The 112,211-nt window shown below is 51.1% G+C and overlaps 2 protein-coding genes across 9 annotated transcripts; both read left to right on the top strand.

Annotated features, from left to right (window-relative positions):
• The first annotated feature begins 1,126 nt into the window (after positions 1 to 1,126).
• On the top strand, positions 1,127 to 11,929 carry AKAP17A (A-kinase anchoring protein 17A). Its single transcript, XM_055563070.1, has 5 exons — positions 1,127 to 1,278; positions 3,635 to 4,412; positions 5,110 to 5,258; positions 8,157 to 8,397; positions 9,967 to 11,929. The coding sequence occupies exons 2-5, from the start codon at positions 3,651 to 3,653 to the stop codon at positions 10,918 to 10,920; spliced, it is 2,106 nt and encodes a 701-aa protein (XP_055419045.1). The 5' UTR covers positions 1,127 to 1,278; positions 3,635 to 3,650; the 3' UTR covers positions 10,921 to 11,929.
• Positions 11,930 to 23,730: 11,801 nt separating this feature from the next.
• ASMT (acetylserotonin O-methyltransferase) lies at positions 23,731 to 81,051 on the top strand. Of its 8 annotated transcripts, none has more exons than XM_055563071.1 (9): positions 23,731 to 24,419; positions 28,625 to 28,799; positions 30,970 to 31,099; positions 31,735 to 31,803; positions 42,881 to 42,999; positions 44,013 to 44,153; positions 46,834 to 46,956; positions 77,055 to 77,263; positions 80,840 to 81,051. In XM_055563071.1, exons 1-9 carry the CDS (start codon positions 24,414 to 24,416, stop codon positions 80,924 to 80,926), a joined length of 1,059 nt encoding a protein of 352 aa, XP_055419046.1. In that variant the 5' UTR covers positions 23,731 to 24,413; the 3' UTR covers positions 80,927 to 81,051. The 8 variants fall into 8 exon arrangements, with proteins under 8 accessions (XP_055419046.1, XP_055419048.1, XP_055419052.1 ...); XM_055563073.1 differs by lacking the exons at positions 77,055 to 77,263; positions 80,840 to 81,051 and adding exons at positions 25,508 to 25,650; positions 47,667 to 48,089; XM_055563074.1 differs by lacking the exon at positions 77,055 to 77,263 and adding an exon at positions 25,508 to 25,650 and having other exon boundaries at positions 23,735 to 24,419.
• The last annotated feature ends 31,160 nt before the right edge of the window (positions 81,052 to 112,211 follow it).

Here is a 112,211-nt window from a genome sequence, read left to right as displayed (position 1 = left end):
AAATGGGTTATATATAACATGGGTTTCCCACGTGGTATAGTGGTAAAGAACCCACCTGCCAATGCAGGAGACACAAGAGACACAGGTTTCACCCCTGGGTCAACAAGATCTCCTAGAGAAGACAATGGCAACCCACTCCAGTATTCTTGCCTGAAGAATCCCATAGACAGAAGAGCTTGGCACGATACAGTCTATGGAGTCACAAAGAGTTAGACACAACTGAGTGACTGAGCACACACATATATAACACATAAAGTATATTATATATTTATATTTAAATTTTATATATTAAGCGATTTAAAATGATAAAATGCATAGATGTATGACAAAAATATAAAATAATAATTATGCAATATGTGTTATTTTCAGATATCCTTAAAACTAAGCATGAAACATAAATGTTAAAATGTAAAAATTTTCAATATTTAAATACTATTTACACCAACATATATTACATAAGTGTGTGTAGTTACATTATGGGAAGTGAAAGTCGCTCAGTTGTGTCTGACTCTTTGCGATGCCTATAGTCCACGGAATTCTCCAGGCCAGAATACTGGAGTGGGTATTCATGCCCTTCTCCAGGGGATCTTCCCAACCCAGGTATTGAACCCAGGTGTCTCGCCTTGCAGGCGGACTCTTTATCAATGGAGCCACCAGGGAAGCCCCGTTACATTATATGTATGCTACATTATAGCATAATATAACAATGTCATACAAGCAATCCATACTTCTAAGGAAGTAAATCAGTAATTAATAAATATGCATTTGTCATAGTTCATAATGAAGTGCTATTATATCTTATGTGCGACGCATAACTATAATAGCAGTGTACCCCACACAGCTGGCCTGAGTCCTGAGTCTGGTGCCTTCACGCTGGGGCCCCAGGTGAGGCCTCTGCCTGGACCTGAAAACAGGTAGCAGGGTTGGGGGCGGGGCGGGGCGGAGGAAGGGCGCGGCGAGCTCGCGCACGCGCACCGCAAAGCCCGGGCCGGCCGACCCCACCCACGGCCGCCCCGGAAGTCCCGCCTCTGGGGGGCGGGGCCATGGCCAGGAGGAGAAACCTGGACCCGCCGCGCGGCCAGCTTCCGCGGGCCCGAGCGGCGGAAGCGGAAATGCGTCACAGGGGCGGGCGGTGGCGGCAGAGGAGGCGGCAGCGGGTCGCGTCGGGGGCGCCTCCGGCGGACGGCGGTGGCGGCGGCGGCGCCGGGCGGGGAGGCCGGGCCTGCCGGCGTCGTCGGAGGCCCGCGGGAGCGCTGGGGCCAGGGCGGCGGCGGCCTGGTACGTGGGCGGGGCCCCGCCCGCCGGCGCGAGGGACCCCGGGGTGTCGGGGGGCCGGGGAGGGCGGCCTCGCGGGGCGGGCGGCCGGGGCGCGGCTCTCGTGGGCCTGCGGGCTTCGGGGGTCGAGAGCCTTTGAGGGGCCTGGGCGCTGGGGGCATGGGGGTGACGGAGAACCGGGGGCTGGGGGCTGCGGGGGTCTCTCGGGGCGGCCGGGGCGGGGGGTCTCGTGGGCCTGCGGACTTGGGAGCGGGGTGTCTGGGGACTTGCGGGCGCGGGCTTTGGGGGTTGAAAGCCTTTGAGGGGCCTGGGGGTGACGGAGTGCCGCGGGCCGGGGTCTGAGGGGGTCTCCCGGGGCGACCGGGGCAGGCGGGTCTCGTGAGCTTGCGGACTTGGGGGCGGGGGCTTCGGGAGTCGAGAGCCCTTGAGGGACCTGGGGATGACGGAGAACCGGGGGGCGGGGGCTGAGGGGGTCTCCCGGGACGGCCGGGGCGCGGGTGTCCTGGGCCTGCGGACTTGGGAGTGGGGGTCTGGGGACTTGGGGGTGTGGGCTTTGGGGGTCGAAAGCCTTTGAGGGGCTTGGGGGTGACGGACAACCGGGGGCTGCGGGGGTCTCCCGGGGGTGCTGAGAGCAGCGGGGGGGGGGTCTTCTGGGGGGATTTGGGAGAGGGGACAAAGGTGATTGAGCAGAGGAGGGGAGGTCTCTAGGGAGCTGCGGGGGTGGGGGCGGTGGACAGGGCCCGTGCAGGCGAATCGGGGTCCACCAGGGTCGGAGGAAACCAGGCTGTACCGGGGCTGGGGGTGAAGCTAGGGGTTACTGGAGGTTGGAGGACGTTACCAGAGCCACAGGGGGTGGCTGGGGAGAGAGAAGGTGGAAGTTGGGGCAGTAGGGTGAGCATTTGGATGGGTGGAGGCGATGGGGATCGTGAGGGGCTGCCAGGGGTGTGTTGGGGGTGGTGTGTGCAGCGAAGGGGCTGGGGGTCGTCCCCAGGGTGCAGGGGCAGCTGGGCGACCAGGGAAGATGGGAATCTCCAGGGTTCCTAGTAGGCAGTGGGCTTCCGGGGTCTCTGACTCCAGTCCTCTCTGAGGTCTTTGAGGTTTTCTGCGGGTGGAGGGGGGCTGTCGTCACTCTCAGCCCAGGCTAAGCCCCCTCACTCGTGCCCCAGACCCGGGCCAGGTGGCTCTTTCCTCCAGCTGGGACCCCTCCACCCCAGTCCCTGCAGCTTCTCCCGGGTCTGGGTGTGTGTGTGTGCTTAATTACTCAGTCGTGACTCTTTGTGACCCCGTGGACTATAGCCCACCAAGGCTCCTCTGTCCGTGGCATTCTCTAGGCAAGAAGACTGGAGTGGGTTGCCATGCCCTCCTCCAGGGGATCTTCCCGCCCCAGGGATTGAACCCAGGCCCCTCGGAAGCTTTCAGAGCCATCTGGTGGGCGGGCGCACAGCCCAAGGCCATCTCCATTACTGTGTGCTGTCCATGGGTCAGGTCTGGCCCTGCTTTGCGGAAGTAGGCACCTGTCCGACCGGTAGGGAGAAGCTGGTTGAGGGGGAGGAGAGCCCAGTCAGCTCCCCGTCCGCGGCTTCCGAGAGGCCCTGCGGCTCTGATAGTTTTATCTGGACACAGAGAAGGTGCTTCTGCCCGTGGTAGAGATACTGAAGTCAACGGTCCTTAGCCGTTCTCTCAGCCTGAAAGTTCCTTCCTGTTTCTGCGGGCTTCCTCCTGCACAGACCTTCCCAGGTGCTCGTGTGGGTTGTCCCTTCCCTGGTGAGGCATCTCTGCAGCCTCCACGGAGGTGGCCTGTCCCCCGCACCCCGAGGGCAGGGACCCTGCCCATCTGGGCTTCCGCCACCCCAGCACTGGTGGAGCTGCCTCTGGCTATCGGGGGCAGCTCAGTGCCCATGGAGGCTTGGGGCAGGCAAGTGTTGTTTTGCAAACCCATCCTTTTTTCCCCTGCATTTGTGTAATCCAGTTAAAAGGGCCCACATGTCAGGGGGTGGGGCGTCCCTGGTGGTTCAGACAGTAAAGCATCTGCCTGCAATGCAGGACACCCTGGGTTCGATCCCTGGGTGGGAAAGACCCCTTCCTGGAGAAGGGAAGGGCAACCCACTCCAGTATTCTTGCCTGGAGAATTTCACGGGCAGAGGAGCCTGGCGGGCTGCAGTCCATGGGGTCCAGAGAGTCTGACACGACTGAGCAACTAACCCTGAGGGGCTGAGGGGCCTTCCCTGACGAAGCGACCAGTGTGTCAGGCAAGCAGAGGGCAGATGGGCCTCCCTGCCCCGGGCCCGTGTGCTGGCCAGCCTGGGGGTGGGACACCGGGCCGGCCATGGAAACACGGCGTGCGCATCTTGTGTTTCAGGCCCAAGGTCCCGGCTATGGCCGCGGCCACCATCGTGCACGACACGTCTGAGGCGGTGGAGCTGTGCCCGCCGTACGGCCTGTACCTGAAGCCCATCACGAAGATGACCATCAGCGTGGCACTGCCGCAGCTGAAACAGCCGGGCAAGTCCATCTCCAACTGGGAGGTGATGGAGCGGCTGAAGGGCATGGTGCAGCACCACCAGTTCTCGACGCTTCGCATCTCCAAGAGCACCATGGACTTCATCCGCTTCGAGGGCGAGGTGGAGAACAAGAGTCTCGTCAAGTCCTTCCTGGCCTGCCTGGACGGCAAGACCATCAAGCTGAGCGGCTTCTCCGACATCCTCAAGGTGCGTGCTGCAGAGTTCAAGGTCGACTTCCCCACGCGCCACGACTGGGACTCCTTCTTCCGCGACGCCAAGGACATGAACGAGACGCTGCCGGGCGAGCGGCCGGACACCATCCACCTGGAGGGGCTGCCATGCAAGTGGTTCTCGCTGAAGGAGTCGGGCTCGGAGAAGCCGAGCGAGGAGGTGCTGGTGCGTGTGTTCGAGCGCTTTGGTGAGATCCGCAACGTGGACATCCCCATGCTGGACCCTTACCGCGAGGAGATGACGGGCCGCAACTTCCACACGTTCAGCTTCGGCGGCCACCTCAACTTTGAGGCCTACGTGCAGTACCGCGAGTACGCCGGCTTCATTCAGGCCATGAGCGCGCTGCGTGGCATGAAGCTCATGTTCAAGGGCGAGGACGGCAAGGCTGTGGCCTGCAACATCAAGGTGGGGAGTGGGGGATGGGGGAGCGGGGGACATCAAGGTGGGGAGTGGGGGGGGCGGGGGACATCAAGGTGGGGAGTTGGGGAGGGGGGGCGTGGGACATCAAGGTGGGGAGTGGGGGATGGGGGCGGGGCGGCTGTGGCCTGCAACATCAAGGTGCGGGCGGGGAGGGCTGCGCTGCAGGGCCTCGGGCATGGGAGGGCTGCCTGGGGCCCCCACGCTGCGGGCGCAGAGTCTGTGTCTCAGGAAACGTGGGGAGCAGTGGTACGCTCTCGCAGCCCCCCTTGAAATGAGAGGGCGCTGTCCATCATTGCCGCGGACTCTGGCTTGTGCTGGCTTCCCACGCCAGGCTGGCGGAGGAGCCGGGGCCCTCGGGGCTGGGAGGTGAAGGCAGCTGGCCGCAGGGAGTGGGGGCGCCCCACCGCAGGAGGGGAGGAGCCACGCTCTCGCGGGCGCCGGGGCAGGCAGCGCTGGCCTCTAGGCGCGCTCGTATTGCCGGCGGAAGGGGCCGTCCTGGAAGGGCTGGGGTCCCGAGCGCTCATTTCGAGCCCTGCCCTCTAGTCCCGAGGTCCTCCCGGTCAAGGGCGTTAGGGGAGCCCGCTCTCTGCGGTGAGTCTGAGGCAGGCCGCCTGCTGAGCGCAGGGCCGTCTGCGTGTGCAGGACAGTGCGAGCTCGTCCTAACCCTGCCCTGCCTCCGAAGGTGTCTTTCGATTCCACCAAACACCTGAGCGACGCCTCCATCAAGAAGCGGCAGCTTGAGAGACAGAAGCTTCAGGAGCTCGAGCAGCAGCGGGAGGAGCAGAAACGGCGGGAGAAGGAGGCGGAGGAGCGGCAGAGGGCTGAGGAGAGGTGTGTGCTGGGGCCGGGCTCCGCGGGCCTGTGCGCGTGCGCGCCTGTCCCCTCGGGGGACGCCGTGGGAGTGCGGGCCTGCGGCCCACCCCCAGGGCACCGCCCGTTCCCGCTAGGCCTTCCCGCTGAGCCTGCCGGGGCGCCGTGCACCACCTGCCGACGCGGGCACGCAATTTTTGTCCATCTTACAGGTTTTGGCGTTCAGGCTGAGGCTGCCTTAGAGTGAAGTAAGGAAATGAGGGTATTGTCGGCTTTTCCTAACGAGATATTTAGAAGTCCTGTAAAGTAACAGTCAGGCGTCTTGGGTCACGACCTTTGTCTCCCGCTTTTACGTTCTGGCGCTAGTGGAGAACCCGCCTGCCTGCCAGTGCAGTGGACTTACGTGGGTTCGATCCTGGGTGGGGAAGATCCCCTGGAGAAGGAAAGGGCAGTCCACTCCAGTGTGCTGGCCTGGAGGGTCCCGTGGACAGGGGAGCCTGGCGGGCTGCAGTCCGTGGTGCCGCAGGGTGGGGCAGGACTGAAGGGACTCAGCCTGGCGCCCTGTGAGCCCCGCAGGCAAGCTGGCCTGTGGAAGAGCCGCATTCTGGGAAGGGAGCAGCAGCCCCTGGCGCCCCCTCGTGCCTCCTGCGCTTGGGTGTTTCTTCTCCGCACTTGTCCGTGTGAGCGATGGGCAGGGTTTCTCTTGTGTGTTTTGCAGTGTTGAGTCTCAGGCATGTGTGGTCTGGGGTTCATTCCTCACCAGCCTGTGTGTGTGTGTCTGGGCTGACCTGACTTGCGTGTCGCTCCGGCCTTGGGGCTCCTGTGTGGTTCCAATGGTCACTAACGCGGATTTGGGCCTGTCTCTAGGGTCAGCGCTTCCCCTGTCTGCCCCGGAACCCATTTCCAGAGCGGCAGGTGCTGGGGATGGTGCCGGCCTCTGTGCAGGCAGCTGGCCAGGATGTGGACACGGGGTCGGGAGCCTCGGAGTGAGGCCGTGGCTGCAGAGAGGACAGATGCCCGGAGAGGGCGGGGTGTCCTGGCCTCGTGGCGGGCCTCAGGTGGCGGCCGCAAGCGGGGAGCAGTTTGGATCTCACACTGGACGAGGCCCTAGGGTCGGTATGCCTGCCACAGGCTGAACCAGGGAGCTCCGGCGGCATGCGGACCACAGGTCCTGGTCCCAGGCAGGCCCCATCTTCTCTCTTCCACAATCAACCTTGTCCGCAGTCCCTGAGCTGGGCGTCACAGAGGTTACCCCATGGCCTCTCTAGAGCGTCATAGAGCTTACGCCACGGCCTCTCTACGGCGTCACGGAGCTTACGCCACGGCCTCTCTGGGGCGTCACAGAGCTTACCCCGCGGCCTCTCTAGGGTCTTGGGACAGGCACTTTTCTCCACCTTCACATTACTGCGGGGAAAAGTGCCCTGAGGGCGGCCTTTGAGCTCAGGTGCAAGGGGCGTCGTGGGGGAGAGCAGCTTGCAGCCGGCGGGGCGGCACCTCTGACGTGGCTGGGGAGCTTGGGCCTGGCTGGCCTGGCACGAAAGCTGGGCCCGTGGGTGCCCGGGAGGCCCTTGGGTGTGCAGGGCTGTGTGTCCAAGCCCAGTTGGCCTCACTGTTAGCCTGCGGGCCGGCCCGGGAGCCTGGGCGTCTTGTCCTTCTTCAGGGGCGACCGAGTTGGTCCTTCGCTGCTAATGAGGTACAGCGTGGCCTGCAGCAGTCCTGTTCCTGGTCACGGGCCCTTAGCTGGACAGCTGAGGGCTCTGGGCACTCAGGGCCCCGACTAGCAGTCTGAGCGGCAGCCCCTCTCACCGATCCCTGCTGCGGGAGACCTTCTGCTGTGTGGCCGCCTGGACGCCAGTGTTCTCGCGAGCCGCCTTGCCTCCCTGCGTGGCCCGGCCTCCTCCACAGCTGGAGCTTGGGTCCTCCGGCCTCCTTGTCCAGTGCTGCTTCTCTGCTGACCTGGCGCCCTGGGAGTGATGCCGGCTCTTCTGCAGAGTATCCTTCCTGGCCCTGGCATCCCCGTGCCACATGCTGTCCAGGGCAGCCTTGCCTCTCTGCTGTGCCCACCCTGCCCCTGCCCCTGGCCTGAAAGTTAAGACTGAGGGGTGCGAGTGTTCCATGAGGACACGCTCATTGGTCTTCCTGCCCCTGGAGGTTGGATCCCTCCCAGCCGTGCGGGGTCCTGGTTGCTGGGTGAGGACAGGGTGCCGTTGGGCCTGAGCTGGCCGGCGCGGTGCGGATGCTTACGGAACCGCCACTGTCTCCAGGTGCTATCTACGCAGTGACCTCACAGGGTTTCCCCAGGGGTGCGTGATGTGGGGCCCCTCCGTTGGGGGACACCCCCCTCCCCAGAGCAAGCCAGATAGGCTTTGTGTCACTGAGCGTGTGCCTTTTCTGCAAGTCCCATTAAACGTCATGCAGTGTGCTCTGTTGGGGGCTTCCAGTAGCCGGGTGCTTCTAGAACCTTCCTGCCACCGGGTGCATTCCTGCTCCCCTCCAGCTCTGGGGCTGGGGTCTCGGGATGGGAAAGCCCAGGGCACGGGTCTCTCGTGCATTGGGAGCAGGGCCTGTCCAGCGCTCGGGCTGTGCCCGTGTGGTGCCCGTGGTGGAGGGCCTCCTCCCTGTGCTGCTGAGGCCCGTCCTGGTTCGTTTGCTGTGGTCCCTGTAGGAGCAGCTGGATCTGGTGAAAAACTCCGCTTCCCACGCATCGGCCTTGTTCAGTTGTCTGGGCTGGGGTTGGGTTTAGCCAGGCTCTCCCTGGAAACATGGGGAAAGCCTCGCCCTGTGCGCGCCTCGCTCCTGGGGTCCTCGGCCGTGGCTGAGATGTCTGTGCGGACAGAGCGCTAAGGAGCCAAGTGCCGCGATTGCCAGCCCGGGCCCCATGGCCCTCACGGAGCCGTCGTGTCCCGCCCGCCCGCGCAGGAAGCAGAAGGAGCTGGAGGAACAGGAGCGTGAGCGGAAGCGCGAGGAAAAGCTGCGGAGGCGCGAGCAGAAGCAGCGGGACCGCGAGCTGCGGCGCAGCCAGAAGAAGCTGGAGAAGCTGCAGGCGGAGGAGCAGCGCAAGCTGCAGGAGAGGATCCGGCTGGAGGAGCGCAAGCTGCTGCTGGCCCAGCGCAACCTACAGTCCCTCCGGCTGGTGGCCGAGCTGCTGAGCCGCGCCAAGGTACCGCCGCCCGGGACGCCCCGCCCTCGGGAAGCTCCGCCCACAGGGACCGCCCGCCCGGGACGCCCCACCCTCGGGAGGCTCCGCCCACAGGGAGGGACCCACATCCATGGGCGCCCCACCCACTGCGGGGTGGCCCACGCTCAGGGATGCCTGGTACAGAGGGAGGATCGGCCTTTGGGATGCCCTACCCTCAGGGAGGCCCTGCCCACATGGCCTGCCAGCCTATAGGGATGCCCCATCCCCAAGGATGACCTGCCCACGGGTATGCTCCGCCCCTGGGAAGCTCCGCCCACATGGCCTGCCAGCCCATAGGGATGCCCTACCCTGGGGATGCCCCACCCACATGGCCTGCCAGCCCATAGGGATGCCTGGATGTTCAGGGAGGATCGGCCCTTGGGAGGCCTTGCCTTCACGGACGTGCCGCTCCTCGCTGGCACCGGGTTCTAGCCCGGGGATGGCGTTTGTCGCGGGGGACCGCGGTTGCAGCGCCCCGTGTTGCCCCAGGCCCGGGCTGTACCCCGAAGAAATGGCAGCGCTGTGGGTCTGCGTCCCTGCAACCAGGCCTCCGAGGCCCGGCGCCGCAGCCTCGGGGTGGCCGGGCTTCCCCAAGCGATGGAGGGGCCCCCGCCTGGCCCCACGACTCTCTTCGCGCTCCCGCCGAGCCCATGGCGCCGGTGTCTTTCAGGCCAGGCGTCCCCGACCGCCCGGGAGGACAGGGCGGGCCCCAGACGAGGCGCGGTCCGCATGGCAGTCCTCGGAGCCAGGCTGTGCTCCTGCCCCGACTGCCGTGAAGGTGGAGGGTGCCTGCCGCCCTGTACGGGTGGCGCGCGTGGAGCCCAGGCAGGCGCGGGGCGACCCTCACCTGCCGTCTGGTTACAGTTGTGGCCAGTCCGCGGGAAGGAGAGCAGCGTGCGCGCCGGGAGCCGTGGCCGCGTGTTCTTATTGCGTGGTGACCGTTGAAGACCCCGAGCAGGCCAGGCCTCCACGCCTCCCGCACCCACGCGGGATGTCAACTGTCCGCACAGTAATCTGGGGCCCACGTGGCAGGGAGCGTGCACCGGAGGGCCCGGGCCGCCCTCGAGGCGCCCCCCCACCCAGGGCTGTGCCGAGGACGTTTGCCGGGCTTGCTCCTGGTTGACGATCGTGGCCTCCCAGCGTGCCACCCGGAGAGGCCTGGTCCGCCCGAGAGGGGCCCCTTTCACGAGGGCTGTGCTGGGAATCTGCCGGGCTTGCTTCTGGCTGACGATCGTGGTCTGCGAGCATGCCATTTGGAGGCATGAGAGGCGCCCCACCCCCCGCCAAGTTTGTGCCCAGGAGCTTTGCCAGGCATCCTCCTGGCTGGTGATGGTGGCCTCCGAGTGTGCCACCCTGAGGGGCCCGGCCCCCGATAGGCGCCCGTCCCCAGGGTTGTGCCCAGGAGGTTGGCCGGACTTAGCCCTGGATGCCGGTCGCAGGACTCCCGGTGTGGTTGGACCCAGCGGGCCGCGCTCCAGCCGGGCCGTCCTGGGAGCGCCCGCCTGTGCTGAGAGCCCGGCTCATGGCCCGCCGCCCCGCTCTGTCCCGCAGGCCGCCAAGCTGCACGAGCAGGAGCACAAGGAGGAGAGCCTGCGGCTGCAGCAACTGGAAGAGCGGCGGCGGCTGCAGGAGGCCGAGCTGCGACGTGTGGAGGAGGAGAAGGAGCGCGCGCTGGGCCTGCAGCGGCGGGAGCGTGAGCTGCGCGCGCGTCTGCTCAGCCTGCTGCTCAGCAAGAAGGCAGACGAGCCGCGTGCCACCGCTGCCGAGTCGGGCGCCGCCTCCCCCGCCGATCTGCTGCGGCCGGTGCTGGACATCCTGCACACCGTGTCCGCCTCGGCTGGCGCCGCGCCCCGGGACCGGGAGCCCGCGGTGCGGCCGGTCGCCTCCCAGAACCTGAACGGGAGCGCCGCCGCTGCCCCTGCCGCCCCCCAGGAGGAGGCGGCCCCGGGCAAGGAGGGGCAGGACCCTCGAGGCCTGGATGACGGCCACTCGGAGAAGAGGTGCCCCGCTGTGCTGGCGTGCATCCCGGACAACACCCAGCAGCCCAAGGCCGCGCCCGCCGCCTGCGAGCCGAGTGCGCCCCGGAAGGACGCGCGCTCCGAGCAAGACAAGTGCAACCGGGAGCCCAGCGGGGGCGGCGGCCGGGCCGGCGGCGGGGCGGGCCGGGACGACGGCGGCGATGGCGAGCACAGGCACAAGCGGGAGCGCAGCGTGCCGCGGCGGCGGGCAGGCAGCCGGGAGGACGGCAGGCCGCGCAGGGAGCGGCGGGCGCACCGCAAGCGCTCGCGCCAAGGCCGCAGTGCCAGCCCCGAGGAGCGCGGCCGCTCCCGCAAGTCCCGCAGCCGCAGCCGAGAGCGGCGCAGCCGGCGGGAGAAGAGCCAGAGCCGTGGCCGCGAGCGGGACCGCAGGGCTAGCTCCAGCCGGAAGCGCAGCCGCCATCGGCGGGGCGACGACAGGCCGCGCTCGGGCTCCGCCGGCCGCCACCGCAGCGCCTGGAATAGGTAATGCAGGCCGCGCGCCCCGGGGCCGCCTTCCCGGAGACCGGCCGTGCCACGGGCGCCTGGGGAGCGTCCCGGTGAGGACCGCAGGGCCCCAGGCTTTTCGTCCAGAGTATTCATTCTCCAGGCCGCGGCCCTAGTGCGTCGGGCTCGTGATCACGAGCTTCGGTTTCCCATCAAACTGTTGACCCAGTCGCTTTAATGTCGCCGGTCCTCCCTGGATCAGGAGAAGCTCACGGGCCTGCGAGCCTTGAGCATCGGAGACCCCGCCGGGCGCAGCCAGACCAGCTGCGCGGCATCGGGCCTCCGCAAGGAGACGCCGTGTCCTGACCTCACAGGAGCAGAGCCAGGCCGCAGTGACGGGGACGTACCGGCTTCCAGTCCGGCAGCCACGGCCCCACCGGGCATTAAGAGCAGGAAGCCTCTCGCTGGAGGTCTTTGTTTTTTGTTTTTCCTGTTTTTTGTTTCGTTTTCCCCGTTTTCTGTAGGGTTAACCTGTCGGGAATGAAGTTTGGGTGGGATGCCAAAGGCAAGTGGCTATTGACGCGATTAAGTCACCGGAAGGAAGCTGCGTGCTCTGAAACACGGAAACTCTTTACGGGCGTGGGCTGGTGCAGACGGGATACAGAAGAGTCCCAAACATTGACTTTCTACCAAGTCAAGTCATTCAGCATACAGCAGAAAAGCGTCAGGTGGTACACGGGGGTCCCAAACATTCGCTTTTTACAAACTCAAGTCATTCAGCATAAAACAAAAAAGCAGGCTGGTTTAAAATTAGCTTTGGTTTCTAGTCAAGGTTAGCCTGTGTGGTTTTTTTAAGAAGCCGTTTTGCTAAATTATTTTTACTTGGAACGTTTCAGATTTAAGGCTGCAAACTTGTTAAAGTTTATAATTGTCAGCTTCTCCAAGGGAAGCTTGGAAATACTTAAAAATAGCTGTAATGTCCACCTTAGGAGAGATGGTGTTTATTCCAGTTTGCATTTTTATGGTAAAATAAAATCTTTTTTTCCAATGAACTCATGTTTCCCATGCTTACGTGGGGAGTTTTTGTTTTGTTTTCAAGTTCTTTAGGCTATGTCACTAGCTGAGCGTAATCTAGTGTGTTTGAAATCCCTTGGTCATTTGTAAATGTTCATTTCACATGTTGTTACTGTCCTATCATAACTCCCTGGAGAACATGGGTCCTCAGAAGCATTTGGTTTGTTTGCAAGTGAAAGTGTTAGTCACTCAGTTGTGTCCAATTCTTTGCGACCCTGTGGACTGTAGCCCTGCAGGCTTCTCTGTCTGGGGGATTCTCCAGGCAAGAATCCTGGAGTGGGTTGCCATTTCCTCCTTCAGGGAATCTCCTGACCCAGGGATTGAACCCTGGTCTCCTGCATCGGCTGGGAGATTCTTTACTGTCTGAGCTACCCCTTTAGCAAGTTTACAAAAGCAAGTTTTTTTAAAAGTTACAGTGCTGTTTTGAAAAAGTGATGGAAAGAAAGTGGTTGTTTCCTAACCTTGAGGTAGTAGGCGGGTGATGGTGCCCTTGCAGGGACCCTGGTTCTGAGAGAGGGGCATTTGTGTGAGTCACTGATTCGTGTCCATCTCTTTGCCACCCCGTGGACTGCAGCACGCTCACTGTCTCCCAGGATTTGCTCAGACTCCTGTCCATTGATCCGTGACACCATCCAACCATCTCATCCTCTGTCGTCCCCTTCTCCTCCTGCCCTCAATCTTGCCCAGCATCAGTGTCTTTTCCAATGAGTTGGCTTTTTGAATCAGGTTGCCCAAGTATTGGAGCTTCATCTTCAGCATCAGTCCTTCCAATGAATATTCAGGACGGATTTCCTTTAGAATGGACAGGTTGGATCTCCTCGAAGTCGAGGGGATTCTCAAGAGTCTTCTCCAACACGAGAGTTGGAAAGCATCAGCTCTCTGGTGCTCCACTTTCTTTATGGCCTGGCGTCACGCCCGTGTATGACCACTGGAGAAGCCATAGCTTTCAGTGTATGGGCCTTTTATCGGCAAAGTCACGTCTCTGCTTTTTCAGATGCTGTCTAGGTTTGTCGGAGCTTTTCTTCGAAGGAGCGTCTTTTAATTTCTGGCTGCAGTCACCATCCGGTGTGATTAGGGAGCCCAGAAAGTAAAATCTGTTACTGCTTCCACTGTTTACCCATCTATTTGCTATGAAGTGATGGGCCTGGATGCCGTGATCTTAGTTTTCTGAATGTTGAGCTTTAAGCCAACTTTTTCACTCTCCTCTTTCACCTTCATCAAGAGGTTCTTTAGTTCTTCACTTTCTGCCATAAGGGTGGTGTCATCTGCATATCTGAAGTCATTGATATTTCTCCCGGCAATCTTGATTCCAGCCTGTGCTTGCTCCAGCCAAGCGTTTCTCATGATGTACTTTGCATAGCAGTTAAATAAGCAGGGTGACGATATACAGCCTTGACGTACTCCTTTTCCTATTTGGAACCAGTCTGTTGTTCCGTGTCCAGTTCTAACTGTTGCTTCCTGACCTATATACAGATTTCTCAAGAGGCAGGTCAGGTGGTCTGGTATTCCCATCTCTTGAAGAATTTTGCACTGTTTGTTATGATCCACACAGTCAAAGGCTTAAGCATAGTCAGTGAAATAGAGGTAGATGTTTTTCTGGAATTCCCTTGCTTTTTCTGTAATCCAGCGATTTTTGGCAATTTGATCTCTGGTTCCTCTGCCCTTTATAAACCCAGCTTGAGCATCTGGAAGTTCTCAGTTCAGTTACTGCTGAAGCCTGGTTTGAAGGATTTTCAGCATAATTCTTGCTAGCACGTCAAACGAGTAAAATTGTGCGTCGTTTGAGCATTCTTTAGCATTGTCCTTCTTTGGGATTGGAATGAAAACTGACCTTTTCCAGTCCTGTGGCCACTGCTGAGTTTTCCAAATTGGTTGGCATGTGGAGTGCAGCACTTTCACAGCATCAGCTTTCAGGATTTGAAATAGCTCAACTGGAATTCCATCACCTCCACTAGCTTTGTTTGTAGTGATGCTTCCTAAGGCCCACTTGGTTTCACATTCCTTGTTGTCTGGCTCTAGGTGAGTGACCACACCGTTGTGGTTATCCGGGTCATTAAGATCTTTTTTTGTACAGTTCTTCTGTGTATTCTTGCCACTGTGCTTCATCTCTTGTGCTTCTGTTCAGTCCTTACCGTTTCTGTGCTTTTTCCTGCTCATCCTTGCATGAAATGTGCCCTTGATGGCACCAGTTTTCTCGAAGAAATGTCTAGTCTTTGCCATTCTGTGGTTTCCCTCTATTTCTTTGCATTGTTCGTTTAAGAAGGCTTTCTTTTCTCTCCTTGCTGTTCTCTGGAGCTCTGCATTCAGGTGGGCATATCTTTCCCTTTCTCCCTCGCCTTTCGCTTCTCTTCTTTGCTGAGCTATTTGTACAGCCTCCTCAGACAGGCAGTAACTTCCCGGTGACTCAGCGGTAAAGAGCCCGCCTGCAGTGCAGTAGCCCCGGGAGACTCGGCTTCTATTCCTGGGTCGGGAAGAGCCCCTGGAGGAGGAAATGGCAGCCCACTGCAGTGTTCTGGCCTGGAGAGTCCCATGGACAGAGGAGGAAATGGCAGCCCACTGCAGTGTTCTGGCCTGGAGAGTCCCATGGACAGAGGAGGAAATGGCAGCCCACTGCAGTGTTCTGGCCTGGAGAGTCCCATGGACAGAGGAGGAAATGGCAGCCCACTGCAGTATTCTGGCCTGGAGAGTCCCATGGCCTGAGGAGGAAATGGCAGCCCACTCCAGTATTCTGGCCTGGAGAGTCCCATGGCCTGAGGAGGAAATGGCAGCCCACTGCAGTGTTCTGGCCTGGAGAGTCCCATGGCCTGAGGAGGAAATGGCAGCCCACTGCAGTATTCTGGCCTGGAGAGTCCCATGGACAGAGGAGGAAATGGCAGCCCACTGCAGTGTTCTGGCCTGGAGAGTCCCATGGCCTGAGGAGGAAATGGCAGCCCACTGCAGTGTTCTGGCCTGGAGAGTCCCATGGACAGAGGAGGAAATGGCAGCCCACTGCAGTATTCTGGCCTGGAGAGTCCCATGGCCTGAGGAGGAAATGGCAGCCCACTGCAGTGTTCTGGCCTGGAGAGTCCCATGGCCTGAGGAGGAAATGGCAGCCCACTGCAGTGTTCTGGCCTGGAGAGTCCCATGGCCTGAGGAGGAAATGGCAGCCCACTGCAGTGTTCTGGCCTGGAGAGTCCCATGGACAGAGGAGGAAATGGCAGCCCACTGCAGTGTTCTGGCCTGGAGAGTCCCATGGACAGAGGAGGAAATGGCAGCCCACTGCAGTATTCTGGCCTGGAGAGTCCCATGGCCTGAGGAGGAAATGGCAGCCCACTGCAGTGTTCTGGCCTGGAGAGTCCCATGGACAGAGGAGGAAATGGCAGCCCACTCCAGTATTCTGGCCTGGAGAGTCCCATGGCCTGAGGAGGAAATGGCAGCCCACTGCAGTGTTCTGGCCTGGAGAGTCCCATGGCCTGAGGAGGAAATGGCAGCCCACTCCAGTATTCTGGCCTGGAGAGTCCCATGGCCTGAGGAGGAAATGGCAGCCCACTGCAGTGTTCTGGCCTGGAGAGTCCCATGGCCTGAGGAGGAAATGGCAGCCCACTGCAGTGTTCTGGCCTGGAGAGTCCCATGGACAGAGGAGGAAATGGCAGCCCACTCCAGTATTCTGGCCTGGAGAGTCCCATGGACAGAGGCACCTGTGAGCTGCGGCCCGTGCATTCACAGAGCGTCGGACACGACCGAGCGCGCCCACAGAGAACCACTTTGCCTTCCTGCAGTCGGACCTCTGTGTGCTGGTCCGATGCCCACAGACTCCACCAGCCTCGGCTGAGAATGGTGTTTACCAGCTAAGCTTGGTTGAATCTGGTGACACAGAACCACAGATGCAGGAGATGGAACTATGGGACTTTAACATTGGAGAACTTTGGTACCAACGGTGGGTCCTTGGAACCCCACCCAGGCTAATGGTGTCGGGGGCTGGGGGATGTTTGGGAGGTGACAGGTTATGCAGGTGGAGCCCCCGTGCACGTCTTCATGAAAGACTCCCTGGACTCCCCAGGGAGCTCCCTCGTCCCTCCCACCAGGGGGGCGCACAGTGAGAAGACACCCTCAGAACCAGCAGGAGCCCTCGCCAGACGCTGTGCCCCCGCCAGGGTCTTGGACGTGCGGCCTCCGGGGCCCTGAGGAGTGTTCTCTTATTTCTAGGGCCCCTCACCTGCTGTGGAACACAACAGGAGCCGCAGGTACCCGGCACCACGTGATGTCTAAGAACATCCAACCACGTCCCCTCTTGCTTTAGGGCAGCAAGCTAAATCATCCCACCGCGCAGTCTCCAGACTAAAAATGAAAAATGTTACTCCCTTAAAAGAGAAAGCACGAGGATAGCAATAGTCCCCATCACTCGTCGCTGATGCCGATACAAGGGGAAAGTGCCGGCAGGGGTGTGGAGAGATTGGCTCCTCTTGCGCTGCTGCTGGGAAGGTAAAGTAGGGCAGCTGCTGTGGGAAACACTTGAGCCATTTCTTAAAGTGAAACACGGAGAAGGAAATGGCAATCCACTCCCGTATTGTTGCCTGGAGAACTCCATGGACAGACTACAGTCCAGGGGGGTCGCAGAGTCAGACACGACCAAGCGACTAACGCTTATACAGTCAAATGTAGAAGTTCCGTGGGATCTACTTGCCCTACTCCTACGAATACACCCGAAAGATGTGAAAAGAGTTGTCCGAGAAAGACTTTCTACAGTAATTTTCATAGCAGCACTGTTGACAACAGCCATGAGTATGGAAATCACCCAGGTGCACGGCTGGCTGGCTGGATGGGTGGGTGAGTGAGTGGATAAATGGATGGGTGGCTAGGTTATGTGGATGGAAGGGTGGGTGAGTGGATAAATGGATGGCTAGGTTATGTGGATGGATGGGTAAGTGGGTGGGTGGATGGAAGGGTGGGTGAGTGGATAAATGGATGGGTGGCTAGGTTATGTGGATGGATGGGTAAGTGGGTGGATGGATGGACAGATAGGTGGGTGGATGGACAAATAGGTGGGTGGATGGAAGAGTGTCAGTGGATAAATCGATGGATGGCTAGGTTGATGGATGGATGGCTGGGTTGATGGATAGGTGGATGGATGGATAAGCAGGTGGGTGGATGGACAGATAAGTGGGTGGATGGAAGGGTGGGTGAGTGGACAAATGGATGGATGGTTGGGTTAATGGATGGATGGCTGGGTTGATGGATAGGTGGGTGGATGGAAGGGTGGGTGAGTGGATAAACGGATGGATGCCTGGGTTGATGGATAGATGGATAGATGGATAGTGGGTGGTTTGACAAATGGACAACAGCATGGGTTCCATGCACACAGTGGAATATGATGCAGCCTTGAAAAGGAGCGAAGCTCTGACAGGCTGCAGCGTGGGTGGGCCCTGAACACACGATGCTCAGCGAGCGAGGCGGACACAGAAGGATGCATGGTGTGTGACTCCATTGATAGGAAACGGCCACAACAGGCAAATCCACAGAGGCAGCAAGTGGGTTTGTGGTGCCAGGGACGGGAGGAAGAGGATGAGGAGTGACTTAGTGGGGACAGGGTCTCCTTGGTGGGGTTGGGAATGTGATGTGATAGGCGTGATGTCTCCACAGCACTCGGAAAGGCCTCAGATCTTGCGAGTTCACTTAACACAGTTTTACGTTATGTGCATTTTTGTTGTTGCTCAGTCGCTCAGTCGTGTCCGACTCTTTGCGACCCCATGGACTGCAGCACACCAGGCCTCCCTGTCCATCACCAACTCCCAGAGTTTACTCAAACTCATGTCCCTTGAGTCAGTGATGCCATCCAGCCATCTCATCCTCTGTCGTCCCCTTCTCCTCCTGCCCTCAATCTTTCCCAGCATCAGGGTCTTTCCAATGAGTCAGCTCTTGGCATCAGGCGGCCAGAGTATTGGAGCTGCAGCTTAAGCATCAGTCCTTCCCGTGAGTACTCAGGGTTGATGTCCTTTAGGATGGACTGGTTTGGTCTTGCTGTCCCAGGGACTCGCAACATTTTAATGCAATATTGACCATTTTCCTTGAATAAAAACCTAAGAAGAGGGTGTGTTGGCTTCTACTTTTGATTTCTCCTTTCCCTGGGCTCAGGAGGATCACTTGGTCTAATGACCGGACAAAACTCGGGTCCACTCACCTGCACAGAGTTAAAGCCAACCTCCTGACCGTGGGCGGTGGTGAAGGAAAGGGCAGCTTTATTACAGCAGGTGCTGGGCGGGTGCTGGACAGGTGTGGGCGGGCGCTCAAAAAGGCAAACTCCCCCCGAAGGGTTTCAGTCAAACGTCTTTAGAAGGTCACATGGTGCCCAAGGGGCCGTTGGAACATCTGAGATCAGCTGGTGCAGGGCTCCTCGATGCACAGTGAGAAGATGTCACAGCTGGGGTCATGGAGGCAGGCGTGGAGCAGGGGTGGAAGGTTCTCGGCCATCAGTCCTCAGGCGCCAGTCCGTCTGAGGGCTCCTTGCTCCTCGGGTGTTTCATTTCAGCCACCTGGTGGTGATTTCAGCATCTGCAAAACAATTCCGGAAGAGTGCATCAGAAGAGGTTAGCCGTGAACTTTAGGGGGGAAGCGAATCGGAGGGCGTGGGGGACGGGGTCTCTTCCTGTAAAGGCGCCTTAGGGTGCTGCTGGGTTACAAGGATTTCCCTGGGCGCGGTGGACTTTGTCAAGGTTTCAGTCCAGTTCACTCAGTCGCGTCCGACTCTTTGCAGCCCCATGGACTGCAGCATGCCAGGCCTCCCTGTCTGTCACCAACTCCCAGAGTTTACTCAAACTCATGTCCATTGAGTCGCTGATGCCATCCAACCATTTCATCCTCTGTTGTCCCCTTCTCCTGCCTTCAATCCTTCCCAGCATCAGGGTCTTTTCCAGTGAGTCAGCTCTTCGCATCAGGTGGTCAAGGTATTGGAGTTTCAGCTTCAGCATCAGTCCTTCCAGTGAATATTCAGGACTGATTTCCTTTAGGACGGACTGGTTGGACCTCCTTGCAGTCCAGGGGACTCCCAAGAGTCTTCTTGTAATCCCCAGACATCGGGCAGCCCCAGACATCTAGCAAAAGATGAGGATGGCATGGCTCCACCCTCCTGTCCCCCAGGTTCCACCCACGTCCCCCCCCATCCCAGGCTCAGACGATACGATCTTCCTCATGCTCACTCAGTACCTCCTACCCTCAGACTCCTGCTGCAAGACACAAGAGTTGTGGGTGCCCCTCTGAGAGATGAACCCCGCCGTCCACCAGTCCCCCAGCGCTCTGTGACCCTCCAGTTACTCGTAATGTAGCCACGCGTTCCGGGAAACACACTTATTCAGAAGGACAGTGCAGATATTGGAGTGCAGTTTATTACACCGGAGGGCCCAAGGCAGAGTCTCCTCCTAGCCAACAACCCTGACCAATTTTTCTGAAAACCTTATATACCCTAAGCATCCGTGCCCAAACCCACCTCCCCAAATTCCCTGAAACTAGTCTGAATGAAGGAAGAAGATGCAATCATAGTTAACCCGTGATTCGTATGCCTTAAGCCGAGGTGGTTAACAGTGGACAATTACCAATAGGCCTGTGGTCATACCCCAATAAGCAGAATAGAATGTATGATTCTATTTGGTCACACAGATAATTAGGGTATTCTTTTAGACGACTGACAGTCTAGGTACGAATCCTGGGGTTCTTCCATCCGGGAGGTCTGGTTTTCCAGTTGGTTGTTGTTTCCATAGATACTGGGCATAGAGCTCAAAGTCCACAGTCCGGCTGGAGATGGAGTCCTGCTCTCAAGACGGAGCCTGTTCTGTCTGTTTCCTCCTTCGGGAAGAAATCCGTAGGGGTTTTCTGGGGAGCGTGTGACAAATGCCCACGAGCTGGGGCTTAAATAAATAACACTCGTCATGCGCGCTTCTGCCCAGTCGTGTCCGGCTCTTTTGCGACCCCGGGGACTGTAACCCTCCAGGCTCCTCTGTCCATGGGGATTTTCCCTGTAGCTCAGATGGTATAGAATCTGCCCGCCATGCAGGAGACCCAGGTTCAAAGAACGGCTGAGCAACTTTGAGTTTCACTTTCAGCAGAACAGGGGGCCCTTCCCTGGTGATTCACTGATAAAGGATACACCTGCAATGCAGGAGATGTGGGTTCGATCCCTGGGTTGGGAAGGTCCCCTGGAGAAGGAAATGGCAACCCACTCCAGTGTTCTTGCCTGGAGAATCCCATGGACAGAGGACCCCGGTGGGCTACGTCCATGGGGCTGCAAAGAGTCGGACACGACTGAATGGCTAACACACGTACTGGAGTGGGTTGCCATTTCCTCCCAGGGGATTTTCCCCACCCAGGTATGGGGACTCGTCTCCTGTGTCTCCGGCATTGCAGGCAGATTTTTTTTTTTTTACTAGCTGAGCCCCTGGGGAAACTAAGAGATGCTCATGCTCCCCCTAAGAGTGAAGATTCCACAGGCCACAACTCAGACCCAGGGCAGCCAAATAAATACATATTACTTAAAAATCCGTACGTTGATTCCCTGCAGGGCCCCTGCAGTAGGAAGTAGGAATGTGGAGTTTCTTCAAAGTTAACCCGTGAACTGAGGGCACTCACACAAAAAGGAGGCCAGGGTGTCCCAGGGCTGAGCTCCCTGCAGAGGCTCCAGGGGAGGCTCCTCCCCGCCTCTTTCAGCTTCTGGGGGGTCCAGGCGTCCGTCCCTGGGCTGGTGGCCGCCTCCCTCCCGTCTGCCTCTGTCTCCACGTGGCTTCTCCTCTGTGTCCATCTCTCTCCTCTTCTGTGTCCTATAAGGATCCTGTCATGGGGTTTAGGGCCACCCCCAGCCAGGGGGACCTCATCTCAGACCTTGCCTTTATCACACCTGCAGAGACCCAAGGTTCCAGGAATTTTAGGGAAACAGTCTTCAACCCAGAGCAACATCCCAGTTTCAGAGATGTTAGATGTTTTTGTTTTCTTTTTTTTCCTATGTTTTTGCCACCCGCAGTACATGGGGTCTTAGTTCCCCGATCAGGGATTGAGCCTGTGTCCCCTGTAATGGAAACTACACTGCCAGTCAAGTGTCTTAAAAGTTCTTTTTTTTTTTAATCTGCATTTTGGAGTTGATGCAACCATTTCTCGTATAATGACGGGTGGTTTAGTCACTAAGTCATGTCTCACTCTTTGTGACCCCATGGACTGTCACCTGCCTGAGTCCTCTGTCCGTGGGATTCTCCAGGCAAGATTACTGGAGTGGTTTGCCATGCCCTCCTCCAGGGGATCTTCCCGACCTAGGGATCGAACTTGGGTCTCCTGCACTGACAGGTGGACTCTTTATTGACTAGCTCGTGTTGAATCTTTGATTTTACACATCGGACCTGGAGTGTTTTAAAAGCCAAAAACCTGACTTTCCGATTCAGGGGATCCAAGCTGGCCCATTTGAATGCAGAGTTCCAAAGAATAGCAAGGAGAGATCAGAAAACCTTCCTCAGGAATCAATGCAAAGAAATAGAGGAAAACAACAGAATGGGAAAGATTAGAGATCTCTTCAAGAAATTTAGAGATACCAAGGGAACATTTCATGCAAAGATGGGCTCGATAAAGGACAGAAATGGTATGGACCTAACAGAAGCAGAAGATATTAAGAAGAGGTGGCAAGAATACACAGAAGAACTGTACAAAAAAGAGCTTCATGACCCAGATAATCATGATGGTGTGATCACTCATCTAGAGCCAGACATCCTGGAATGTGAAGTCAGGTGGGCCTTAGGAAGCATCACTACAAACAAAGCTAGTGGAGGTGATGGAATTCCAGTTGAGCTATTTCAAATGCTGAAAGACGATGCTGTGAAAGTGCTGCACTCAATATGCCAGCAAATTTGGAAAACTCAGCAGTGGCCACAGGACTGGAAAAGGTCAGTTTCCATTCCAATCCCAAAGAAAGGCAATGCCAAAGAATGCTCAAACTACCACACAATTGCACTCATCTCACATGCTAGTAAAGTAATGTTCAAAATTCTCCAAGACAGGCTTCAGCAATATGTGAACCGTGAACTTCCAGATGTTCAAGCTGGTTTTAGAAAAGGCAGAGGAATCAGAGATCAAATTGCCAACATCTGCTGGATCATTGAAAAAGCAAGAGAGTTCCAGAAAAATATCTATTTCTGCTTTATTGATGATGCCAAAGCCTTTCACTGTGTGGATCACAATAAACTGTGGAAAATTCTGAAAGAGATGGGAATACCAGAACACCTGACCTGCCTCTTGAGAAACCTGTATGCAGGTCAGGAAGCAACAGTTAGAACTGGACATGGAACAACAGACTGATTCCAAATATGAAAAGAAGTACATCAAGGCTGTATATTGTCACCCTGCTTATTTAACTTATATGCAGAATACATCATGAGAAACACTGGGCTGGAAGAAGCACAAGCTGGAATCAAGATTGCCGGGAGAAATATCAATAACCTCAGATATGCAGATGACACCACCCTTATGGCAGAAAGTGAAGAACTAAAGAGCCTCTTGATGAAAGTGAAAAAGGAGAGTGAAAAAGTTGGCTTAAAGCTCGGCATTGAGAAAACTAAGATCATGGCATCTGGTCCCATTACTTCATGGGAAATAGATGGGGAAACAGTGGAAACAGTGTCAGACTTTATTTTTGGGGGCTCCAAAATCACTGCAGATGGTGATTGCAGCCATGAAATTAAAAGACACTTGCTCCTTGGAAGGAAAGTTATGACCAACCTAGATAGCATATCAAAAAACAGAGACATTACTTTGTCAGCAAAGGTCTGTCTAGTTAAGGCTATGGTTTTTCCAGTGGTCATGTATGGATATGAGAGTTGGACTATAAGGAAAGCTGAGCACAAATGGTTTTGAACTGTGGTGTTGGAGAAGACTCTTGAGAGTCCCTTGGACTGCAAGGAGATCCAACCAGTCCATTCTAAAGGAGATCAGTCCTGGGTGTTCATTGGAAGGACTGATGTTGAAGCTGAAAATCCAATACTTTGGCCACCTGATGTGAAGAGGTGACTCATTGGAAAAGACCCTGATGCTGGGAAAGAACTGAGGGCAGGAGGAGAAGGGGACGACAGAGGATGAGATGGTTGGATAGCATCACTGACTCAATGGACATGAGTTTGAGTGAACTCCGGGAGCTGGTGATGGACAGGGAGGCCTGGCGTGCTGCGGTTCATGGGGTCGCAAAGAGTCGGACACGACTGAGCAACTGAACTGAAACTGAAGCTGGCCGAGGGGCAGGTCTCTGAACGCCCCTCCCCCTGGGAACTTGTCCTTGCTGTCAAGATTGAGAATTCGGGCAGATAGACATCCTGTTCCTTCAAGTCCCATCATGGGTCCTGAGATCGGAGACTGTGGCCAACAGGAGGGTGACCGTCCATCTGGAGAATGAGATGTGCTGATGGTCAAATAGTCAGAGGCTCTGAGTTCATGGATCCAATCCCCATCCTTCCTTAGTTGCAGTTCAGTCACTCAGTCGTGTCAGACTCTTTGTGACCCCATGAATTGCAGCGCACCAGGCCTCCTTGTCCATCACCAACTCCTGGAGCTTGCTCAAACTCATGTCCGTCGAGTCGGTGATGCCATTCAACCATCTCATCCTGTGTCACCCCCTTCTCCTCCCGCCTTCAGTCTTTCCCAGCATCCGGGTCTTTTCCAATGAGTCAATTCTTTGCAGAATTTCTTGTCTGGCCTCTGATCTGTTCAGTCAGTTCAGTCGCTCAGTGGTGTCCGACTCTTTGCGACCCCATGGACTGCAGCACGCCAGGCCTCCCTGTCCATCACCAACTCCCAGAGCTTGCTCAAACTCATGTCCATCTCGTCAGTGATGCCATCCAACCATCTCATCCTCTGTCGTCCCTGATCAGTTTCCATTGATTAAGGAGGCCAGGAAACCCTGGTTAACACTTTCTGCTCCCGGAAGAGTGAATCCAAGCTCCGACCTTGAATTTCACGGTTCAGTCTCAGGTCATGCTGATCCTCTTGAACCCTCCATCTCATCACTAAACTAATCGCCTTAAGTGAAGACCCGGGATTGATTCCGCAGCCTCAGGGGAGCTGGCTGAGAAAGGGCTGCTGGCGGTTTAATCAAGCAAATGCACTCAGTGGCCAGTCGCTCTGTCCTCCTGGGGGTCCCTCCTGAGGATTCCCCCATGACCTTCCCCGTTAGGCTTTCTGCCAATAAACCTTTATCGAAACCCTGTCTACCTACCAGCTGTCCGGTTAACAAGGCTTTATTGGAACCTTGTTCCATCACCTGTGTGGTCAATAAAACTTTATTGGTATCTGTTCCACCACCTTTTTTTCGTCAATAAAGCTTTATTGGAACCCTCACTTGCCCAGCCACGAAGCACAGAGGACCTCTCCGAGGCAGAGTGTTGGTTCATAGTTGGAGCTTTCCCCCAGCCCCTACTCCAGCAGGGTGTGCCCAGAAACAGGGCATGAGGTACAGCATGGTCAGCGGACATGGAGGTGTGCTTGCCGGGGTTCAGGGTGGAAAAGGGCAGGGGAGCCCCTGTGGTGGGGGGTGGAAGCTGAAGCGCCCACCTGGGCTCCGTGAAGCTGAGCGTCAGAGATGGCTGGGAAAGAGAGAGTGTATCCCCAGTGGGGCTGGGGCGGCCCACGGCAGGACAGCAGCTCAGGGCAGGTTCTGGGCTTCCTCCCACAACAGCGTGGCTCACCACGGTTCCTGGCGATTGAAATGCCACTGCTGGATATCACCGATCACCCTGATAAACGGGGATGCGTTGACCACCCCCGTGTATGAGGTTGAATCACGGCTCCCCAAACAGCCATCCATGTCCTCACCCCCGGAACCTGAGAGCCTGGCCTTGTTTGGACAAAGGTTCTCTGCAGACCTGATGGAGTGAAGGATCTGAGATGAGGTCCTTCCTGAATGGGGGTGGCCCTAAACCCAAGGACAGGGTCTTTATAAGACACAGAAGAGGAGAGACAGGGACACAGAGGAGAAGCCACGTGGAGACGGAGGCAGAGACGGGAGGGAGGCGGCCTCCAGCCCAGGGATGGGCGCCTGGAGCTCCCAGAAGCTGGAGTAGGCAGGAAGGACTCTCCCCTGGAGCCTCTGGATGGAGCTCAGCCCTAGGACCCCTTGAGCTCACACATCTGGTCCCCAGAACTGGGGGAGCACAGATGTCTGTGGTTTTAATCCCACATTCTGTGGGCATTTGTTATGGCCGCACCCAAGACCCCCCCCCCCACCCCCTCACCCCCGCTTCCCCACCCCCGGCCGAAATGAAGGGCCCAGAGACTGTTCAGTCCATCCAGTGACTCATCATCCCTAGTGATTAGTGGGCATGTGGGTTTGGGACCAGTTGCACCGCTGATGGTACGAGGATGGGAGGGAGCTGGGGCTGACAGGCGATTTTCGGGCTGTGTGCTCGTCAGAGACAGAAGGAGTGAACAGAAGCCCCAGGGGTCCCTCGTAAGCTCTCTCATCCCCTTCACCAAGCTAACGGAATCTCCCAGAACGATCCGGCTTGGGCTCGCTCCCTGGCGCCCAGCTTGCGGGGTCAGTACTGACACGCTGGCCGTCCGCCCAGGTTGCTCATAGACTGGTGAAGCCCAAAGCTAAGATAGCCGGGGTCCCTCCAAGCCAGACCGGCGCGGAAGGAAGATGTGCTCCCAGGAGGGTGAGGGCTACCGTCTCCTGACGGAATACGCCAACGGCTTCATGGTCTCCCAGGTAGGAAGAGGCTCCACCGGCTGGGGTTCTGTTGCCGGGAGGTGAGGAGGACGACAGGCACTCAGTGCTGAGTGAGGACGGGGTCTCCTCCGGGGGGCGTGAGGGTGTGCTGGGACTCTGGGCGTGTCCACGGGCAGAAGCTTGACCATCGGGGCCTGGGGCCCTTCTAGGGATGTGTTGGCCCTCATGGAGTGGCATCTCAGAACGACATTTGTAGGGGCTTCCCTGGTGGCTCATTTGGTAAAGAATCTGCCTGCAATGCAGGAGGTCCAGGTTCCACCCCTGGGTCGGGAAGACCCCCTGGAGGAGGAAATGGCAACCCACTCCAGGATTCTTGCCTGGAGAATCCCGTGGGCAGAGGGGCCTGGGGGGCTACAGCCCATGGGGTCAAAAATGAGTCAGACATGACTGACTAACCCTGTTTTCACTGTGTTAGTGAAACAAGAGTGCAAACAATCTTACTAGAATAAAACTTAATATAAACCGAGTATTAAGAAATAACATCTCAATAGAACAAAGGTGAATCCGGCATTGAGGATAAAACTTAACAGGACCTCAGCAACAACAGACTTAATAAAATCGTGGATGGGTTGGGAGGCTGGGATTGAGACATATACACTGTTGATCGTGTGTATAAAACAGGACGAATGAGAACCTGCTGTACAGCTCAGGGAACTCCACTCAAAGTTCTGTGCTGACCTACATGGGAAGGAAATCCAGAATAAGAGGGGATATATGTATAAACGATGGCTGATTGCCTTTGCTGCCCAGCAGAGACTAACACAACATTGTAAGCTGCTGCTGTAAAAGTAACCTTAAATATTTCAATAGAACGAGAGTGAATCCAGTGTTAAGAGAATAAATGTAAATACAACCTGAGTGCAATGGGAGACTGAGTAAAACTCAGTAGAAGGACGTCCCTGAGGGCCCAGTGACTAAGACTCTTGAGTTCCCAACGCAGGGGCCCTGGGTTCAACCCCCGGTCAGGGAGCTAGACCCCACATGCCACGACTAAGACCTGGTGGAGACTAATGAATATAAATAAAAATAATTTTAAAACTCAATAGAATAAAATATGAATACAACCTTAGTAGGATGGGTTCAAAACATCTCAGACAAGAGGGATTGCAACTTTACTAAAATTAGAGTTAATACAACCTCAGTAGAAAAGCCAATGCTATATTAATTGGATAAAACTTAATGCAACCTCAGGGGGAAATTGATAAAACCTCGATAGAACGAGAGCGCACCCAACTTTCAGAGAATAAAACGTACTCCAGCCTTACAGAATGAGAGTCAATACCCCGTTAACAGAACAAGAGCTGAAACCATCTTAATAGAATATGACTGAAGACAACCTGCGTACAGGAGAGCTAATAAAATACGAATAGAAAAAAACCTGAATGCAACCTAGATGGCGTGAGCGTTTATAATACCTCAATAGAATAAGAGTGCACCCAACGTTAAGGCAAGAAAATGTACTACAACCACTTGGAATAGGAGTTCATGAAATGTTTTTACATAGAGAGTGAATGAAACCCGAGCACAGGGCTTATACAATCATTGCAGGGTACGTGTTAGTCACTTAGTCGTGTCTGACTCTGCAACCCCATGGACTGTAGCCCTCCAGGCTCCTCTGTCCATAGGATTCTGCAGGCAAGAATGCTGGAGTGAGTTACCATTTTTCTCCTCCAGGGGATCTTCCCGACCCAGGGATCAAACTCGGGTCTCCTGCATTGTCAGGCAGATTCTTTCCTGTCTGAGCCACCAGGGAAACCCCAGATGCGCTTGTCTGCTGAAACCCAGGAATAGGGAGTGAATAAAACCTGAATATAGGCGCTGGTATAATCATAGCAGGGTAAGAGATCATGCCAACCTCACTGAACAAGAATCAACACAACTTTAACAGGGTGAGAACTGATTCCATGTTAATAGAACACGGCTGAATACGACCTTCGAACAAGGAGAGTCAATAAAATCCTAATAGAAAAAAATCTGAATGCACTCTTAATGGACTGTTCATGACATCTCAATAGAACAAGAGTCATTACAACTTAATATAATTAGAGTTAATATTGAGCTCACTGCAAGAGCCGATACCATCTTAAGAGGATAAAGCTTAATACAATCTTAATATAGTAGGACTTTGAGCGACCTATTAAGGATAACAACTAATAGAACCTTAAGAAGAGTAGATACAATCTTAACAGAATAAGAGTTAATACAGTCTTAACAGAACAGGAATGGATACGGCCTTTTTAATGTAAACATTTAATTTTATACTGGGGTATAGCCAATGAACCGGAGAAGGCAATGGCACCCCACTCCAGTGTTCTTGCCTGGAGAATCCCAGGGACAGGGGAGCCTGGTAGGCTGCAGTCCATGGGGTCACACAGAGTCGGACACGACTGAAGCGACTTAGCATAGCCAATGAACAATGCTGTGATGGTTTCAGGTGGACAGCAAAGGGGCAACTATACGCACCCATGCATCCCTTCTCCCCCAGCTCCCCTCCCATCCAGGCTGCCGCACGACACTGAGCAGAGCTCCCTGTGCCGGACAGCAGGTCCTTGCTGGTTCTCCATGTTAAATACAGCAGTGTGTCCATGTCCATCCCAGACTCCCTGAGTATCCCTGCCCCCATCATTCCCCCTGGTGACCATAAGGTTATTACAGAGGATTGAGCAGAGCTCCCTGTGCTGTCCAGCAGGTCCTTGCTGGTTCTCCATGTTAAATACAGCAGTGAGTCCATGTCCATCCCAGACTCCCTGACCATCCTTTCTGCACCAACCATAAGTTCATTTTCTAAGTCTGTGAGTCTCTTTCTATTCTGTAAGTTGGTTTGTGTCATTTCTTTACAGATCCCACATGTAAGGGATGTCGTATGATATTTTCCCTTCTCTGTCTGACTCACCCTCCTGAAGAGTGTGAGTCTTCTGAGAACTAAAGCTGACTCTGTCTTCATTGCCCCGAGGTTCTCTTTGCTGCCTGTGAGCTGGGGGTGTTTGAGCTCCTGGCAGAGGCCCCGGAGCCCCTGGACTCAGCGGCAGTGTCTTCACGTCTGGGCTCCAGCCCCCGGGGGACAGAGCTGCTGCTGGACACCTGTGTGTCCCTGAAGCTGCTGCAAGCCGATGTGCGGGGAGGAAAAGGTAAGCACCCTGGCTGTTTGGAAGAAGGCGTTTTAAAGGCGCACTCTCAGCACAGTTTCCTATTTTATTTTTCTGGAAAGAGCCACAGAGTAAGTCTTCTCAGCCTGGTAGGCTGGCCACGAGGTCTCTGCAGATGACACTCATCTCTGCCTTTGGAGCATCAGAGCTGCTGGAGACAGACAGACGGGCAGGGCTGATCCTAATAAAACTTTATTGGCCAGACAGGTGGCGGAACAAAGATCCAGTAAAGGTTTATTGACCAAACAGGTGTTGGAACAGGGTTCCAATAAAGCTTTATTGGCCAGGCAGGTGGTAGAACATGGTACCAATAAAGCTTTATTAGCCAGACAGGTGGTGGAACAAGGTTCCAATAAAGCTTTATTGTCAACACAGGTGATGGAACAAGATTCCAATAAAGCTTTATTGTCAACACAGGTGGTGGAACAGGCTGACAATAAAGCCTTATTGGCCAGAGAAGTGGTGGAACAGAGTTCCTATAAAGGTTTATTGACCAGACAGGTGGTGGAACAGGGTTCCAATAAAGATTTATTGATAGACAGATGGTGGAACAGGGTTCCAATAAAGCTTTATAGAACAGACAGGCGGTGAAACAGAGTTACAATAAAGCTTTTTAGCACAACAGGTTGACGGAACAAGGTTCCAATAAAGCTTTATTGGCAAAAACAGATGGCCAAAACCGGGTACCAAACTCGGGTTGTCATTTGCTGACTGTGGATCAGGAAGTTTCCAGAGGCTGGTGTTTGCACTGAAACCCTGATGAAATATCCAAGGAACAAGACAGAAATGTGACCGAAAAGTTACACGGGAGTAATTTTTCCATCATGCTAAACTGCTTCTTTTCAAGGGTTGCCCTTTGTGTTAAGATCATATTCTTGTTTTGGTATTGAAGCGGCTTTCCTCTTACAGAAGATGGTCCTTGCCAGTTTTTACTTTCAATGCCCCTTCTTTGCAGAATTAAAAATTGTAAGCCCTATCTCAGTCACTCAGATTTTTTTTTTTTTTTTAGAATCTTGAGACTATGTGAAATTGCAAAGTGTAGGGACCACTGCCTGGCAGAATAGGGGTGGGTGGGTGGACAAAGGTAGGGGTGGGTGATGGGGCTTTCTCCTTGAAGCAAGGACTTGCGTCCCCGTTGGATTTATGGGATGCAAACAGAAAGTGAGTTAACTTGAACAGGAGGATGTTGTTTGGGGGTTAATGGTACTCAGATGGCTGCAGGCTTGGGAATCAAGCAGTCACACCCTGTGAGTAAGCTTTGCAGCCCCGTCCCTTTCCCCCACTGGCCGTGCTGACCTCGAACCCCCAGTGCGGGCTGCGGTCCGGCCAGGACACACCTGCGGAGGATGGCGGACGTTCAAGGGGAAGCTCTTGGGGGCGGGAGGAGCGTGCTGTACCTGCAGACTCTCTGGTAGGCACGTCGGGATGTGGGCTAAGCTGCCAGGCCGGAGATGCTGGGACGCTCGGCTCAGAGACCAGGTTACAGGACCTCCGGCTGCAACGCTGTCGCCCTGGGGACCCCTTGGAGCCCCGCAAGCATTCAGCAGGTACAGATTGGGCAGAAACAGTGAGTGAATTCAGTTCAGTCAGTCGCTCCGTCGTGTCCAACTCTTTGCGACCCCATAGACTGCAGCACTCCAGGCTTCCCTGTCCTTCTCTATCTCCTAGAGTTTGCTCCAACTCATGTCTATCGAGTCGGTGATGCCATCCAGCCATCTCATCGTCTGTCGTCCCCTTCTCCTCCCACCCTTAATCTTTCCCAGCATCAGGGTCTTTTCCAAGGAGTCAGTTCTTTGCAGCAGGTGGCCCAAGGATTGGAGCCCTGCGGACATGTATTACATGCAGTCTATGGGGTCGCAAAAAGTCGGAGGCGACTGAGGGATTGAACAACCCTGGGGCTCGCTGGCCCTTTCCGTTTGCTACATCGGATCTTCCCGTGGGATTTACGAGGGCTGAAGGCAGCAGGCAGGACACGCAGCCCCTGCACCACAGGCCAGCCGGTCCTTCGGAACGAGGGTCCAGCTGTCGGGGTTCCGACCGTCCCAGGCGAGAATCACGTCTCCAGCCAGGAGGTTGCCAGCGTCCTTGTTGGCATCTTGGCGATGCCTGGGTGTCTGAGTTTATCCCCACCCCCCCTTCTGTTTTTTTTCAGCTGTGTATGCAAACACGGAGCTCGCCAGCACCTACGTGGTGAGAGGCAGCCCCAGGTCCCAGCGGGACATGCTTCTGTACGCGGGCAGGACCGCTTACGTGTGCTGGCGCTACCTGGCGGAGGCAGTCAGGTGCGTGTCAGCCGCGCCCCCGAGTCCCCAGGGCGGCCTGCGGGCTGGCTGCCGGCCGTCCCAGGAAGCAACGTGTTAGGCTTCTTAGCGCGCGCGTCTCCAAACTCCCGGATCTAGATTTCTTGGCGCACGGGTCTCCAAACTCCAGGATCTAATGCCTGATGGTGTGAGGTGGGGCTGACGGAGTAATAATAGAAATAAAGGAAACAGTCACTGGAAGGACTGATGCTGAAGCTCTAACACTTTGGCCATTTGATGTCAAAAACTGACCCACTGGCAAAGACCCGGATGCTGGGCAGGATTGAAGGCGGGAGGAGAAGGGGGCGACAGAGGATGAGCTGGTTGGATGGCATCACCGACTCCATGGACATGGGTTTGAGCAAGCTCCGGGAGTTGGTGATGGACAGGGAGGCCTGGCGTGCTGCAGTCCGTGGGGTCGCAAAGAGTCGGACACGACCGAGCGAGTGGACTGAACGGAACTGCAAACTGGAAAACGATTCCTGAGTAGTCTTGGGTTACTCGTTTCCGGCAGAGGCCCTCTGTGGTGCCAGGGTAAGGTCTGTGAGCGCAGGGCCGTATGAACGGAGTGCAGTGACTTCTCGGGGCCTCAGTGACGGTCTCCTCCTCGTTTTCAGGGAAGGGAGGAACCAGTATCCGAAAGCCTTCGGGATCCCGTCCGAGGAGCTCTTCTCTGCCATCTACAGGTGACGCCTCCCACCCACGCCGATAGCGTCCTGCTTGAGAGTTGCATTTGTGTATTTCTCATTGAAGGATAATCCCTTTGCAGGATTGTGTGGGTTTCTGCCAGACATCCGCATGCATCAGCCATCGGTTGACCTGTGTCCCGTCCCTCTTGAACCTCCCTCCCACCTCCCACCCCCCTAGGTTGTCCCAGAGCCCCGGTTTGAGCTCCCTGAGTCATCCCGCAGATTCCCATCGGCTATCTGCGTCACACTTGGTGACTGAGGTTTCCGAGTTCCTCTCTCCGTACCTCCCACCTTCTCCTCCTCCCTACCTCCCCGGGTCCGTAAGTCTGTTATGTCTCCATCTCCACTGCTGCTGCTGCTGCTGCTAAGTCGCTTCAGTCGTGTCTGACTCTGTGCGACCCCATAGACGGCAGCCCACCAGGCTGCCCCGTCCCTGGGACTCTCCACGCAAGAACTCTGGAGTGGGTTGCCATTTCCTTCTCCAATGCATGAAAGTGAGAAGTGAAAGTGAGGTCACTCAGTCGTGTCCGACTGTTCGCGACCCCATGGACTGCAACCTTCCAGGCTACTCCATCCATGGGATGTTCTACGCAAGAGTACTGGAGTGGGGTGCCATTGCCTTCTCTGGTGATTCCCTGCAAATGTGTTCATGACTACCATCTTTCTAGATTCCATAAGTATGTCTCAGTATACGATATTTGTTTTTCTGACTTGCTTCCCTCCGTGTAACAGGCTCCAGGTTCCTCAACCTCATTAAAAGTGACTCAAAGGCCTTCCTTTTCGTGGCGGAGTAATATTCCATTGCATATATGTACCACAGATTCTTTATTCATTTGTCTGTCTATGGGCATCTAGGTTGCTTGAAATGTTACAGCAGTTGTGTGGATTTACAGTGTTCCATTAATTTCCGCTCTACAGTGAAGGGATTCGGTTATGCAAATATACACATGATTTCATTTTGTAACAACTGACTAATATCCCACCCTATATATGTACCACATCTTCTTTCTCCATTCCTCTGTTGATGGACATTGAGGTTGCTTCCATGTCTTTGCTGTTATGAATAGCGTTGTGATGAGTCCTGGCGGGTGCGTGTCTTTTCTAATTACGATTTTCTCCAGGTGTATACCCCAGCGGCGGGACCACAGGATCGTACGATAGCTCTCTCTCTAGTTTTTAAAGAACATTCCATACCGTTTTCCATAATACCTGGACAAGTACACATTCCCACCAAAACTGCAGAGGGCTCCTTTTTCTCCACGAGCTCTCCAACACTTAATGTTTGCAGAGTTTTTGATAATGGCAGTTCTGACCGGTGAGAGATGATACACCTGTTGTAGGTTTGATTTGCGTTTCCCTAATACTCAGAACCCCACTCCAGTCCTCTTGCCTGGAAAACCCCATGGAAGGAGGAGCCTGGAAGGCTACAGTCCATGGGGTCGCTAAGAGTCAGACATGACTGAGCGACTTCACTTTCACTTTTCACTTTCATGCATTGGAGAAGGAAATGGCAACCCACTCCAGTGTTCTTGCCGGGACAATCCCAGGGACAGGGGAGCCTGGTGGGCTGCTGTCTATGGGGTCGCACAGAGTTGGACACGACTGAAGCGACTTAGCAGCAGCAGCAGAGTTGAGTTTCCACCTGGTGTGTGTGTGTGTGTGTGTGTGTGTGTGTTTTAAGGTATTCCAGAGTTTGATTCAGTTATACATAGAGGTTTATTCTTTTTTGGGTTGTTTTTCTCACAGAGGTAGTTACATCATGCTCAGTAGACTTCCCTGTGCAATTCAGCACAGACTTTTTGATCATCAATTCTGTATATATGAGTGTGTACATGTTCATTCCTAACCCTTCATTTGTCACATTCTCATAACATTTTTTTTTTTTTGGATAGTCATAACTTCCTTTGACCTTCACTGGTAGCTCAGCTGGTAAAGAATCTGCCTGCGATGCAGCAGACCCCGGTTCGATTCCTGGGTTGGTAAGATTCCCCTGGAAGGGTCAAGCTACCCACTCCAGTAATCTTGGGCTTCCCTGGTGGCTCAGCTGGTAAAGAATCCACCTGCAATGTTGGGAGACCTGGGTTTGATCCCTGGGTCGGGAAGATCCCCTGGAGAAGGGAAAGGCCACCCACTCCAGTATTCTGCCCTGGAGAATCCCATGGACTGTATAGTCGATGGGGTCACAAAGAGTAGGACACGACTGAGCAACTTTCACACATAAGTTTCTTTACTCCGTTTCAGAGTCTGGCTCTGTTGTGTAAATTAGTTCGTTTGCATGAACACCCAGAGGCCCCCGTCATGGTTGTATGATATCTGTCTTTCTCTGACTTCAGTCACTTGGTACAGGAGTCACTCGGTCCACCCAGGCTGCTGGCAGCGGCCTTATTCCGCTCCGCTCTGCGGGTGAGCCGTGTTCCTGCACAGAGAGATCTGCCTTCGTTTTCCTGTCAAGGGACGTTTCGGCGGATTCGGTGTCTTGGCCAATGTGCATCGTGCTGCCCTGAAAACAGGAAAGTGTGTGTTATTTTGAAACATGACTTTTTTTCTGGATCTGAGCCCAGAGGTGGGATTACTGGATTGTACGGTTTCTGGATGCTGAAGTTTTGTAAGGAACCTCCATGCCGTTTTCCACGTTTGCTGCACCAGTTTAGCTTCCCACCAAGAGTGCAGGAGGTTTCCGCTTTTCATCTGCCCTTTGCAGCACTTAATCTTTGTAGATCTTCCCAAACATGCCCATTTTGACCTGTTCGAAGGGATACATCATTGTACTTTTGATTTGCTTCTCTCTAATAATTACTGATGCTGAGCATCTTTTTATGGACCTGATGCCAACCTGTATGCCTCCTTGGACGAGATATCCATTTTGATCTTTGGCATATATATATATATATTTTTTCTTCTTGCGTTGTCTGTGTTTGTCATATTGAAATGCATGAGCTCCTCATAAGTTTTGGAGTTGAATTTCTTGTGAGTGTCTTCATTTGCAAATATTTTTTTTTTTGCAGTCTGAACACTATCTGTTTCTTTTGTTCAGGGCTTTCTTTGTTGAGCAAATGCTCTTCAGGTAGATGAGGTCCTGTTTTCTTCTTTTTGTTGATTATTCATTATACTAATATATATAGTTCAGCTCAGTCACTCGGTCGTGTCTGACTCTGCGACCCCATGAACTGCAGCACACCAAGCCTCCCTGTCTATCACCAACTCCCGGAGTCCACCCAAACCCATGTCCATCCAGTCGGTGATGCCATTCAACCATCTCATCCTCTGTTGTCCCCTTCTCCTCCTGCCCCGAATCCCTCCCAGCATCAGGGTCTTTTCCAATGAGTCAACTCTTTGCATGAGGTGGCCAAAGTACTGGAGTTTCAGCTTTAGCATCAGCCCTTCCAATGAACACTCAGGACTGATCTCCTTTAGGATGGACTGGTTGGATCTCCTTGCAGTCCAAGGGACTCTCAAGAGTCTAGGCTCCTCTGTCCATGGGATTTCCCAGGCAAGTATACTGGAGTGGGTTGCCAATCACTTCTCCAGGGGATCTTTCCATGACCCAGGGATGGAACGCGGGTCTTCTGGGGTCTTCCTGGCCCCGGGATTGAGCCTTGTGGGTCTCCGCACAGCAGGCGGATTCTCTACCGCCTGAGCCGCCAGGGAAGCCCGTGTGTTACGGTGGAGCACGGCTGCTTCCCGCGTTGCGTTAGTTTCAGGGGTGCGGGAACTTGATTCATTTACACACAGACATCTGTCCATTCTGTCTCGGGCTCTCTTTCCTGTCTAGGTAATTAGCATCTGTTCATTAGAGTTCGCTGTGGTGTTCAGCAGGTGTTTTTGATCATCACATCGTATATGGGAACTGGAATATGTCCATTCCAAACTCTTAAACAACCCCATCCCCATTACAGCTTGTGTGTGTGTGTGTGTGTGTGTGTGTGTGTGTGTGTGTGTGAGACACTTATAGGTAATTTCTCTCAGTTTCAGAGTCTGTCTCTGTTGTGTAATTAGGTCGTCCGCATGAGTATCTACAATCCAGGTGTCCGTGATGTCTCAGGACCTCTGTCTCCCCGTCTCTGACTTCCTTCCCTCCCCGAGTGTGACGGTCACTCGGTCGGGGCATGCCGCTCTCCGTGGCCTTATTCTGTCCTCTGTGTGGCTGAGTCGTGCTCCAGGGGAGAGGTGGGCCCCACTCTGTCTTCATTTTCCCGTCGACAGACGTTTCGGTCGATTCGCTTTCGTGGCCTTTGTAAATCACGCCGTCCTGAAGACAGGGGTGTGTGTGTCATTTCGAATCTCGATGTTTCTCTGGATCTAAGCCCACAGGTGGGACTGATGGGTTGTACGTTTTCTGGATGGTTAGTGTTCTAAGGACGCTCCATGCTGTTTTCCACAGTTCCTGCCCTGATTCAGTTCCCTAGTGTTGCAGGATTTCCTTTTTTTCTCCGCCCTTTGTTAGCACGTATTCTTGGTAGAATGTCTTGATGATGGTCATGCTGACCGGTGTGAGGAGATACCTCATTCTCTTTGAGTACCTTCTAATAATTAGTGATGCCTAGCGACCTTTCGTGAGTGGAATGGCACTCTGTATGCCTTCTTGGAAGGACTATGTGTTTTTATCTTTGGAGCCTTTTTATCTCTGATGTTTTGTGGTTCTGATATGGAGACGTGTGCGTTGTTTGTAGCAATCGCAGGTGAATTTCTTGTGGGTATCTTGGTTAGAAAAAATTTCTTTTCCATTCTGAGAGTCTCTTTCTGTACCGTTTTCGATGTTGTCCGTTGTCAAAATGCATTTAAGGTCTGTGCCCACATGCTTTTTTCCTTATTTTTGGTTCATTGTTCATTTTCTGTGTGGTGGATCCACATGAACCTCTTCACGATTGTTCAAGAGGGTTGTGAAGTGAAAGTCGCTCAGTCGCGTCTGACTCTCTGCCACCCCATGGACTGCAGCACGCCAGGCGTCCCTGTCCACCACCATCTCCAAGAGCTTGCTCAGATTCATGCCCATGGAGTCGGTGATGCCTCCAACCATCTCACCCTCTGTCGCCCGCTTCTCCTCCTGCCTCAATTTAACGACAGCAAACGCAGCTTTTATACGTGTTGTTACAAAGCCCAGCCACGAGGTGCCAGCATTTCTCCATAAACTATTTTTTTTTTAACTCCTTTTTGTAGAAGAAATGTTAATTTACACTGGAGGACGCTTCATTCCTCCGATATTGTATTTGTTTCAAGGGTACAGGAACTTGGATTTCCTTATACGTAGATGTTTATCTCTTCTTTATTTTTCCGCCATACAGGTGGTTAGAGTGTGTTCAGTAGACGCTGTTTTGCTATTCAGTAGGTCATTTTGGATCATCTGTTTGATTATATTATATTATAATCTGTGCCTTGGTGGATAAAGAATCTGCCTGCAATGCAGGAGATGAGGGTTCGATCCCTGGGTTGGGAGATCCCCTGGAGGAGGGCATGGCAACTCACTCCAGTATCCTTGTCTGGAGAATCCCACAGACAGAGGAGCCTGCTGGGCTACAGTCCATGGAGTCGCGGAGAGTCGGACACGACTGAGCCACTCAGCATGAACAAATGTGTGTCTTATTAACAAACTCTTAATGGATCCCTCATCACTAACTTTTTTGTTTTTATAAGCGTAAGTTTCTTTTCTCTGTTCCAACGTCTGTTTCTATTGGGTAAAGCAGTTCATTTGTATCCGTTATTAGATTCCAGCCACAAGTGGTCTCCTTCGCCCTGTCTGCCTGGCTTCTCTAGGTCTGATCATCTCTGCTTCCTTCTCTCAGGCTGGACATGGCATTCTCTCCTGCTCGTTCGTGGCTGAGTTGATGGTTCGTCGTGTCTGTGAGGTCCTCTTCTTTACCCGTTCACCTGTCCCTGAACACTCAGGCTGTCTCTGTGTCCTGGTTATTTTCCTGGCGCGGCTGTGATCTCCCGAGTATACTTATGTTTTGGAAACCCTGGGGCTTCTCTGGCTCTGTGCCCGTGGTCGGGGCGAGCGTGTCCTAAGATGCTTCTCTGTCTTGTTTTCTGAAGGACCCACATACTCTGCTCCCTCGTGCGTGGACCGTTTCCCACTCCCAGCAACAGTGCAGGGAGGCTCTCTCCCCTCCACACCCTCTTCAGCGTTTATTTTGGAGATTTTGTGAGATGCCGGTCTCACAAGATAGGCAAGGTGTACGGTGATAAGATACCTCACCAGAATTTTAAGTGGCCTCTCTCTAATAAGCAGTGAAGCTCAGCACATTTTCATGTCCCTAATGCAATCTCTCTGCGTTCTCGGAAGACATACCCATTTCAATCTATGTCCCCTTTATTTCTTTTTGTGTGTGTGTGTGTGTGTGTGTTTTTTACACGGAGCCGCACAAGCTGTTTCTGTGTTTCGGACACGAGTTCTCTGTGGGTATCTTGGTTTGCAAAGATTGTTTGCCATTCTGAGCGTTATCTGTTCATGTGGGATTCCCTGTGCTGTGCAGATTCTTTTGCGGTTGAGTAGATCCTGTTTCGGAGAAGGCGATGGCACCCCACTCCACTACTCTTGCCTGGAAAATCCCCTGGACGGAGGAGCCTGGTGGGCTGCAGTCCATGGGGTCGTTCAGAGTCGGACACTACCGAGCGACTTCACTTTCACGTTTCACTTTCATGCATTGGAGAAGGAAATGGCAACCCACTCCAGTGCTCTTGCCTGGAGAATCCCAGGGACGGGGGAGCCTGGTGGGCTGCCGTCTCTGGGGTCGCACAGAGTCGGACACGACTGAAGCGACTTAGCAGCAGCAGCAGATCCTGTTTTCTTACTTTTGGTGTATATTTCACTACTCTGAGTGGATGGCAAGGCTGTCCTAACTGTATTTTCCTCCAGAAGCTCACAGTCTGTGTCCTCTGATTTAGATCTCGGTCTTTCCTGAAGTGCGTCTTTGTGTGCGGTCTTGGGGAATATTCCCATTTCGTTCCGGCTTTCATTGTTTCAGGCGCCCCCTACGCTGTCCCCCATGACGCCCGTCACCTGTTTGGATTCCCAGCATCCCAGGAGGAGGGTCTCCTGCTCTTCCACAGCATCTGCGGCACTGGATGTGGGTAGAGGGTTTGACCATGACCATTCTCAGCTATGTGAGGCGATACCTCGCTGGAATTTGATCTGCCTCTCCCTTATAATTCCTGGTGCTGAGCACTTTTCATGAATCTAATGCAACCTCTATAGTTTATTGGAAGAAATATGCATTTCCATTTTTGGCCTCCCTTTTTTTTTCATGGGTTGGTTGTGTTTTTGACATTGAGGTGCAGGAGCTGTTTGTATGTTCTGGAGATGAATTTCTGGCAGGTATCTTTGTTTGAAAATGATTCCCCATCCCCAGTTTTAGGGATTTCTCTTTCCTTGAGGATGTCCTGGCTCTGGAAATGCTTTTAAGGTTAATTAGGTCCTGTTTTGATTTTGGGTTTAGTTTTCATTCTTCTAAGTGAAAATCACTCAGTCGTGTCTGACTGTCTGCGGCCCCGTGGACTATACAGTCCATGGAATCCTCCAGGCCAGAATACTGGAGTGGGTGGCCTTTCCCTCCTGCAGGGGATCTTCCCAACCCAGGGATGGAACCCAGCTCTCCCACATTGCCGGTGGATTCTTTACCAGCTGAGCTATCAGGGAAGCCCAATACTGGAGGTGGGTAGCCTCTCCCTTCTTCAGGGGATCTTCCCAACCCAGGAGTTGAACCAGGGGTCTCCCGCATTGCGGGATTCTTTAGCAGCTGAGTTACCAGGGAAGCCCCATTATTCCAAGGGGTGGATGTCAAAATGTGTCCCGCGTGTATTTCCCCTAAGAATTTCATAGAGCCTGTCCTTCCATCTAGGTCTTAGGCTATTTGCAGATTCTTGTTGTGTGTGGTGTTACGGACTGTTCTAATTGCCTCGTCTCTCTCTCTCTCTTTTAATTGTCTGAGGAGCATCCACACTGTTGTCCATAGAGGTTGGCACCATTTGCGTTCCCCGGTGGTAGGAGGAGAATTCTGTTTCCTCCACAGACTCTTCAGCACAGAGTGTTTGTGGAGTTGTTTACAGCGGCCATTCTGACCGGTGCCAAGTGATTCTGCATTGAAATCTGGTTTGCCTCTCGCTAATAATCCCTGATGCGCGTTCTTCACCCCAGGAAAGTGGTTCTGTTATGCTAAGTACACCTGGTCTCTTTCTCCTTTTGCGGCTGAGTCATATTCCGCAGTGTGTGGATACCACGGCTTCCTCATCTGAGTCATATTCCACGCCTTGCTCATCTGTGCCTCTGTCGATGGACAGCTTGGTTGCTTCCACGTCTTGAACATCGTGACGAGTGTTGCTATGATCATCGAGGTGTGTGTATCTTTTCAAATTATGGTTTTCTCCAGGTATACGACCCTTTGCGACCCCATGAACCGCAGCACGCCAGCCCTCCCTGTCTATCACCAACTCCCGGAATTCACTCAAACTCACGTCCATCGAGTCGGTGATGCCATCCAGCCATCTCATCCTCTGTCGTCCCCTTCTCCTCCTGCCCCCAATCCCTCCCAGCATCAGGATCTTTTCCAATGAGTCAACTCTTCGCATGATGTGGCCAAAGTATTGGACTTTCACCTTCAGCAGCAGTCCTTCCAATGAACACCCAGGGCTGATCTCCTTCAGCATGGACTGGTTGGATCTCCTTGCAGTCCAAGGGACTCTCAAGAGTCTTCTCCAACAGCACAGTTCAAAAGCATCAACTCTTCGGTGCTCAGCTTTCTTCACAGCCCAACTCTCACATCCATACATGACCACAGGGAAAACCATAGCCTTGACTAGATGGACCTTTGTTGACAAAGTAATGTTTCTGCTTTCTAATATGCTGTCTAGGTTGATCATAACTTTCCTTCCAAGGAGTAAGCGTCTTTTAATTTCATGGCTGCAATCACCATGTGCAGTGATTTTGGAGCTCAGAAAAATAGTCAGCCACTGTTTCCCCATCTATTTGCCATGTAGTGATTGGACCGGATGGCATGATCTTGGTTTTCTGAACGTTGACCTTTTAAGCCAACGTTTTCACTCTCCTCTTTCACTTTAATCAAGAGGCTTTTGAGTTCCTCTTCACGTTCTGCCATAAGGGTGGTGTCATCTGCATATCTGAGGTCATTGATATTTCTCCCGGCAATCTTGATTCCAGCCTGTGCTTCCTCCAGCCCAGCGTTTCTCATGATGTACTCTGCATAGAAGTTAAATAAGCAGGGTGACCATATAGAGCCTTGGCGGACTCCTTTTCCTGTTTGGAACCCGTCTGTTGTTCCCTTCCCTAATGTTTGACTGTGTTGAGATCATTTTATGTGATATGTTTTCAACGAGTGCAAGTTAAAGGTACCTGCTGACATTGGCTTCGTGGTCATCTGCCCAGTTTTGAGTTCTTGTTCGCCGATCACCCCTAGGAGACTCCTAGGAGGGCAGAAGTACTTGGAGCCCTGCAGAGCTTGGGAATGAATATTAAGCGCCCGTCAACCCAGTTTTTATAGTCGCTGTTACCAAACATGGCCACCAGGGGGCAGCATTACTCCATGCAACGCTTTTGCTTGTTTCCGTTTGTTCTTTGCTTGTTTCTTTACATTGGAGCAGAGTTGAGGATCAGCGATAGGTTTGTTCCAAGCGTACAGGAAGTTGGTTCAGTGAGACACAGCCACGGGTATATTCTCTTTTCGGTTCTTTCCCCCATATAAGGTGACTCCCGTGTGTTCCCTAGACTGCCCCATGCTACTCAACAGGTCCAATTTCATCACCTGTGACGTATATGTTCATGCCTGGGAAAATGCCATGGATACAGCCGCCTGGTGGGCAATGGTCCATCGGGTCACAAAGACTTGGACACGACTGGAGCGCTCGAGGATGCTCGCCCAAATGGCATTTGTTATTAGCCAGCTCAATTTTTCCTTTCTCCCTAACTTTTTTTCCTAAATTCTTGATAATCATTACTTGGTTTTCAGAGTTTACGTCTTTCCTGTTGGCTCAGACTGTAAAGAATCCACGTGCAATGGTGGAGATCTGTGTTCAAACTCTGGGTCGTGAAGATCCCCTGGAGGAGGGCATGGCAACCCACTCCAGTGCTCTTGCCTGGAGAACCTCATGGACAGAGGAGCCTGGCGGGCTACAGTCCGTGGCGTTGCAAAGAGGCAGACAGGACTGAGCGACTAACGCTTTCTAAGTCTGTGAGCGTGTGTTGCTAAAATGGTTGATTTGCGTAAGTTTCTAGTACATGCCTGTCGGTGGTATAGGATCTGTCTTGCTCTCTCTGAGTTCCTTTCCTTAGCATAAGAGTCACTCGGTCCATCCAGGCTGCTATCAATGGCATTAATCTGGTCTTTTTCTTGGCTGAGTAATATTGCAGTAGAAAAGTTAGGGACTCGTTTGATCTGTCCAGAATGAGCGGGGAAATGCTTTTTCTTTGGGGGGGGGGGGCTGTGGAAAGAGACAAGCCTGGGCTCTGCAGACCGTGCTGCTGACTCCGTGACGACGTGTCAGACGGTGCGGGTGGCTTCATGAGCGTCTGCGGTGTGTGGGGCTGCTCCCAGGCTCGGGCAGGAAATGCACCAGCGATTAAGGGGGGAGGGTGGCCACTGCTGAGGGTCCTGAGACCCGGGGCCGGCTCTGCACCCCGTGTATTCTTCCCTGCCTCCCTACCTCCCCACTGAGTCCAAAACCACAGACCAGCCTCTGCAGAGGCTGAGAGACGAGAGGCGGCCCCCAGGAGACCCTCACCGCCCCACTCTTCTGCCCACCCTGCAGCGTCGTTGGCTCCTTCTCACCTCTGTCCCCTCCTTAGAGCCTCCTCCCTCCTCCTCCCGGGACCCAGCTCCCCCTCCACTTGTCTCCACCTCCCTGAATCCCCGTCATGCCCAGCCCCCTCCCCCAGCCTGTGTGGACACCCCCCACCCCCCGGCCTCCAGCCTCCCGCATTGCACAGCTCACTGGGTGGCCTGGCGCTCCACCCCGGTGGGTGGTGGACCCGGGTCTTTGCTCAGCTCGGGGGCCCCCGGGTCGTTGCTCAGGGTGATACCCAGCAGACTTCGCACGGTTCTCATGGGCTCATCTCGTCGTGTTCCAGGTCCGAGGACGAAAGGCTGCAGTTCATGCAGGGTCTGCAGGATGTGTGGAGGCTGGAGGGGGCGACGGTGCTCGCGGCCTTCGACCTGTCCCCCTTCCCGCTCATCTGCGACCTGGGGGGTGAGTGTCCGCCCCGGACCCTGGAGCTGCGTTTGGAACTCTGTTTGTAGACCCTAGGGCTTCCCTGGTGGCTCAGATGGTAAGGAATCTGCCTGCAATGCAGGACTCCTGGGTTCGATTCCTGGGTCGGGAAGATCCCCTGGAGAAGGGCATGGCAACCCACTCCAGTATTCTTGACTGGAGACTCCCATGGACAGAGGAGCCTGGGGGGCTACGGTCCACGGGGTCACACAGAGTTGAACGCAGCTGATGTGACTTAGCACAGGCACATATATTGAGTACAATTCCCTGCGCTGCACACTAGAAACTTGTCAAGTATCAGAGTGATTTATAGCAGCCTGCCATGTCCGTCCCAGTCTCCTCTTTTCTCCCTCCCCTCCTTCCCCTTTGGTGTGTTTGTTTCCCGTGTCTGAGAGTCTATTTCTGTTTTGCGCGTGAGTTCATTTGTATCACATTTTGGGTTCCACGAATGAGTGACATCACGTGGTATTTGTCTCTCTCTCTCTCTGATGAACGTCACTTGGTACGATCATCTCTAGGTCCATCCGCATCATGGCAATGGCATCACTTTGTTCTTTTTCACGGCTGCGTAATATTCCACTGTATATGTGTACAACATCTTCTCCATCCATAGCTCTGTTGATGGACCTTTAGGTTGAGGTTATTTTATAAAAGCAGATTCCTTGACTCTGAGATGTTCACGCTGCTGGCATCTGGAGGGAGGTCTCCATGTCTCACCCGGGTGTCCCCTGGAAATGTCTCCCACAGGGAGACATGGGCACGTCTTCCCGTGGCATCTGCCCAGGGGCTTCCTCTGCCTGGCCGCTGTCTGTTCTCAGGCGGACGAGGGGAAGCCGTCAGGTCAGAGTCTACATGGAGGGTGGATGTGTAGGTTGGTCCAGCCAGGAAGTTGCCTTAGATACAGGGCTTTGTACGTGAGCCTGTCACCATGGAGACCAGACTGTGGGTACCGCCCAGGCCTGGGGGCTGTCAGAGCCCACGTTCTCTTGCAGGAGGTTCTGGGGCTCTGGCCAAGGCGTGCGTGTCCCTGTACCCGGGATGTCGGGTCATCGTGTACGACATCCCAGGAGTGGTGCAGATGGCCAAGAGACATTTCTCAGCCTTGGAGGATGAGCGCATCAGCTTCCATGAAGGTGGGTGTCTGGAACACTGTGTCCGCAGGGAAACACGTGGGTCTTGGCGGGCTGAGGAGACGGAGCCAGTGGGCGTTCAGCGTGGCTTTCTGGACCGTCCAAATACACCCCCTTAAGATGGAGCTTCCAGGGGGCTCAGTGGTAAAGAATCCACCTGCCAGGGCAGAGGACGCAAGAGACGCAGGTTCGATCCCCGAGGCGGGAAGATCCCCTAGAGACAGAAATGGCTACCCACTCCAGTATTCTTGCCTGGAGAATCCCCATGGACAGAGGAGCCTGGTGGGGCTACAGTCCATGGGGTCATGAAAGAGTTGGACACGACTGAGCACCCGGGCATTTAAACCTAGAACTGTGATGCAGGATGGGTGGGGAAATGTGGGAGGGTGTTGTTTTCTTGCAGTTAATTCTTTCCTGAGTGTTGTACTGGGTTCAATGTGTCTCCTCACCCAGAGTTTGTAAACAGGACTTTAGGAAATAAGGTGTTTGCAGAGGTGATGCAGTGAAGGGTCTGAGATGAGGATCCTCCTGGATGGGGGTGGCCCTAAACCCCAGTGACACGGTCCTTATAAGACAGGGAAGAGGAGAGACATGGACACAGAGGAGAAGCCACGTGGAGGCGGAGGCAGAGACGGGAGGGAGGCGGCCACCAGCCCAGGGATGGACGCGGACGCCCGGAGCCCCCAGAAGCTGGAAGAGGCAGGAAGGACCCTCCCCTGGAGCCTCTGCAGGGAGCTCAGCCCTGGGACACCTGACCTCAGATGTCTGGTCTCCAGGGCTGGGGGAGGACAGATGTCCTGGTCTCTGGGCACTTCTTACGGCCGTCCCGGGAAACTCACGTAGGTATTTACAACCAGCTCATGCGCGAGTGGCAATGAGGGACGTGGGTTGAAGGCAAGGTGAGGGGACAGTTGCTGACGGAGGAGGCAGAAGCTTCTCAGACGTCCCAAGGCTCAGAAACCACAGCAGGTTTGCGGACCGCTGCGAGGGACTTGTGGTTGCCTTGGAAACGTGGGGTGCAGTTCCCAGCTGCGGGCCGTCACCTCGGTACCGAGGTCTGAGCTGCAGACACCGTGTACCTCCATTACCTCCATGTGTAGAGACAACTGGCTGTTTGTGACTCTTTTTCTCTGCTGTGTCAGGAGGAAGACAGCAGGTTGGGGGTATCATTTCTGTCCACTCTGAGATCTGCCAAGAACTCCCTATTATTATGATTATTGTTATTATTTTGGCCATGGGATGCAGCTTGTGGGATGTTAGTTCCCTGACCTGGGATTGAACTTATTTTCTTGGTAATGAAACCATGGAGTCCTAAACTCTGGATAACAGGGGAATTAATTCCCTATTTTATTTTTTTTAAAAGTTCACCTCCAAGTTCAGGGCATCTCAAGGGACAGGCCGCCAGCATTCCATCCAGGGTCGTATGTTGGGGGGGACTCTGACTGACCCGGGTGAAGGGTCAGCTCCTTTCCAATGACTCTGCGTCCGAAAGGCAGATTTCAAGGTGACCAGAATGTGCCAGACTGTGTCCTTAAAGGACTGGATGCTGCCTTTTGGCAAACTAATACAATTATGTAAAGTTTAAAAATAAAATAAAATTAAAAAAATAAAAAAAAAAGAAAATTCTGAAATGTAGACCATCAGGAAGTTTTCTTTTTTGGGGGGGGTGCAGAATGGGGGGCTTTATGTTGGATTTTTTTAAACCGTTGAATTAAAATATACTGAATCTGAATGACTGAGTTTGGGGAGCCCCCTTCGATTTTGTGCTCAGAAGGAGGACCTCAGTGTGAAGTTAACCAGCTCTAGGGCATCTTCTTGGAGATATACGCACTGACACGTGTCAGTTCTGTGCCTCACCCGGGAAATGGGGCGAAGAAGGAGCCTTTGGGGGACTTCCTTGGTGGCCCAAGTGGCTAAGACTGTGAGCCTCCGGGACAGGGGACCCTGGTTCCACTCCTAGTCCAAGAGCTAAGTTCCTGCATGCTGGAAGACCCAGTGCAAGAAAGAAAGAAAGGGGTGGGGGAAGGAAGGCTGAGAAAGAGAAAAGAGAAGAAAGAAAAAGAGAAGAAGGAAAAAGAAAGCAGGAAAGACACTACAGGTCCCATTGGTTTTTTTTTAAAAAAAAAGAGCAGAGAAAGAAGCAGGCTTTGGAAGCTGTGAAAACTAGATGGACGTGAAATGAAGTGGTTAGTTGCTCGGTCGTGTTCAACTCTTTGCAATGCACGGACTGTACCCGCCAGGCTCCTCTGTCCGTGGGGATGCTCCAGTCAAGAATGCTGGAGTGGGTTGCAATTCCCTTCTCCAGGGGGAATCTTCCCAACCCAGGGATCAAACCCTGGTGTCCTGCATGGGCAGGCGGATTCTTGACCATCTGAGCCCCCTGGGAAGCCCAGGAGGGTTGTGGACCGCTGCTTTAAGGGTGCTATTTACATGAGACTTTCTGAAATCAAGTAAAAATAAAACCGTCGTCCAGAGCTGACGCGGAAAGGGGGCATAAAGGGAGTATTCCATCGTTCAGAATCGTCTCATCATCACAGGGAGACGTCGTCTGTGTCGGGAGGTCAGCAGCTGGGGGCATCTGGGGCCAGGTCTGTGTGTATGAGTGACCCGGCCACGCTGGGCGTAGGTGTCCTCACTTGGAATTGAGGCAGGCTGACAAGGGGCCCCCGCGCCTGTGTTGCAGGGGATTTCTTCAAAGATGCCCTCCCGGAGGCGGACCTGTATATCCTGGCCAGGGTCCTGCATGACTGGACCGATGCCAAGTGCTCCCACCTGCTGCAGAGAGTCTATCAGGCCTGCAGGACAGGTAGGTGGCGGGGACGCTGGGCGCCGGGCCCGGGGGTCCACTCAGGGCAGAGGTACGGGTGTCTCGACGCGAGGAGGGCTCGCAAACCCCGTCACGGGGACGAAGACTCGCTTCTGCATGTGAGGAGGCCGGAGTTCCGGCCGGCCTCTGGAGGCTGCCTTCTTTTTCAAGACATCACCACGTCATGGGCTCCCTCATATCGTGTCTTCATCGCCACACTCTTCCGTTGCCCCCCACCCTGAAGTTGTGGTTCTCAAAGTACGGTGTCATTTTCAAAAGTGAAGTCGTTCATGGAGGGTTGTGTCTAGAGCCCTTCTGTGGGGGAGCTCTAGGAAGCGTGTTGAGCAAAAGTGAATTATTTATGTTTCAATGCATACTGACGTTACTTGATGGTGACTTGAGTTTGTTTGTTTTTTGACTTTGTGTAGAGGGATGTTTGAAACCTTGGTCCTTTTTACTTTTACTGATTCATTTCTTTATCTGTGCTGGGCCTTAGCCACGGCACTGGAGATCTTCCATCCTCGTTGTGGGATACAGGATCTTTCATCGTGGCTTGCAAACTCTTAACTGTGGCAGCGGGATCTAGTTCCCTGGCCAGGCGTGGAACCTGGGTCCCCTGGTTTGAGCGTACAGAGTCTTAGCCAGCGGGCCTCTGAGGACATCCTTCATTGGACCCTAGTATCATTATTATTATTTGCTTGTACAAACAGGAAAATCGGCAAGGAACAGATATATATGTATCCGTAGCCTGGAGAATCCCATGGACAGAGGAGCCTGGCGGGCAGCAGTCCATGGGGTCGCAAAGAGTCAGACACGACTCAAGCGGCTCAGCACACAGCACGCACGGCTGATGCCCTTTGCTGTGTGGCAGAAACGAACGCAACATTGTCAAGAAGCTATACCTCCGTAAAAAATTAGTTAAAAGAAGAAAAAAAAATATAAAAAGTTGCCAAACTGGGTAGTGGCTTGCCTGAAGTTTTTCTGTTTAGAAGAATGTGCGTGGCTCGGCGTCTCCAAGGTCACGGAAACTATGAGTTTCCCCCGGGGGTGATGCTGTGTGGGCTCTGGTTCGCTTCCTGTGTTTCAGTTCAGTAGCTCAGTCGTGTCCGACTCTTTGCGACCCCCTGGACTGCAGCACCCCAGGCCTCCCTGTCCCTCACCGGCTTCCGGAGTTTACTCAAACTCACGTCCATTGAGTCGGTGATGCCATCCAACCACCTCATCCTGTGTCGTCCCCTTCTCCTCCCGCCTTCAATCTTTCCCAGCATCAGGGTCTTTTCCAATGAGTCAGCTCTTAGCATCAGGTGGCCAAAGGATTGGAGCCTATACACATATATATACACAAATCCCAGGTGGTGCTCAGCTGCCGGTGTAGGAAACGTAGGAGATGCAGGTTCGATCCCTGGGTTGGGAAGATCCCCTAGAGGAGGAAATGGCAACCTCCTCCAGTATTCCTGCCTGGAGAATCCCAGGAGCCTGGAGGTCTACAGTCCATGGGGTCACAAAGAGTTGGACACGACTGAGCGGCGGGACATGCACATATATAACACATAAAGCATGTCGTGTTTACATTTAAAATTTATATATTAAGCATTTACTTTTAAATAATGAATGGATGTCAAGAGTATAAAATAATAGTTATATAATTTGTGTTATTTTTGGATATCCTTAAAAATAAATATCATGAAAAACGTTTAAATGTAAAAATTTTAAATATTAAAATACTATATATTTACAGTAAGACTATATTACATTTGTGTATGTCGTTACATTACGGGATGTAAAAGTTGCTCAGTCATGCCCGACTCTTTGCAACCCCATGGACTATACAGCCCATGGAATTCTCCAGGCCAGAATACAGGACTGGGTAGCCATTTCCTTCTCCAGGGGATCGTCCCAACCCAGGGATCAAACCCAGGTCTCCCGCACTGAAGGTGGATTCTTTACCAGCTGAGCCACCAGGGAAGCCCAAGAATACGGGAGTGGGTAGCCTATCCCTTCTCCAGCGGATCTTCCTGACCCAGGAATCGAACCTGGGTCTCCCACAGTGCAGGCGGAGTCTTTACTAACTGAGCCATCAGGGACACCCGTGTATATATGGGTGCATATGTGTATGCATGTGTGTGTTACACGTGTCTGCATCGGTATATATATGTGCGTGAATATGTATTGACACACTCAGATGGTGCACGCATGGTACAAACTCGACCTTACAGACAGCGCAGCTAGGAGAATCCCCCAGATCTGGAGGCAAAGCTCTTTTCCTCACGTTCTCGCTGCTTGGAGGTCCCATCTCCGCCTCTCCCCACGAGCCTCCTACTAAGGGTCAGCCCCACTGTGTCTGCATCGCTGCAAACTACTACCAATAACGCACGGATCTTACTTTGACGTCAGGGGGAGGGAGTGTGGGCATTCCTAGCCACGAGATCCATTGTCCAAAAAGGACCCGGGACTTGGTGACTTTTTAAAGAAGCCAGGAGAGCGTGGCGCTTGGTCTGAGAATTGGGTACGGAATAAAACGGGTCAGAAAGTGTGTAAGGGTTACTTTGATCGCTTGATTGGCACACTCGCCTTTGAGCTTTCAGAGAAGATGATGTTACACATCGTTTTGTGGATTTGTTTCTAAGCGATGAAGCTGGAAAATAAGAACAAACGGTCACGAGTCGTTTCCCGGGACTGCGTTCCGAAGGATGCATTTTGAGGATCGATGGTCCTTCCCGCCTCCCTCCCGTCTCTGCCTCTGTGTCCGCCTGGTTTCTCCTGTGTCTCTGTCTGTCTCCTTTTCTGTTTCTCATAAGGACCCTGTCCTTGCATGGCAACCCTCTCCAGCCTTCTTGGCTGGAGAGTCCCGTGGACATAAGGAGCCTGGTGGGGCTACAGTCCACGGGGTGGGAAAGAGTCAGACACGGCTGAAGCGACTGAGCACGCTCCCGGTTACCAGCCAGAGGCGGGTGGACAGTGTGCGTAGACACAGCCCTGCTTAATCGTGTGCTCTGTCCAGTGCCTACCGGCTACGCTGGCCTCTAGAGCTGGGAGGAAAGAGGGGACGATGGCTGTGGGTCCTAGGTCAGGGTCTGTCCCACGGGGGGCTCCTAGGTCAGGGTCTGTCCCGCGGGGGGGTCCTAGATTAGGGTCCATCTTGCAGGGGAGGGTGGGAGATGCCCAGAGCTGTGGGCTAACCTGTGAGCTGGGGGTGTGGGCAGGAAGCTGGGTCATGAGAGAGTGGACCCCAGGTCCTGGGTCCAGGCTGACCCTCGCTCAACCCCTCACCCTCCCTGCGGCAGGTGGCGGCATCCTGGTCATCGAGAGCCTCCTGGATGCGGACGGGCGGGGCCCCCTGACCACGCTGCTGTACTCGCTGAACATGCTGGTGCAGACGGAGGGCCGTGAGCGGACCCCCGGCCAGTACTGTGCGCTCCTGGCCCCCGCCGGCTTCCGAGACGTGCGGTGCCAGAGGACGGGGGGAACCTATGATGCTGTCTTGGCCAGGAAGTGAGCCCTGCAGCGTGTGACCTCCCGTCATGACTCAACGCCTGCAGTGAAGAGACGGTGTCGGTCACGTTTCGTTCTTGTCTTTTCTTCTTCTTTTTTCCCATTCTTGTCTGTCTATTTTGCACGTTTCTTGTTTTTCTGCCCTGTTGAGGGATATGAGGTTTATGCCCACGGATGGTCACTTTGAGTTTTATCTTACTTTCTTTAATTATCCTTATTTTCACTTGATTCCAGTCCATTCTATTTTGCTTCCTTCCTGTGATGGAGTTAAAGGTCTGAGATGAGGTTTCTCCTGGATGGGGATGTCCCTAAACCCAAGGATAGGGTCCTTATAAGACACAGAAGAGGGGAGACACGGACACGGAGGAGAAGCCACGTGGAGACGGAGGCGGAGACGGGAGGGAGGCGGCCACCAGCCCACAGATGGATGCCTAGAGCCCCCGGAAGCCGGAAGAGGCGGGAAGGACCCTCCCATGGAGACTCTGCAGGGAGCTCAGCCCTGGGACCCCTTGACCTCAGATGTCTGGTCTCCAGGACTCGGGAAGGGTGGATGTCTGTGGTTTTAAGTCATGATCCCATTTGTTTGTTTTGATCGACCCAGGACACTCATGCTCAAGGAAACGGATAGATCATGGACACATCCCAGATTGTTCAAGTTTGAAAAAGCAGAAAAGAATTGCTGGTCTATTTTGCACCATAGAGTCCAAGAGGTCTGTCGTGTGGACTTTTAATATCTACTCCTTTACCAGCTTTCTGATATGCAATAAATACAGCATCATGAACTACCATCAACATGCCGCATGTCGTGTGGCTTATACCTGGAAGTCTGTGCCTCTGACCGTCCTTCCACGTTTCGTTCACCTCCCACCCCTCACCTGTGGCAACCAGCTGTCTGTATCTATGAGGTTGTTGCCAAGGTAGCTATTCCCTCCTCCAGGAGATCTTCCAAGGTAGCCATTCCCTCCTCCAGGGGATCTTCCAAGGTAGCTAATCCCTCCTCCAGGGGATCTTCCTGACCCAGGGATGGAGCCTGGGTCTCCTGCCTTGCAGGTGGATTCATTACCATCTGAGCCACCGGGGAAGCCCATGACAATCTCTAGGTCCATCCATGTGGCTGCCAAGGGCTGTATTTCGCTCTTTTTTAGGGCACGTAATGTTCTATTGTATATATGTACCCCACCTTCTTTAACCATTCCCCTGTCAATGGACAGCTTAGTTTGTTTCCACGTCTTGACTGTTTTGTAAATTCATTTGTGGTATCTTTTAGGTTCTACATGTGAGCAATATAATACAATGCATTTGTCTTTCTCTGACTGACTTCACTTTGCATGAAAGCAGGAATTAACGTTCGTGTTTTTTCATGGTGACATAACGTGTGTGGGACGTGTGATTTTTCCGGACCGGAGATCAGACCCGTGTCCCCTTTACTGGCAGGTGGATTTTTAACCACTGGACGGCCGGGCAAGTCCTGTTGGATATGTTTTATAATCAGAAGCAAGGCAAGGCTTCAACTGTCATTTTTGAAGAAACATTTGATCTTTGTTTTCGGTTGTGCTGGGTCTTTGTTGCCGTGTGGCTTTTCTGTAGTTGCGACGAGCAAGGGCTGTTCTCTTCTTCCACTTCCTCTCTGCTTTCTACTTTCCACTTGGGAGCTTCTTGTCTCTTGCTGCAGAGCACAGGCTCTCGGGCACGCGGGCTTCAGGAACTGCTGCTCGTGGCCTCAGTAGGGGCCTCTGGAGCCCAGGCTCTTTGGCTGTGGTGCGTGGGCTCTGTGGCTCCAATGGCCTGTGGGATCTTCCCGCAGAGATCCAGCCTGGGTCTGCTGCGTTTGCACGTGGATTCTCAACCACTGCCCCACTAGACGAGTCCAGCGAGCTGTTAGTGATTGTTGTGTTTGTATTTATGTATATGTTTCCTCCCGAATTGTAACCTCTGTGATCACCCCCGAGGGGCTCCATCCCAGGGGAGTCATTTCTCCGAGCTTCAGTCCATTCATTGTCCACCTGAAACCGTCACAGCATTGTTTTTTTTTTTTTTTTTTTTTCAAATAGTTTACTTATTTTTTTTTTTATTTTATTTTTTTTTTAAATTTTATTTTATTTTTAAACTTTACATAACTGTATTAGTTTTGCCAAATATCAAAATGACGTCACAGCATTGTTAATCGGCTGTTCAGTTCAGTTCAGTTCAGTCGCTCAGTCGTGTCCGACTCTGCGACCCCATGAATCGCAGCACGCCAGGCCTCCCTGTCCATCACCAACTCCCGGAGTTCGCTCAAGCTCACGTCCATCGAGTCAGTGATGCCATCCAACCATCTCATCCTCTGTCGTCCCTTTCTTCTCCCACCTTCAATCTTTCCCAGCATCAGGGACTTTTCCAATGAGTCAGTTCTTTGTATCAGGTAGCCAAAGGATTGGAGTTTCAACTTCAACATCAGTCCTTCCAATGAACATTCAGGACTGATTTCCTTTAGGATGGACTGGTTGGATCTCCTGGCAGTCCAAGGGACTCTCAAGAGTCTTCTCCAACACCACAGTTCAAAAGCATCAATTCTTCAGCGCTCAGCCTTCTTCACAATCCAACTCTCACATGCATACATGACCACAGGAAAAACCATAGCCTTGACTAGACGGACCTTTGTCAGACAAGTGATGTCTCTGCTTTTTAATATGCTGTCTGGCTTTGGATGGTGCCAGCTGAAGCGTCTTGGCCGCGTCCGATTGGCCGCGTCCGATAGACCGCTCACTTGGAAACGCTGAGCCGTGCGTTGCGGGTCGGCCAGGCGTGGCTGCTCTTAGGAGGTAACAGAGCTGATGGCTGAATCTGGGGACTGGAGCGTTCGTCTCAGGTGTTGTGTCCTGGAACCTCCGGGTGCTGCCTTTGTGCTGCTGGAATTGAGTGTCAAGCTGATGCAGTTACGGAAGAAAGATGCCTGGAGGTGGTGCCTGGGGGCGCTCGTTTTGCCGGAGACACGGGGTTGGAATTGGCTTCCTGTCTACTCATGTCTGACTTATGACTTCTAATAATTTCCCCGCTGTTCCGCCTGAAGTCTGGAGCGGTGTATGAATTGATGTACCTACTTCTGTGGTTATAGAGCGGCTGTTTATACCGCAGCCTGGCGTGCTGCAGTCTGAGGGGTTGCGAAGAGTCAGACGTGACTTGGCGACGGAACGACAACATACATGGTTCTATGACACAGAAAAGAGACGTGTGCCTACCTGTACATGCCTACATGTGTGTGTGTGCGTGTGCGTGTGTGTGCGTGTGCCTCCACGAGTGTCTGTCATGACAGCCCTCTATCCGTGTCTTTCTTTCTGACCACACTGCTCTCTTTGTATTGTCTGGAACCTAACTCTGTGGTCTGTCTGTACGTATAGGCAACCTGTGTGTGCTAAACACATTTTTTCCCCCCAAAACAGCTTTACCATTTATTTCAATAAATGAAATCTGTATATGTTTTTTTTCTTTTTACAACTACTGAGACACCTCGTTTATTCCAGGTGGTCATAGAAAGAGGGATTCCACATGACTGAATTAGATAAAGTCTGATTTAAAATTTTATTTTCTGGAGTATACGCTATGCTGTGCATGGACTTAGACAGTGAGGAATTTGCCTGCAATGCAGAGGACCTGGGTTTGATCCCTGGGTGGGGAAGATCCCCTGGAGGAAGAAATGGCAACACCCCCCCCCCCCAGTATTGTTACCTGGAGAATCCCATGGACAGAGGAGCCTGGGGGGGCCTCAGTCCATGAGGTCTCAGAGTCGGACAGGACTGAGCAACCAACAGTTATGCTGTGCTAAGTCACTTCAGTCGTGTCCAACCGTTTGTGCCTTCGTGGACGGCAGCCCGCCAGGCTCCTGTGTCCATAGGATTCTCCAGGCAAGAACACTGGAGTGGGTTGCCGTGCCCTCCTCCAGGGGATCTTCCCAACCCAGGGATCGAACCCGAGTCTCCCACAGTGCAGACAGATTGTTTAACAATGAGCCACCAGGGAAACCCTATAAACATATATGGATCCATATAAAGGGGTCAAACCTGCGACTCGTGCATTGTAGGCAGATTCTTTACCGCTGAGCCACTGGGGAAACCCTTTCTTGAGTATAAATTTGGTACCAACTTCCGCTACATTCTTCATTGGAGTTTGCCGATGACGACCTTCTTTCTTTCTCAAAAAAATTCCTTCCCTCTTCTTTCTGTGTCTTCTGTCTTCTCAGCTTCTTGTTTTGCTTTTAGTACCACACGGTTCAAAACTCCTGCTGTATTTCTGCATCTTCTGTTCCATGATGGTCGATCACAGGAGACTGAATTAGAGCTGCCTGGGCTGTGCGGTAGGGCCTTGCTTCTTATCCATCCTGTATGTGATAGTTTGAAGCTGCTAAACCCCAAACCCCCCAGTCCATCCTGCCCTACCCATCCCCGCCCTTGGCAATCACAAGTCTGTTCTCTGTGTCTGGCTAAACGCATACTGAGATATGTAAGCTCCGGAAGCAGTTTTCCCCCTTCGTCTCCACGGGGTCGCAAAGAGTCGGACACGACCGAAGCAAGTAGAGCACTTTCGTCTGCTTGGAGGACGTGGGGTTTGAGCGGGAAAAAGAGATTCCCCGTCTGCATGCAACGAGTGATGTGTCTGCCTTTGTACAAATAGGCCTGTTTGGCCTGTTTCCAGTCCGACTGTAATTTGCCACATAAGGAGTTTTCCTTAATTAATTTTTTTCAACTGAAGTAGAGATGATTTATAATGTTCTGTTAATTTCAGCTGTACAGCAAAGTGAATCAGTTGTATGTAAATATATGTGTGTGCTCAGTTGCTCAGTCGTGTCCGACTCTTTGCGACCTCGTGGACTGTAGCCCGCCAGGCTCCTCTGTCCATGCGATTCTCCAGGCAAGAACACTGGAGTGGGTTGCCATGCCCTCCTCCAGGGGATCTTCCCAACCCGGGGATCGAACCCGGGTCTCCTGCCTTGCAGGTGGATTCTTTACCACCAAGTCACCGGTATTCCCTCTTTTTTTACATTCTTTTCCCATATAGGTCATTACATAGTATTTTTTTTTAATCTCTATTTTTTGGGGAGGGGGCACATAGAGCAGGCTGTGGGAAATTAGTTCCCTGACCAAGGGTTGAACCCACAGCCCCTGCAGTGGGATGACGGAGTCTTAACCAGTAGAAGGCCCGTAATAGACCGCTGAGGAGAGTTCCCTGTGCTACACAGTCAGTCTTCACTTATCTCTTTCATACATAGTCACGTCGACCCCAGTCTCCCAGCTTATCCCTCCTGCTTAACTTTTTATTTTTCTTTTAATTGGAAGGACTGATGCTGAAGCTGAAGCTCCAATACTCTGGTCACCTGATGCAAAGAGCAAGGAGCTCCAACCAGTCCATCCTAAAGGAAATCAGTTCTGAATATTCATTGGAAGGACTGATGCTGAAGCTGAAGCTCCAATACTCTGGCCACCTGATGGGAAGAGCCAACTCATTGGAAAAGACCCTGATGCTGGGAAAGATTGAGGGCGGGAGGAGAAGGGGACGACAGAGGCTGAGATGGTTGGATGGCATCACTGACTCGCTGGACATGAGTTTGGATAAACTCCGGGAGTTGGTGATGGACAGGGAGGCCTGGCGTGCTGCAGTCCGTGGGATTGCAGAGTGTCAGACATGAAGGAGTGACCGAGTAACAGCAGTAGAAATTCCGTGCATAGAGGGGCCTAGGAAATGGCATCAGTGCCTGCGCGATGGAAAGCAGGTTGCCCAGGGCAGGGGGGAGAGTGGCCTGAGGGGGAAATTGGGGGAGTGATGCTTAGGGCCTCTTCTTGGTTAGCCCTTTGTGGGTCTTTCCCCGGAGGGCTGCCCTGCACTTGCTCTCCACGGAGGGGAAGTCCTGCGCCTTTTAAGTCAAAGGGCATGACTTTGCTGACTGTGAAGAGTCGGGTAAAGGGAAAGGAACAGGTTCTGTGTGTCTGATGGAGCTCAGGGCTGGGGAGGTTGTTCTGATCCCCGTGGGGCTCAGGTGTTGACCTTGACATCCCCCCCAGATGTCCGTTTCCTGCCTGCTCCTCACCTCTGGCTTCCGCTGCACGTGTCTCGGTTCAGTTCAGTCGCTCAGTCGTGTCTGACTCTTTGCAACCCCATGGACTGCAGCACGCCAGGCTTCCCTGTCCATCACCAACTCCCGGAGTTTACCCAAAGTCATGACCATTGAGTCTGTGATGCCATCCAACCATCTCATTGTCTGTCGTCCCCTTCTCCTCCCGCCTTCAATCTTTCCCAGCATCAGGGTCTCTTCAAATGAGGCCGGCTCTTCACATCAGGTGGCCAAAGTATTGGAGTTTCAGCTTCAGCATCAGTCGTTCCAGTGAATATTCAGGACTGATTTCCTCTAGGATGGAAAGGCAATTTCTCACGGCCCCTCTGAGTTCATCTTCAGCGACTTCAGTGAGGCTTCCCGAGCAGGTGAGCCTGGACTGAGTCAGACACACAGAGCTCTCCCTCTGCTGGTTCTGCTGGGTCCTGGGTGCTCTTGACCCTGAGGTAGCGACCAAACCCCAGTTTACACAGGAGGCGAGGATGGTCCAGAACAGAGGTCCCCAGCCTTTTTGGCACCAGGGACCAGTTTCATGGAAGACCGTGTTTCTGTGAACCTCTGGGCGGTGGGGATGCTTGCAGGCTGCCTCGAGCCCCTTGCATTAACTGGGCGTGCGTGCTCAGTCGTGTCTAACTCTTTGCGACCCCGTGGACTGTGGCCCTCCAGGCTCCTCTGTCCGTGGATTCTGCAGGCAAGAATATGGAGTGGGCTGCCACACCTTTCTCCAGGGGGTCTGCCCACCCCAGGGATGTAAGCAGTGTCTCCTGCATTCACAGGTGGATTCTTTACCACCTAGTTCACCGGGAAAGACCACATATACGTATATGTATATAAATCAGATTTATAAATATGTAACATACATTTCTTTGGCTCCTCTGCCCATGGGATTTCTCCATGCAAGAATACTGGAGTGGGTTGCCATGCCCTCCTCCAGGGGATCTTCCCCAGCCAGGGATCGAACCCAGGTCATCTGCATTTCAGGCGGATTCTTTACCAGCTGAGCCACTGGGCAAGCCTTACTTTTTTTTTTTGTTTTGTGCAGTTGGTTTCTGTTATTACATCAGGTCCACCTCATAGCATCCTTCAGGCATCAGATCCCAGAGGCTGGGGACCCTTGGTCCAGACTGGTGGGGTGGAGGAGACCCTGCTTCATTCTACCTGTGTTTGTTCTTGGGTCCCCTTCCAATGCAGCTGAACACCTCTGTTTCTGCCACATGCTAATTTCCAGAGCGTTGGACACTTGTTGGGCTTCCCTGGTGGCTCAGACGGTAAAGAATCCGCCTGCAATTCAAGAGACTCGGGAGTGATCCCTGGGTGGGGAAGATCCCCTGGAGCAGGGCATGGCAACCCACTCCCGTATCCTTGCCTGGAGAATCCCATGGACAGAGGAGCCTGGAGGGGCTACAGTCCACGGGGTCGCCAAGAGTCGGACACGACTGAGCAACTAAGCACCCACATGCGCCCTTTCAGGATTTTTTCTCCACTATTTGTAACCTTCGCGGCTGCACCGTTTCATTTTCTTCCCCTTTCTTCTTTTCTGTTTGCGCCATCCACTCTTGGCTGCTATTTTTACCTCCTGAATAAGCAGGGTTATTTATATACGGAGAAGCGGAGGCACATTATTTGAAGAAAGGAGAAGCTGTTACCTCAGACCCAGGTTTTGGGTATTTGTAAAAATCAGAAGGAAAATGAGCGTCGGGCCGTACCTGCTTCAACAGAGGTTTTGTGTACACCTGAGCTCGTGGCTTCGGGAACGTGTATATGAGGGCAGGGGCAGGTGGGCTTCTGAGCCTGATTTCCGTTCTGGGTGTTTGGAGAGAGGGGTGGTCCACCTTGTGTGCTGGCCGCCTGGGTTGCCACGGACAGCTCGAGTTTATTGATGGATTAGGTGGTTAAGATATGGCAATGCTGGGATGCTTCTCAATTGTGCTGCCGGAGAAGACTTTTTTTTTTAATATATAATTAGTTTACAATATTGTGATGATTTTCGCCATGTATCAGCATGAACCGGTCACAGGTACACATGTCCCCTTCATTCTTGACTCCCCTCCCAGCTCCCTCCCCACCCTGTCCCTGCACGCGTCACAGAGCTCCGGCTTTGGGTGCCCCGCGTCGTGCGTTGGACTTGCCCTGGTCAGCTCTTCTCCCTCTGAGTCCAAAAGTCTGTTCTAGACATCTGTGTCTCTTTTGCTGTCTCGCATACAGGGTTATCGTTACCATGTTTCTAAATTCCATATATACGCATTAGTATACTGTATTGGTGTTTTTCTTTCTGACTTACTTCCCTCTGTATAATAGGCTCCAGTTTCATCCACCTCATTAGGACTGATTCAAATGTATTCTTTTTAATGGCTGAGTAATACTCCATTGTGTATATGTACCACAGCTTTCTTATCCATTCGTCTGCTGATGGACATCTAGGTTGCTTCCATGTCCTGGCTATTATAAACAGTGCTGCGATGAACATTGGGGTACACGTGTCTCTTTCCCTTCTGGTTTCCTCAGTGTGTATGCCCAGTGGTGGGATTGCTGGGTCGTATGGCAGTTTTAGTCCTAGTTTTTAAAGGAATCTTCATACTGTTTTCGTGAGAGTGCCTTAGACAGCAAGGAGATCCAACCATTCCGTACTAAAGGGAATCAGTCCTGAATATTCACTGGAAGGACAGATGCTGAAGCCAAAACTCCAATACCCTGGCCACCTGATGCGAAGACCTGACTCATTGGAAAAGACCTTAATGCTGGGAAAGATTGAAGGCAGGAGGAGAAGGGGACGACAGAGGATGAGATGGTTGGAACCGACTCAATGATCATGACTTTGGGTAAACTCCAGGAGTTGGTGATGGACAGGGAGGCCTGGCGTGCTGCAGTCCATGGGGTCACAAAGAGTCGAACACGACTGAGCAGCTGAACAACAGCAACCACCAAAGGATGTCCTGGGTTCAGTGGGCATCCCCCCAAACATGTGCATATGTTTATGTCCAGAATCCGTAACAGTGACCTTGTTTAGAGACACGGTCTCTGCCGATGTTATTAATTGAAGGATCTGCAGATGACGTCTTCGGGATTATCTGGTCAGGGGACATAAGAGGTTTCTACTGTGTTCATGTTAGTCTTGCCTACAGATTTGGTCTAGGCTCCAGAAACATCCCAGGACAAAGTGTCGACTTAAGAAAGATTGCACAACGTGAGACTTTGGAGTTATGTGTTATTTGGAGGCTAAATGAGGAGCGCATCCTGGGAGAGAGCCCCTCAGATGGCTCTGAGAAGTTGCTCCAAAGAGGTGATGGTCAATGTCGATGTGATTCTGGTGAAGCTGGAGTTCACGCAAACATTTCTCTTTGCAAACAGCCTTCTGTTAGTCACCAGGAGTTGATGTCATCTCACCGTGAAGCAATTTAGAGCTTTTCCAGATATGACAAGATGCAAGAGCTGGCTTCATAACATCGGCTCCTGAAAATATCTATGTGAAGACCTGTCCCGCCAGTCTTTCCCAGAGCACACATGCCTGATGTCTGTTCTCCACCCTGAGCTCCTTTCGGGGGGTGTTGAAGGTCTTCAGCTGCAGCAGCAGCTGATTTAATCCTTATCGAGGTGGAAGGCGGGTGCCCGTTTGTAGTGGGAAAAGCAGAAGGAACCGGGTTTTTTTTTTGTTTAGTGGGAAGAAAATCCTGCATTCGTGGCTGAACCAGCCAGGCACAATCGTCCTGCTCCCCTTGCAGGCATGGCCCGTTATTCAGTTCAGTTCAGTTCAGTAGCTCAGTCGTGTCCGACTCTCTGAGACCCCATGGACCGCTGCATGCCAGGCCTCCCTATCCATTGCCAACTCCCGGAGTCTACCCAAACTCACGTCCATCGAGTGGGTGATGCCATCCAACCATCTCCTCCTCTGTCGTCCCTTCTCCTCCCGCCTTCAGGTTGTAGCCACGTTGGACAGAAGTGAGTGACCTGGGGACCCATTCCTTGCAGTTGGAGTTGAAGTGGGGGTGTCTGCGGGGCTAAGCCGTTTACCCCCATGGGGTCTGCACTAAGTCAGCTCATATCAGGGTTGAACTGAGTGGTAGGGCGCCCAGAAGGTGTCTGAAGAGAATTGGGCCATTGCTCGGTGTGGAAAAGCCACCCTTTGGGTGTTGGAAGAGCTTTGAGCAGAGAGACAGTTTTCCTTTAACTACTAAAAAAATTTTATTTTCATGTGTTTAGAGCAAACACCTCCTGCTGGCTGAACTCCCTGCTCTTGCTGTTTTTTCCTGTAAGCGGTGTTCCTCTCTCTCGTCAGAATTCTCTAGAACACCAGTTAGATCCTGTCTGTACTTGTTAACCATCTCCCACCACCATGACTCTCATGGCTGTTAGAAAAAAAAGCTCAAATTGCCTCACCTGTCTGGAGGCCAGTGAAGGCGCACGCGGCAATGGGTGGCCCCTGACGTAATGAACATGCTCTGAAAGTGAACGTTGCCCAGCCGTGTCTGACTCTTTGTGACCCCATGGCCTATACAGGCCATGGGATTCTCCAGGGCAGAATACTGGAGTGGGTTGCCATTTCCCCCTCCAGGGGATCTTTCCCACCCAGGGATTGAACGTGGGTCTCCCTTGTCTCCTCCTGATTCTTTACCTGTTGAGCCTTTGGGAAGAACCCTATTATAAAAGGTTACAATAAGCTGTTCTAAGTGACCACAGATCAGGTGGTTTAAAACCACAGACAGGGAAGATGTATATCTTCCCTGAGTCCTGGAGACCAGATGTCTGAGGTCAGGGTGTCCCAGGGCTGGGCTCCCTGCAGAGGCTCCAGGGGAGGGTCCTTCCCGCCTCTTGCAGCTTCTGGGGGCTCCAGGCATCCGTCCCTGGGCTGGTGGCCGCCTCCCTCCCGTCTCCGCCTCCATCTCCACATGGCTTCTCCTCTGTGTCCGTGTCTCTCCTCTTCTGTGTCTTATGAAGACCCCGTCCCTGGATTTAGGGCCATCCCCATCCAGGAGGACCTCATCTCAGACCCTTCACTCCATCACACCTGCAGAGAACTCGTTTCCAGAGAAGGTCCCATTCTGAAGGTCAGGCTAGCACCTAACACTTTGGGGTGGGGAGAGACAATTCCGTTGACGACAGCCTCCTCCAGGAAGCATGTGATATATATTTTATTGGGTGAACATGCACTCTTCACCTGCGATGAGTGCCTTAGCACACGTGGAAAGTTTCCTCCTGAAAGCCTCGGTCCTCCTTGTGAAGGAGGACACCTTTTATCTAGCACGGGCGAGACCCTCTCACTTTGTCAGCGGCCAGCAGTTCCCGTAAAACGCGGACATCAGAGTTGTTTTGGGTGAAGCCCATCCGGGCTGGACTGACCAAGCTCCCCAGCTCTCGGGGGCTCTGCCTTTGAGAAACAGCCTCTGGATGCAAGTTGCCTTAACCACAGTCGTGAGGGCGTCTTGGGACGCGTGCCCGTCTGCCTTGTCCTTCCATACGTATGCTGGCGTTGCCTGGAGTTTGCTCAGCCTCGAAGGGATCGGGTTGTGTTTTCTGGGTGACTCGTGACCCAGGCTGATGTGTACAGAGAGTTGCCATTTCAGAATTAGGGGCCCTGGGATCCCAGGGCAGAAAAAAGAGGCATGTTGTTAGCACCAAGGTCTGGACGTGCCAACGTTTGTGCGTTTGAGGAGTTGAGGAAAAGTTTGGAGGCACACTGGGGCGCTGATCCTGGGACCAGCAGGGAAGATTTCAGACCAGATGGGTGTCCCGTGTGGCTCAGATGGTAAAGAATCCACCTGCAATGCGGGAGACCTGGGTTCTACCGATCCCTGGGTGGGGAAGATTCCCCCGGAGGAGGGCATGGCAAACCACTCCGGTATTCTTGCCTGGAGAATCCCGTGGGCAGAGGAACCTGGGGGGGGGGGCTACGCAGTCCATGGGGTCGTAAAGAGCCAGACATGACTGAGTGACTGAGCACAGCACACACCCCTTCTTGCAGTTGTGTTCTCTATGTCTGCGACCATAAGACAGTTGTGAGGGCGTTTTGGGAGGCATGGCCTGTCTGTCTTTTCTTTCCGTACCTATGCTGGTGTTGCACAGGGTTTGCTCAGCCTCAAAGGGATCGGATCGTGTTTTCTGGCTGGTGCCTGAGCTTGGCTTCCCGCAGACACGGCTGAGCACCACGGTGCCCTCATGGTTCCTGGGACGGCAGGAAATAGAGAGAGAGGTTGTCTTCCCTGGGAGAGGAAGTCCCCGTGGCGGTGTTGGGAGATGCTGAGTGCCTCGGTCACCTGCAGCTCACTGCAGACCACAGGCAGAGTCTGGGCGCCTTGGAGGACACTCATCTCCTCGGGACAGGGGATCCCCAACGTCTGGGTTCCGGTGCCTGATGGTCTGAAGTTGCAGCTGGTGTGAGAATAATAGAAATGACGTGCTTGATCAATGCGATGCGATTGAATCAACCTGAAACCATCCTCTCCCCGCATCGCTCTGTGAAAAACCGTCTTCTGTGAAAGCGGTCCCTGGTGCCTAAAAGCTTGGGGAGCACCGCGTTGGAAGGATGGAGCCCCCCACTTTGCTGTGGAAGGCTGTGAAGGGGGATGGTCCCTGAGTGTGTGTGTGTGTGTGTATGTCCAGGTTTTTGTCGGTCTGTGTATGTGTGTGTGTGTGTGTGTGTGTGTCTGTGTTTGTGTGTGTCTGTGTTTATCTGTCTCGGCATCTGCATTTATCCCTGCATCTGGGCGTCTCTGTCTAAAGCTCTGCGTGTGTCCACGTTTACCACGAACCTGTGTGTGTGTGTTTAGAGGTCTGCATCCACCTCTTTTTCATGAATCTTAGCGTGTGCATTTAGATCGTGGTGACTTCTCTGGTCGTGGACCACAGGCTCCACAGCCGTGGTGCACAGGCTTGGCTGTTTCCCCGCATGTGGGATATCCCCGGACCAGGGATGGAACCCGCGTCTCCAGCGTCGGCAGGCGGATTCTTTCCCACGGAGCCACCAGGGAAGCCGTGGTTCTGCATTTATATGTCTGTGTGTGTCTGTATTTCTTCCTCTCTCTGTGAGTCCGTGTTTATATGTGTGTGTTTCTCGCGCGTCTGTGTTTCTCGTGTGTCTGTGTGGGTCTGCAGTTATACGCCCGGGAGCATCTATATCTGTTCCTGTTTCTCTGTGTCCGTATTTATTACTGCGTCTGTACGTCTGTATTTTTCATGCCTCTGTGTGCGTCTGTGCACACTGATCTGTGTATCTGTATTTATTATTGCGTCCGTGTCTCTCGTGTGTCTGTGTGTGTCTGCGTTTATATGTCCGGGAGCGTCTATATTTACTCCTCTTTCCGTGTGTCCGTATTTATCACTGCGTCTGTACGTCTGCATTTTTCATGCCTCTGTGAGCTTCCCCACACGGCTGTGTTCCCCGAGTCGCTCTCTCAGTGAGAGCAGTGAGCTCTCTGACCTCACTGATCTCTCAGTGACCAGGGACTCCTGTGCCATAATGCCTGATTAAGGGGTGATTATGCGTTGCTCCAATCCTTGGGTCTGAACAGAACCCTGGGATCGTGAATTAAAACCTTAAGCATCGGCACTGCCCTGGTGGTCCCGTGGCTAAGACTCTGCACCGCCAGGGGAGCGGGGCAGGTTCCATCCCTAGTTATGGAAGTAGATCCCACATGCTGCAACCAAGTCCTGTGCAGTGAATACATAAATATTAAAAAAAATTTTTTTAAAACCTCAGTAACCATGCAGTGCTGCTGCGTTGCAGGCAGATTCTTTACCAGCTGAGCCACCAGGGAAGCCCAAGAATCCCAGAGTGCATAGTCCATCCCTTCTCCAGAGGCTGCAGATACTGGGAGACCCCTGAGGAGAACACGTGGACAGGGGCATTCACCAGGACTGTACCCTGACCCCACCCCCAGGAGGCACTTGGCCCGATTCTTGAAGCCCCCCTGGGAACCATAAGGTTATTACAGAGTATTGAGCAGAGTCCCCTGTGCTGTCCAGCAGGTCCTTGCTGGTGCTCCGTGTTAAATACAGCAGCGTGTCCATGTCCATCCCAGACTCGCTAACTATCCGTCTCCCATGGTAATAAATTAACTTTCTAAGTCTGTGAGTCTCTTTGTGTTTTGTAAGTCCCTTTGTATCATTTCTTCTTAGATTCCACATACAAGGGATGTCATATGACATTTCTCTTTCTCTGACTTCAAATGGCATGATTTCACTCTTGTTTACGGCTGCATAACATTCCATCATATATATGCAGCACGTCTTCTTCATGCCCTCATCTGCTGATGGACGTTTAGCTTGCTTCCATGTCCTGCCTCCTGTAAGCGGTGCTGCAGTAAATACATGGGTCCCTGTATCTTTTCAGATGCTGGATTTCACCGTTTATGCGCTCAGGAGTGGGACTGCAGGATGCTATGGTCAGCTGTCTGTTTTTTGATCGAGTTAATGATGGAGCCTTCAAAACAAAAATGCTAGGTCTCTGTTTGCACTGCTTTCTAATTTTTTCTTCCTAAGACGTGGGTTCCTGAACTGTTTTGCCTTCTCAGCGCGCTCCTTCGCATCCCGTCTCTCTCCTCTTTTTCCTCGCCACGCCGCGTTCCGCTGTATCCACTTGAATTGCCTCCTCCGCTCTCCATTCTTAGGACCCCCGGGGCCTCTGATGCTCTGTATTTCGTGGAACCGCACAAGCATCTGTGTGTTACAGTTTGGCAGAGGGTGGGGGACTATACTTGGTGAAGATTCCAGGTGATGGAAGTGCCCGATGCAGGATCTGGGGGGGTGCCTGCTGCGGTTCCGCGGGGAGAAGGGTGTGCTGTTCTTCGGTTGTAGGTTTTTAGATAAAGCTCCTGGAGAGAGAGAGAGAACAGACAGGTAGGTAGGTAGGTACATAGACACGCAGGTAGATACACAGACATACGTGTAGAAAGACAGGTACGTAGATGGATCCATAGACAGCACATGGGTAAACAGGCAGATAAAGACACAGGTAGGAGGGAGGAGGGAGACAGGTAGATAGTTAGGGAAAGTGAAAGTAAAAGTCACTCAGTCGTGTCCGACTCTTTGCGACCCCGTGGACTGAAGCCCACCGGGCTCCTCCATCCGTGGAATTTTGCAGGCAAGAGTACCGCAGTGGGTTGCCATTTCCTTCTCCAAGTGAAAGTAGACGTTGGTCCGTCGTGTCCGACTCTTTGCGACCCCGTGGACTGTCCATGGAGCTCTCCAGGGCAGAATGCCGCAGTGGGTAGCCTTTCCCTCCTCCAGGGGATCTTCCCAAGCCAGGGGTCGAACCCAGCTCTCCCGCATTGCAGGAGGATTCTTGACCAGCTGAGCCACCAGGGAAGATAGTTAGACAGGGCGATAAATAGACAGGTAGGCAGACAGGTGGATACACATTTAGATAGCTAGACAGGGAGATAAATAGACAGTTGGGCACATAGGTAGGTAAACAGGTAGATCAGTGATAGGTAGGGGATAGGTAGCTGGATAGACCACAGGCAGGTGGGTAGCTAGCTGATAATACACAGAGATTATACATGCAGATGAAAGTGTGGACAGTATATTGTGGGGGCCCTGAGGTCTTTGGCACTGTACCCTCCCGGGTAGACAGACAGGCAGACAGGCAGACCCGTAGGCATCAGCCACCACTTGAGCAGTGTTCTCTCTGCAAGGCTTCGTGTCCCGCACTTCCTTTCTTCCCAGTTCATGTCCTCGGTTTCCACCGTCGCGGCCGCCCCGCCGCCTGGCTCACCCGCTCGGACATGCGTCCCTTGCGGGCTGACCCCCGTCTCCCAGAAGCTGTGGGCCGGGCCGGGAGGGCCGCGCTCAGAGCTCACAGCCCGCGGGGGCGTCCGTCTCCCGCCGCGGTGCCCTTCTCCAGAGGACGCTTCCTCCTCCAGCCTCTGCCCCTTGTGATTCCAACCCAGCGCCTGCAACTCACGTTTCTCTGTTGCAGCCAAAGCTCGTCGCTGCCCTCAGCTCGAGACCTCAGCCTTCTGCAGCGAATCCACCGTCACTGCATCCACCCACTCTTTTCTCCTTTCCCCACTTTGCAGTTTGGATTTATGGGGAAGGAAACGGCAACCCACTCCAGTGTTCTTGCCTGGAGAATCCCAGGGACAGAGGAGCCTAGTGGGCTGCCGTCTGTGGGGTTGCGCAGAGTCTGACACGACTGACATGACTTAACAGCAGCAGCCAAAGACAGATGCGTGTACGTGCGCTGAGTCCCTTCGGTCGTGTCCGACTCTTTGCAACCCTGTATGATAATAGCGAGAAGCTCTTTTCTTTTTGCTGTTTTGCATTGCTTATTGGATGAAGCTTCAGTGCCTGAAGCTTATTAGTCATTTTCCCTGTGAGAATACATAAAGGAAAACCACATAAGCAAACATAAAATCACGTAAGAAAGACAGGTAAGAAAAACACATAAGCTTGCCTCTTTTTTAAAAAAAAAATAATAGTTATTTTTCTTCCGGTTTTATTGTGTTATAACTGACCCATAGCACCGGTAAGTTTGTGGACTGAAAAGTCATTCACAGCCTAAAAGCTGACAGGTTTTATTCGGGCGGGGGTAGGGGAATTTTTTGGACTCCCAAGCCTGGGAGGCAGTATTTCAACTGACCGTGAGGGAAGAGGAGGTGAGGGGAAGAGCCAGGTTATATAGAAATTTTGCAACAAAAGACAGATATTGTGAACATCAAGAGATGATTGTAAAGAATGCCAGATATTCCACGCCTTCCTCAGTGGCTCAGATGGTAAAGAATCTGCCTGCAACGCGGGAGACCCAGGTTTGGTCCCTAGGTTGGGAAGATCCCCTGGAGGAGGGCATGGCAACCCACTCCAGTATCCTTGCCTGGAGAATCCCATGGACACAGGAGCCTGGTGGGCTACAGTCCACGCGGTCACAGAGAGTCGGACACGACCGAAGGACAAACACATTCACATTTGGAGGCTTTGAAGTTGCCATTGACCTTTGCATCCGTCGTGTTTATTGATGTGACCGGAGATACTCCATTTCACACAGCCGTTGTTTACAAGACTGAGCTTTCTTCCAAAGGGCAGGGACTCAGTTAGGAGGAGTCACTGCCCGGCGTGTGTCCCGAAACTTCCTGAGACACTGTCGTTTCCTGCGGTCCTCTGAGCGGTCAAGCAGGAGTCTGGACATCACAGCATCATGTGAACACCCACGAGGAGCCAGGAGGGTAAGACCAAAGGACTCTGCTTCTTCTTCCTGAAGGGGGAAAGTTCTGGGCATGTCCCAGAAGCCCCCAGAGGAGCTACGGACCCCCTCCCCACTCCAGGGACATAACGAGAAGTACATTACGTCTCTGCCCGTTTCCCATTTCAGTCGCTCAGTCGTGTCCGCCTCTTTGCGACCCCATGGACTGCAGCATGCCAGGCCTCCCTGTCCATCACCAGCTCCCGGAGTCCACCGAAACCCATGTCCATTGAGTCGGTGATGCCATCCAACCATCTCGTCCTCTGTTGTCCCCTTCTCCTCCTGCCTTCAATCTTTCCCAGCATCAGGGTATTTCCCAATGAGTCAGTTCTTTGCTTCAGGTGGCCAGAGTACTGGAGCTTCAGCTTCAGCACCCGTCCTTCCAGTGAATATTCAGGACTGATTTCCCTTAGGCTGGACTGGTTTCATTCCCCCTTGGCTACTGATTTCATCAGTCATGCCTGCAGTACTGTGGACTGAAAACATCACTTATATTGACTGGAAAAAAAAAAAAGACACCAACCTATGTCGACAAGAAACTGTCCCACCATTGTTAATCGGCTCTGTTCGAGTATAAAATAAAAAGTTTTTAAAGAATGAAATTGTCAGGATCTGTGTGCAGGTTGGAAAAGAATTTCCAGACATGAAGCTTAAGAAGAATTAAGTTTATTAGAGTGGAAGACGCTGTTAGAACAGGGGGCTGGCTCAAGAGAGAGCCAAACCCTTTTGCAGGCTACCAGCCAATTTTTATAGCCTCAAGACAGAGAAATTTTCTGCCGGAAGCATGGCATTAGCTGAGTGGTTAGGATGCTATCTAGGGTGGACACTAGGGTGGGTATTTTACCTAATACGGGGTCAGGGAACTGGCTGGTTTACGTCTGGACTCTCATGGTAACAGTTGCTGTGTGGCTCGGTCCGTTCCAGAGACTTTTGTCCTGTGATGTTGGTACAGGGCTCCGCAAAAAATGAGCTTAGCAATTAAGGGAATGCACAACTTAGGCTTTCCTGGTGGCTCAGATGGTAAAGAATCTGCCGACAATGAAGGAGACCTGGTTTCGATTCCTGAGTCTGGAAGATCCCCTGGAGAAGGGACTGGAAACCCAATCCAGTGTTCTTGCCTGCAGAATCCCATGGACAGAGGAGCCTGGTGGGCTACAGTCCATGGGGTCGCAAAGAGTCAGCCACGACTGAGCAACTAGCAACAACTTATGTCCAGCTGAAACTATCACAGCATTGTCAATCGTCCCTAAGTAAGTGTTAGTCGCTCAGTTGTGTCTGACACTTTGTGACTCCACGCTGTGTGGACGGTAGCCCGTCAGGCTCCTCTGTCCATGGGATTCTCCAGGCCAGAATACTGGAGTTGATTGCTATGCTCTCCTCCAGGGGAATCTTCCCGACCCAGGGACGGAACCCAGGTCTCTCTCATTGCAGGCAGATTCTTTACCGTCTGAGCCACCGGGGTATTCTCCACTATAAAATGATAAGTTTTAAAAAGTAAAAAGAATTTAGCAGTTAAAAGAAAATGAACAACCTATATGTTGAATCATGTTTTATTTGGCAGAGAAAACTGAGGGATTAAGCCCAGAAGGCAGCCTGTCAGATCGCTGTGAGGGGCTGCTGCGAAGAGATGGGAGAGCAGGCAGGTCGTGGAGGAGTTTTTGCAACAAAAACCAGGTAGTGGGAACACTGAAAGATTCCTGTTAATGAAAGAAACCAGGCATCTCCAGGTAACGAATTCACAGCTTTTCTTTATATGGTTGATGTTCAGTTGCCAAGTCGTGTCTGACTCTGCAAACCTCACTCACAGCAGCACGCCAGGCCTCCCTGTCCATCACCAACTCACGGAGTTTACCTAAACTCATGTCCATCGAGTCGGTGATGCCATGCAACCATCTCACCCTCTGTCATCCCCTTCTCCTCCCACCTTCAATCTTTCCCAGCATCAGGGTCTTTTCCAATGAGTCAGTTCCTCGCATCAGGTGGCCAAATGATTGGAGCTTCGGCATCAGTCCTTCCAATGAATATTCAGGACTGATCTCCTTTAGGATGGACTGGTTGGATCTCCTTGCAGTACAAGGGACTCTCAAGAGTCTTCTGCAGCACCGCAGTTCAAAAGCATCAATTCTTCGGCGCTCAGGTTTCTTTATGGTCTAACTCTCACATCCATAGAGGACCAGTGGAAAAACCATAGCTTTGACCAGACGGACCTTTGTCAGCAAAGTGACAAAAAGCAGGCGTCCTGTTTGCTCCCCCAGGGCTCTCCTTCCTGCCTGAAGGAAGAGGTTGACAGCTTGACTGAGAGCTGCAGTGTCCTTTGTTGACTTGGCAGGTGACTTGGCAGGTGACACTTTGCATTCACTGCTAACTGTCAATAGACAAAGGGTGCTGCGGCCTTCCCCCAACAGTGCCCCAACTCTTGCCCCAACAGTGACCCCGAGGGGATTCAGGAAGGGAGAAAAAATGATGCCAGCCCCAGACAGGCAAGGTGCACGTTAAAAGAATGATTTCAGTGAGCACAGACTCTGTTGCCTCTTCCTGCACACAGAGAAGCATTGGGGACCTCCCTCGTGGTCGAGTGGTTAAGACTCTGCCTTGCAAAGCTGGGGATGTGGGATCGATTCCTGGTTGGGGGACTCAGATGCCACGTGCTGTGGAGCAGCTACGTCCTGACACAGTCAAATAAAGAAATACTTAAACAAAAAATTTGTTTAAGAAAAGACGCTGCCTTACAAGGCAGGGGGTGCTCGTTCGATCCCTGGTCGGGGAATTAACATCCCACGTGCCTTGTGGTCAAACCAGTCCATCCTAAAGGAAATCAGTCCTGAATATTCCTTGGAAGGCCTGAAGCTGAAACTCCAATACTTTGGCCACCTGATGCAAAGAGCTGACTCATTGGAAAAGACCCTGATGCTGGGAAAGATTGAGGGCAGGAGGAGAAGGGGATGACAGAGGATGAGATGGTTGGATGGCATCAATGACTCAATGCACATGAGTTTGAGCAAACTCTGGGAGCTGGTGATGGACAGGGAGGCCTGGCATGCTGCAGTCCATGGGGTCGCAAAGAGCCGGACACGAATGAGCGACTGAACTGAACTGACAATTTGAGAGCTGTGTTTTATGCAGTGGGGGAATTTTTAGGGCTTCAAGCCCATGGTCAAAGCCAGGCAAGTCAGAGGACAAGACAGGTTACCATAGAGGCTCTGCAAACAAAGACCAGGTCGTCCGAACTGAAAAAGATGAGTGTGAGTTAAAGAAGGCAATGTCCCAAGTTAAGGAGCACGGTGCCTGTCTGTGTATGGGAGGAGGCAAGAGTCTGGATTCTCTGAATCACCCCTTTCATACGCGTCTCGTGTGTCTGCCGTCAACACCCCGTGTGTTCGCAACCTGAGCTTCCCCAGGGCTCTCTGTGGGGAGCTGGCTGCGGTCAGATGGCCGCTAGACGACAGGTCTCCCTTCCCTTCCTGAGCTCCCTCTGGGCTCACCGGCTCACCGTCCACGGAGGCTCCCATCGCCGATGTCTCTGACAGCCTTTGTTTACTGACCCGGCAGGAAATATTCCATTTCTGAAATCCCGTGAGGACGCTGCTCGTGTAAGTTCTGTACACCCCTCTGGCAGGTTAGGGATGCCAGAAATGGGGGCGTGGAACCTCCTGTTTCTACCCCATTGATTGGAGGCATGGGGGCATTCATGGGCATATTCCTGGGACTCTTCATGGGCGTCTGATGTGGGCGCTGTTTTGTCAGGCCGAGCCCTTACCCTGTGGGTTCAGCTCGTCACTTCACAGTCATATCTGGACTGAATTACGTGGTCGGGCACCCGGCTGGTGTCTTGAAATCTGAAGGGTTACTTGAGCTGGAGGCCAGAGGAATTGAAAGTAACATGATATATTAACAGAAACAGCATAGAGTACAGTAATTTCTGCTGTTGTTTAGTCGCTCAGTCGTGTCCGACTCTTTGCGACCCCATGGACTGTAGCCCACGAGGCTCCTCTGTCCGTAGGATTCTCCAGGCAAGAATACTGGAGTGGGTTGCTATGGAGTGCATTCCTATGGCCGGGGGATCTTTCTGACTCAGGAACTGAACCCGTATCTCCTGCATTGGCAGGCAGATTCTTTACCATCTGAGCCACCAGGGAGGCCCACCTCTCTCGGAAAAAAACAAGCTGCTGGGGACCACGTCTCAGATAACTTCCTTGTTGTTGTAGTTCACTCAGTCGTGTCTGATTCTCTGCAACCCCACGGACTGCAGCACGCCAGGTTCCCTGTCCTTCACCATCTCCCGGAGTTTGCTCAAACTCATGGCCGTTGAGTCAGTGATGCCATCCAACCATCTCCTCCTTCCTTGATTCCCTACTCTTTGAGGATCTGCGTGGGAGGAATGTTTTGCAGTGTGGAACTGCCTTACTCTCTGTGCTGTTGAAGAAGCATGCAAAAAACACAGGAACAGCAGCCACCAATTGGCTCATTTTTCAAATTCTGTGTGCAGCTTCTAGTATGTGGATGGAACGGGGTCTTCTGTGTATGGACTTGCAGTCACAGGCTGATGCTTTGCCTTGGACGGCAACATAAATGTCCTTCAACAGGGATGGATACAGAAAATGTGGGGGTGTGTGTGTGTGTGTGATGGAATATTACTCAGCCACTAAAAACAATGAAATAATGCCATTTGCAGCTACATGGATGAACCTAGAAATTCTCGTACTCAGTGAAGTAAGTGAGACAGAGGAGAACTATCCTATGACATCCCTTATATGTGAAACCAAAAAAGAAACGATACAAATGAGCTTACTTACAAAACAGAAACAGATTCAAGAGAGTTTATGTTTGTAGGTGGGAAAAATAGGGGGAGGGGATAGTCAGCGAGTCTGGGATGGACATGGACACTCTGCTGTGTTTAACATGGAGAACCAACGAGGACTTGCTGGACAACACAGGGAACTCTGCTCAATCCTCTGTAATAACCTTATGGTCACCAGGGGGAAGGATGGGGGAAGGGATAGTCGGGAAGTCTTGGATGGACATGGACACACTGCTGTATTTAACATGGAGAACCAGCAAGGACCTGCTGGACAGCACAGGGAACTCTGCTCAGTGCCACGTGGCAGCCTGGATGGGAGGGGAGTTAGGGGGAGAATGGATACGTGTGTATGTGTGGGTGAGTCCCTTCATTGACCACCTGAAACCCCCGAACATTGTTCATCAGCTCTACCTCAAAACAAAATGAAAAGTTTAAAGCAAGAATAACCTGGTTCTTCGCAACTAGAGATGGTCCTGTGAAGTGAGTTAAGTCAGATAGAGATGAACGCCAGATAACGTCGCTCTGTTGTGAAGTGCAAAATACGACAGAAGATGAATTGAGCCGAGAAAGAGAAGCAGCGTCCCAGACACAGAGGACAGAACAGCAGTTGCCAAGGCGAGGGGGTGACGGACGGAAGGGCTGGGAGTTTGGGGTTTCTGGATGGAAACTATTCTGTGTAGGATGGATATTCCAGGTCCTCCTGTAGAACCGAGGCAACTCTATGCAATATCTTGAGATAAACCGTCACGGAAAGCAATGCTTTATTTAAGGTGTATGATTCTTGTTTGCTCAAAGGCGTCAGGAGAAGGGTGAGCGGTAGGGTACCCACAGACAGAGGAGCCCGGCGGGCTACAGTCCACAGGGTCACAGAGAGTCGGACAGGACTCAGCGACTGATGGTTTTCACTTTGAAGGGGCAAGAAGCCGCTCTGTGAAGGGGACAGCTACGTACCCGAAGAGACAGCTATCACTGTTTCGTATCAACGACCCAAACGGTTTTCTTCTCTGACCACAGATAACGAGCTCCCAGTGGTTTTCCTGCTGCATAATCAAATGTTCTCCAGATAGCTTCAGTCGGTAGGTAAATGGCCACGTAGACTGTTTTCATTCTAATGAAAGATGCTCAAAGAATCCCCTGGATGTTTCTACGACGTCTACACTCCAGACGGGAAAAAATGGCAACAGAACCAGCAATATTTCCGCTTATTTCTGGTCTGCAGATAGGCTCATCCGTACTATTTTTCTAGATTCCACGTATATGTGTTCATACATGATATTTTTTTTTCTCTTTCTGACTTACTTTGTAAAATAGTCTCTAGGTCCATGCCTGTTGCTGCAAAATGCATTGCTTCATTCTTTTTCATGGCCGAGTAATATTCCATCACATGTAAGTATCTTCCGTTCATCTGTTGATGGACATCTAGGTTGCTTCTCTGTCCTGGCTGTTATAAATAGTGCAGTTCTCAACATTTTGTGGTGAGGATGTCTTTTTGAATTAGGGTTTGCTCCCAGTGTAGAGATGCAGACGTAGAGACAAATGTACGGACCCCAAGAGGAGTAGGGGGTGGAATGAATTGGGAGATTGGGATTGAGACTCACACACTATTCGTTCAGTTCAGTCCAGTCACTCAGTCGTGTCCGACTCTTTGCGACCCCATGGACTGCAGCATGCCAGGCCTCCCTGTTCATCACCAACTCCCAGAGTTTGCTCAAACCCATGTTCATTGAGTTGGTGATGCCATCCAACCATCTCATCCTCTGTCATCCTCTTCTCCTGCCCTCAATCTTTCCCACGTATGTGTGTTAATGTATGATATTTGCTCTTCTCTTTCTGACTGACTTCACTGTATAACAAGCTGTCGGTCCAAGTCGCTTCAGTCGTGTCAGACTCTTTTTCAACCCCATGGACTGTAGCCTGCCAGGCTTCTCTGTCCATGACATTCTCCAGGCCAGAATACTGGAGTGGGTAGCCCTTCCCTTCTCCAGGGGACCTTCCCGACCCAGGGATCAAACGCAGGTCTCCCGCATTGCAGGCGGATTCTTTACCATCTGAACCAGGGAAGCCCATCCACTTCACTATATCGGACTCAAATTTGGTCTTTTTTATGGCCACGTAATATTCCATTGTATATATGTACCACCTCTCTTTTGAGTTCATGTATCACAAACCCTTCAGGGACACAGAGGCAACAAAAAGCCTTTGTTTATAAATCAAATGTTTCCATTGTTAAAAAAGGGAACCATAAAATAGTTGACATGGTGTCCGTTTATCAGCTGAGTCTCCCCACAGCCGCCTTGGCGCTGAGTATCTCCTTTCTCACGGTTCCTCAGATTGGCCTCCGTCATTGCAGTAAAGAAGCAAATCTGCGTGCCGTCTATTCTTGATGGTTATTATCCCAATTCTGATGTTAATGGAAGGGACTCCAGCCTGGAATACCAGGAGATGCAGGGAACCATGGGGATGGTCATCTTTCCTCATTCAAGGTCGTCTCAATGTCGCAAAGCTGCAAGGGCACCAACAGATACCCCCCTCCTCTGTGTCACGGGTTCTCTGTTCTCCTCCACCATCACCGGATACTCAGCCAAGGGGTGAGGAATACACAGAGGTCCTTTCCCTGGGCTTGTTTTCCAACGTGTGCAGCAGGGAGCGGCTGCTTGCTGCTGGAAGTAGGGTCTCGGCTTCCCAGACTGGACCACAGGGGCCTCCGGGGCCCACAGTTAGGGCTCAGGTCCCTCGTCTTGCCTGTCTAGTCAAGAACGAACTCAGGCAGGGAGGCACAAGGCAGACAGTAAAGTCAAAAGACTATTGAAAAGAAAAGTACGTGCAGAAAGGCGCCAGGGTGAGCTCAGAGAGAGAGTCGTGTCTTTGGGAACTTTAAATTCTTTATTGTTGTTGCTCAGTGGCTCAGTCGTGTCTGACTCTGCGACCCCATGGACTGCAGCATGCCAGGCCTCCCTGTCCATCACCATCTCCCGGACTTTGCTCAAACTCACGTCCATCGAGTCAGTGATGCCATCCAGCCATCTCATCCTCTGTCATCCCCTTCTCCTCCTGCCCACAATCCCTCAGCATCAGAGTCTTTTCCAATGAGTCAAGTCTTTGCATGAGGTGGCCAAACTACTGGAGTTTCAGCTTTAGCATCATTCCTTCCAAAGAGCACCCAGGACTGATCTCCTTTAGGATGGACTGGTTGGATCTCCTTGCAGTCCAAGGGACTCTCAAGAGTCTTCTCCAACACCACAGTTCAAAAGCATCAATTCTTTGGCACTCAGCCTTCTTTGTGGTCCAACTCTCACATCCATACATGACCAATGGAAAGACCATAGCCTTGACTAGACGGACCTTTGTTGGCAAAGTAATGTCTCTGCTTTTGAATATGCTATCTAGTTTGGTTATAACTTTCCTTCCAAGGAGTAAGCGTCTTTTAATTTCATGGCTGCAGTCACCATCTGCAGTGATTTTGGAGCCCAGAAAAATAAAGTCTGACACTGTTTCCACTGTTTCCCCATCTATTTGCCATGATGTGATGGGACCGGATGCCTTGATCTTAGTTTTTTGAATGTTGAGTTTTAAGCCAACTTTTTCACTCTCCTCTTTCACTATCATCAAGAGCCTCTTTAGTTCTTCTCTTTCTGCCATCAGGGTGGTGTCATCTGCAAAAAGGGACCGTTTTCCTGGTTATCATCATCCCTCCAACCAATCACCTGGGTTCCCCCCACCACCACCCGCTCTCAGGACACTCCCCTGGAGGGCACACACACACCCTAGCCTACCTGTATCTCGAAGGGAAGGCTTCTGGGAGAAGCAGGACTCATTATGGTCTGGAATTATCCTCTGACTTTTGACTGCAGGGAGCCTTTCTGCGTAGGTGTGATGTTTCCCTTATCAGACAGGCTTTTTCCCTTTCCTTGTCCTTGCCTTGATCATTCCCTTGAGGGAAGAGAAAAAGACTGGCTATCTACCCTGTTTTTGGTTGGTTGTAAAGTCCTCAGCTGCAGCCCTGCTGCTGCTGAGTCACTTCAGTCGTGTCCGACTCTGTGCAACCCCCTAGACGCAGCCCACCAGGCTCCCCCGTCCCTGGGATTCTCCAGGCAAGATCACTGGAGTGGGTTGCCATTTCCTTCTCCAATGCATGAAAGTGAAAAGTGAAAGTGAAGTCGCTCAGTCGTGTCAAACTCTAGCGACTCCATGGGCTACAGCCCACCAGGCTCCTCTGTCCATGGGATTCTCCAGGCAAGAGCTCTGGAGTGGGGTGCCATTGCCTTCTCCTCAGCTGCAGCGCACCTATCTCTTATCTCAAGAAATGCAAGTGAAAATCTGTGTAAGTATTATTCGCTCCATCGTGTCTGACTCTTTGTGACCCCATGGACTGTAGCCCCGGGCTCTTCTGTCCATGGGATTCTCCAGGCAGGAATACTGGAGTGGGTTGCCATGCCTTCCTCCAGGGGATCTTCCCCACCCAGGGATCTTAGCTAGGTCTCCCGCATTGCAGGCGGGTGGAAGGGTGGCTGATTGTAAGTTTGCAACCTGGAATCCATCTGTCTTCCTACCTCAAGCTGATGCCTGTCTGGCTCCGGGCTCCTCCGTCCATTTGGCCAGCTCAAGAGTCCACCTCCCTCCCTCCCGGGAAACATTCCTGCAATTTGCCCGATGGATGCTGTTTGCTGACGCACTGGAGCAGCGGCCGGTACGCACAGGGATGACCTGGCACTGGGCAGACCGAAGCATCGCCTTTCCTGGATTCACGGGGAACACCCAACCCCAGGTGGGTGTCCCTGGTGGCTCAGGTGGTAAAGAATATGCCTGCAATGCAGGAGACTCGGGTTCCATCCCTGGGTGGGGAAGATCCCTTGGAGGAGGAAATGGCAACTCACTCCAGTATTCTGGCCTGGAGAATCACATGCACAGAGGAGCCTGGCAGGCTACAGTCCACGGGTCACAAAGAGATAAGACTGAGTGACTTAACACAATACACACACCCCCAACCCGAAGTTGAAGGCCCCTGGACATTCCAAGTCTTCTTCCCCAGAGAAAGGGAGGAAGCCGCCTTCTGCCTTCTGCAAGGGAGGGATGCCTTCATCTGCATTCCGCTTCAGATGGAAATTCTTCACACAATAGTCCTTTCTTCTCATTTCTAGCCAGAGAGGCTTGAGCAAGTTTCTTTCAGAGAAGGAACTTTTAGTATTTTTTGCGGGGGAGGGGAGTAGTGGTCAGAAAGGAAGACTAGAATCTCATTTCTCTAAGAATTAAAAAAGAGAGCGACGTGTTGTTTTGAACTATTTACAGATTTTTAAAACATACGTTTGTAGTGTGTTGATATAAAAGTAAATGCAATTGTCAGGACGAGGCGAGTATGTGTCACCCTCTTAAAAGCAAATGTAGACAAAGAAGTATGTAACGTGTCAGGAGATTAAAAGCAAATACAGAGGAAGAAAATATAGAAAATGTCAGCACATTAAATGCAAATATGGACAAAGAAGCTATGTAAAATGTCACCGTATGACATGCAAATACAGACAAATGAAGACAATATAGAAAATGCCATAATATTGAAAGCAAATAGAGACATGAAAAGAAAATATGTAAAATATTACCCCATTAAAAGCAAGTGTAGAAGAAAGTACATAAAATGTCACCATATGAAATGCAAATACAGACAAATAGACAGGATATAAAATTTGATACTATTAAATGTAAATCTAGACAAAGACGATATATGAAGTGTGACCATATTGAATGCAAATGTAGGAAAGAAGATGTGCAAAATGTCCCCAGATTAAATGAAAATTTAGACAAATAAAGACTATATAATGCCACAGTATTAAAAGAAATACAGACAAATAAGAGAAAATATGTAAGCTGTCACCAGATTAAAAGCAAATAGAAAAGAAAAAATTATACAATGCCACCATATTAAATGCAAATATAGACAGAGCCAACATATTAGACAGCATGAGACTAAGTGCAAATGTTGATAGAGTGTATAGACTCACCACAGTGAATGCAAAAATGCACAAACATAATACATAAAGTGTGACCGTTTTAAATGCAAATATAGACAGTATATAAAATGCCATAATATTAAAAGCACCTATGCACCAATAAAGACAATGTGAAAAAGCACAATATTAAATGCAAAGAAAGAAAGGGAAAGAAAGAGACGTTGCTCAGTCGTGTCCGAGTCTCTGCGACCCCATGGACTGTAGCAAATATAAATAAAAATTATTTCAAGTTCTTGCATCTGCTCCCTCTTAAATATATGCTGACATTGTATATATTTTCTTCCTCTATATTTGCTTTTAATCTGCTGACGTGTTACATGTTTCTTTGTCTATATCCACCCCATTGAAGAAACGGTGGTGCTTTAAGGAAACCATCCTGGGTAGGCTAAGCGCTCCGCTTGCTCGATGTCCTTATAATCCTCACTAATGTAACGTCTGCTGTGCTCAGTCGTGTCCGACTCTTTGAGACCCCATGGACTGTAGCCCACCAGGCTCCTCTGGCCGTGGGATTCTCCAGGCAAGAAGACTGGAGTGGGTTGTCATTTCCTCCTCTAGGAGACCTTCCTGACCCAGGGATCGCACTGGCGTCTCCTGCATTCATTGCCTGTGGGTTCCTGACCACTAACGCTACCTTCTCTGTGCTGAGAACCATGGTACCGGAGCTCCTCAGAGTCCTCTGAAACAACACCAGTAGGTTCAACTAGCATAACATTCCAGAAATCCAGGTTACAATTCAGTCTTCACATCCATAGCCAGAAAAGTCTCAATGTCTGCAAAAGATACTCAACACACACCTACCTGAAGATGACATAGATACTGGAATCATCACAGATACAGTTTTTTATCTTATTTGGAATTTTTAAAAAATCAACTTTAAGGTATAATATATATAAAATAAGGGCTTCCCTAGTGACTCAGCTGGTCAACAATCTGCCTGCAATGCGGGAGACCCAGGTTTGATCCCTGAGTTGGGAAGACCTGCTGGAGGAGGGCATGGCAAGCCACTCCAGTATTCCTGCCTGGAGAATCCCATGGACAGAGGAGCCTGGCAGGCTACAGTCCACGGGTTCACAGAGAGTCAGACACGACTGAGCGACTCACACTTTGCACAGGTTTGTGCTGTGTCGGTTACGTTTTCGGGAGAACTATGTGTGCTGAGCTGATGCATGGAGCCGACTTGGGGAGAAATTCAATATTTGTTCATAACAGTGTGAACCTATCGGAGTCCCCGGGGGTCACTGCCAGTTTCTGCCGTGCTTTCCTGGGTGTCTGCAGCTCTGATGGGTTGTCTGCAGAGATGCTGGCTGTCATCCTTTCAGACACGCCCGGGGAGGCGGGCGTCTCCCTCTTAAAAGGGTGCAGGAACCGTCTCTGACGACGCAAATATCCCAGGCAGTGCTTTCATTGATAACTGACGCTCAGGGTCTCGCTCAATTCCTTCTGAAGATGCTGGATATCAGAAAAGAGACGGGCAGAGAACATCACCAAGGACCACAGGCTCAGTCGTGTCTGACTCTCTGTGACCCCGTGGACTGCAGCCCCGCCAGGCTCCTCTGCCCATGGGATTCTCCAGGCCAGGATACTGGAGGGGGTTGCCGTGCCCTCCTCCAGGGGATCTTCCTGACCCAGGGATCGAACCCACGTCTCCTGTATTGTAGGCAGGTTCTTTACCATCTGCGCCACCAGGGAAGCCCCGTTAGGGGACCACGTAAGGGGCAGAAACAGCTCTGAATATTTTGTAGTTTTGTGAAGTGACGTGCTCTCATTGTGCGGCTTCTGGGACTAAATAGTAACCCCCCACCCCCACCAAATTCATGTCTTGGCACTGTTGGTCTCTGTTGGTTTGGTGACTGTAGCTTTTTTAATCAGGGAACCGTCCTGGGGAATTCTTTGACCCCACCCCCCTCCCCAGGGACCTAAGCATGTGACTGCCTTTGGAGATGAGGGTCTTTGAAGATGGGGATGAAGCTGAAATGAGGTCACTAGGGTGGGTCCTGACCCAAAGGACTGGGGTCCTCATGTCAAGAGGGGATGAGGACCCAGAAACACACACAGAGGGGCGAGCTTGTGAGCACACGGGCAGGAGACGGCCGTCCACACGCCCAGCAGAGAGACCTCTGGAGGAGCCAGCCCTGCCCACAACGGGGTCTCACGTTATAGCCTCTGTGACTTGGGGCCATGAACGTCTATGATTTGAGACACTGAGTCTGTGGTACTTTGTCATGATGGCCCCCAGGGGAGTCATGTATTCCTTTAACGCTCTATCAAAGCTCAGTTGGAGATTTTAGGGGGCACGGTTGGCAATTGGAACCCCAATTATTTTCCCTTTCTGTCCACAGGTGGTCCCTGGCATGGAAGCCACTCTCCCTCAAGCAAGAGTCATCATTTTCAAACGGGCGTTGTCAAGCTACCGATTTCTCGACTAAGGCTATAAAGAGTTTGAGGCATTTCTGTAATGCTGGGTGAATTAAACATCCACGTTTCCCCCTGACATTTTTAGTAGTAAAGCATTAAAATATAGGCCATTAAAATTTCTAGCCACGTGGGGTTTTTGAAGAGTGATTTTTTTTCATACGTACCGTTGGCCTCGGTTGGGTTTGGCGACTACCACTTTTTTTAATCAGGGAAGCGTCGTGGGGAATTCTTTGAGAACGTGTGGATGACCTTGAATTTTATGTCCTGGGCAGAGTGGAGTGCTTCTCTTGCCCCCGCCAAAGCCCATAAAAGCCAGGGATTGAATGTTCATAGCCCTGGCCCAAAGCCAGCCTTGCAAAGCTGAGGATCGGAAAGCCATTCATTTCTTTGCCCTGTCTGTTTATGACTGAAGTATAGCTGATTTTCACTCTTGTGTTCGTTTATTCTGTGCAGCACACCAACTCAGTTATACACAGCCATGCCTTCCTTTTCATATGCTTTTCTGTGATGGCTTATCACTGGATATTGAATATAATTCCCTGTGCTATATAGGAGGACCTTGTACTTTATCCACCCATATTCTATGTGTCTATATTTATTCACACATGTTCTATATGTCTGTGAGTCTGTTTCTGCTTCACAGACAAGTTCATTGGCACCGTATTTTATTATTTTACTTGGTGAATTTTATTTATTTTCGCATAATTATTATTGGAGTATAGTTGACTGACAATGCTGTGGTAGTTTCGGGTGTACAGCAAAGTAGCCCAGCTCTCCACATGCGGATATCCGCTCTTTTCCAGATTCTTTTCCCGTATTGATTGTCACAGAGCACTGAGCGGAGTTCCCTGAACGACACACAAGGTCGTCCCTGTGTGTATAGGGAACTGTATCTAATTATTAACTGATAGTAACTATGATAGTTCTCTATTTTATACAGAGTAGCATTTACGGGTCGGTGGTGACTCTCCTAAGTTATCCCTGCAACCACCTGTCACCCTTCCGTGGCCGGAAGTTTATTCTCTAAGTCTGTGAGTCTCTTTCTGTTTTGTAAATAAACTCATTGGTACCATTTTAAACTTTTAAAAATAAGTGATGTCGATTGTACGGGGTCTTCCTAGCTACAAGGGCTGTCTCTGGTTGCTGTCAGCGGGGGCTACCCTCTAAGTGTGGTGAGTCGGCTTCTCTTTGCAGCGGCTTCTCCCGCAGAGCACACAGGTTCCAGGCTGTGCAGAGTCCAGAGTGGAGACACATGCATAGTTTTTCCATGGCATGTGGGAGCTTCCTGGACCAGGGACGGAACCTGTGTCTTCCTGCATTGGCAGGTGACGCCTGAGCAACCAGGGAAGCCCTGTAGCACTTTTTTTTTAGATTCCACATATTAGTGATGTCATATGATACGTGTCTTTCTCTATGTGACTTCACTTAGTATGCTCATCTCCAGGTCCATCTGTGTTGCTGCAAACGGCATTATTGAATCATTTTTCATGGCTGCATAGTATTCCATCATGTATACGTACCACATCTTCGTTATCCATTTCCTCCGTCGACGGACACTTAGGTTGCTTCCACGCCTTGGCTGCTGTGAATAGCAGTGCAGTGAACACTGAGGTGCAGAGCTATTTAATTTCGGATGACATCTTCTTTGTGTTCCTTCATTGGTCCCGGGCTCTCCCACTTGTTGCTTTCCGTTGGCTGATTCAGTGAGTAGTACAGTATTACTGTTCGTTTGTTTGGTCTTCTCCTTATGGTAGATTCTGTGATCACTTTCAAATACGGCTGCCCCAGTGGAGGAAGCTCATAGTTTCTGCTGAACTGAGCTCAGTCACCACGGAGCATGGCTTTGGGTAGATGTGAGTTGTGTGGTTTTCCTATCTGAAGGTTGACAAGCTGGCTCCAGGTTCCATACGGCTCTGGTTCTCTCTCCCTTGTGAGACTGGCAATGTTGCAGGTCTGGGCTGCTCCATCACCCTGGGTCCTGGTCCTAAGAAGAGCTGGAAGCCCACTGATGGGCAGGTAGCCTGCGTGTACGTGAACCACTGAGGTTCTGGGGCTGTATGTTACAGCAGCCTCTGGTAGCCTATCCTGGCCAGTACCTCCATCAACGGTCCTCTTTTCCCTGGGCTGTTTCTCTCAGTTCTGCATTTACAGGGTGAAACGGCTCCTGTGTGCAGAAATGCAAAGAAGATGCACCTTGGGGGGGGGTCCACAGTTCTTTCCATGTTGCTTTTCTGGGTGTGATGGTCAGCCTTATTGATTATGGTTTGGCAACGGAAACCCACTCCGGTACTCTCGCCTGGAAAATCCCATGGACGGAGGAGCCTGGTGGGCTGCAGTCCATGGGGTCGCGAAGAGTCGGACACGACTGAGCGGCTTCCCTTTCACTTCACTTTCATGCATAGGAGAAGGAAATGGCAACCCACTCCAGTGTTCTTGCCTGGAGAATCCCAGGGACGGGGGGAGCCTGGTGGGCTGCCTTCTATGGGTTTGCACAGGGTCAGACATGACTGAAGTGACTTAGCAGCAGCAGCAGCAAAGAAATTTATACAAAGAGGCAAATGGCTCAGTTTTATTGGGCTGCCCAAGAAGTTTATTCTGGTTCTGCCTTAACTTCTTAGAAGACAATCTAAACTAACTTCTTGGTCAAACCAATACAGCTGTTTCCCAAACATTCTGCTCAGACCAGATGCGAAAAAGAGTGGATGGAAGGAAACAATGCCTCCCCCACCATGAGGGATCCTCAAAGTGTTCCCCGAGGGTGCCACAGGGCCGACCATTTTTCATACGTTACCGACCTGGGCATTTTTGCAGAAACTAACTTCTGTGGCTAGCGATTTGTTATGAAAGTGAATATTGAAACAGTCCTCTCAATAACATTCGGGAAACAAAAGACCCTAATCGCTATTTTTTTTTTAATTAGAAGTGTAGCATTCTATTTATTCTAAGCCTAAAGAGTGGAGTCAAAACGTCATTAAATTTTTAGTCACAAATTCATAACTTTTGTAAAATATATATTATACATATTATTTATATATGTATACAAAAGCATTTATACGTATATATATGTATACATATATACATACATACATATATATGTATACAAAAGGGTTTCTGTGCTTGAGAAAGCCTTGAGGAAGAACATAAAAAAAAAGAGATGGAGGAATTGGAGGACATAAACTAAATGAAATGGGAGCACTGTATATGAAATAGAAAATATGAAACAAACTAGATACAAGTAAACGATCATCATACGGTCCAGCTGTTTTTAAACATGGCTGCTCATTAGAAACATCTGGAGTTCTGGAAGGAAAAAAAAAAAAAAGCAATACCTGAGCATTTGTATTTTTCAAAAAAAAAAATTTCCAGTATAACTCTGGTATGCATCTGGATATTAAACAGAGATTCCAAGTGTTCCTTTCTGGTGTGTTGTCCTGTCTAATTTTGCCTCCCCTCCAGCATGGCTGTGCCACGACTCTCCAAGGCTGCAGGTGAGCTAACTGAGGCTCAGGGTTTCCTCTCAGCTTTGTGACCCTGGAAAACCCCACTGCAGAGCAAAGCTGCTAGCTTCAGGCTTTGTGGCTGAGACCTTGAGATCCCAGGTGTGTGTGTCTGTGGTGTGTTTGTGTGTTGTGCATCTTTGTGTGTGAATATCTAAAGGAAGCATGGAGATTTTCTGCAGAACTCCAGGACTGGACTGAAGGTTTATCTTTTTTTTTTTTTTTTTTTTTTTACAATTTTGCGGTTGTTCAGTTGCTCAATCGTGTCTGACTCTTTGCGACCCCATGGACCGCAGCACGCCAGGCCCCCCTGTCCATCACCAACTCCCAGAGCTTGCTCAAACTCATGTCCGTGGAGTCGGTGATGCCATCCAACCATCTCATCCTCTGTCGTCCCCTTCTCCTCCCGCCTTCAGTCTTTCCCAGCATCAGGGTCTTTTCCAATGAGTTGGCTCTTCTCATCAGGTGGCCAAAGTAGTGGAGCTTCGGCTTCAGCATCAGAAAAGATATTTTTTTTAATTAATTATCTTTACAAAAAATTTATTCATTTGGCTGTGTTGGGCCTTCAGTTGTGGGGTCTTTCTTTGTGGCTCATGGACTCCATAGTTGTTGAATATTCCCGGACCAGGGATCGAACCTGTGTACCCTGCACTGGCAGATGGGTTCTCAACCACTGGACCGCCAGAGATGTCCCTGAAAGGTTATCTTGATTGTGCATCTTCAGAAGTAATTAACCACACATTTGGCTGAGCGGCAGCCTTAATACTGACGGTCGGGCTCAGATTCTTCCCTGTGTGTCTGCAGCCCTGGAAGTGGATTTTGCTGTCAGAAGCCTTGACTCACTGTCTGCCAGGCGGGCTGCAGAGGCTCTAGGGATCGCGGCCAGCTTGGCTGGTTCTGTTTACCTCCTGGAAATGTCAGATTTGGAGGTTCAGTGCGTTTGTCAGGGGCAGCTGTGTGTCTGTCGGACGGCACCTCCTCCTGACGTGCAAACGGGCTTCTGTGCTCTGTTGCGAAGGTCCCAGCGAGCCAGTCCCCGTCCAAGGGTCACCCCGTGGTTCCACTGAACATGATGCCGTCCTACATTGGAGCAGGGGCCGGGGCACCCGGCTCTCAAAGCCGTGTCAGTTCCACATCGCCAGGGAAGAATATGGGCGTTGCCAAACCTTGAGGTCCCAGCAGATGGGAGCCTCCGATTTAGTTAGAAGTCATGTGTTAAGGATGACTCTGGGCCAAACGAACCATGGAAATACGCGACAGGTATCAATTTAGGCAATGTGTCTGCGCCAAAGACGGAGTTTTCCTGCAGCACTCTGTGGGGGGACAATCTCCAACCCTGAGTCAGAATATCCCCCCAAAAGTACAGACTTGACCAGCTTCCGTAGCACATGTGCGCGTGTGGTATGTGTGTCTGTGGTGTGTTTGTGTGTTGCGTGTCTTTGTGTGTGTGATGTGCGTGCAGCGTGTATGTGTGTATATGGCATGTATGCATGTGTGTGGTGCGTGTGCATGGTACATGTGTGTATTTGTGGTTTCTGTTGTGTGTGCAGTGTTTATGGGTGTATATGACATGTGTGTGAGTGGCCTGTGTGTTGTATGTGTGCAGAGTGTATGTGTGTATATGGCAAGTATGTCATGTGTGTCGGGTGTGTGTTTGTGTGACATGTGTGTGTTTCTGGCAGGTGTGTTGTCTGTATGGTGTGCATATATGGTGCATGTATATGTCGTATGTGTCTGTGGTGTGTATCTGTGTATATGGTGTGTGTGTGTAGCATGTGTGTATTTGAGGCCTCTGTGTTGTGTGTGCAATGTGTGTGTGTATGGCATGTGTGTGTCTGTGTGGTATGTCTATGTGTGTACCGTGTGTGCATTGTATGTGTGTATTTGTGGCATGAGTGTTGTGTGTGCAGTGTGTGTGTAAAGTGTGTGTTGTGTATACAATGTGTGTTTGTCATGTGTGTGTGGAATGTGTGTGTGTGTGTGTATTTGTGGCACATGTGTCTTATAGTGTGTATGTGTGGGCATGGCATGTGTGTGTATGGTGTGCATGTATGTGCGTGCATGTGTGTATGGTGTGCGTGTGTGACATGCATGTTGTGTGTGTATAGTATGCATGTGTAGTATGTGTGTGTGTGTATGGTGTGTGTGTCTGTATATGGTATGTATGCGTGTGTGGCATGTGTGTATACGTGTGTTGCATGTGTGTGTGTGGTGTGTGTGTATGCTGGTGTGTTGCATGTGTGTGTATCTCTGTGTGTGTGTGTGTGTATGGTGTGTTTGTGTGTGTGGTGTCTGTGTGTGTGTATGGTGTGTGTGCATGGTGTGTATATGTGTGTATATGTGTGTGTGTGGTGTGTATGTGTCTCTGTGTGTGTATGGTGTCTGTGTGTGTGTGTGTGGTGTGTGTGGCATATGTGTGTGTGTGGTGTCTGTGTGTCTGTGTGTCTGAATGGTGTCTGTGTGTGTGTGTGGTTTGTGTGTGTGTGTGTGTGTATGGTGTGTATATGTGTGTCTCTAGTGTGTGTGTGTGGTGTGTGTGTGTATGGTGTGTCTGTGTGTGTCTGTTGTGTATATGTGTGTGTGTGTGTGTTTATGGTGTGTCTGTGTGTGTATGGTGTGTATATGTGTGTGGTGTGTGTGTGTGTGTGGTTAGTGTGTGTGTGTGTATGGTGTGTATATGTGTGTCTCTAGTGTGTGTGTGTGGTGTGTGTGTGTGTGTGTGGTGTGTTTGTGTGTGTGTATGGTGTGTATATGTGTGTGTGTGGTGTGTGTGTGTCTGTGTGTCGTGTGTGTGTGTGGTTAATGTGTGTGTGTGTGTGTGTGATGTGTGTGTGTGTATAGTGTGTCTGTGTGTGTCTGTTGTGTATATGTGTGTGTGTGTATGGTGTGTTTGTGTGTGTGTGTGTGTGGTTAGTGTGTGTGTGTGTATGGTGTGTATATGTGTGTGTGTGTGTGTGTGGTTAGTGTGTGTGTGTGTATGGTGTGTATATGTGTGTGTGTGTGTGGTTAGTGTGTGTGTGTATGGTGTGTATATGTGTGTCTCTAGTGTGTGTGTGTGTATGGTGTGTGTGTCTGTGTGGTGTGTATATGTGTGTGTGTATGGTGTGTCTGTATGTGTGTGTGGCATGTGTGTGTCTGTTGTGTATATGTGTGTGTTTGTGATGTGTGTGTGTGTGTGTGTGTGTGTGTGTGTCTGCCCGGGTGACCCGAGCCCCTGTCGGCACCCTCCGGGCTGCTGCGGGGCTGAGACCCATCCCACGGTGTGCAGGGGCCTCCGCCCCACGTGGACCCTTCCGGTAAACAGGAGACGTCGGGGGCCGAGAGGGGTCTGGGGGGCGGCCCTTGTTGGCGGGGTAGGGGCGGCGACTGCCCGAACGAACCCCCTCCTGCACCTGCCTCTGCTCTGCGTCCTGCAGGCGCGGCCTCTCTGCTTTCTCCCCGCGGGGACCCAGCACAGTGCACACGGTCCGTCCACCGCGGAGCACACTCGGTCCACCGCGGGCGCTGGGGAGACGGGGCCTGGGTGGGCTTTCTGTCCTGCTGGCATGTCAGACAAGCTATCGCTGCAGAGGGCGGGCGGGGGCCAAGCCCCTGGGTCGCAAGATCACACCCGTCTCTGCTTTAATGGCCCATGAGGTCATTTTATGGGATACAGGAGCTGGCTTTTCTGTATTTTGCAAACCAGTGACCACCCCTCGGAGGGAGGCTTGGATGACTAGTTATCAGAGCCCAACACACGTCAGAAAACGTTCTCGGGTTCTCGAGCAACTCAGATTTATTGGTGCAAATTAGCTGGAAATTCGAGGACTGATATTCCGCTCCACTGTTGCATCTGAGATGACTGAGACTGATATACCATTTTTGGGGGGAGGGCAGAGGGTGCGCTTCCCAGCTGGCTCAGTGGAAAAGAACCCACCTGCCAATGCAGGAGATGGGACAGAGGTGAGTTTGATCCCTGGGGCAGGAAGATCCCCTGGAGAAGGGAATGGCAACCCACTCCAGTGTTCTTGCCTGGAGAATCCCATGGACGGAGGAGCTTGGTGGGTTACAGTCCACGGGGTCGCAAAAAGTGGTCCACGGGGTCGCAAAGAGTCGGACGCAACTGAGCAACTTCACTTTCACTTTCTTTCCCACCTCCCTGCCCACCCCACCCCTCTAGGTTGATAACCACAGTCTTTCTTTTAAAAAATACTTTTTATTTTATATTAGAGTATAGCTGGTTAATAATATTATGAGAGTTTCAGTGGACAGCGAAGGGACTCAGCTGTATTACATATACATGTATCCATCTGCCCCCAACCTCCCTTCCCTTTTTTTTTTTTTTGATGTGGACCACTATTTTTTTTTAAAAAGTCTATTGAACTGGTACATTATTGCTTCTGTTTTTTTGTTTTGGTTTCTTGGCCACAAGGCATGTGGGATCGTCCCTCCCAGACCAGGGATGGAACCCTCACCGTGTGGGCTGGAAGGTGAGGTCTTAACCAGTGGATCCCCAGGGAACTGCCTGTGATGAGTTGTGTTTAGTGGCTAAGTCATGTCCAACTTTTTGCAATGCCATGGAGTGTGAGTGCCAGCCTCCTCTGTCCATGGGGATTCTGCAGACAAGCATACTGGAGTGGGTTGCCATGCCCTCCCCCAGGGGAATCTTCCCGACCCAGGGATCGAACCCACGTCTCCTGTATTGCAGGCGGATTCTTTACCATTTTGAGCCCCCAGGGAAGCCCTGTAGGGGAGCAGAGAACAGGGAGAAACAGCTCTGAACAGGAACTGAACCTGGGCCTCCTGTATTGCAGGCAGATTCTTTGCCCACTGAGCCACTAGGGAAGCCCCTGTGGTCTATATTGATCTAAGCAAATCATAGAGGCGTTTCTCCCTCACTTGCGGATGCTGGAAGCTGGCTTCTCCAGGTCAGCGCTGTGTTTAGGGATTCCTGAATGTGAGTCTGTATGTGTCTCCACGTGTCCCTTAGAGCTGGTTCCTTGCTGGCATTGGTGATAAGGATTCCTCATTGATTTGTCCGTTGTACCGCAGAGAGGGGTTTAGAATTTCTCCTGCCTGGGGGTACGGATGCTAACCCGGCTGAGAGAGGTGGGTTGGGGTGTCTTTGGGGGGCATCCACCCTGAGATGGGATCGCCGGGTTATGGGGGTGTGGGCGCCTTCCTGTGTGGGTGGGGGGACCTTGTTGAACAGCATGCTGGGGTGTCTATGGAAAGAAACGATTCGCCAGAAATACGGTTCTCCAGCTCCCCAGTGCCTCCAGCCACCACGCAAGCCCAGCCCCACTGTCCGTATGACACGCTTGAGGGGGTGGCAAGCAGAGGTCCCCCTGCCCTGGGTCACGCAGCCGGGAATGTAAGACCCACCTGCTGGTACCCAGGGTCACCTGTTCTAACAGAAGCTCTGATGAACGCCCACATAAGGGGTCAGCAGTCTCCTACGTCTCAGTCTGTATTATTCTTGCCCTGCAGACACGGCAAGGGAAGGAGAGGGTGGGGTGAATTAAGAGAGTGGTTCTGACATATACACAGCACCACGTGTGAAAGAGACAGCCAGTGGGAAGCTGGGGATAGACAGGGAGCTCAGCTCGGGGCTCCGTGATGACCCAGAGGGGTGGATGGGGGTGGCAGGCAGGCTCGAGAGGGAGGAGATGTAAGTGTCCTTAGAGCTGACTCCCTGCTGCTGGGAAAGACTGAGGCAGGAGGAGAAGGGGGCGATAGAGGATGAGACGGCTGGATGGCATCACTGACTCGATGGACATGGGTTTGGGTGAACGCCGGGAGTTGGTGATGGACAGGGAGGCTTGGCGTGCTGCAGTCCATGGGGTCGCAAAGAGTCGGACACGGCTGAGCGACTGAACGACAATAAATAGCTGATTCGCCGAGTTGTATAGAAGAAACCAACACAGCATTATAAAGCAAGAATCCTCAAAAAAAAAAAAAAAAACAAACCCAAAAACCATAAAGGAAAAAAGAAAAGCATTCTTTTCCCAGTGTAATCATATGACCCAGTCTTCATTTACCAGCTCATCAAACAACCCATTCAAGTGTCTGAATGATGAACATTTTATTTTTCCTGTTTTTTCCAAATTAAAAAAAAAATTTGAAATTTAATTTATAACATTGTGACACCTTTATTTTTCATAGGCATTTTATTTTTAAACATTTTGCACTGAGTGAAACATTCTTTAAGGTCCATAGGGCTTTGCAATTTTTTAAAGTTTCATATGCATGGTTTTTATTTTTATTTATTCTTAAGCTTTTTATTTTATATTGGAATATAGCTGATTAACAATGTGGGAACAGTCTCAGGTAGACAGCAAAGGGAGTCCACCACACATATACATGTGTCCATTCTCCCCCAGCTCCCCTCCATCCAGGCTGCCACCTGACACTGAGCAGAGCTCCCTGTGCTGTCCAGCAGGTCCTTGCTGGTTCTCCATGTTAAATACAGCAGTGTGTCCATGTCCATCCCAAACTCCCTAACTATTCCTTCCCCGATCCTTCCCCCTGGGAACCATAAGGTTATTACAGAGTATTGAGCAGAGCTCCCTGTGCTGTCCAGCAGGTCCTTGCTGGTTATGCATTTGAAATATGCATATGGCTTTATATAACCCTGTAATAACCCCTTTTTAAAAAGTCCTCTCCCCCATCTTGCCTCCCCCCAGCACTGGTAACCACTAATTTGTTTTCTGTATCAGTGACTGATTCTCTTTTTTTTGTTGTTACACTTACCAGTTGTCTGTACTTTTCAGATTCCACATATAAGTGATTGCAAACAGTATTTGTCTTTCTCTGAAGTGACGTGTCCTTTATAAATGGCCTTTCGGGGAAGCTAATTCCTCCTTTTGGTAAGACAGGAACAATTTAGTTACAATGGATTCTCAACGCCACAGCAATGGTGCTGGTTCATCTGGATCACTTATTTTTTGTCCTCTTTATTATTTTTTTTTTTCCTTAAATGGAATTTACTCTCAGTTCTTTGGTAAATACGTCTCCAGCTGATCACAGAAAGCGGTGCCCCTGTGCATAAATCAGAAGCCTGTCATTTCTCAGTAGCCTTGTAGGCACATTTCCAAGTACAGGCAAAGTCGAACTAAAATGGCCTGTTTCCAACACTGTCTTGTCTCAGTGGAACCCCCGAGATGCCATGACCTCACAGGGGAGCATGAAAGAGGTTGTTGTTCTGTTGCTAAGTCATGTTCAACTCTTCGCAACCCATGGACTGCAGCACGCCAGGCCTCCCTGTCCATCACCAACTCCTGGAGTTTACCCAAACTCATGTCCTTCGAGTTGGCGATGCCATTCAATCATCTCATCCTCTGTTGTCCCCTTCACCTCTTGCCCTCAATCCTTCCCAGCATCAGAGTCTTTTCCAATGAGTTAACTCTTTGCATGAGGTGGCCAAAGGATTGGAGCTTCAGCTTGGGCATCAGTCCTTCCAATGAACACCCAGGACTCGTCTCCTTTAGGATGGACTGGTTGGATCTCCTTGCAGTCCAAGGGACTCTCAAGAGTCTTCTCCAACACCACAGTTCAAAAGCAAGCATTCTTTGGCACTCAGCCTTCTTGATGGTCCGACTTTCATGTCCGTACATGACTACTGGAAAAACCATAGGTTTGACCATATAAGTAATTTTAAAAAATTAGTTTTTGGCCGTGCTGGATCTTGGTTGCTTCATAGACTTTTCTCTGGCTGCTGTGAGCGGGGGCTACTCTCTAGGTGTGGTCTGCAGGCTTCTCGTTGCGGTAGCTACTCTTGTTGCAGAACACAGGCTTGCTTGCCCACAGCATGTGGGATCTTCCCAGGCCACGGATCGAACCCGAGTCTCCTGCATTGGCAGGCGTATGCTTAACCCCAGAGCCACCAGGGAAGCTGGGAGAAAGTAAGTCTTGATTTGACGCCTCGTGACAAATCCCTCTTGTTTCTTGGTCGTTTGTCCTCACTCGACCCAGAGCCCCAGGAAGGTGAATCTCCCCAGCAGCCCCCTCGTGATTTCACAAAATCCAACGCCCCTGAGCTACTTCCCTCACTTACAAAATTCACTTTAAAATCGCTCCGCCCGGTGGCAGCATCTTCATGTGGGCTGGCGTGGTGAGACCAGCAGAGAACAGTGTCTTAGCGGCCAAGGATATTTCCACCAGACTTTGCCGACCGGACGCCAGACTGTGTTACTAAATGATCCAGAAAATGTCCTTTCCGGTCAGGGTATGTCTCCAGGAAAAAAAAAAAAAAAAAGAAAAAAAAAAAGAAAGAAAACAAAGCTGAAAACTGTGAAAGGAGACTTCTTGTAATGCAATCAGACTTGAAATTGCCAACATTTGGCCGGATGGGAGGTGCAGGACACACTACAAGTTATATAAATGGCCCAGAACGGGGACGCTTTGTTCTTCGAAGGGCAGGAACCGCACCCTTTGTCTCTCCACCTGTGAAACCACAGCGGGGAGTATCACTCAGATTGGTGGGGGCCAACCAGGTGTGAGAACGCAATTCGTAATGTTAGGACCAGCCAGCAGACCCAGGAGATGATATTTAGGGGCTTCCCTCGTGGTCTAGTGATGAAGACTTAGGCTTCCAATGCAGGGGGTGAGGGTTCAGTCCTTGGCCAGGGAACTGAGATCCTGCACGTTGTGCAGTGTGGCCAAGAAGAAAAAAAAAAAATTAAAAATATAAAATGCCATCTTGGATTAAGACACTTTCTGTGGTGCAAAGCGTAGATACTGCAGATAACAGTATGGAGGTTCCTCAAGAAACTAAAGCTAGAACTACCATATGACCCAGCAATCCCACTCCTGGGCATTTATCGAGAAAAGACAAAAACTGTCATTAGAAAAGATGCATGTACCCCAGTGTCCCTTGCAGCAGTATTCAGAATAGGCAGGACATGGAAGCAACCTAATTGACCATCAACAGACAAATGGATAGAAGTTGTGGTCCTATCATATATATATATATATAAAATATATATTTGATATATATATATCGTGTGTGTGTATATATATATATATATATAAACACACACACACATGATGAAATATTACTCACCCATTAAAAAGGAACAATTTTGAGTCAGTTGAACCGATGTGGTTGAACGTAGAGCCTGTTATACAGAGTGAAGTACATCAGAAAGACAAGAAGCAATATTGTCTATTAATGCACACATATGGAATCTAGACGGAGAAGACAATGGCACCCCACTCCAGTACTCTTGCCTGGAAAATCCCATGGATGCAGGAGCCTGGTGGGCTGTAGTCCATGGGGTCGTGAAGTCGGACACGACTGAGCGACTTCACTTTCACTTTTCACTTTCATGCATTGGAGAAGGAAATGGCAACCCACTCCAGTGTTCTTGCCTGGAGAATCCCAGGGACGGGGGAGCCTGGTGGGCTGCCGTCTATGGGGTCGCACAGAGTGGGACACGACTGAAGCGACTTAGCAGCGGTAGCAGCATGGAATCTAGAAAGATGGTGCAGACGAACCTATTTACAGAGAAGAAAGGGACACCCAGATGTAGGGAATGGACGTGTGGGCACAGTGGGGAAGGAGAGGGTGGGATGGATCGAGAGAGTATCCCTGACATACACACGCCACCCTGTGTTAAACAGACAGCGAGTGGGAAGCTGCTGTGTAGACAAGGAGCTCAGCTCGCGGCTCCGTGATGACCCAGAGGGGTGGACAGGGGTGGGAGGGAGCCTCAAGAGGGAGGGGATACGTGTGTACTTACAGCCGATTCACGTTGTTGTACGGCAGAAACCAGCAACGTTGTAAAGCAGCTACCCCACAATTAAAAATAAAACCTTTGCTGTGCTAGAAAGTCAGGAAAGTTAATCCATTGCTCTCCGTTAATACATTTAACTCATCGCTCTAACACGGTTATGAAAGCTGTTGTCAAGACTTCTATCCCAAGGACGTGTCGATCGACCTTTCCGCTGATGTGCGTCGGCTTGAAAATCCTTGAGAATCAGCGGAAGAGCTTGCCAATGAGGCAGCGGGGGCTGTGATTAGCTTACCGAAGAGGCGCTGTCCTTGACGATGCCGTTTCTAACCCCATGACGGCACCTGGGAGATTTACGGGGGAAATTCCGACGTGCTCCGTGGAGGACTTCCACTGGAACATAAAACATTAAAGACAGATAAGATGGTAGATGTCTGATGAAGGTCAAATTCACACAGACGATGGGAGTACTGGGTTCTCTGAGGGTTCCTTTTCTTCTTCTGTCCTCCCTTTGATGAAGCAATTTATTTTACTTTCATAGAACGGTGTCAATGTTTTCTAAAGGATGCAATACAATTTTCCCCCCGTTTACAATCAATGTAAAACTTTAATAAATGATCTTGAAGCAGAGAAGCAAATAGCATTTGTCCCCACCTACAGACGAGTTCATCCAAGTGGAGAAACATGTCTAGGTTCCAGGTTCAGCTCGTGTCAGGAGACCCTGAGCTTGGGTCTGATCCGTGGTCCCATATTCTCTCCCTCCTGACGTTACCCTGGGTTGTTGTTCTTCTTGTTCAGTCTCTACGTCCTGTCCGACACTTTGTGACCCCCTGGACTGCAGAACTCTAGGCTTCTCTGTCTTCCACTATCTCCCAGCATTTGCTTAAACTCATGTCCATCGAGTCAGTGATGCCATCCAACCGTCTCATCCTCTGTTGTCCCCTTCTCCTCCCGCCTTCAGTCTTTCCCAGCATCAGGGTCTTTTCCAATGAGTCAACTCTTTGCATCAGGTGGCCAAAGTCATGAAGCTTCACCTGCAGCATCAGTCCTTCCAATTAGTATTCAGGGTTGATTTCCTTTAGGATGGACTGGATGGATATCCTTGCAGTCCAAGGGACTGTCAAGAGTCTTCTCCAGCAGCACAGTTTGAAAGCATACAAAGATGTTTAGTCCTGTCTCCAGAAGCCATAAGACGCATCCACGGTGCTAGGAAACCGCATCTCTGCTTAGCTGCTGTTGGAACGACTCATCTTACCAACCTTCATGGAGTGGTGTCCACCACGGAAACTCATAGAAGCCATGACGGCCAACTATCTTTTAAAATTTGCGTTTGTTTTGTGGTGATCTGGGTCTTTGTCGCTCCGGCTTTTCTCTAGTTGTAGCAAGAGGGGCTACTCTATGGTTGTGGGGAGTGGGCTTCTCATTGTGGTGGGTCCTCTTGTTGCCGAGCACCAGCTCTCAGGCACATGGGCTCAGTAATTGCGGTGCATGGGCTCAGTTGTTCCATGGCATGTACGATCTTCCCAGATCAGGGACCGAACCTACGTCTCCTGCACTGGCAGGTGGATTCTTAATCACTGGGCCACCTGGGAAGTCCCGCCAAGCTGTTTATCCACCACTGAAAGCTGGGCGACCAGAGGGTCCCCACGCTGGACAAATCTGAGACTGTGCTCACGCAGCATGAGCCGTGGTCCTCCACTACTGTTTTCTGAGAAATCCTGGGCTCCGGACACCCCAACCCTGCTGGGGTGTGAGCCGTCCTGTACACGCAGCCGTAATGGAACAAAGGCTGGAGCGTGGGGTCCACCTTCCATAAGATTAATATCATGTGATGTCATTTGTATGGACAATCTTAAAAAAAAAAAGATACAGAATTGATGCTTTTGAACTGTGGTGTTGGAGAAGACTCTTGAGAGTCTCTTGGACTGCAAGGAGATCCAACCAGTCCATTCTAAAGGAGATCAGCCCTGAGTGTTCTCTGGAAGGACTCATGTTAAAGCTGAAACTCCAGTACTTTGGCCACCTCATGCGAAGAGCTGACTCATTGGAAAAGACTCTGATGCTGGGAGGAATTGGGGGCAGGAGGAGAAGGGGACGACAGAGGATGAGATGGATGGATGGCATCACCTACTCGGTGGACGTGAGTCTGAGTGAACTCTGGGAGATGGTTATGGACAGGGAGGCCTGGCATGCTGCGATTCATGGGGTCGCAAAGAATCGGACAGGACTGAGCGACTGAACTGAACTGAACTGAAAAAATGAGTCTATACACAAAACAGAAAGAGACCCACAAACAGAAAACCAACTTGTGGTTATCAGAGGGGTCAAGCGAGGCGGGGTAGGGGTAAATTAGGAGTTTGAGATTAACAGATGCACACTGCTATTTGTAAAATACATGAAGAGCAAGGAGGACCTCCTGAACAGCACAGGGAGCTCTGTTCAGTACTCTGTAATAACCTGTAAGGGAAAAGAATCTTAAAAAAGAGTGGATATATGTGTGTGTATAACGCAATTACTTTGCTGTACACTTGAAAGTAACACACCATTGCAAATCAGCTCCACTGCAGTGCGGGTTTCCCAGGTGGTGCTAGCGGTAAAGAACCCACCTGCCAATGCAGGAGACCTAAGAGTTGCAGGTTCGATCCCTGGGTTTGGAAGATCCCTGGAGGAGGGCATGGTAACCCACTCCAGTGTTCTTCTCTGGAGAATCCCATGGACAGAGGAGCCTGGTGGGCTACAGTCCATGGGGTCGCAAACAGTTGGACATTACTGAAGCAATTTAGCATGCACGCATGTGCCAATATGAAAGTTTAAAAAAAAAAATCTGTAGATCTGTATGGTCTTCCTGAGCAACCTCTGAGTTGAGCAAGCTGTAGAACCTTGGAGGAAGGGTTGGACCTCTCCAAACCTTAGTTTCTCCCCTGGACAGGGTTAGCTAATCATTCCCCTGTGCCCATTGAAAAGTTCCAATGCGGCAGAGTACACACCAATGCTTTGTCAATTTGAACACGCTTTAGCTGTGCGAGTTGTTCATTGGACTAATGACCCATGTCAGTGCTTTGCCTTAATTTTGGCTATACCAAGCAACATGTAGAACTTTCCTGCCCAGGGTTTGAACTTACGCCCACTACATTAAAGGTTCACAGACCTGACCACTGGACCACCACCACGGGGGGAAGCCCCGAGTCAATGCTTCCAAAAGGGTTCCAGTGTCTTTGACCAAGGGCTTCCCAGATGGTGCCCGTGGTAAAGAAAGGACTTGCCTGCCAATACAGCAGACATAAGAGATGCGGGTTTGATCCCTGGGTCGGGAAGATCCCCTGGAGAAGAGCATGGCAACCCACTCCAGTCGTCTTGCCTGGAGAATGCCATGGACAGAGGAGCCTGGCGGGCTACAGTCCATGGGCTTGCAGAGAGTCGGACACGACTGAGGTGACTGAGCACCCGTGCATGCATGCCTTTGACCTAGGACACACGTCCATGAAGAGTTCAAATGTATGAACTTTTCCTTCACGCACAGCACAGCACAGGCAAGCTTGAAACTGAAGCACACGTTTTTGTCGAAACGGGTCGCAGTCACTTCTTTGCAACGGGGTGAACGGAAGGCGGGTTTTCAGACGCGTCCCACCTCGTGGCACAGACTTTGTTAAGAGGTGGCTCTGTTTTCTGTGTTGTGTGTTTTCTGACAGTGACAGAGGGAGCGGGAGGGAAGGGGTTATGAAAAGAAAGGAAAACGGAAAATCCCCAGAACACCTGTTCTTAGGAGATAAGAACTCTGTTCTGCTCACAAGCGTAATTACACTCATCACTCTCCCCATCCGAATGAGGACGGGCAGGGAGGCGGCTCATTCTCATTGAAGTCCCTGAGGTCTTCATTCTTTCTGGGTGTTTGGTTGGAGGAAAAAAAAAAAGAGTGAGTTTATTCCATTCTTTTCCCCAGAGTGTTAAGAGCCGCGATCCCTAGTCTGCATGCATAATGAGAGCTTCTTATTGTATCCGTGAAGTGGAGCAGTGCCGGTCTCACTTGATATCATTATTTTACTTTACTTGCAGGACAAGCAAACTCTAGCTCTTTTATTAAATATTAAACCTCTACCTGGATGCCTCATGCGGTTATACCTCTGAGATACCACGAGTGGGTTGGGTTCCGGACCACAGCTATCAAGCGAATATCACAATGTCATGTGAATTTTTGTTTGTTTCCCAGATGCACTGGGAAACATCGACCAGTCCATCCTAAAGGACATCAACTCTAAAGATTCACTGGAAGGACTGATGCTGAGGCTGACACTCCAATCCTTTGGCCACCTGATGGGAAGAGCTGACTCATTGGGAAAGACCCCGATGCTGGGAAAGATTGAAGGCAGGAGGAGAAGGGGACGACAGAGGATGAGATGGCTGGATGGCATCACCGACTCCATGGACATGAGTTTGAGTAGACTCCGGGAGATGGTGATGGACAGGGAGGCCTGGCGTGCTACGGTCCATGGGGTCGCAAAGAGTTGGACACGACTCAGTGACTGAACAACAGCAACGCTCCATGGATAAGTTATGTTCACAGTAGGTTGTAGTCTGTTTGGTGTGCAATAGCATTTATCTCTAAAAAATTCAATGTAGATCCGTTTATTTCTAAAGAGCCCTCTGTATCCCCTGAGCCTGCAGTGACTTGTAGTACTCACAGCAGAGATCAGAGAGGCCATTCCTCGTATAACCATCGTGAGGAAGTTTGAAATCCTGTGAGAATCACCAAAGTGTGAGACAGAGACACAGAGTGGGTGCGTGGTGTTGGAAAAACGGTGCTGACCGACTTGCTCGATGCAAGGGCTGAGACAAACCTTCCATCTGTAAAGAGTGCAGGATCCAGGAAGGAATCCTGGTTTTTCTCTGAGTTAATCTTGGTTCCGCGAGGTCTCTGTTGCTGTGTGCAGGCTGCTGTAGAGCTGTGGCCCACGGGCTTCTCACTCTGGTGGCCTCTCCCGTGTAGGCGCACAGCCTCTTTGTACATGGGCTTTGGTCATTGTGGCTCATGGGCCTCGTTGGTCCGAGGTGGGTGGAATTTTCCTGGACCAGGGATGGGAGCTGAGTGCCTTCATTGGCAGATGGACTCTTAACCACTGGGCCTCCAGGGAAGTCTGTGGTCTTGTTTTTAAACTTTGTTTTCAAGGTGGTCAGAAAGTGCAAATTTAAAAAAAAAATGCCCCTCCTGTCTCATCCCATCCATCCATCCACCCTTCCATGTATCCACCCACCCATCCATCCATCATCCATTCATGTATCTATTCATCCATCCATCCATGTATTCTATCCATCCATCCACCCACACATTCATCCAGGTGTCCATCCGTCCATTGTCCATTCTTGTATCTATCAATGGATCCATCATCCATTCATGTATCTATTCATGCATCCATCCATCCATCATTCATCCATCTGCCTATCAATCCATCCATCCATCCATCCACTAATACATCTACACACCTACTCACGCACTCATCCATCCATCCATCCATCCATCTATCCATCCATTCACTCACCCATCCATCCATCCACCCCCCCACTCCCCTACCCCAGTCCCTGGCAACCACTAATCCACTTCCTGTCTGTGGATTTGCCTGTTCTGGATGTTTCCTATCAATGGAGTCACACACAGTGTCTTCTTCTGTGTCTGCCTTTCTCACTATGCATAGTGTGTTCAAGCTCCAGCCACATTGTAGCCTGTGTCAGGGCTTCACTCTTTTTCATGGCTGTGTAATATTCCACCGTGTGCATGGACTCCATGCTGTTGACCCATCCATCCATCCTTCCACTCATCTATCTGTTCATCCACCCACCCACCTATCCATTCATCCTTCATGCACCCATCCACCCATCCATCCACCCATCCATCCATCCACCCATCCATCCATCCATCCACCCACCCACCCATTTATCCATCCATCCATCATCCATCCATCCATCCTTCATCCACCCACCCATCCACCCATCCATCATCCACCCACCCACCCACCCATCCACCCATCCACCCATCTATCCATCCATCCACCCACCCACCTATCCATCCATCCATCCATCATCCACCCATCCACCCACCATCCATCATCCACCCATCCACCCACACATCCATCAATCCACCCCTCCATCCACCCACCCACCCATTTATCCATCCATCCACTCATCTACCCACTTACCCATCCATCCATCCTAACACCCCGATCTCTGACTTCTAGCCTGCAGAACTGTAGGAACTCTGTTTCTGTTGCTGAAGCCCCCAGCTTGGTATTTTTCTATGGTAGCCCAAGCAGACCCAGACAGTGTCCTTCCGTGTCTGCTTCTCTCCCTGAGTATTGTGTATCCAAGGTCCATCCACACTGTGGCCTGTGTCAGAGCTTCACTCCTTTTCATGCCTGCGTAATATTCCACTTAGGCATTACTGACAAAATAGAGGCACGGCCCTAAACCCCCTCCCTTTGTTCTGTAGGCACGGACCCGGAATGAAGGAGTTAGGCTTTGTGATTCTGACTTGTTTTTCCCTTTCCTCGGCTGAGTTGACTGAAGAGAATATTAAGGTGCTTATTGTTTTTGAGAGGAGCATGAGAAGGCATAAAGCCTTCTGCAGCCGTGCTCAAAGAATAATTCATAATGTTAATCATTGACATTTGTTCAAGGACTTTTGCAAAAAAGTACTCCAGGGTGAGCACACAGGCCACAGCTTGGGGCCATGGGAGGGATAGCTATCTGAAGCCCATTTGTGAGAAAAGTTTATGGCAAAGGAGTTTGCTGAATTTAGGACTTAGGAATAATTAAAATAGTTAGAAGCTAAAGATTTAAGGATTGCTGTAATGTTAGCATATTCTACTATAGCTTATAGAAATTAGGGACTTTAGAGATATTATTAGGTAGAAGCCCTTTCTAAGAAATAGTGAGCTTAGGATACTAGGGGAAAACAGGGCTTAAAAAGATAAGAAATAAACTGAGGAATGTGGTATGCAGCCCAGACATTAGCAAGAGTTACAGAGTATTCACAAGGACACATGAGAAGAAGTAGATAAGAGAATTGCTGAAGAAGGAACTCCTTTTGAGGGGCAACAATGATTTTTGGAGAAAAATAAATCTGGGTCCATGGGAACTAAAAATAGAAAACCTCTGACCTAATGCTTTTATAAAAGTATAAAAGAGAATCATAAGCTTGAAATAAACAGGCAGTCCAAGTAAAATGAGAGGCTGCCTCAGTTTCTCTCACTGACACCGCTCACCCCTTCAGGTTGAATCCCTGGCTGCTGGAGCTGGACTCCGGCATTTGAACCCTAAGTTGCCATTCCTTTGGGCCTATATCCAGGAGTAGAATTGCCGGGTTGCAAAATCAAGTCAAACTCTTCCACATTGGCACCACCCTTTCCATTCAGACCAGAGGTTGTGGACGAGTCCTACTCTCTCCAGATCCCGGTTAACTTGCTCGTTTCTGTTTTTTGGGCTAGAGCCATCCTGGTGGGTGTGGAGGTTGGCAGTCTGACGTGGCGAGGCCATCGTGGACCACCTTTCTGAGTTTCTAACTCATTGTTCGGGATGAGGGAGGGAGGGACGGCTGTCCTTCCCACTGGTCAGATTCTGGGCTCAGCCGGGCAGTCCCTGGAGGTGGCTCCTCCAGACATCTGTCTCTCCTTCCCATATGTCTGGGACCCTCAGCAGCTCTTGAGTTGACAGCGACGTTCTCGATTGCCCATGGGAGATGCACTCGGCGGTCCGCACAGGTCACAGCCCTCCCGCCCAGGGATGGTTCATCACACGCTTTGGTTCCAGTCGCCCGGCTGGAGAAACTGCCCCAGTGACACCTGGTTTCCTTACGTCTCTTAAACCATTATGACAGCGTCAGGGGTGACGTCTGCTAGAAGGACGTGTGTTTAAGATGCAGATTCTATAAGCTGGCACTGTGTTCCTGAAATATTTGCTGCGTCGTGGTCACATTATGGGGGGTACGGGTAACTGCCCGGTGCAGAGTGTCTGGGCGCCGGGCTCCCGAGATCTCATCCGAGAGGCGTCTGCCTTGTTGACTTGCTCTTGAGGGCAGATGCCCCGTCGTGGTGGGGCTGTCCCGAGCCGTGCTGGGTGTCTGGACCATGCTTGAGTTCTGTTTGTTGAGCTCAGATGGGACTCTGAGTGCCCCATGAAATGAATGAGGCTGAGCCCACTATAGGGCTTGGGGAAGGACCTCCGGCTTCGTGGCTGAGCGTGGCAGGGGGCAGAGAACCCAAAATGCACCCGGGGTGGGGGGGCTTTGAAATAGCACTCAGCTCAAGGGGCGATGAGAGTATTTCTCTAAGTCGTACAGATGTCCCCCCCCAGACAGGGGGCCGCGGGCGCTGGGACATCCCTGCATTTGGCATTTCCAGAGATGTTTGGTAGCTATGTTCACTTTGTTTATTTATTTGCTTTTGGCTGCAGTGAGTCTGTTTTTTTTTTTTTTTAATTAATTTAATTGGAGGCTAACTGCTTTACAACGTTGTGGTGGTTTTTGCCGGACATCGACGTGAATCAGCCCGGGGTGTACATGACTACGTGTGACTTTCCCTAGTTGCGGTGAGCGGGGGCTACTCTCCAGGGTGTGTGGGCTTCTCACTGCGGGGTTTTCTGTTGTTGTGGAACACGGGGCTCAGTAGTGGATGGGTGGGTAGGTAGATGATGGAGAGATGGAGAAAGAGACAGATGTATAGATAAAAGCGGGCTTCCCCAGTGGCTCAGCTGGCAAAGAATCCGCCTGCAAGGCAGGAGACCCCGGTTTGATTCTTGGCTCGGGAGTAGCCCCTGGAGAAGGGATAGGCTACCCACTCCAGTATTCTTGGGCTTCCCTGGAGGCTCAGACTGTAAAGAAAAAACTTACCTGCAGTGTGGAAGACCTGGGTTCAATCCCTGGGTGGGGAGGATGCCCTGGAGGAGGGAATGGCAACCCACTGCAGTATTCTTGCCTGGAGAATCCCCATGGACACAGGAGCCTGGTGGGCTACAGTCCATGGGTTTGCAAAAGAGTCAGACATGACGGAGCGACTAAGCACAGCACGGCAGAGATAAAAAACACACAGAGAGGTTCTTGATAGATGGATAGATAATAAGAACAGGTGGAGTTTGTGTTTCTGAAACTGGTGTTTCTGAAGGTCTCACACAAGGCTTTCTGGTTGCAGGCTCAGTTTTTGTGGCTCATGGGCTTAGTCGCCCTGCGGCATGTGGGATCTTCCTGGACCAGGTATTGAACCCGAGTCCCCTGCATTGGCAGCTGGATTCTGAGCCACTGGGCTACCAGGGAAGTCTGCTAAATTCACTTTAATTCTGAGCCTGTACACAGACACGCCAGGACAGTGAATCCTTTCCAATCATGGCCTTGATGGGACCGCCCCCCAGCCCCCGCCCGCATCTATGGCTGGGCATCGATGACCTGGGCAGCTCTGGTCTCTTCGCTGAATGGATGGGCACGAATGCAAGGCCCGCACCCCCGGCCGATGCTCTTTAGGGGTGGACTGACGCTCCAGGACCCGGCCCGAGACTGGGGCCGCGTCTTTCCTGAGTCCACACTGCTCTGGACGGATGCCGCTGGTGTGACGTGACAGGACACTCTGCAGTTTGTGTTTCTGAAGCTCAGCCTCACGGGGGCCTCTGGTTTCAGAAGCAAATGGGGGTTTTGTTCCTAAGTGCTGTCTAAGAGTAGCGTGGGTTTCTGGACGGATGATGTGTGTCTGTTTGCATATATAGAGAGACAGTACATACGTATGTAGATATAAATCAGCATGATGGTAGGTCACGACAGAGTGGAAGAATGAGATGATAGATACATAAATAGATAGATGATGCAGATGTATAGATGAGAAGGGTGGATAGGGGACAGAAAATCGGTAGATGGGCAGGAAGACTGGTGACTGATGGATAAACTGACACATGTGTGGAAGGAAGAGATTGCTGATAGACGGACAGATACATAGCAGATGGAAAACAGGTGGGCAGATAGATTAGACAGATAGATGAATGTGAAAGTCTTAGTCACTCTGTTATGTCTGACTCTTTGTGACCCCATGGACTGTATAGCCCACCAGGCTCCTCAGTCCATGGGATTCTCCAGGCAAGAACACTGGAGTGGGTTGCGTTTCCCTCCTCCAGCGGATCTCCCTGACCCAGGGATGGAACCCAGGTCTCCTGCATTGCAGGTGGATTCTTCACCATCTGAGCCACCAGCGGAGCCTGACATTGATGAATGGAGAGAGGAATACATGATAGATAGTAGAGTGATATATTGGATGGATGCTGCTGCTGCTGCTGCTAAGTCACTTCAGTCGTGTCCAACTCTGTGTGACCCCATAGACGGCAGCCCACCAGGCTTCCTCATCCCTCGGATTCTCCAGGCAAGAACACTGGAGTGGGTGCTAGCCAGCTAGATAATGGGTAGACAGATGGTAGATATGATAGATAGGTGGGTAGGTACTTGATTGTCAGTAAAGATAGGTGGATGGATGGATGGGTAGATAGATAAGACAGATGGGTGGGCAGGTACTTGATTGTTAATAAAGACAGGTGCATGGATGGATGGGTAGATAGATAATGATGGATGGACAGATAGATACCAACCTGATAAGACAGGTGTATGGATGGATAGATGGATAAATGGACAGATGTGTGCATAAAAGATGTGTAGACTATTGATGGATAGATAATAAAAACAGGTGGAGTTTGTGTTTCTGAAACTAGTTCTTCTGAAGGTCTCACAAGGGCCTCTGGTTTCAGGAGCAAATCAGAGTTTTCTTCACACGTGTGTTCTAAGATTAACACGGGCGTTTATGGAGGAACAGAGACATTATTTTCCCAACAAAGGTCCATCTAGTCAAGGCTATGGTTTTTCCAGTAGTCATGTATGGATGTGAGAGTTGAACTGTGAAGAAGGCTGAGCGCTGAAGAATTGATGCTTTTGAACTGTGGTGTTGGAGAAGACTCTTGAGAGTCCCTTGGACTGCAAGGAGATCCAACCAGCCCATTCTGAAGGAGATCAGCCCTGGGTGTTCTTTGGAAGGAATGAGGCTAAAGCTGAAACTCCAGTACTTTGGCCACCTCATGCGAAGAGTTGACTCCTTGGAAAAGACTCTGATGCTGGGCGGGATTTGGGGCAGGAGGAGAAGGGGACGACAGAGGATGAGATGGCTGGATGGCATCACGGACTCGATGGACGTGAGTCTGGGTGAACTCCGGGAGTTGGTGATGGACAGGGAGGCCTGGCTGCTGTGATTCATGGGGTCACAAAGAGTCGGACACAACTGAGGGACTGAACTGAACTGAACTATGGAGGGACAGTGTGTGTGCATATGTATATATATAGACAAGAAGTAGATACATATATATATGATTATAGATGATATTAGCTCTTAATAATGATAGATACTTAGATTATATAGGTGATGCAGATATATAGATTAGATAGATAGATAGATGGTAGAAAATTGGTAGATAGATAGATAAATGATTGATAGATAAATGGACAGATATATAGATAAAAGATATATAGAGCATTATTGATAGATGGATAGATAATAAAATATCGGTGGATAGACAGATGAATAGATGAGAGATAGTAGAATGGTAGATTGATGGACGGATGGATGGATGATAGATAACATATAAGATGGGTAGATACTCGACTGCTAGATAAGACAGGTGAACGGATGGGTGGGTGGATGGATGGATAGATAATTATGGATGGATAGATAAATACTTAGGCTGATAGATAAGATAGACAGGTGAATGGATGGGTGGATAGCTAGTTAGGTATGTTGGTAGGTAAATGATGATGATAGATGGATAGGTACCTAGATAATACAGACAGGTGGATGGATGGAGAGCCAGATACCTAGATCAATAGATAATATAGACAGGCGACGGATGGGTGGATAGATAGGTTGATAGATAATGGTGGACGGATAGGTAGATATCTAGATTGACAAATGATAGACAGGGGAATGGATGGATGGAAAGGTATATAGGTCCCTGGGTAGGTTGTTAGCTGAACAGATAATGATGGATAGATAGCTAGGTAAGATGGTGAATGGGTGGACAGAAAGATACGTAGACTGAGAGATAAGACAGACAGGTGAATGGGTGGGTGGGTAGATAGACAGGTAGACAATGGAGAGATATCTACTACGAGGAATTGGCTCATGGTGCCATGGAGGCTGACAAGTCCTGAGATCCGCAGGCGAGGCAACAAGCTGGACACCCAGGAAGAGCTGATGTTCCTCTTCAGGTCCTCAGGCAGGAGGAGACCCAGGCCCCCGCGGAGGAGTCGGGCAGGAGGGACTCTCTCTCACCTCAGGAAGGTCTGCGGTTCTGGTCTGTCCAGACCTTCAGCCGATTAGACGAGGCTCACCCACGCTAGGGCAGCAATCTGCTTGTTTCAGCCGACCCATTCGAGTGCTTGTCTCATCCACAAATATCCTCCCAGACACACCCAGAGTCATGTTTAACCACCTACCTGAAGCTCCTGCGGCCATCGAGTAGACACATACAATTCATTCTCTCGGGACTCATCTGGTGGGACCAATTCCATCCGTATCTCTATTTATGTATTGGGTGCGTGCATGCTCAGTCATGTCTGAGTCTCTGCAACCCCATGGACTGTAGCCCACCAGGCTCCACTGACCATGGGATTCTCCAGCCAAGAATACTGGTAAGTAAGTAAGCATTAGTCGCCCAGTCGTGCCCGACTCTTTGTGACCCCATGGACTGTAGCCTGCCAGGCTTCACTCTCCATGCGATTTTCCAGGCAAGAGTACTGCAGTGAGTTGCTGTGTCCTTCTCCAGGGGATCTTCCCAACCCAGGGATCGAGCCCGGGTCTCCTGTATTGGCAGGTAGATTCTGTACTGGTTGGCCACCGGTGAAGCCCCCCGATTTATCAAACGTTGAGTTAACTTTCTTATGACTTGACATATAGAAGCATGGTGTTGTTCTTGCATAAGGCTGGCCTCAAGGTTTCTAGCACCATTTTTTAAAAAACTATCCTTTCCCCATTGAATTATCTTATCATCTTTGTTAAAAATCAATTTACCCTATAAGCATGGTCGTGTTTTGGTTTCCTCGCTTCTGTTAATTGATGTCTACCCTGATGTTAGTTACACACTGGTTTTCATTTATAGCTTTTTATTTTGCGTTGGAGCATAGCCGATCAACAATGTTACTAAGTTATAAGTATATATACATACATGCATTTATGTATGTTCTTTCTCAGATTCTTTTCCTGTTACTACAGGGTATTCAGTAGAGCTCCCCGTGGTATACAGCATGCCCTGCTTGTCTGTTTATTTTGTAAACCGTGGTGTGTGTCTGTGAATCTCAGACTCCCAATTCATCCCTCTACTCCTTCCTCCTTGACAACCACAAGTTGGTTCTCTACGTGTGTGAGTCTCTTTCTGTTTTGCAAATGCTTTCATTTGTGTCTTATTTTAGATCCCACATCTAAGTGATGTCCTATGGTATTTGTCTTTCTCTGGCTTACTTTGTATGATAATCTCTGGGTTCATCCCTGCTGCTACAAAGGGCATTATTTTATTCTTTTTTATGACTGAGTGGTATTCCACTGTGTGTGTGTGTGTGTGTGTGTGTGTGTGTGTGTGTGTGTGATGCCTTTCCCTGGTTGCTCAGTGGTTAAGAATCTACCTGCCAATGCAGGAGACACAGGTTAGATCCGTGGGTTGGGAAGATCCCATGGAGAAGGGAACGGCTACCCACTCCAGTATTCTGGCCTGTAGAATCCTATGGACAGAGGAACCTTGGAGACTACAGTCCAGGGGGTCAGAAAGAGTCAGACATGATGGGGTCACTACCCAACAACAATAACATACATGTATATCACATCTTCTTTATCCTGAAACTGAACGTCGCTCAGTCGTGTCCAACTCTGCAACCCCATGGACTCTACAGTCCATGGGATTCTCCAGGCCAGAATACTGGAGTGGGTAGCCTTTCCCTTCTCCGGGGGTCTTCCCAACATAATGTCTTTTTGAACATCTTATTTTGTAATGGACTATAGCAAGTTAGCAGTGTTTTGATGGTTGCAGGTGGACAGCAAAGGAACTCAGCCATGCATATACATGTATCCATTCTCCCCTAAACTCCAGCAATACTCAGAAGTGTTTTCAAATCTTTTAATGTCTAATTATTCATCACTAGTCTATAAAAAATACCATTGACTTTTATAAACTAGTCTTGTTTTGTGACACAGTCTTGTTAGACTCACACGACTTCTCTGAGCATCTTTTTCTGTAGGCACTTTTTAGTCTATCTAGACAGTCATTAAAAAAAAAAACAGAGCTTGCCTGCTTCCTTGTGGTCAGGCTGTATGTTCTTTCTTGATCTCGCTGTACAATGTCTCATTGGATGGTGCCCAAGAGAGTGGCCTGGCTTCCGTATCTTTCCCGACGCTCTTAGGGGAGCAGTCTTTAACCGTGAAGGATAATTAGCTGGCAGTGTTGGTGGGCGCTTTTTACAGGTGTAAGAAGTCTATTCTTAGTTTGAGACGCGCTTTTGTTATTTAATCTGTCTTTAATTGGCATATAACTGCTTTACAGTGTCGTGTTAGTTTCTGCTGTGCAGGCAGCATGGATGAGCCATGTGGATACATATATCCCCTCCCTGTTGATTCACACCTCATCCCAGCCGCTCTGGGTCATCACAGAGCCCCGAGCTGAGCTCCGTCTCACAGCGGCTCCCGCCAGCTGTCTGTTTCACACGTGGCCGTGTAGAGAGGTAAGTGCTACGCTCTCAGCTCAGCCCACCGTGCGCTTGCCGTCCTGTGTCCATTTTCTAGGTCTCCTTCTCTATTCCTGCCCCACAAGCAGCTTCATCGGCTCCGTCTTTCTGAGACTCCATACCGTTTTGAAGAACGTAGGTGAACGCTGACGTCTGCCAGCTGTCTATCCCGCATCTACTGTCCTCATAGACTTTCTACTCCGCTGTCCGCCGTTGTCATGGTGAATCAGCTTGGTTTGTTCCAAAGGGGTTGAACCGATATCCCATTTCTAGGAAGGAGTCCTGTTTCATTCAACCCTCGTTCGTGGAAATTGCTCTGTTTGTACTTTTGACTTTTGGGGGGAAGTGATGGAAGCCAGCATTACTCTGATTAAAAACGTGTTAAAATGTGTCTATTTTAATTGGAGGATAATTGTGGTCTTGTGATGGCCTGTGCCTTACAGGGACATGAATCAGCCATAGGCGTGCACGTAGCCCCTCCCTTTGGAACCCCTCTCCCACCTCCCTCCCCAGCCCACCCTTCAGGCTGCCACACAGCACCTGCGTTGGGTTCCCCGTGTCATGCGTCAGGCTGGCTCTTTGTTTCACATATGGTCAAAGCAGGCTTAAGACTAGCACACGAAACCCTTGGCAAGAGTTCATTAACAGCAAATATGCCAAAATCCTTAACATCATCAATTGACACATATTTCCCCTACTGCTGTCTTCTGGCAATGTTTGTAGAGAACAGAGATTTTTTTTTTCCCCTTAAATATTTGGTAGAATTTGCCTGTGAAACCATCAAGTTTGGAGGGTTTTTTTTTTGTTGTTGTTGTTCTAAGTATCTAACTATCAGTCTAATTGCTTAGCAGGCTGTTGTGTTAATCACTCAGTTGTATCTGACTCTTTGCGACCCCGTGGACCGTAGCCCTCCAGGCTCCTCTGTCCATGGGATTCTCTAGGCAAGGATACTGGAGTGGGTTGCCATGCCCTCCTCCAGGGGATCTTCCCGACCCAGGGATGGAACCCGGGTCTCCTGCCTTGCAGGCGGATTCTTTACCGTTCACACCACCTGGGGAACCCACTGAGGCAGTTACATGACAGTTATTCATTTTTCTGTGAGTGAATTTTGGTGATTTGTGTGTTTTGAGGAATTGAGATCTATTTATCTAAGTTGTCATGTTGGTGAACATGAATTTGTTTACACTGTTTTCTTAGTAACCCTTTGTTAAAGGATTTTTTAAAAAATGTGGATCAGTTTTAAAGTCTTTATTGACTTTGTAACAATGTTGCTTCTGTTCTCTGTGTTAGTATTTGCCCAGGAGGCTTGTGGGAGGGTCCCAGCTCCCTGACCAGGGACTGAACCTACCACCGCCTGCATCGGGAGGTGAAGTCTCAACCACGGAACTGCCAGGCAAGTCCCTCTTATTAATTTTTTAATGCAGTCCGTACGGTCTGAGTGATGTCCATTCAGCCTCCTTCACACTTGATCTGTTATTTATTTTTGCTTTTATTTCCTGGATTGATCCTTTACCAGCTGAGCCACAAGGGAAGCCCAAGAATACTTGAGTGGGTAGCCTGTCCCTAATGCGGGAGACCTAGGTTCTATCCCTGGAGAAGGGAAAGGCCACCCACTCCAGTATTCTGGCCTGGAGAATTCCATGGCCTGTATAGTCCATGGGGTCGCAGAGTCGGACACGACTGAGCGAGTTTCACTTCACTTCATTCTCAATTTATTGACAAATCAGGGAACCAGTGTTTGATTCAGTTGGTCATCTCTACGGCCTTTTTGCTTTCCATTTCCCTGAAGTATGCTCGTTCCTGTTTCCTTGTTTCTACTTCTTTGGTGTTGAGTACGGGTTTCTTTAATTTCTTAAGGTGAGAGCATAAACTATTGGTTCTAAACCCTTCTTTCCTCCTGCAAGCATATAACCCTGAAAATACTCCTTTCAACACAGTCTAAGCTGCACCCCACAGATTTCCTTGGGTTGTGTTTGCATTTTTTTTAAAAGATTTTTTAAATGGGAATCTTTTTTCTTTTTTTTAATCTTTATTTGATTTGCTACAGTATTGCGTCTGCTTTCTGTTTTGGTGTTTTGACTCCAAGGCCTGTGGGATCTTAGACCAGGGATCGGACCTGCAGCTTCTGCCCTGGAAGGCAAAGTCTTAACACCTGGGTCACCAGGGAAGGCCCTGTGTCTGCATTTGTATCCAGTTCCAAATACTTTTTCTGTTTCCCTTCCTACTTCTTTGGCCTGTGGGTTATTTTGAAAAGAGCTGTGCACCTGATCAATCCTGGGGGACTTTACGTAAATTTCTGTTGCTGATTTCCAGCTTAGTTCTGTTCTGGTCAGAGAACATGTCCTGCAAAATTTCAGCCCTTTAACGTGTATGGTCTTTTGCTTTCTGGCTCAGAATTGGTCAATGTCGGTGGTTAATTCAGTGGCACATCAATGTTTTTCTGTTCCCATGGCCTCCATGGTTTATAAACATCCATCAGGTCATCCTGGGTAATGGGCTTGCCCAGGAGCAATGATTCATTTATATTAGATTTTTTAAATTACACTTTTATTTTGTATTGGAATGTACCCGATTAATGATGATGTGATGGTTTCAGGCGGAGAGCAGAGAGACTCAGCCAGACATATATGCATGTATCCAATCTCCCTTAAACTCCCGTCCCATCCAGGCTGCCACGTGATATTAAACAGAGTTCCCTGTGGTATACAGTAGGCTCTCGTTGTGTATTTTATGTATTTATGTATTTTACAGCGAGTATCAATAGTGTATACATGTTGACCACAGCCTTTTCTTAAACTTTTTGTTTTGTGTTGGGATATGGCCGATTACCCTTATGGCAGAAAGTGAAGAGGAACTAAAAAGCCTCTTGATGAAAGTGAAAGTGGAGAGTGAAAAAGTTGGCTTAAAGCTCAACAGTCAGAAAACGAAGATCATGGCATCCGGTCCTGTCACTTCATGGGAAATAGATGGGGAAACAGTGGAAACACTGTCAAACTTTATTTTTTGGGGGCTCCAAAATCACTGCAGATGGTGTCTGCAGCCATGAAATTAAAAGATGCTTACTCCTTGGAAGAAAAGTTATGACCAACCTAGATAGCATATTCAAAAGCAGAGACATTACTTTGCCAACAAAGGTACATCTAGCCAAGGCTATGGTTTTTCCAGTGGTCATGTATGGATGTGAGAGTTGGACTGTGAAGAAGGCTGAGCGCCGAAGAATTGATGCTTTTGAACTGTGGTGTTGGAGAAGACTCTTGAGAGTCCCTTGGACTGCAAGGAGATCCAACCAGCCCATTCTGAAGGAGATCAGCCCTGG

This window comes from Bubalus kerabau, chromosome X (genome assembly GCF_029407905.1).
Source record: "Bubalus kerabau isolate K-KA32 ecotype Philippines breed swamp buffalo chromosome X, PCC_UOA_SB_1v2, whole genome shotgun sequence".
NCBI lineage: Eukaryota > Metazoa > Chordata > Mammalia > Artiodactyla > Bovidae > Bubalus > Bubalus kerabau.
This window is presented reverse-complemented; position numbering and strand designations above follow the sequence as displayed.

Coding starts and splice junctions, on each gene's coding strand:
- AKAP17A (XM_055563070.1), top strand. CDS start 3,651: ATGGCCGCGGCCACCATCGTGCACGACACGTCTGAGGCGGTGGAGCTG. Junction 5,259..8,156: donor CGGCAGAGGGCTGAGGAGAG/GTGTGTGCTGGG, acceptor CCGCCCGCGCAG/GAAGCAGAAGGAGCTGGAGG. Junction 8,398..9,966: donor AGCTGCTGAGCCGCGCCAAG/GTACCGCCGCCC, acceptor TCTGTCCCGCAG/GCCGCCAAGCTGCACGAGCA.
- ASMT (XM_055563071.1), top strand. Junction 28,800..30,969: donor CGATGTGCGGGGAGGAAAAG/GTAAGCACCCTG, acceptor GTTTTTTTTCAG/CTGTGTATGCAAACACGGAG. Junction 31,804..42,880: donor CTCTTCTCTGCCATCTACAG/GTGACGCCTCCC, acceptor GTCGTGTTCCAG/GTCCGAGGACGAAAGGCTGC.